This window comes from Drosophila yakuba, chromosome X (genome assembly GCF_016746365.2).
Source record: "Drosophila yakuba strain Tai18E2 chromosome X, Prin_Dyak_Tai18E2_2.1, whole genome shotgun sequence".
NCBI lineage: Eukaryota > Metazoa > Arthropoda > Insecta > Diptera > Drosophilidae > Drosophila > Drosophila yakuba.
In genome coordinates this window covers 5,600,055-5,718,217 of record NC_052526.2, presented here as the reverse complement: position 1 = coordinate 5,718,217, position 118,163 = coordinate 5,600,055, and the positions used below count along the sequence as shown (strand labels likewise).

The following is a 118,163-nucleotide window of genomic DNA, read 5'->3' as shown; positions in this document are numbered from 1 at the left end:
CACTTTTTTCTCACTTGCTCCATTTTTTGGTCTGCACGGCATTAAGCCAATTTATGGGCGTGGCATAGGCCTGGCCTGGCATATCGATTGTATCGCTCATCGGGCTATCTGAAGAATGGGTTTGAGCATTGCCATGGAAACTGCTCTTGGGATAATTTGCGTACACATCCCAACACTGAGCGTTACATTTCGAAAACGTTCTTTCGCATTTCGAAAATGGAAGCATTTTGCTATTTCATGCAAAATTGATTTTATAGAGCTTTTGGTCAAATATTAAATGATATTTGAAATGAAAGTGCAGAGCATTTTGTAATTTATAATTTGCGTTGCACATAAATTCGAATTTGTTTTTGCTCCGGCCAGCCAGCCATTATTTGTTAAATTAATTAAAATTCAATAATAAAAATGTTGAATGCAAACTCTTGGATTAAAGCTGCCGGAGGAGGGGCGGGAAAATGGGGTCGTGGCGGATCGTAGTGCAAATTGCAAAAGTGGAAAATGGAAAATGGAAAATGTTTATTGGCATAAATAAATAATTGCTCACAAATGGTGCGCAATGGCAATTTGTTTACAAATATGATTAATAAACATTTATTAAGCGCTGTCTAAGCGAAGTCAAGCAATAATTGCATTAACATAAATGCGTGTACATTGTACATGTATATGCGCATTTCATATATTTGCACTGCCTCTGACTATTTGCTCATTAACTTTTTGAGCACTTGATTTGTGGCTAATTATCGGTAGTTCGGAAAACATTTTCTCTAATTTTTTTTTTTTAAATTAAAACTTTTTTAAATGGAAAAAGTGCATAGATTAAAAATAAAGTGAACACATTTGCACTTGAAGAACTTAATAAAATGCCACTGAGCGTCCTGAAGTCGAATCTAAAATGTGAGATGTTCAATCAAAAATTGAAATGGCCTACAGATTTGAGCAAATTGTGATTGGAAATTTGTTTGGCCGCCTATTTAGGGCGTGGTCAACTGCTAGTGTGTGCGTGCGAACCTTGTTTTCATTGTTTGTGTGCTTTTGGCAAATAAACTGTAATTGTAAATAAACATAAATTTTAAAATTATTACCAATACGCTTCGCTTTATTTGCAACTTATTTATATGCGTTTTCTTTTTTTTTTGTGTTTTTTTTTTTTTTGGTATTTGGAATGGGAAAGAAAAGCACGGATAGATACAATGCGGCATAATGGATACCGACACGCGATATAAATATTATTCGCTTTCAATATTTTTTATGCACTCTGCAAACAGAATTGGCATATGAGTGTGAACTGAAGTCGGGTATGCACGAATCGATGAGTACTTGGGTTCTCAAGAATGCTAACGTTAGGTTTTTTTAAACAGATTTTGTTAAAGAATATCGAAATTTTATTCCGATTTATTTAAATCTGCATACACTATAATATAATATTTAAATACCTGCTCCGCCTTCTGATTTACGCGCTCTTCAGCGCATTTGTAATTCGCAATTATCTTATGAAATTTGCGCATCTTCAACGCCATGCACTTGTTTTTATTTTTTGCTGTCAACGTTGCCTGTTGCCACGCCCATCGCCCCCTACGGCTGTCTGGTATTCAATACTTTGTTGTTTCTGTTTCTGTTTTTTTTTCGATTTTTATTTATTTACTTTTTTGTGCCTTTGCCACTTTTGCGGATATCATAAATTGGTTCGGCGCGCGACATTTCCCATGTGGAAAATTGAAATGTGTTTTTTCGGAGTTGGCCTAGAAGCCGTGGCCACGCCCACCGGATGGTGTGGGCGTTGGATGACGGACTCAAGATGGCAGCTGCGGGGAAAATGTACGCGAGTCCCAAAAGAGACAACGCTTAAGAACTTGTTGATACTGCAAGTGCTCTTAAATGAGGTTTCTTTAAAGATCAAAACAATAATCCAGAAATAACTGAAAGCAAACGACAATGTGTTAATTTTATAAATTATAAAATTAACATTTTGTTTTATTAAATAATGAGGTTTCTAAAAAGGGATTAAATCAATTATCCCATTTGTCTTTTTCGAGTGTACATATTACTGAACACGACTCAATGAGCCTGCCAAATGATGGGTGGCAATTGGAGGGGCATGAAGGGCCCAGGAAGTGGCACCCCCCAGTGTGCCACGCCCCTTGTCATTTTTGCACCCATGGCCACCCAGCGCTGCCCACGGTTTCCGCGCATTTTCTCACACGCTCTAATTAGTTAAGCGAAGCGTGGGGGCATGGTCATGGACGGCGTGCAGAGGGTGGTGCAAAAGGGGCGCGGTTTCAGCTTACCAGCGGTTGCATCTTTTGTTAGAACGCGAACGCTTTTCTCGTTGCCAAAGCAACAAAAGCCCCAGAGGTGGGCAGATGTTTAACCCCTTGATACCACTTACCTGTGCATTTTCAAACTTTATTTTCAGAAAAAATCTTCAATTTCCCGTACAAAAAGATATTTTTTATAAAAATTTCGAAATTTGTTCAAACATTCCTAGTCTCTCAGAGAATAAGCTCTTACGCAAATTAAAGGGTTAAGCAAAAAAGGGTGCTTGATAACGGGGGATCCCAGCGAAAGGGGGGTGGGGGCGTGGTTCGAGGTGGTAGTAAAATTTTTATTCGTGTTTCTTTTTATTTTCACAATAATCGCAACTGCAACAGCGGCAAGACAGCACTCGATTGCGCCAAAAGCAGCGACAAAGAGGAGGATTAAAACCTGGGCGAGAGATGGCGTATCCGGCAATATGCAACTATATGCCACAAACTATGGCTGCAGAGGCAGCAGGCAGGAGGCAGCAGTCCATCTGGAAAACCTGCAGATCCCACCCCTATTAACCCGCCCCTGGAGCGGTAATTAAATTGCAGATGGCTTTCATTGTTGGGCCTTTTAAGAGTCGAGTGCACAGATGCCCAAAAGCACGTCCTTTCCCTCTGTGCGCTTTCAAATAAAAAATTTTAAACCCAACTAAATCCGCTTTCAGACACCCATAGAAATTGTCGAAAATATTGGCAAGCTTGCTCATTAAATTCGGTCGATAGTTGAAGTAATTCAATTTATTAAATAAATGCAGATAATAGAAAAAAGGCACGTGCTTGCTGAAACGATTAGATCTATGTCTTAAGAGCTTGTCTAGTGCGATCCGTAACACTGGTAGGCACTACTTTATTAGTTATCTCCTCCATATACCGTCGTATTTCAGCCAGCTTGTCAACATTTTAAAGCTCTTGTCGGTGCATTGGGTAGAAGCAATTTGCAGGCGAGAAGGCCGAGTGCATTCAGCATTTCAGATTGCCAAGATGTTTATTTAAGCGAAGCTCGAGTTTCCCAACGTTTACATGGAAATTATTGTCCGTCCATTTGGCCGATTGCGGCAGATTTTCCGGACAGACGTCAGTCAGTCAGTCGGTCGGTGGTTGGTCCATCCGCACTCCTTGAATTAGTTTAGCGCATCAGTCAGCTCGATTGCTTTTGCAAGAAGAAGATGCATCATCAGCACTATAATTATTGGCATTAGTTGACTGAAGAACAGTGTGTCCTTGTGAAACATCCCCTCAGGGCTTAGCACCACCATAGAACACGCAACTGAAATATGGACTCTCATTTGGTATTTCATATTTACTGAACAGTAGTAGTTTGCAGACACCCAGTGTTGCTGTACTGTACAGAGTACAGTGTAAAGTACAAAATCCATGAAGGTGGCGAATGGATGCAACCCACTGTGCAAGTAAGCTGGCAACAATGGGCTCGGCAACAAAAGCGTCTGTCTTGGCCAACATTTGACCAGATTCGGACAATACAACGCTCCAGACCTAAGACACCGGGCAAAGGACTCGAAACTGGGGATTTGCGAGCTCAGAGCTCAAGGAGTTCTCCTACGATCTGGAAAATGCATTCGGAAGGCATTGGGCCCACCGCAGCTGCTTACAATGGCCCCAAGCTGTTCAGCAGGATATTTCTCGTCCTTGCAGATGCAGTTGAAGAAGGAGTTGCAGAAGGAGTTGCAGATGCACATAGAGATACACTTGTATCTGCGGCAGGCAACACAATGGAATACTTGGCCAACCGAGTGAGTTGATCGGGTTGGGTGCCTGAACGAGTGTTAAGCATTTTAATTGCTGGCATTAATTTAGACATGGAGTATTTACTCATCACCCAGTACCAGCCACTCCATACCCACACCCACACACGTAATCAAAAGTGCCCTGGCATAATAAATAAATGCATTCGAATCGCTTGTAGACGTCGTAAAGACGAAATGTGCACACTTACTTGGCTGCCCAGCATATGCCATTTAATTAAAACACTTTGCCATTCATTTTTGTAAGTCTCAAATAATTTGTGGCCATGCTTAGCTGAGCCGAATCGTTAGCCATAATGCATTTGGCCACAGGTCAAAAGATTGTAAGTTCAGATTAAACTACAATTCCCTGCAGGAATTTCCACAATTTTTGATCAACCCACATTAGCGAAAATCCCAATGCATTGCACGTTACCATGCAGCTACGTGCTGGATTGGCTTATTATCACATGCGTCATTATTCCAATGAATTGTCAATTGTTATATTTCCTTTTTCGGTTTTAGAATTGATAACAATGAATTCCCCGGCTTACATTTTAATTATCTTTAGTGGAAAGTGAAAAAAAAGACGTTGACAGCTCAATCCACTGTGCATACCGTTTCCCTGTTTTGCCCTAGATTCATTAATTTGCCTTTGCTGAATTTTGCTGATTTGTTGCTGCCTATTACTGCTGCTGCTGCTGCTGCAGCTACTGCAGTTGCTGTTGCTGATGCTGCGGGCAGTAAAACTGCAGCAGTCATCATATTAAAATGCAATTATACAATTGCTTTTGTATTGCCATATTGCCACCTGCCGCCAAACCCTTGCCAAATCACCCATTTTTGTCGCACTCGTGCATAAATTACACTGATTTATACATATGTGCCCGGTGGGTTTGTGTTTTGGCATTTCGTAAATGGATACCGAGATGCATCGAAATTTAAATTGCCCTCCGACGACAGGGGGAGCTCGAAAGTGTACGCTGCATGATTTTACAGAGCTCCAAATGAAAGGAGCCGCCTTGGTTGCAATCAAATCTAGTCTGCAACCAGAATTGGTTAAATTTGGTCTGTTAAATGCGCCGCCGTCTACAATATTTTGTTGTTCTCTTTAACGAGGCATTACAGTAGAGTCCAAATTTCCCATGGATGCCACAAGATGGCGCCAGACGACCAAAAAACCTCGGCCGAAAACTAGGCAATGGGTTTTGGCCAACGAGCAAAAGAGTTAGAAAAAGGCCAACGAAAAAATGAAGAAAGAAGAGGGGAAAGCGGCGCAACAGACTGCAGTAAAGATGGCAAAATGGGTGGGGAAAAGCAGGGAAAGTGCAGTGAAGTTGTCGGCACAAAGGCGTTGGGTCAAGGGTTTGGGAAGAGGGGGGAACGGTTTTCCCCGGAGTTAGGACCAACTTTGGCACTTGGACCGCCCCTTTATCCTTGGCTTTCTCTGCTTTTTTTGGGCATTTTAAGCGTGCAAATGTTAAGTTGGTATCCCCTTTCCCCCTTTTCCCCCTTCCTTTTACCTTTTTATAGAGAAAAACTTGGAGTTGGCGTCGTCGCCGCCCTTTTGTGCCAACTTGACAAACTAAAAATGAAAAAAGTTTTCCCGAGCGGCGCCTTTTTCAATATCCTTTCCCCACAAGAAGGGGCTGGGTGGAGTGGAACGGTGGGGGTTTGGTTCGGGGTCAAAGGTGAAGTAACATGTAAGTCGGCAGAAGCCATGACGATGACTCGCCGTATTGATTTTGATTTTTACCCGCCACTCGAGCCCGCCTCCTGTTGAAATCCAAAATCCGAAATCCGAGGGCATAGAGATGGGGATGCCCAGAAGAATGGAATTTGCCGCATTAATTGGCAATTAGGTGGGTATTTCCTTACCAACCAATCCAAGAATTCGTACCGTTTCACTTACGTACGTCGGCAATTGGAGGTTTAGTATATGCGCATTAGCAGCTATCACTTTCTCTGCTAAACCCTGAACATATAAACTATTTGTTAATACGTAAATCTACGATTTTGTCGTCAAACATTGGCATCATTGTCCACCGCAGAGAATAGCCATGTTTGAATTCTATCGCATGATTGTTGTATCTTCTACAGCCTTCTTTGACCTCCTTGACCTCACAGCTCTGTAAAATGGTGCTTTCTTTATCTAGATAACGAAATCATTTGCCTTAAATCATTCAGCCGAGCGAAGATCTTGTCTCGCTTTGATAGAGCTGATCTTGTCTGACCTCTAACCCAAGCCAATTAATCGATGGAAACCGGTTAGCATTCCCCACCAATCTCCACGATCTGCAGATAAATTTCACAGAACCTGACAGCGCCAAGAGGTTCGATTCCCCTCAAGACAGCTGCTTGTCTCCTTCTCTTCGCTATTTATGCGTAATTTGCCAATTTGCACAAATTTTGGGTATTGAAAAAATAAGCACAGACGACGGGAGAAAGCGAAGAAATGTACAAGAGTTGCACACTGAAAAATGTTTGTGGCATAATCAGGGCATGCCAGCATAATAAGAAATTCTTCTGGGAAATCATATTTGTGTTGGGTAGCAAAGGTTTCCAAATATTTTCTTGGAAAACTGGTTTTCCAGTAAGGAATGATGTTTTAATGTAAATTATACAATTCATAAGCTAGTACGTTCTTTCTGTGCACGTGTCACAGTCCTTTGAGTCGGTTTTCGGGTCCGGTTCACGGTTTATTTTCTGAATTTTCATGGTTTATGGGCGGGTGAGATATCCTTGAACTTGCCACAGTCGGCGGCAGGATATCAAGTTCCCATATTTCGTCTGGTCCCCGGTGCCCTATTCTTATTTATATAAAATTGTGCGGCAAGTCGTTGACTTGCCCAAATCCAAACCTTTTGCCCTTGCTTATCAATTGTTTGCAAAAAAAAATGGGAAAGGGGGAAAGGATTTTTCAGGTCGCACCATTTTGTTTTACATGCCACGCGAAAAATTTCAGGGTCAAACGTTTATATAAAATACCTGCACAAACGCACGTACATACATACATCCATGGACAAGTGCCTTTTGTTCTTGCCCAATTTGTCGTAAAATATGGCAAAATGAAATTTTAAACCACTTCAAGATATTCCATTATTTGTCAGCACACCTTTGTTCTTTGCTTTTCAAGCGAAGAGTTACGCAAAAATGTCGCTGAAATTTAAATTCAAGGAGTAGGAATGGACGTCATTAAACCAGAAGGTTGAAGAATGTTGTATAAAGTGGCAAATAAATAAACGAAAACTTTAAGTAAATCCTAGTGTATTTATTTTATTTTTGTCAATGTATGCTTCTTGTATAATTTCAATGCTCATTGCTAAATCCGATAGGACTTTAAATGGCTCCCATGTTGTTTTTGCACTTAAAAAAATAGAAAAAAAAATATGTATTGCTACCAATTGCTACTGGGCAAGTTAGTTGGCGATTTGGAAGCGCCGCCAGATGCGCTGCAATCGAGAATCGGAGGGGGACTGACCACCATCTTGGGATTGGCTTCGATCGTTGTGATAGGGTTCGATAAAGTTGACCGCTGGTTCCGCGTTGCGTTGCTGATGATTCGCCGACTGCTTTTTGTTCAGCTTCCTCTTTTGATGTCTCTTCTTTTTCTGCGGATGCTTGTGGACCCGTCGATGGGTCTTCTTCACCAAGTTCTTTTTTCTGTTTAACCGTGCGCTCTTTAGATTGAACTTCTGCGACCATTGCAACGGTTTTTGTGGCTTCTTGTGGGACACCACCTCCTGCGGCTCCTCCTCGGCATCCGGGAGATCCAGACGATCCTCGAGCGCCCTGCCAGTCATTGTGGTCACTAGAGTATCCTGGGCCTCATCCTCATCCTCATCCTCATCCTGCGGCTCCTCGAGATGCATACTCTCCAGCAGGGATCGACCCGTACTGTTGGACGTGGGTGTGGTTGTGGTCGTTGTGTAGGTGGTTGTCGTGGGCGAGCCAGTGGGCGTGGTCGTGGTTGTTGTGCTCGATGGCTGCGTGATAACGATCACATTGTCACTAGGCGGCTGCTGGAAGAGTCCCCGCATCAGCATGAACTTCTTCATCAAATCCCGACCAGATCCCACGTCCTGGGGCGAAGGACTGCCGGAGGCACTTCGTCCCTGGAGTTTTGGCAAGCGATAAGCTGATTTGCAGAAATATGAATAAATCCGTAACTAACATTAACATCATTCGTTAAGCGGCAGCTATCAAATTGGATTCTTACCGCTTCGTCGCGATTCGCAGATGGCCAAAATCGCCAGAAGGACGACGAGAAGTGCGAGTGAGTTCCGGAGGGTCTGCATGGTGACGGGGTTCCTGGAGCAATGCTGGGATTTGGATTGAAGATCTTCGTTCTTATAGCACCTAGCAGTAGGTGCAATTAAAAATTTCACCCTCCTCAGAACGAAGGCAGTGACACATCTTGCGTGATGCCCCGATGACATGCAATTATTGGGCGGTATAGAACGGGAAGTCGATTTCGTTTCTTGATGGGGAAAGTCTTTGAGATACTACTGAATACGCTCAAACAGAACTGAGGTCTCTCCGACCTTACTGGACAGTAAATCAAATCTAATAAACTCGACAGTAAACATGCGTTCGCATAAATCTGCACTGGCCAAAGGGGAAAAACTCGAAGGCAAAGATATTCCAGGCTGTATAAATAAATAAACAAACTCATGTCTGCCCACCACAAAAATACAGATTCGTTCAAAACAACAAGGAAACTCCCGGCAAACCTATGCCAATATGTTTTGCCAATAATTTTGAGAAAAGTGTTTTGGCTTGATGTGTACATTTTCGATGACATATGCTTAGAATATTGTAATGAATGAACTTAATTAGGAATTAGTTGCAAAACATGCTTTATTTAAATTTAATTTATTTCCTATTGAGATTGCTGTGTTCCCTAAACTTTGCTGTAAAATATAAAATTGTGTTGATATGGCTTTGTGGACCACTATTTTTTCGAGCTCGATTGTACAGAATTTATTTGCTTGCACATACATATTTATATTACACGACCAGTATCTGTGGCATAATGTGCCTTTCTCGGAGGATAGTGTCGAGTGCGTGAGCCGCACCAGCAGGCAAATAACTTTGGCATAATTCACTTAAATCTTTTTGTTTTAATCTTGAAAAGTGTTTCCCACAAAACTCTCGCCAGCACGCACGCAGAGCGTTCTGACAGGCGAAAGATACGGAGTACAGAAAGCGAGATACAAAACACAAGATACAATATACAATATACAATCTACAGTATACACTATACCATATAAAAAGATACTTGTCTACGTGAGTCGGTGCTATTTCCTCGGCCCTCAGCTTTAACACCCGTCTGGCGAAATGTTTTTCCGTAATCATCCGGAGTGTTGTGTCAATAGCTCGACGTTCCATCTAACTTTGTATCTACTATTATCGTTATTATTTCTACTGTAACACTTGTGGTCAAGTGGAAGTACAAGTTTAAAATGTATAAAATGTATAAAATGTTTATACAGCTTCAAATACAGGAGGTTCCGAAGCTCATATTCGTTCCAGACATTCTGATTGCACATTTTATTCCTTAAATGTGCGGAAAAAGCCTTGGCAGTCCCTTGCCGTAAAGATATAATTTAAAAGATTCATTTATGTGCACGGAAAAACAGCTTGCAGTAACCATTTATATTGGGAATGTGTAAAATATGTGTCCTGTGGAATAATTGCAGAAGCTATTTTTATACATTATTCGTCAGTGCTGATGGGAAAAATTAAAAATCTACGATTCAATCATAATTTGCAATCCGTTTTCATTTGTTTTTTTCGCCTTCTTTTGGCTTAAATTTAATTTATTTTGCCTGGCCAATCAATAATTTAAATTGGTGCTCGTGTTTTTGAGCGTTTTATATTCTAAGGGAATTCCATCTTTGGTTATTATTTTGCTTGCATTTCTGATTAAATATATATTCAAGGGTCTGAGGCCTGAGGTCTGAGGCCGGCCCTGAAAAGTGGAAGTGGATGCCAGACGATGTTCGGCATAAAATTCAATTATAGAATTTTCTATTAACATGAAAGCTCCTTATATTTATTTAATTTGTTATTGTGTCTCAGTCAGGTTTCAGGCTGTGCGAAATGTGGGAGGGAAGTCTGCATCTATCTGTTGTTATTATTGAGTTTCTTGACAGTTGAGAGCCCAGAATGTTGCCATCAATTAGACACACATACAACATTTTGGATGGGATGGGAGCGGAAAACGTCTACTTTCGTCTATTTGCCATTTTGCCGTTTGGGATTTTGTTCATTTCCTCCGCAAATATTTGTCAGATAATTTGGCATAACCCTCTGTTCGTTCCCATGGTTGCCATAAAGGTCCATATTCCTAACTGATTGAATTGTCTTTGCAGCAAATTAAAATCGATCTATTTCGCGCACCTTTTTCATTGGGTTTTCGCTTTGGCAAAACTTTCTCCTTTCGAGCTCATGTAAAATGCTTATGGGTAATAAGTGAAGCTCTGCCTCTGCTTGAAAATTGAAAAGTTATTCCTCTGGCCAATGGAAAAACTTATCAACTTAATGTTATTGGGCCAACGCGGCGATGGGAGTTTCGCGAAAAGAGGTCTGCATTTTTGCGTTACGTCTTATACACACAGATGGGCTTACATAATGAGTTGTGGCCGAACAAACTATCATAAAATTCTGGATAAAGACAAATTGGTATAAAACTAAACGTTATCGCTTTTAATGTAAAACAAGCAGTTAATATATTCATTATTGACTTATTTTTCAAGTAAGCCTTGCATTTTAAGCCCTGCTGTAATAAAAACAAGATTTACGTTCCCTTACATTTCATTTATTTTCGCTGTTTAAAAAAAAAAATGGTTTATGTCTATTGGTCATTACGGTCATGTTGATCTGGTATCTTTGTGCGGCCATTACTTCCTAAGGTACTGCACCCGGCGAATATTCTGGGCCAGTGTCTGCAGTGGTCGCCTCCTGACCAACGGACGAGGTCTCAACCGCTGTCCAAGGAGTCCAAAGCCCGATGGATCGCCGACCGAGTGACCAGTGACTTGACTTGTGACCTCCGGTCCACCCTCATTGGTGTTGTCGTCCAGTACTTCCAGTTCGGGGCCCAAGGCCAAGGCGGCTATATCGTCGTCCTCCAGCTGATCATCCTGCTCCCTGATGGCCGGCGGTGGAGGGGGAGCAAAGGAAGTGGGACCACCGACAAACTGCCGTAGCATGCGGAGATTCATAGGGACGTACCTCACCTCGTTGCCAACGGTGATTGGCACCAAGGGGACGCCCGGCAGACTATAGCCCCCATTGAGTCCACCCAAACCACTCAAATCTCCGCCGTAGAAGGCCGCCTCGTTCCAGCCGAAGATCTCCGGATAGGACATCGATGCGCCGTCGTTCTGCCGTTTCCGGTAGTATTGCATGGGATATCCGGCCGGGTAAGCAATTGGCGTCCGGATAAACTCCGAGGTTCGAGTGCCCGTTGTGGTTGTGGTGGCAGGAGTGGTCACAATACTGTTGTTGTTAGTGTTGTTGACAGCGCCGGATAAGCCGGAGATCACCACCACGGTGGTGCCGCCGCGCCCAAAGAACCTGCCCTCATTGTTTCGGCCCCGACTACGCTGGGCAATCTGGGCGGGAGTCAGTCCACTGGTCAGCAGCAGAACCTGCTGCAGATCGTCCTCTTCCTCCTCCTCCTGTCGGCCGGCACTCGTATCCTCCAGGTTCACAGAGAGCGCACGCGGCTCGGGAATCTCCTGGGACTTCTCCTGCGACTCTGGGAAATTGAAGGTCCTAATTAGATCGTTCCAGGGCAGCGGAATGACGTAGCTACTAGACGCCTGACGCGGCGCCGACCTGGCCAGGCTAATGCCCGCAAAAAGGACCACCAAGAGAAGCGGCCAGGAATAAGTCTTGGGCGGAGGCTGCATTTTGCTTTGGCTTGCGGTGAAAACTGTGAATGGTGAGCAGCAGTTTTTTGGCTTTTATAGCTCCAGTTCATTGGGCGGTCCTAATGAGAGACCATTTATTCGCGAGCTTATCACTGATTAAATCCATTAATCTCACTTCGTTTCGACTTGTTCTCTTGTTCTCGACTCGCATACCATACCGTATCTTTTCTCGGCCCTCTGGGGTTTTTGTTAGTTTTGGCAAAGAGCTGATGTTAATTACACGTACCCCGGATAAGGCAAATTAATGGGGAACGCGGAGTGTTTCTGTAACGCGCAGATTATTCAATAAGTTTTGGGTAAATGAAATATTTAGTTAGTTGAAAGGCGAATATGCCATACTTAGTTGGGAAAAACTGAATTTGATTTGCTAATAGATTTATTAGAATTTAATTGCTTTGCCTAAGTGAAGAAATAAATAAAATATGAATGCATTTATCTGTCTGTTTGGATATCAATTCAATGGCTGGTGCTTTATTGGATAGGTTTAATAAATGCATTAAATGCTCCTCGTTTTCTCTGCTTTGATGGTTAGCAATATGCATTTTAGAGTACATTTCTACATAGGTTCTTTATGTTCTTTATGTCCACTTTCATTTTGCTTAATGCAACACAAATAAATATTCTGCTGCACTTATTTTCGGGCATTTTCATGCTTGCAGTAACTTGACACCTCGCCCCGTCTCTTTCGCGCAGCAGCTGGCCGTCTCTTTCTTAAAGTTGTTTGTCTGTCTCTGTCCAACAACTGTGTGTTTGTGTTTGGCCCAATGTGTCAAAGTCAACTTGGTAAAAAGTTAGCTTTTTATTATTTTGTTGGCACTTTTTTAACGCCGCTTTTTGGCTGCTTCCTCTTATATTTTTATTTTTCCTTCCTCCTTGTTTTCTGTTCTTGCCTCCTTTAATTCTTCTCCTTTTTGCTCTACGTCCTGGTCAGATGGTCTAGTTATTCTAAGGGCAGAGCGAAATATTATACTCTTGGTGTTACAAAAAATATAAAACAAACGTATATATAGAGTGCACACTTGAAACAGTGAACTATTGGTTATAGAACATTCGTTTCAACGAATCATTCAAAATTTTACCACCTAGTCTGGTGTTCGCTTTGAGAAGAAATCACTGTATATAGCAGGAAATAGGAAATGTGGGTTGGAAAGCTTGGACTTTGGTGGGTTAAAAATGTAAGGCCATAAGGCGATTTTAGCGAATTTACTTTTGCCTGGTGGCTTTTCCGGCAATAAAAATTTAAGTCGATTTTATGTAGCAGGTTTTTGGGGAAGATTTTTAAGCGGGCTTAAGAGGGAAGATTTTTGGCCTAGAAGAACTCTTTGCAAAAGTTGCAGTTGCCCCCTTTCAAATTTTTTATTTGCCAAAATTACACACAAAGTTTCATTTCTCTGGCGATTTTGTTGTGTAAGGTCTGCGAGTCACACGAAAGAGATAGCGAAAGTCAGCTGGAAAGAGACTGCCATAAAAAGGAGCAAAGGAGACGGGGAGATGGGGAGACCAAACTGCTTAGAGTTAATGGCATCGTCAAAAAATTGGAAAGGTTTATTTAAATTTCAACTTGTTTCGAAAACGTTTAAAAAGTTTTGCGCTACTAACTGACTGCAGATAACACAAAAGTCGACCTCCCCCCCTTATTTTTCCCCCTGTTTCCAACCCCATCATCCACTTATTTTCCGACTTCTTCATCGGCAAAGAAAGCTCCACCCCTTTTTTCTGTCCCGAGGCCAAGTTAAAACAACTGACAAAAAGTTGTTGCCTCCGAATGGCAACGAATCAAAGGGGAAATTGGGTAATGGAAAAGCTTGTGAAGGGGGTTGGAGAAAATGAGTGCGGGGAAAACCAAAAGGAAGGCCGTGACAAAATTAGCACAAAATATTTTATTTCTTAGCCAGACAAGTTGGCTCTGTAATGGAAAGATTTCGCCAAGATGGTTAAGAAGACGGGTGAGAGGGGAGGGGGGTTAGTCCAGAGGATTAGGACCACTTTTCGAGTGCTTATATCAAATGTATTGACGTGGCGTTAGTCATTATAAGATTACGCACAGCGTGGTAGTTTCCTAATTAGAATATTTAATATATGAACTTAAAAACTGTACATAAAACTAAATGGGATATTTCGATAGCATCACAGCTCTGCTGGCGGTTTCTCTCTGCCTTTAATTTTCAATCCCGATTTAAGGTTTGCCCTTGGTTTATTCTACTTTTCCGCCCATTGCTTCATTTAATTTTTTTTTTCGGACCCCCAATGAATCTGTCAGTTTTTCTAATACCCCAATGCCATTGTGCAAAGTTTCGAGTGGCAGCCACTAATATTGACAGCGCACAAATGTAGAACAAGGGGGTGGCGCCCCGCTGAGGGGAGGTGCTGCAGATGGGTGGTACGGTGGCACTGGTGGTACTAGGCGGTGGTGATGTGGAAACGTGCCTGAGCACGTCTTCTACTTAACTTTGTTAAACACAAATCCTTTGGGCAAAGAGTTGCTCCGTCCTTCTCTTTTGGGCCACGCACACGCATTAGGGGCCGGTGGCTCGGTGGGCGGTGGTTGGTGCTCACTGGGCGTGGCCGGTGGATAGACCAGCAGACATAATCGCATAAAGATAAAACAGTTTAACGGTTGCATTGTAATGGTTTTTTCGGCCTCGAGAAGATTACAAAGCCATTCAATTGACCTCCTGCTGATTTCCATGGGCGGCAAAGGGGGTTGAGTGGTTGTTACCAAAAAAACTCAGTCTACACAAACAAAGATGGCCAACGGCGCTCGTCGCAGAATAATCTGTCAATTATTTAAATCGCCTGGCGAAAATCTTTGCCAGGTTTTCAGATCAGCAGGGAAAGCCCTCGGGGTGTCACCCGAAATGGATATTTATGCTACTTTGTTCATAATGAAAGGGCACTGCAGGAAACGCTCATGATTGTGGAAATTATTAAATGCAAAATCGCCATGTCACCTCTAAGCTAGCTAAAACATTTTTGGCACGTGTACTTATCGGCAAACGAAACCAAGTACGCACATTTTAGACGTTCCAGAAATATACTGTGTCTGCTGGTAATGAAAATTAAATAAGTACGTTTCATCCAGACTGCGACCTGTTTTCAGGCTTTTTGGTGTATAGAAAACCCTGGTTCAGGGTTGTAGGGCGCTCTGCCAGGGTCAAAGTTCGTCCTAGTGCCGGAATCGTAATCGAAACTCAAAGCGGCGAAACACGAAATGAGAAATGTGAAATGGGCGCAAATTAAAATAATAAATCCACCAAATTAAACACGGAACTCGTTAAGGCCGGTGAGTCCGCGGGATGTCGGGCAGGACCTTTTGTATCCTGCTGATGGCGGCTTCTTTTGACGTCGTCATTAGCAGCATTTACACGTCGCTCAGGGATAATAAGTAACCGGGCCAAGTGCGAAAATAAAGAAAGCGTAAAAGCAGACGCAGAAGCAGACGCAGACGACGGCAAAGACTGACACAAATTAATCTGAAATTAGTTACAACTCACTCCGACGAAGTACTGCGGATGGGGGTCATCAACTCCCTGCGACTCTGGCTGCTCCTTTTGGCTATTGTCGAGCACCGAAAAATAACAACCAATGACTGGGCAAATGAGAAATGTCCGTTGGGGAAGAATTTGCAAAAGGAGTGCAACCAGACGTATTCTATGGGTGGCACAGTTGTCAACGTATTATCACAATAATACAACAAACTGAACTGCAAGATTTGCCATCTTGAATTCTTTCACCAATTAAATTGAATCTCTGCTTTAACATTCTCCCCAAGCACTTGACAACTCCTTGATTGACTCAAAAGGGCGCGCCACATCCGCCTGATCAATGTTAATTGACCGAAAATTGTTTTTGCCGTTGACCGCGACGTTGTGGGGCTTAAATGCCTGCTGCAGTCACCGTTTATGACTTGGCCATTGTCCTCGGTCACCGCAAAAGCCTTCCTTTCCCTCAAATGCAGTCCCGCCCCGCCCCGCGCCGCCCTTCCCATCTTAAAAATGCCGCCTGGCATTCTGCGACGGTTGGTGCTGCTGTTGATTTTGCTGCTGCTACGGCTACTGCTACTGCAGCAGCAGCAGCAGCAGTAACTGCAGTTGCAGCTACAGCTGCGGTTCGCTCGCTCAACTGCCACAGTCAGCGATAAAGCCACAAAACAGCAACAGCCATAAGGACACAGTGGGCGGGACGAGGCTGGGCGTGGCTGGTGGTTGAGGGTGGCGGGGCGGTTTCGGCGAAGACAGGGGCGTGCAAGAACAATGAGGTGATAAACTTGCAGGCTCAACGCATGACAGCGATACCCACCAGCAAAAGCAACAACAACGGCGGCGACAACGTCACATTTTGATGGCTCCTTGGAGAGATGGCAACCCTCTGCTGGAAGGCGGCTGCACTGGGAAAAATTTTGATGAATAGTAGAACGATTGGGAAATATGTTTGTGTATGCCTCATCACGAATCAAAACGCTGATTCTAATGCAGAGCTGAATATGTTACTTAGCAAACAAAGCAATTATGGTTGTCAGCAGCTGTTGTCTCTGAATATTTTTTATAGCATTTAATTTTTGCACAGGCTGCAACGGTTTTTCTCCAAGTGTAAGCGCGCAAGCCGGCAAGTGCAGCCATCCTTTCTCCGCTCGTTGTGTGCATGCAAACAACAAAGGAAAATCAGCAACAGCAGTTGGTTGGGGGCGATGTCATAGTCCGCTCCCTAACCGCCCCATCCCTCCTCCCCCCGGAACCGCCTTTCCCTCTTGCCACCTTAGTCAGTCCTTAAACCTCCACCACTCGCCCCCTCGCATACCATCGTTTTGTGCACTGGATTTTTTCACTGCTGCTCTTTAACGTGTTTCAAAAGAAAGTTGGTTGACTTTTGAATGACTTTCTTGCCGCGCTTGGCTCGCAGCACTCTCGTCCCCCACACCTGCCACGCCCCCTCCTGCACTGGCACGCCCGCTGCCGCCCAAAGCTCTCCGCCCCCTGCCCTCCCCGTGTTGTTGTTTGTTTTATGTGTTAAGTGCGCTGGGCCCAAGCGCGCAAATTTCTTGGTGTAACTGATGCTGACGTTGACATCGCAGCCCCAAGCGACCCCTTCATTTTTACCCTCCGAAAAACCCCAGAATTATATGTATCTATATATATAAATATATATATCTGAATGCAAGGGGGTTGGTGCGCACAGTCGAGTCGAAAATCTAGTTACAATTAAAGTGACAAGCTGGCAACGCCGAAAACAAAGTCGGTCCCCAAAATTCAAACAAATTGCGGTCGCTTTGATCGTGCTCATGCGAGAGTGATTAAAAAAATAAGAAACGGTGGGGGACTTTAGAAGACTTCTAACTTGTGAAATTAACTATTACACGAATGCAATCCCTGATAGAAGGCAGTTTATATTATGGGTTTTTGAACATACATATACCAACTGGCATACTGTTAAACGGAAAATCGGATCGGAACAAATATTTTTGTGTTCTGCTATAAATAAAAAACTATTCACTCACTTCAATGTGCTATTGATATGCCCGAATACATTTTTTGCCTCTTTTCCCATTTTTTATAAGGGGTTATATCTGTATTCTTTGCAAATGGGCGAAATTGAAACTTTTACTGGAAATTGTTGGAAAATTAATGCCACGCCCTCCGCAATTTGACATTCGATATTTGGATAAACAGTTTATACTGATAATTTCTTGGTGAAAGAATATAAGAGTATTTTTTAAGAAAAAGGGAGCTCCAGTTGTTAAAATAATCTTCACTTTATCCCGCACCCGCTTGTCTTGATTCAGATAGAATCATCTGTTTTGATTCCAGTGAATTAAAGTTGTTCTCGGACTAAAGCTGCCCGTCCCTGCCCCTCCCTCCCCCCTCATCACGCTTTCATCGTGAACTGCACTTGTTTTAATTACTGCCCCGTGTTGATTTCCCAGGACCAAAAAGACCAACTCAAAGTGAATTTTCCATTTGGGGCTTTCGCTTGTATGTTGCTTTCGTTTGTTGTTGCTGTTGTTGTTGTTGCTTTATTCGGACAGTTTGTGTTCAGAGGTTGTAGGTCGTAGATTGTGGGTCGTCGTGGGTAGGTTTAACCCATTTCTTAACCCATTCAGTTATCGCCGTCGTGAAGGCGACGATATTTTATTGAAGGCGTTTGATATTTCTGTTAGGACGACGACGGCGTTGCTGTTGTTGCTGCTGACGGCGGTGTTGCTGTTGTCGCTGATTGTTGTTGCCGTTGTTGTTGTTGAGGCGTCGCCTGTTGTTGTTGTTGCCGGGGCGACGACGTCTTTGCTGCTGGCGATTAATGTTGTTGTTGTTGATGCGGTTACGACGACGACGCACGCTGTTGTTGCCGCTGCCGTTGCGGCGACGCTGCTGCAACTTCTGTTGCTGCTGACGTCGACGGCGTTGCTGCTGCAGCCTCTGTTGCTGCTGCTTCTGCTGCTGCGGACGACGGCGACGTCGGCGATTGTTCTGCTGACCCCTGGGATGGTTTGGCTGCACGGACTGGTCCTGCTCCTGCTCCTGATCCTGACTGTCGGTTGCGTCCTGCTGCTGTTGCTCCTGTTGCAACTCCTGCGACTGTTGTTCGCCATCGGCATGGTTTTTCTCGGTGCTGACCTCAATGGGATCCTCCTTCAGGGGCTTGACCTCGCCCACGCGCACATTCTTGACCTGATCACAGGGCACATCGCTGTAGATCACCACGTTGCCATAGTTGCAAACAATCTGCTCCTGATCCGCCTGCCGACCCTCGATGGAGCCAATGGAGCCCCTTTTGTCCTCGATCTCGTAGATGTTGCCAGACTTGGTGATGAAACCGGTGACCTGCAGCGGCTTGCTGGCATTGCTTTTGGGAGCTTCCGGGAGCTGCACTTTCTTTGGCGGAGCATTCACTATCATGGGCTTCGTGGGCTTGACCTCCACTTTGGGTGGAGCACTGGTGGAGCTCTTCAGCGGCGCCACCGTTTGACCTTTGGCATCACGAAAACAAAAAAAAATGGGGAGACACATTCATATACCATCAAGTTACAAGCAAACCAGAGCAAAAAAATTTACCGCTCACCAGCGCGAGGTCGCTGGAAAGGGCCGTGGCCCAAATCAGGACCAGGATCATCCCGAATCCCTTGCCGCACATCATTATCTTAGCTCTTGTTCGCTTCTCGATCGACTGAATCGCTTTCCAAGCTGCGATCCCGGGTTATATTAACTCTCTGGCTAACGGCATTTCGACCAAAATCATATCTCGGCTTCTTTCGCTTGGGATTTTTGCATAATTAAGTCTGCGAGTTCAAAGCGTGTCAGGCGGAGAATGGGTAGGAGCGACCCATTTTGCCAGGGCAAACACTGCCCAAAAAATCACCAAATAATGCACAAATTTTTCAGAAAAGAAAACGAACTCTATTCTATAAATTTTAATGGGGCTACGTTAATCACTGAATTATGCTTGTGCATGTGTCATTAAATATTCATTGGAGCTTTGATTCGCTGACTATGTATTCAGTAAAGACAAAGTTAAGCTATAATACTATAGTTTCTTTCAGTGATCTATTGGTAATTCCTACACTCTCCGACACATTCCCCTTTCCATCGAGCAGAGTTCAATGGCTCAAACTAATTAGCATTCATATTTCTTCTACGATTTTCGCCGCTGTCCAAAAATTCTCGTCTCTTTGCGCTAGGTTTTCTCATATGTTGATTATGCAAATTGCTTTCTTGGTCGGCAGCTCGCATTTTCAAATTGACCTCAAGCCAAAACTGGCCAACAGCAAAAAAGGGTTCAACAATGCAGAAAAGCAAAAAATAAAAACTACTGAAACGTGTTTATTGGAATTTCTATGCTAGTCGAATTGAATATAAACATAATTTGTTTGGATGGAAAGTTGTGTTTTGTGTTTATATGATTTCCTCCGTACGAACTGCCCTTGTAAAAATCGCTGTAAGAGCGTTAGACTTGTGGGTCTCAAAAACGAGTCTGGTTTTATTTTGATACTGCTTGAGTTTGGCGGATGTGTTTTTGAAAAATTACCTAATCTTAATATACTTGTTTGCCAAGGTAAAAAGCTAAGCGTGGGCATAAGAAATAAATTGGCTTTATCAGGAAAACGAATAAGCGTAAAAAGCATAAACATTGATGCTAACGAACATAGACTTTCTCCTTCCGCAAAATATGAATAAAAAACTTTTCCCGTTTTGAACGATTTATTTTGACGTATGCAGTGTTAATTTACAAGCAAATAAAGCTGAAATCGATTACAAATCAAATTTGTTTGTACTTTCTACTATTTCTGCTTGTTTTGGTGCTTTTTTTGCTGCATCGATACGATAAAAAGGGAAAATCTTAACAAATTTGATTAGATTTATTCGATTTTATTTAGAAAGCTGCAGGTTTAACTTGCTCATCCCATGTTCGAAGCCATATTCAAAAATCTACCTCAAAAATAAATACTTAAATATCAGCGCATATTTTTCCATGTTTTATACAACATATGGGTTTATTAGGCTACTACAAAACATAAGATATTGAAACTAGATAATACTTCAGAAGTTTCGGCCAATATCACCTTTGATAACGAAAATTATATTATAGAAGTTTTGATGGTAGACAAGTAAGTAAATACTTGTGCTTATTTTAAAAGATCCATTTTATTGGCATACTTTTTGATAAACACTAAAAACAAAGAAAAAAAATGCTAAAAAAAATATTTACTGGCACCACATTAGTTCTTCTGTTTTTGGTTGTAGTTTTTCAGGGCTTCAGCCAGTTCGGATAACGCCGATTTCTGGGCCTTCTCCTGCTTGCGCTCCTCTTGCTTCTTCAACTGCTTGCACAGCTTCTTTAACTGCTTGCGCTCTTTCTTCGCCGACTTCTTCTCGCCACTGTCGTCCTCTTCGGACGAGGAAGATCCACCTCGCTTCTTCCGGCGGCTCAGCTCGGCACATTGTTCCAGCAGCTTGGCAGCCTCATCATCATCGGGTTTCGGGGTGGTGGTCGTGGTAGTGGTTGTAGTGGTGCTGGGGGTGGTGCTTGGGGTGGTGCTTGGGGTGGTGCTTGGGGTGGTGCTTGAAGTGGTGCTTGGGGTGGTGCTGGGGGTGGTACTTGTGGTGGTAGTACTGGCAGTTGTGGACTCTGATTTTGGCTTTTCCGTTGTCGTTGTCGTTGTCGTGGTCGTCGTAGTCGATGTCGTAGTGGTTGTAGACGACTCCTCCGGCTTCGGAGTCGTGGTGGTGCTGGTTGAGGTGGTGGTGCTCGGAGTAGTGCTCTCCTGTGGCCTGGCCAGAATCGAGGAGCAGCTGGCTACCAGTAGGAGGCCGAAAAACAGTGTGGAAGCGCGCATTCTCGTCAGATTTGGTTTCCCTCGACTAGACAACTAAATGGAGATCATCGCTTGGCGATTGTTTATATACACGGCACTTAGCACCTTAGCGCGTTTCAAACCCAACACTACTGCCCCACCCTCTACCTCGCCCCCTCCCCTTGCATTAGATGGGCGTAGACGATCCGACTGGTTTTTGGGCTAGCCGATTGAAAAACGTCTATAAATTGTCATTATACATTGAAATTTTTTCAAACAGTTCTGTAGTTTTCGGGGGTTTTTTGGTAATACCCAACTGCTATCGGGTCCACAGACATTTTCAAAATTTCTTCAGCGGCTTAAACTCTCAAATTAGTTTTATTATATTTAAATACGGTTCATTTTTAATTAATGTAGTAATATATATTTAGTTGTATAATACTATATAATTGTTTTAATATTTTATCTAGTTCGTTTATCGTTTCGTGAGCATTGGGTTCGACATAACCAATTTTATAAAGAGTATACAACTAATATATCTATGCATATGTTTATGTACCGAGAAACTGTCCAAAAGTAAAGTCGATATATCAAACTTTTTCGTGTAGTTTGTGTTCGTCATTAGCGCTTTCTGAGAATTGGCTGGTTTTATAAACAAATTATTCCCGCCTTATCAAGCTTTTATTATACATTTGTACCAAATGGGCTTCACATACTTTCTACAACAACGCAATACCCTTACTCACGCTTATCGTAATAATGCTTTGGATATTTTGACTTTGGTTATTAAACAGGTTTTGGTGTGGCCTAGGGCGTTTAATATTATTTCATGGTATTGATAACTTGGGTAGAAATGTGTATAGATTAATGATTTTTTGGTAGATGATTATTTTAAAATTTTTTTTTAGAGTACACTTCGATGCGATCTTGTTTTCTTGGGTTAAGCATCGAGTTTCCTTTGTTTATACGTTTGCACATGTGAGTATACCATTTTCCCCAATGCGGCTGTGGCTCATAATGCCGCTAATTGTTTATCAATTATACTTGTTAATTGTTTAATGCGACTGAAAAGTGACGCCCGGAGTTGCGGCATGAAGGGGGGAGGTGAGTGGAGTGTAGACGGGTCAGAGGTCGGGGGGCTATCATACAAATTGCAACATTTATCCGCGCACCTGATGCCCCAACGTAGCCGATTACTTGCTCATTTTTTGCTCGCCATTTTATTTTTGTCTGTTTGCAATTTGTACAAGTAATTGAATAAAAAACGCACTGCGAAAAACAAGTAATTAATAAAGCAACCGGCAAAGGAGCGAAAGAAGGCGTTGATGGGTGGTGGTGGAGGGTATTGGTTTGGACCTAAGTGGCCTTGGGCGGCCTTCGATGGGTGGGGTCAGCAACCACAGCATAATCAGTGCTGCCAGCTTTTCTCAAGGGGCGCGGGGTGCGCGCTTGTAAAATAGCGAAAAAAGCCAAGTTTTTCGCACTTTGAATTCAAAAATGAGCAGGAACATGACGGGAAAAGCGCTGAATTGACAGCAGTGCGCGTAATCCATATGCAGCAATTTAAATGCAACAGAGAGAATATGTTAATTGCGTGTGAAACCGATGCGCGGAGTCTCGTCGCCACCTGCTATACATTCCTTTATTTATTACTTATTATAATTATAATTTATTTTACGCTCCTTGTCTTTTTTTGTGATTTTTGATCGACTCCATTATCTTATTCGGCTGTTTGTTTTTCATTAGCTGAATTGATATTTATTCGGCTTGCTTAACAAACAAACTACTGCAAATATAATTGAGGCCTTTTGTTAAAGTGCTACGCCTGATATATGCTTATTTAAATTTAAAAAGAGGTTTTAACAGCAGGCTCAATGCACATTGATCCCCCACTGGGATTTAAGCCTATAATTTTCCCTGCTGCTGCCCCTTATTAGGGAACTTGATAGTTTGGATATTTGATCCTCTCGGATAGAAATTCCAGAAACTCGAAAGTTCCATAACCATTCAAGCACTAGACAATAACCCAGCTTAACTTAGGCTGAAGAGTCAGTCATTCCGGAAACTTGGAGTAGCTGCCATCATCAACTTGTTGAGGCAGCCATTCCTGATTCCTCAGCCCCGTGTCTCAGAAACCGTGTCTTACCGCTGGCTGCCTTACTGCCTGGCTGCCTGGGCGAACTATTTGCCGATGGACACCCCCTTTGCTGGCCAGAAATTATCATCATAAGCGCCTACGTAATGAGGAAGTTGACCCAAACGAAGCCAAGTTGGCAAAGTCTCCAAGTCAAGTGCATTTGCAACTCAAAGGTGCAACCTTCGACTCGATCCTACCTACCTTTTGGCTCTATGCTAATTTCAGCCTTTTCTCTCGTCTTTTTCTCCTGTGGCCACATAATAGTGCAGGCAGCCAAATATCACGCATACGCACATTGCGCATACGCCCTGTGCAACTGCTCCTGTGCGCTGCAAATCGCTGAATGCGACGAGTCCCAAAAAACCGAGACCCAGTTGGTGGGTCATGTCCCAAAATGGGTTCTAAATATATTTAGCACACCTCGACGAAGGGAAAACCGAGTGAAAAATCCGAACGAACGCAGGACAAGCGCAGGCGCTGGCAGAGGCAGCGACGTCGGCAGAGTAGGACTTAACAGCAGAGTTTACAGAGTGGGAACAGTTTTTGCCACGCGGTCCGCAAAGAAAATTAAGGGGGTGGTGGTGCATCCTTGTGTTTATTTTTATTTCGCCAATGCGTGTGGCATGTTCAACGGCCCTTGGCGTTGCCACAAAAAACGAGAATTATTCTGGAAAATAGGGAAGCACTGCAAGGTGCAAGTTTTTTTTTTATTTCAACATACAAGTACCCCCCGCAAAATGCCAAATGCATTTCAATTGCTTGCAGTTCTCGTTGCACTTCATTAAACTCACTGTCGAAATTCGACAGGCAACGAAAGGGTGGTGGTGGTGGTTTTCTTTGGGTGGATATTACCGGGTGTGCAGTGCGACCACGTGACCTTCACACAACTTCATGAACGCAGGGATTTGGGTTAGAGTCATCACGTAGTTTCAACTAAGCCCCACATAAAGTACCAGAAATTCACTTCACATACCTCAAATTTTTTCGGATTTCAGTGAAATAATTTCCATTATATGGAAATTCTATGAATACGCACAACAATAAAGATTTTTTTTTCGTCAATTTTCGCATTTTTGCATGAGGCAACATCATCAAAATTTTGAAAATGTTTAGGATTTCAAACTGTGAACGCCAATCGATTGCGAATTAAAATACGAGCCTATGGGGAGGTATTATTTTTGACGAAAAATCTGAAAAATGGCTTTTGTCAAAAATTCGATAATAAGCAAGGGTTCTTTTGTCAAACCTTAACTAAAAGAGGTCACAAATCAAAAAGAATAACCGTTTTGTAAAGCTTTTTATCAATACTAACCAAATCACTTTTTGGCCGACTTTGCATAGTTTTTGGCCAAATTTTCGCATATTTTGTAAGTAACATCATCAAAAATTGAAAAAAATGTGAAAAAAAAAATTATTTTTTGAAAACACAGTTTGATAGGAAATTTTATTACGAATTCAACGAGGTATAACATTCCATATTTGGACAATTAATTCGAATGCTGTGATCAAAATACTGATAATAATTTACGCAAAAAAACAGAAAATCTATTTTCGCCAAACTTTCAATATTTGCGATTGGTATTTGCTATATAACTTGGCTAAAAATGGTCAGAAAGTTATAAGAAATACATTTTTGTATTCCTAATTACCAATACTAACCAACCAAATCACTTTTTGACCGACTCTGTTAAAATAATTTTTAGCCAAATTTTCCAATTTTTTTAAAGGGTAACATCATCAAAAATTGCAAAAAATGTGAGAAAAATATAATTTTTTTTGAAAACACAGTTTTGTAGGAAATTTTATTACAAATTCAACGAGGTATGACATTCCATATTAGGACCACTATTTCGAATGCTGTGATCAAAATACTGATAATTATTTACGCAAAAAAACAGAAAAACGGTTTTCGGCAAAATTTCATTATTTACGATTGGTATTTTCTGTACTACTTGGCTAAAAATGGTCAGAAAGCTAAAAGAATTACAGTTCTTTACTCCTAATTACCAATACTAACCAGCCAAATCAGTTTTTAACCGACTCTGTTAAAATAATTTTTAGCCAAATTTTCGCATTTTTTCATCAAAAATTGCAAAAAATGTGAGAAAAATATAATTTTTTTTGAAAACACAGTTTTGTAGGAAATTTTATTACAAATTCAACGAGGTATGACATTCCATATTAGGACCACTATTTCGAATGCTGTGATCAAAATACTGATAATTATTTTCGTCAAAAATTTCAGTATTTACGATTGGTATTTTCTGGTCAAAATGGTCAAAAAGTTAAAAGAATTAGTTTTTTGTACTCCTAATTACCAATACTAACCAAGAAAATCACTATATGACCGACTCTGTTAAAATAATTTTTTTCCAAATTTTCGTATTTTTTGTAATCATTATTAAAACTTACAAAAAATGGCCAAAAATAATTTTTTGATCACCAATGGATTTGTCATTCAATTGCGAGCTTAAAGAGGTATAACATTCCCTATTTGGACCAATATTAAGGAAGATATGGTACAAATTCTGAAATAATACCTTATTTTTTGAGCATTCCCAACCCAAATCAGATAACCAGATAAGGTTATATAATATACCAAAGTTCTTCCCCCAATTTCTACCATCAACGGTAAATGACAGGAGGAAAATACGGCTCACGTGTTCGGGGCCAGAAGAATTTTCGAAGCCAAAAACGCCGACTGCATTTTCCGCCCTTTTCCCCTTTCATTTTGGTGCATACTTTGAGGCATTTGACAAAAACTCCGATGAGCTGGGACGACCAGTTCCATGGATGCCGTTGCCTTCTTGATGAGCCGCAATCCGGGCCACTTAAGTGGCATGGAAAAAGCGATGGAAAGGCGGAGAGAGTGAAAGGTTCAGAATTGGAAAACCGGAGCAAGGTAGGCTTAGTTTGAAAAGTAATCGAATGCTATAATTTCCATTAAACTGATTTCCCACGAGCAGCTGCAAGTCAAGCCAGCAAATGTTGCAATGTTGATGACCGCCTTTGGTTTTTCCGGGAAAGGGTGGCAGTGGGGGAATGTGGGGGCTTGGAGCCGACCATTAATGGCCACATGCATAAAAACCTGCAGCCAACGAAAACCCAAAGAGGACACAGCTCAAAGGGAAAACCGGAGAGGTGGCTCCGGTGGCTTGGTAAATTCATGAAAATCGAACAGGACGGAAAATCCATCCACTGCTTCTCTCCCAGGACCTTTGGCCAAAAGTCATGAGTCTCAAGCTCCGAAATGCAAAGTAAATTAAATTTAACTACCAAACAATACCAATTCTATGCTGCTGGCAAATTTCAAGTAGTGAAAACCAGTCGGCATAAATAATAAAAAAATAACTTATTTAGACAACAATAATACCGACATTTAATTGAATCCGCTAGCAAAATAAGTTTGTATTTTCTGATTTAGACATGCCTCTACTAAGTAGAATGTTAGCACCGTTATCTTAAAAATCTACGTTCTGCATCGACTTTGTGACTTTGTTGTTAAACACACAATTTATTGCTGTTCGTTTCAAAGAGCTGCTGAAAATAAAAGCCCCATAAATAAAATACCGAAATTGCTTGTCAAATGGCCTAAAAAATACCCGACATAAAACATGCATTCAATCAATCATCAAGATGGCAAATGGTTAAAATCCGCTTAGGTTCTCAGTTTTTTTGTCGCCACCGCCGGCGATCGCCACGCCCCTCCGCCCACCGCTCCCCCATTCGAGACATAAACAAAATAACCCAAAACTGCCCCACTCAAGTGTCTTGTGTTTATAACCGGCGGACAAAGGGGCCAGGTCTGAGGAGAGAGTCGGAATCTGCTCGGCCAGTCTTATCACCGCTGGTCAGTCGTCGCCCGTGGTGGACTCCAAAGGGACTCTAACAAGTCCAAGGACTCTTCATCCGGGCTCCGAGCTCTCCTCTCTCTTCTGATCCCGATTCGGTTGCTGGTCCTGTTCCCGCCGCTCACCTAAGCCGCTTTGTGCATGCATGGTAAGAGGCAAATCGGGCTAAGCCACAGCTGCTGCTTTAAATTCTTTGGCCGTCTGGCTGGCACACTGAGAGAAAGTCCCACCCGCAAACCGCACCTTATGGTAAAATGCATTCAGATAAATGGGAATGCTCGTTTAGAAATTTAGAAATCTTGAAAACGATCTCTCAGTGTGTGACTTGCACTGGGGGAACGAAATGGAAAGGGGAAAAACGAAACCATGGCTGGGAAAATACAACGACGACTGTCACCTGCGACTTATGCAAATCACCAAACGACCAACGACCAAACAGCTGAAAATAATTTTCCACATTTCCGTTACAAATAAAAACCAATTCACTTTGCTAATATGGCCACACAGGCAAAGACTCATCCGGAATAGAAATGCCGCTCGCTTTTCCGAGCGTGGAAAAGCGGTGGGCAAAACTAACTGCGTTCCGCATACGCAGGCCATGCAAAAGTTTATGCACGCAACGTAATAATTTTGTTGCACAGTGTATGCCCTTTAATGAGTTGGGTTGCTTGCCTTTGTATTTAAACTAAAAAAGTATTCATCAAGTACTTATTTTGTCGAAATAAATGCAACAATTTGCATTATTATTTTGATGTTGATCTGCATGGCAATAAAAACACATGAAGTAGATAACGTAATTGAAGTTCAGTGAATAAACAAACAAACGAAATGGTCCACCATGCTGGCACTCATGGAACTCATATTAACACTAGCGAAGTATAAATCAGATATTATTATATATCATATAGTTATTTGGAAAGAGTATTTCTCCAAACGAGTTAGGCCCCACGGTCTTGGGATATTTCCATAAGCTGCCGCTTACCAACCCGCTAGATGTTTCTTTTTCGCATTTGTTGGATGTCAGTTAGTCAGTTTGTCAGTCAGTCGAGTAGTCAAGTGGCAGGAGCAGGAGCAGGAGTGGGAGCAGTGCCATTTGCAAGTCCTTAAATGCCTTTGCAGCTCGTCATTGTCGTTGGCATTGTGGCTGCACTTGCTGCCCCCTCCCCCCTTCGGGTTCGCCTTTGCCACCGCCTGTGCCGCCGGCCTTAAGCCAACCCCCTTTGGCCATGTTCCGTGTCGCTGGCATTGTCAATGCTTTCGACTTCCTTCCGCTGTGGCCAACAAATTCGAGCCGCGCATGCAGGCCGCGCAAACATAATCATCATTATTGCTGCAATCAGCATATTTGGCAGGCTTAAAGGCAGCCGCTGTCCTGCGGGAAAAACACGGAAGCATTGTGCATTTTCCCCGCACATACGAACACATATATATTGTGGCCCCGGTTTCCCGCAGTGTACCCCCTTTTGCTCTGCGTTTAGTTGTGTGGTTATGCTTAATATGCGTCATTAAAATGGTTGTTGTTTTTAGCGCACCACAGTGGGTAAACTGCCACAAAAATATGGTAACAAAAAAGAGCTATTTGTATGCTCTGAGGGTTCTTGCGGGTTCTGAGGTATTAAGATATTCCTGCAGTTCAGCCTCCTCTATAATGTAGCATCCCAACGTTAGTTGGCCACGCGAATATAGATTTTTTTTCATGTGACACGTCTACCGAAAATTGTTTTCAGTGTAACTGCCTGGGGCGAATGCAAGTGCGTGGGCTGGCCTTAGGCCCATCACCTGAACTCACCTAAAAAACTCAGCCAGCCAACACAGGTGCAATATGCAAATAACGAATATATTGCCCAGTGCATGCGATAAGAATCCATTGCGCAAAAATTAATTAGTCAATTTGCATGAAATTTATGTACAAAGCGCGAACAAACGAAACCAAAACGAGCCAACAGGCGGCTTTTCAAGGAGTTTGGGTGTGGATTTGGGGCTAAACATATATCTGACTCGAATCGGTTGAAGCCTTGAAAAGGCCACACAGTGCAACCACAATTTGTGAAGAGTTTCTTCAATTTAAGACCACGTGCGAAAAAGTAGCTTTTCCAATATTGTTATGTTAATCGTAATCGTAATCGAAAGTATTTTTTTAATCACATCACAGTCACCTGTGTATGAATAGTTTTTAAAGTGTTCTTTTTCACTTTTCACATAAAGTAGCTTTTCCCAAATTCAACTTGCTAGTCTCGGCTCATGTTTTTCTTAAAAAACCAACTCTGATTAAACAGAAATTGTATTTGAGGGTATTTTTTTTTTGGTCATATCACAGTCGCCTATGTCTGAATAGTTTTTGAAGTGCTCTATTTCTGTTTTTAACCTAAAGCAGTCTCGGTCTCGTCTCATGTCTATCGTCATCGTAAGTAATCGAAAGAAATTTGCTTAGTCACATCACAGTCGCCAGTGCCGGAATAATTCTCTTACTTTTCACATAACTTTCTACAATGAGACTATACCGAGCATTTGATTCCGTAAGTGAATGGATGTGTGTGAGTGTTATACATGAATTAATTGCATTTCGGCAGGATTTCCCAGCGAGGGCCCTTGGCCGCCAGGACGTGCACATGTCGGGTCACTGGGACGTGCACTGCGACGGATGCGGCAACAGCAGACTGGTCCACTATCGCTACAAGTGCCTGCGCTGTCTGGACTACGACCTCTGCTCCACCTGCAAGGAGAATGGGGTCTCCAACGGGCAGCACGATCGCGCCCATCCACTGCAGTGCCTAATGGATCGTGCCGCCCTTGAGCTGCACTTCGCCGGGGAGGCCATTCCGACCATGTGCGCCGACAGCTTCACGTGCCCCGTGTGCGGCAAAATGGGGCTGTCCCTCGAGGACCTGAAGGAGCACTGCAAGGCAAAACATCGCCTGACGCGCACAGTCGTTATTTGCCCGGTTTGCGCGGCGGTGCCATCGTCGAATCCGATTCGCATCGCTCACATTGCCAGTCACTTGATCTTCATGCATTCGTCCAGCGCTCAGCGGGATCCGGAGCCCGCTTCCAGCTCAGTAGCGCAGGCTGGGGGCTTCCGTTGGCCCCAGGACTCTGCCGTGGGCTCGGGCACTGGAGATGGCACTGGCATTGGCACAGTGACCCAACAGACTTTTCCCACCTCGCAAACTCCGCAGGTGCGCTTCCTGCTGCCCAGAAACACGGCCCCCTTGGCCGATTCCGAGGATCTCAGCGATAATGAGAGCTTGGAGCTATGAGTCCTTCGAATCAGAACCACAAAGGAGCACTCCACTACAAAATGTTTACAAAAGACTAAACAACAACAAGGCAAACGAAAACAAGCATTTGCATCGTTACGAAATTCGCATACGAAATTATAGAGTTCGTTTTTTCATTTTCATAATGAATGACGAATATTGAGAATAACTACACATTCCGTTTACACACACACACACACAATCATGTATTGTCGTGCTTCTGCTTAAATATATTACTTCGTTCGATTCAAGATTCAATTCCTAGTAGCTGCCTAGTTGCAGCCCCCAATTAATTAGGAAGGCTCTCTGAGACTCGAATAGCCCCCATTTCCCTCCCAGACGCCAATGGTGAGGTATTACTCCTTGGGCTCCTCGGGTCGGGAGCTCAAAGTGCTTTTGTTGCTTTTGCTTTGGCTGTTGCTGTAATCCGCTTAGAGGTGGAAACCTTTTGTCATTATAAAAGGATTTCAGGCCTGACAGAATTTCCATTTGTTGCGATTCGCCGCCGTACAGCCTGCAAGCTCAGTTAACTTTTGCCTTCCCTCACAGAAATTAAGATTCAAAAACCGATATTTTGCCTCTCCAATTATAAAGGTAAGCACAGACAAAGCGTTTCCAGATAAATTGCCAATCGAACTAGATAAAATGAGCCAAGTGTAAATAGTGGAAAGGCGCAGATAGGCCACGTCTCCAGGTCCCATCTGCACTGTGACAAATTTCCGTCTGCATGTTGATTCTGCATATAAAATGAAAAGCACATCTTTGCTTTTGTCGAATGACGTTTTCTCAGTGTACTGTGGAGTGCACGGCAGCGTCCAGCCGAAAACAAAACAGAGTAACCAGAACACCAGCTTTTGGCTCCTTCCTCCTTTGATCCTGGCGTCCTGCGCTGCATGCGTGGCTGATGGTTGACAATAGATAGACATGGACATCGACACAGCCGGCATGCCGTGCGTCCTGCGTCCGACGTCCTGTCTCCTGTATCCCAGCCATTTCCCCCGGATATTCCACACCCCCTGCGGAGTGGTCGTTATGGCTAATGAGTATTTTGAGGCAGAATCGAGGGAATCGTGTTCACTGCAAGCTATCGGCCGGTGGGAAAGGGTTAAGGCCCCCAGTCGTAAGTGGAAACGGAACTCTCAAGCGACCCGCCGCGTGCGTGAATCACGAGTGGGGGGCTAGAAGTTAGTTAAGCACTGGTTAACCGGAGCTTATCAATTGTATTATCACATGCTATTACTACATATCACATCCATCACTACCTGATACTAATTAAGATCCCTTCACAGAAGTATGTATTTTTATGGTTCTATTAGCGTGTTTTTAGCTGCTCTTTGGCTGTGCTCTCAGGGCTTTCGCCTATGGCTTGCCTCACGCTGCCATCTCAAGTGGCAGGCTTAGCGCGCCTAAACCCCTTTAAAGCTAGCCGTACCTCCTTTGTGGGGCAATTCGGGCGACGCCACTGCTGCCTTTCCACACAGCACGCATACAAATGACAATAAAAGCGAACGACTTTGGTTTTTGGATTTTGCGACTTGCCTGAGCCTCTCTCACTGCGTTTTTCTGTGTGTGCTGGGCAGGGGCTTTGGGGCCTCCTAATCAACCCCTTCCACAGCAATCCCCTATCGACTCTGCCCCTTGAAGAGCTGCCACAGTTTTGCGACTGAAAGTTGAACCGCAATCGACATCGCTGGCCGCCACACGCTTGCACAATTTTTAATCATTGCTTCGGCATTCAGAGCTGGTCCTTCAAGCCCTCTTTCCTCCCTTCCCCCCTTTTTTGTCCCGTCCATGGCTAACCCCTTTATCGCCGCCTCTCTACGATCCAGAGGCATTGTTGTGAGAAGGACGAGAGCACATAAACATGTATGGCAGCAGGCGGAGAACATGCACTGAACAAAACTTCTAACTGGCTGTCTTGAAAGCTGCAAGTATATATACAAAACTTACTTCATAAATCCCTATTTAAAATCAATTTCGAAACCATTGCGACAAACAGCATATACATAGTAAGGCTTTATCTTTTAAGTTATAGTTAAATTGGTTTCGGTGTAACAAGGAGCAGGAACAGGGTTTGGGCCCTGGATCCTGAAACGTGGGTTCCCAAGGAACGGGAATGGGCACTGCGACCCCGGATAGCCCAGATACTGGGCTTATTGTCCGGGCCTAGGCTTTGGGTCCTTTATCTTGTTTCTAACTCATTGGATCGCAAAAACGGTCTCGTGTTCACCTTAATTGGGGTAAACATAAGTTCTGATTGCCCCGGCAGGGTTGCAGCACCAACACAAAAAAAAGGAGTTACCAGCGACATTTTTCTTTCTCTTCCACCATTCTTGGGCTATCCTCGAAAGGAATTTGCCCGTTGTCTGGCCAGGAAAGTCGAGTCAAGTCAAAAGCCAAAGTCAAAGACGAACGTCGAACATATCCAATTAGAAGGCCGCAAAGGGCGGTCGGGCAATAGAGAGAGGGTGGCAACCCTACCGTCCATTGTTGAAAGCAGATCACAGCGCCCAGATAGAAATTGTTGAACGTGTAATTTTTATTTATTGCATACAATTCTGTTAAAACAAATGATAACAATATTGGGACGGGTGTTTTCACATGGAGCGTACACTCGAGCTCACAATAATAGGAAATGTTTATGTTTTTCCAGAATGAATTTTAACGTTTATGTATTCTATTAAATGTCATTATCAATATATATTTATTTAATACAATTGCAATTTAATTGTGAGCAAATGAAGCAATCAAAGCCTTAAATGATATTTTTTTTAGCAAATTATATAAGTAAATATATCGAATAAGGTTTTTAGAGCGGTTAATCCGTTTATTATTATACAGCCGTTCCTACTATAAACCGACTTTTTGTTTGCCTATTGAAACGCAAGCAATAAATGCTATTGTTTTGCACACAGCTGTGAGTATTTAAAATAAATGTTCAACTTTGGCCGCACACAAAAAGGTTGCCGCCATGCAAAAAATGTTGGGCAACTTTTGAATTGAAAAAGCGTTTAGACATTGTTCGCCTTTCTGTGTGTGGGCAACTAAATGATGGGGAAACTATAAAAATTTCCATAACAATAATAAAAGCAACGAAAAAGGCTCCGCGGCGTTTCAGGACCCGAAAAGACATTTATTCATTTCAGTTTTGAAAATTAGCATAAAAGTAAAGGCTCACATAAGGGATGATGTCTGTGTTCGGGATGAAGTTGGGTGCGAAAGCGTTCTAAACTTTTGGCTTCTCCGCTGGGTGGCATCCTTCTGCGAGGGGGATGCAGGGTACAGGATACAGGATACAGGGTACAGGATACAGAATACGGGAGAGCGATGAGCTACAATCACGGCATGCGAGCGTTTGATAAGCATGAAAAACGTGATAATTTTAATAAAACCAAATGAGCCGCAAAATCATACAACCAAATATAAAAATGAACAGGCAAGAACAACAATAAAGAGCCGGGAAAATCGGGCTCAACATCGCAGATTTTGGCAAGGTGGGTAATGAAGCGCCCAAATGTATGTCACAGTTTCTGTTTGCTAATGCGGAAACTTTGTCATTGCGAACAATCTGCTTGGAAAGAAGTTCGTTGCAGGCGGGGAGATTGTATGATGTAATTTTTATTGCAGAACTAAGATACAAAAAAAATAGAAGATGGCTTTAAAATATAAAATACCAAGGAGACAAATCCTGCTTTCAATTAAATTAGTTTTAAAAAAAAGTTGGAATAGATTCTCAAAGCCAGAAAATACAAAATAAGTTTGTCTCGACTGGTTTGTAATTCAATGATGAAAAATTTGGAGCAGCAACGAGTTGGATAAATTATAAATTGTACCTCTTTGATGGCCACTTCAAACGGATTTAATCCTACTATTGCTAATCTTGTTAGCCAACCAAATTGACCCGAAAGTATGCCATGAAATCTGTTATTTGCCAAATGAGGGAATTTGAGTCCTAAACTATTGCTTACAAACAAACATGCCATGCTTGCCCGCAAAAAGCGGACCAAAAGGCCCAAGCTAAAAACCCCTTGTGTATCTGTCATACCTTTGAGAAATGTTGCTTTTTTGGCAGCTTGAGGGCTTAGAAGCAATAACTAAACAAAGGCGAAATGACCAACACATTTTGCGCCCCAATAAAACTGTCAACATTATAAAGCGCCACTTAAGAAATGAACAAAAGACGGGCCCAAAAGGTGGGCGCGTCAGTGGGGAAAAAACAATAATCATAAAATTAAAGCCAAGCCAAAAAGGCAGGCGAAAATTAAATAAATAACAAACAAAAAAAAATGGTAAAGCCAAAGCAGAAATAAAAACAGAAAAGCTACAAAAAGTTATCAGCTGAAGGGGTTGGCTTACATGTTTAGCATGAGGCACACACACGCCAGCACACTGGAAAAAAAAAACGCACCGACCAACAAACAGAAGCGTTGACATCGTTGCTGAAAACTGCCACTAAATGACAGCAAATGAGGGTCAGCACACACATGCGCCACACCTCCGAGCCAACTAAATATTGTAATAAAACGCAGAAAAAACACAGACAGGATGGTGCATTGAATACCAAGTGATGGAGGTTAGGGATTCCCTGTACTTCGTTGATTTCATTTCGATTTATTTACCAAAAATTACTTTAAATACTAACAAAAGAGGGTTCCATTCTATTAGAATGGTTACAAATGATTAAATATTTCGTGTGCTAAATCGTCCTTTCTTTATTTTGAATACCCTGTATTCATAGCGTCTATAATGAGGAGAGAAAACACACAAAAAGTGAAAAAACTTGTTTCACCCCATTCACTTCCATTGTTTTTTGCTATATTTTCTTTTTTAATGAATTGACCGTAAAATGAACTTGTTGATGAGCCTTATGAGCTGACCAAAGTGCCGCGCCCCCTTCCACGACGCCTTCTTGGCGTGGTCATTTGCAATAAAAAAGGATTATGAGCTGAAGGACAGTCCCGAAAAACAAACAAACACACACGCTAGTACCCATAACAGCGTGTAGGAGAAATACAAGCACGGAGCATATAAATATTTATAAGTGTGTGCGTTGTGGGGGGGGGGGGGTCAAGTGTCAGTGCCATTTAGCAACTCGGCACACACACTCGCTGTGGACAAAAAAAAAGGTGCGTCGCTCCCATTAGCCTCGTCCTTTGGCCTTGAACCCAAAAGAACAGAACCCGAAGACCGAAAACCCTGAGAGGCGGCAGTCACACAGAGACATAAATATGGCCAACAAATCAACGAACAACAAGGACGAAATACCAAACGGTAATCGAATGTAAATATATTGTAAAGGTCTTTTGTTATTCAAATTATACATATGTGGGGAGTATATTTGATCACTTATGTATGAATGATATATAAACATAACTAAGTATTTTTTAAATCTATCGCCTTGGGATCTTTAAAAGTTTCCTTTCGATTGAGCAACGCAAAGCAACTCAACAAAAACTTTGATTGTAAAGAATACAGTTTATTAAGGGCATTTGGCCCCGGAAAAAGTGCCCCTTTCGCCAAGTTTTGGCAATTTAAGCAATTCAAGCAATTCAAGCCCCTGACTAACTGACTGTGCGTGCTTAAACATTTTGCGGGGCCTTTTGTCGAACTTACCGACTGCAATCCCGACTCGTACATTACCGCAACGTTGTAAACTGCTGTTGAGTATTTTTCTATTATTGAGGAACGCGGCTCGCTTGATCAGCAGGATTTTGTGTTTAATTTCATGAAAGTGCCTGCCAACGTCAGCGCCATTTTCCTCGTTTTTCCTGCCGGATGTTTAGTGCAAACTTTAGTTTTTCCACACTTTCCACTCCCTTTCCACCTGCCCCCATAGACCTTTGTCGTTCGGGCTTCAACTTCAACTTTTTGCCGGCTTCTGTCGTGTTTCCTTCTGTTTTCCCCTTATATTTTCCTTTTGCCTGCGCCTGTGAAAATTTGTTACGCCTAATGGCCAGACAAAGGGTATGGGTGCCACTATTTAAATACAATGAGCTGTATGCTTTTTCACCAATTTTCGTTGGCTGCCAAACTTGAGTAAGAGTGGCTCAAAAATGCAAATCAATTTAAAATTAAGTGAATGGCTGCAGATTATGGTAAAAGAATTGCTCATTTATATTTAAAATACTGATTCAAGCTAAAAAATGACGCCAGTGCTTTAATGTTACTAATTTCAGTTTAGGCATTTGGGAGAAGCCTAAAAACCTGAAAAGGGCATCACACTTTTAATTGGAGTCTATAAAGGCATTCCACATTCCTGCGTTTCCCCCGACTCGATGTTCAATCTAGCCAAGTAGTGTTTTGCCCCCCATTTTCCATTCCACAAAATTTTCACTTTACTGGATTTCGCTTTTCCTTCTTCGTCTTTTATGCCCATATCCCCTGGCTCCTATCGTTTTTCGGGGCAAGAGATTCGTTTCGTGAGTCACGCAAAGGGGGGCCAAAAAATTCAAAAATGAGTGGCAAAAATGCATACAGTGCCTGTCATTATTTTTGTGCAGTTTGCAATTGCAAGGGAGTTTGCAAGCTACGTAAAAGGTTAAAGGGCGTGATTGAAATTTCCGTTTGCTTAGCCGGGTGAATGGGGCGTATGAGTACTGTTACTCTTCGCATTTCAACAGGGTCGCAGTGTATAAATACAGGGAATCCAGAAAGGAAATGGAACGGGAATGCTTACCAAATCTTTAATGTCATCAACTTCTTGGCGAATCAAAGTTTTTGGCTTTTGGGGTTTTGTAATTATAAACACGAAGCTGTCACCATCAATGTCCAGCATTCATTTGTTTGCCATTGGCTAGCTGATGACACCCAGCTGTCTCAGCACCCTCCCCTGATCCCCTGCTCACGACCCTCCTCGCGACCCCTGACCCTTCGGGTTGATTAATGAATGTGGCGACAGTCAGCGATGACATCGATTCCTGACACTCTTCGCCGAATTCACCAGCGCTTTTTACGTAATGCGAGGGTAGCCGGAAGCGGAAAAGCGAGACCAGACGGCATTAAAAGTCGGCAAACACAATGACATCTGCCGCAACGCCTTTGGCTGCACTGTAAAAAATGGCCACCTAATTGGAAATTAATGAGCACTTGGATAAAATAATCCAAATGTACTTAATTCATTTTTCAAATGATTACCTGTTTGCAAAATGTGCAAGAAGCGCAGCAGTTCGTATAAGAACATTCAAGAAAAGGTTGCAATTTCGGCCAGTGTGGACATGCTCTTGTGCAACTTAATGCCCGGCCACTTGACTCCGCTCCTGCACCTCTTGGGCCCAGGCCGCCTCTGTCTGGACGTGGACATTCATTTCGTCTGGCAATTATTTGCAACACTTGCAGCAAAACAAAGACCAGGACGGAATAGGATGGAGTGCAGCAAGTGGATGCGGATGTGGAAGTGGATGTGGGAAGTGGAAAGTGGAGTGGGAGTGCACTGGATCCGAGTGGAGCAGCGACCACATTGCGCAACAAATCTTTTTGTGGCCGGGCACGTGACGAGGGCCGGATCACGTGGCGTATGCGTAATGCTATTTTGGGCCAAGGGAGCACGAAGATACGAAGATACTGGCTCCCAAAAACCGATCTGAATGATAAATTGTTTCAAGTTTGCACCCCTGATTGCCATTCAATTTCAAATTTTTAGTTTTCTTTTTTCTTTCTCTTGATTTTTTTTTTTAAACGAAAATTTGCGACACATTTTCGGTGGACCACAAACTTTGGCCAACTTCGTTGTGGTCCACAAACGAGAGAAATGCCCCGAGCCAAAGAAAATTAATTTCGGGTTAAATCATTAGAAAGAAGTTTTGCTTTTTGGCCGGCAGGCATCAGAAAATTAGTGCTTTTGCTTTGGCTTTAGACACGTACACGATATCTGTAAACTATGGAACTTGGCAGTCATTTTCATTACTTGCATAATTTGCTTATGACAACAATAATTAGTTTGGGTCTGTTTTTTAAGATGCGCACAAAGCTGTTGCTAAAAAAATGTATTATAACCTGTGTGTTTCAAACATTTTCAACCGATTTTGTATATATGTACATGAAACCCATTTAATTCACAACAATTTCATTTGTATAATTTTCCTCATTCGCTGTCTTCACAGATCGCTCTCAGATTTCATTCGTTTACTTGCTAAGGAGTTTCATTAAATTCCCGCTTGACTTTTATCTCATGGCTAATTATTCTTCTTGTTCGTACTCTTGCGCTGCAAATGAACTTCGCCTAGAAAGAGAGTGGTAGAGGGGGCTAAATGAGTAGAAAGAGAAGAGCCGGAGAAATACGGCGAGTCTTGGCATCTCCTCTCATCTCATCCTCTCTCGTCTCCTCTCATCTGTCTCATTTCGCTTTGTTTTAAGTCTATTTTGTTTGGTTCCCTCATAAAACTCAACTTGAAGAATCCTGACAAGATGGGGGCCTCTGAAGAGGGGTGTGAGCAAAAGGTGGAGGGGGGGGGGGGGGGGGGGGGGGTTTCAGGACCACCAAAACACGGTGGGTGAGCGTTGTTCTTTGAGTGTCTACTTCGATATTTACGACATGACTGAGATTTTAACTTGCGGAAAAGTTCGCCTCAAAAACTTCGTTGCCTTCAATTGTATTTGCTAGTGGTTGTTGTTGCTGGTGTATTCTTGTTGTAGTTCTTCTTAAAGCTATTGTTGTAACTGTTGTTGCGGCTCGCTGCTGCATTTGTTGCTGTTGAAAGTTGTTGTTGAAAGTGTTGGTGTATCTGTTAGTGTTCTTCCTCTTTTTGGTTTTGTTTTGCCACAAGGATTTTGTTGCTGCTATGGGCTATGGTGATATAGTTGTTGTTGTTGTTGTTGTGACTAGCAAGTAAATGATAGCTCCTGCTGCAATGAAGCTGCCAAGCCGCAACTTGTCGCTTGTTTTCTCCCTTAGCCGTCGGTTTTAATTGTCACATATGCTTAGTGCTTACGCACATTCATATGTCTACATATATGCATACATAAGGCGTTTATATGTGTATGTGTGTATATAAAGCATGTGCCAACGCATATATCATTCCCTGGCCACGCCTACACACATGTAATGCTACCCGCCCACTTGTTTACCGCTCGCTGGCATTTCGTTCGCCCACCAGTTTTCCCTCTCACCGCCTGATTTTCATCCAGAAATAAGCAGTGGGCGTGGCGTGCGCCCTGCATGCCCCCACCAAGAATCTCAGTGTCTCAGCATGTGTATTTGCACTTGGCAACTTAACGCTGAGGTTTCGTTTTAATAAGTTTAACAAGTTTCTTGGCATAATTTGCGGTGCGTCCCCCGCGACCCACCTCCTGCACTTTGCCCGGCCAGCGCTCTTGCCTCGTTGCCTCCTTGCCACCTCCTACTCCATCCATCCACATCTATTTGCCACCCTGAACTGCATTTTCCTGGCCCGCTAGCCGCGGGCTGCGAACTGTCGGAGGATTCTGCAACAGGTCCCAGCTCGAAAACCCAGTCTCGAGTTTCGCACGTAGCCAAACACGCCTGAAATGCAACGCCAGACTGGCAAGAAAAAAAAACAACAAGAACAAGAAAAACAAAAATGAGAAAAAGGGCGATATCACTGTGGGTCGAAATTAATGCTGCAAGGTCTCAATAATAATGAGCTTTGTGACTATATAATCACGAAATCTTTGCTTTTAGCGAGAAACTGAAAATGGTTAATGGGCGATGGGCAATGGCAGAAAAGTGATATGACCAGAAATGTTGCACGGTTGCACGATTTCATCAAGGGCTAAAGTATCCCCCCAGGAACTTGGCTTTAAACTCGCCTCTGGCCACACTGTGTCGGTGTTTTATAATTTGAAAGACGCAACCACCACCACCCACCCACCCCATCGTTTGCTGCTTTCCCCGTGTCCTGCTCGTTGCTCCTCGTATCCCCGTCTAACGAAGGGAAATTCCATGCGGCGAGCATACTTTTGTTCTTATCAGACTGTCGGGGCTGCTTTGAAGTCGCCTCCGCCGCCATAATTCAATTAAAATGGCAGTCGAGGTCCAAGGCAGCCACATCCTGTTTCAAACGACTCCTGCCCCACTCCTAATGTCCCTACCACCTACTCGCTTCAGCTCGCTTCTGGCGAGGACATTGTTGTCGGCGATTGGCTTTAAGTCTTTAAAGGAATTGCAGACTGTTGTGGGTGGGGTGGGGTGTGGGTGTTTGGTGTTTTTGGGGGAAAAGTCCAGGCGCACATAGGCTGCGGCTGCTCGGCATTTGCATGCAAACAATGACATGCATAAACAAGTAGCAGAAACAAGGACCAACGATGATGGGACGCCGACATCCTCATAACGGAGGAGCCACGCTCGGACACGCCGAACGGTACATGGAATATGGGAAATGGGAAAAAGAGGGCCACTGTGATAGGCAAGAAGAAAGCCGGTCGGAAAATGGGGGAAAAGCGTCTGCATCGCATTTTGTCCATTGTCCTTGACCAGACGGCCGGTGTGGGGATGTGTCCAATTGCTGGCATCGCGCCTAACGCAATTTCTCAGGGCTGACTCACTGAAAATCACAGTGACTAGCAAGGATAATAAACATGTTTAATAATAATGCACTCGAAATAAAACCCTTTTTTTTTGGGGGGCTTATATACAGAATCACACGCATGTATATCATTCCCAGAATAGAATCCTTTTGTATATTGTGCCCGGCACAGTTTCCATCAGTGGGCATCACTGTTGGGCATATCAGAGTTATAGAATCGCAACGGGCCTATCGGATTCCACCCATCTCCTTTCCTTTCAAAGTCCTGGCTGCGAGATTAGATGAATGATGGTATCGCAGAAGGACACCTTTGATTCCGGTGATTGGGGGATAATGATAATGACGGCGTGACATGGATGGAATTTGATTTCCAATTTTGTGCTGCTCTTGATTTCAGCCGGCAAAATATCAGCTCCAGCGAATATATTACAACGTTGCCAACGGGGCCGATGGGAAAACCAACTCTATTATTTTACACAATTAGGTAAAACCGCGTATCACATTCTCGTAAATCTACCTCGCCGTTACCCAGTCATCATTACATCTGACATCAACGTTTCGCAATTCCAGTCATTGCACTTGGGCTAAAACCCTAAACTTTCAATTCCCGCGCGAAACTTGAAGAACTTCAATATAAAATCCCTGGACTTCCATGAAATTCAATCAGCACGTCGGGCGGATGGTTCAATGAGTTCCTTCTGCCTCCCCAAAAATTTCTGAGCCAAGCGCAACGCGCCAAAGTCGAGAGCTTAGCGAGAATTTAAATATGCGAGCTGCATACTTTTAGGGGCAGGCAAACAGTGCGTGCGAAAAAGCACCGGCCATGGACGACGGGGGCGTTGGGGTTGGGGTTGGGGTTGGGGGCGTGCCAGGTGGGGAGCATTCAGCAGGCATTCAGCGCAATGTATTAGAAGGCCACGTGGCCGCTGTGATTGTTGTTGCTGCGATTTCCAAATCAATTGGCAAACAGAACAACAAAAGCGCAAACACAAACAGGGAATTTAGTGTGTGCTTGTGTGAGTGTGTCTGGCTGAGTGAATACGGTGTGTTTGTGTGCGTAGGCACTGCGAAAAACTATACAAATTATAAAATATATTTGCGAATTGGGAAAATTACGAACGAATAATAAAGAAATTTACCAAGATTATGTACATTTAGCTGGGAGAACTTTGAAGTATTTCCGGACTTCAAATACAAGGCCTGAGAAAACGATTTTCGGAAAAAAATGCAATATTTACGATTGGTATTTTCTGCATAACTTCTCTAAAAATGGTCAGAAAGTTAAAACAATTACGGTTCTTTACTCTTAATTACCAATAATAACCTTTTCAACAACTGTGCCAAATTTTCGCATTTTTTGTAAGGGGTAACATGATCAAAAATTGCAAAAAATGTGAAAAAATTACAATTTTTTTTGAAAACACAGTTTGATATGAAATTTTATTACGAATTCAACGAGGTATAGCATTCCATATTTGGACCACTTATTCGAATGCTGTGATCAAAATACTGATAATTATTTACGCAAAAAAACAGAAAATCAATTTTTGCCAAAATTTCAATATTTACGATTGGTATTTTCGGTATAGCTTGGCTAAAAATGGTCAGAAAGTTATAAGAAATACATTTTTGTATTCCTAATTACCAATACTAACCAACCAAATCACTTTTTGACCGACTCTGTTCAAATAATTATTGGTCCAATTTTCGCATTATTTGTAAGGGGTAACATCATTAAAAATTGCAAAAAATGTGAAAAAAAATTAATTTTTTTTTGAAAACACAATTTGATTGGAAATTTAATTAACTCAACGAGGTATGACATTCCATATTCGGACCAATATTTAAAATTTTCTGATAAAAATACTGATATTTATAGTTGCAAAAAACACAGAAAACAAATTTTTCACGACTTTTCAATGAAATTCTTTATTTTCTAAGGTTTTTTATTTATAACTTTAGTTAGAAAAGTTACATAACTAAAAGAATGGCCGCTTTGTGAAGCGAATTACCAATGATAACGATCGTTATTACTTTGCTGCCTCAGAGAAATTAATGTTGCTGCAATCCAAGCCCTTTTTTTTCTCAGTGCCGCGTGAGTTGTGCTTTGGCGGCATTTACTCGGTGCAGTAACATAAATTACCACAGACGGCGACCGCAGTGGATTCCCCTCCGCTGACCCATACGACATAATAAACGGGACAGGTCGCGACCGCTGAAGAGGGCGTCCGTGGGCGGCTGTGAGCAGGGGCGTGGCTTGTGGTGAGGAAGGGAAAGGGGGGCTGGACGGTGGCGGTGGGAAGGGAGGACCGCAGACGAGCCACTGCAACGTTTTGCGGCTTGCAAATTATTTACTTAATTGCCAACGAAATGTGTCTAATGAGCCAAATGGCGAAATGCAATGAATGCCAATGCGAGGTCCTGGAAATGGCACAAAGGATTACCGATGCGAATGAACATGGCCATAAAAGTCGGCGGAGAGTTGCATTAAAATCGCGATTCGATGGAGGAAAAGTGGACCTGGATTTTAAGAATTTGCAATGCGATGCTGCGTTATTCATTATATTCGATATGAGACCCCAAACATATTGGCATCTAGGCAATTAAGTGAATCATTTCACGTTTATTTTTAATAAAAGGGCATTTAACGTTCGTTACTCGGCTCAGCTCCGGTTTTATTCTTTGCTTAGCTGCAAAATAATTTCCGGTAGACAATGAACAATCGAGAATCGAATTTTTGGGAACGTCACCGTCCAAGGACGAAATAAAGGAGGGACCTAGGGGGGCAGGGGCATCGGAGCAGGACGACGTTCGAAATGGTCATGTTTGCATATGTCGCTATGTCGCTTGTGTTCCGTTCCTGCCGCCCGGGGTTCGGAAAAAACAGGAGGTTATCGACGGGGGGAGGCGGCATGCCGAGGGCGTGGCCATATCGAACATTAGCTAAAACTCAAGTGAGCCGCAACGAATTGAAACGAATCGAAATTCTGGCCGGGAACGATGCAAGGAATGTGGGGCACACCAAAAGAAGCCCCCTTCTCGCCCTCCCCCTTGAAAGCCCATCGTGTGCGCTTGTACACTGAAAAAATGCCGTGTCTATGTTTTCAGATTCTACATGCAATACTTATGCCAATATTAAATTACGTATACTTTTTGTTGTAGCCTTCAGGGTTAAAAAAGAATATTGCGCAAACGACAAAAGTCGAATTCTGATTTTCTGATGCAAACGCAATATTTCTCGCAGTGGATTGGTGGGGCGCAGCATTTTGCGGCGTGTTTGTGCAGTGACAGCAACAGCGACAAAGTTGATTTATCAGTTTGCTGGCCATTAATCATCGCAGCGACAAGTTGGACAGCCAGCGGACCAGCTGGGGTCAAAGGCGCCCCTGCACCCCCTGGACCCCTTCGACCCCTGGAACCCCCACCCATGACGGTGCTCGGGTCTGACGGTCAACAATGTCGCTAACGCTTCAGCGCTTTGCCATTTTCTCACTCACTCGTCTTGTTTTCTTTTTGTTTTCCCAATTTTTATCTCTTTTTTGTTTTAGGAGATAATAAAACAAGCGCTGGGAGATAGATCGATTGGGGGATTTTCGGACGTGGTGGGGGCACTTCCTAATAACCCAGGAGAACACTGGCTTAGCAGGTGACACACCAGCGGTGCCGCCCCCTTTGCCACCTTACCACTTTGCCACTTCCGCCTCTCCGCCCTTTGGTTGGGCTTTTGCATTAGAGCATTTTCTTGGCTGCATTTCAATTCACAGCACATAAATCGACAAATCGCCGCTGGCTGCGAAACTTTGCGGCAGCCATGGGGGCCTCCTTCGCCCCGTAAAATATTCTAGCCCCTCTCATTCCAAAAAAAATCTATTAACCCACTGAGAGTCTGGAGGTCGAATATCTCTACATAACGTAGAATATACTTTTAACTCTGCCAGCAGTAAAAGTAATCATAAATAATTTGTATTGATTTACATTTAATTAATGCCAATTCATAATTTTTCGACTCAGTTAGCGTATGATAAAATTTGATACTTTTCCATCTATTTGCCCAATTATAAAATAAGCGTGTATTACTCGGGCGGGTTAAGAATGCTCAATGTCGTTTCCTAGTTCTTGGCCATTTATCTGGGCTGCACAGGTGACACGCAGTGGAAAATGTGCAAAATTGCTGGACATATATATTGATCTGCTACTGCTGCTGCTGCTGCTGCCCCTTCCCCCTTCTGCCCCTTCACCCCGTTAACCCCTGTCGCCCCAACCCGAGGCGATAGATGTTAAACGGCCAAATTCATGGCAACACATGCGAGCCAAAGGCAAAAGAGAATTCGCTGCCATGGGAGTCAGTCGATTCCTTGGCATGGCTTTCGCCGGTATCCTGCTGCTTTCGACCCCTCTCGTCTCATCTCCATCTCCGTCTCCGTCTCCATGTCCATATCCATTTCCGTCCTCCCCATCCGCCGCCTCCCCTGGCAGTCATGCCCATCCCAAGCCATTTCTCCCCGCCGGCAGCAATTAAAGCGCCGCCAGTTAAAGCCGACAAAGCGAATGCAAACAAGGAAATCAGCCAACGATCTTGGCTAAAACGGATTCGGGATGCTCTATTATTAACGTCGCAACACAGTTAGCAAACAATATAGGAGTTGGAATGATCGTCAGATCTAATTAGCATGAAAAGTTCTTGTTCATGCGTAGATATACAATTCGTTTACCCTTATATGCATATAGTACTCGTATGTAGAATATTTTAACTATTTCCCATTGTGTTTTATACCATTTATACCTTCAACAAATTAAGTTGTTAATTTTGATTCATGTAAGGTAAGGTAAGCACAATAGAAAACCGAAGCCAGTTTAAGGTTAGTGACCACTACTTCTAGGGAAGGCCCTCTCTATAGAACATATGCTAAACCAGCTCATAAACCATTTGTTATTCGCTGCCTGAAAAAATGTGGACTCCGAGTAAGTTATTTGCCGCCCAGCGAGGGTCTCTGGTTTTAGTCTGTTAGTCTGGTGTTTGTGCTGTGTGCCAGGCATAAATAGCACATGGCTATATAGCTATAGCCATGGCCATATATGTTAGAGTGGAGAGTGCAGAGTGGAGTGCCATGGCTATCCCACATGGCTATCTCCCCGCTCGCTGTGTGGATATTGCGTATGTTTACACAGGGCCGCAACCACCGAAAAGGCAGGGCGAGTGGTGCAAATGCGAGTGGTGCGATTGGCAGTGGGTTAGTGGAGTCACTGTCACAGTTACACAGTCACACAGTCACAGCCATGACTGCAGTCACAGTCACAGCCAAAACTAACACCACCATACATGGACACCAGCCGCGTGGAGATGTATCGTTTGTGTGCTTAGTGTAATTTTAACTAATTGCTTAATCAATAAATACATAGTTCAATTACTTTTATGACAGTCCACAAAGAGGATGAGTACATCCATCCTGGGGATTCACCAACTGGATTCACCCGGTATGACTTATATTTCAAACTGTTTATGTTGCACGAAATGCATTTTTTGGAGTATTAGAGATTTTTCCGCTTCTGCTCAGCGAATTTGGTACCAGTTTCGGTTGAAAAGCTTTATATTTATATTACGGGGAAAATATAAACATTTTCGCGAACACTGACTTTAATGAACAGTTCACAAAACTGTCAAAATTTTAAGCTGAGCCTGCCTAATTTTCGCCCCAAGCGTGTTGCCTTTAATTTGGTCATCGTTTCTAGTTTTTTTCTCTTTTCGCGAGGGGTGAACAAGGGGTATGGACCGTGTTTTTTGGGGTGTGAGGAAGTTTTGGTCAAGCTAAGCGGCTTAAAATTTCGAGCACACCAGTTGGCGACGTCAAATGGCTGCCATCAACGGGGATTTTCGGGCCCGCGGACTTACCAATTCAATGAACCCCCTTCTGACACGGGCTCGCGACGAACCTGAATTTCCCGACCCTCGGAAAATTCCCTAACGCCCGTAACACAAGCCTTAGCCAAATGCGATCACACAAAAACCCAATTAAAAAGTTTGCATTTTTATGCCTTAGCCCTGCGGAAAAAAAGAGCGAAGATGTTGCCCCAAAAGGGAAAAGCGAGGAAAATGTTGGGAAAGCGTCGAGGAAAACGCGTGCGGAAAACTGTTTGTCAAATAATTTTTCACAGGCCAATCGAGAGCTTACGCTGGGGATGTGGTATGCTGATAAGGCGGTACAATGATAGAGAGGCAGGAAAAGTGCCGTAAAAGCGGAAAATGGGCCGCCCATTCGGTGGATGGGGCGGGACGGTGCGGCCAGTCGAAGAAAATATAAATACGAAAAATAAATGGAATTGTGACATTTACGCGTTTTGCGAGCTTAGAGTGAGTTAATACTTTGGCACGTAGCGTGGAAAGGCGCGAAAACTGTGGGGAAAATGGTCGGTTGATGGAGAGGGGAAGAGGGGTGGTGTGGTGTGGGAAAGCATCTGTCACCAATACAGCCGGAAAAGCGGGAAACATCTCCAACTTACTTTTCCCAATTTTAATTATTTTTATTCTCATTTTTCTTTCCTTTTTTTTGCTTATTTTATTTCGTATCTTGTTGTATTTTCATTATTTTCTTGCAGTGTTGTTTTTGCCTCGCGCTGCTTGTGTATTTTATTTTTACATTTTTAATTAAAACGCAATTTGCACTTACTTAGAAAATCATTTCGGCTTTTTTGTGTCTGTCTTTCATTGTTTATTTATCTTAACTTGGCTCACTTTGTCGCCGATAGCTTTCGTTTCCTTATTCATTATTTCGCTACGGACTACATTTCTCCTCCCCATTTCACTGAAAGTATCAGAAATCCCCTCGAAGCACAAAAAAAATGTGGGAAAATACGAAATAAATAAATAAAAATAAAGATAAGTTTGTTTAATTATACATAACACCAACGACAACATTGCCACTAGGAAAATTGTTATACGTCCTTAGATGGCTTTTCCATTCTATTCCATTTGGTCATTATTTCCTTGCACTTTCGCACTGGTGGGCGTGGTTTAAAGTTAAAAAAAACTGGCAAATGCAATCGATTGTAGTGGGAGCTGTTTATTACACTGCCGTGGCCATCAAATAATCACAAAAGCCAACAAATTTAATAGCACAGCTCTCCAGTGCCGAAAATGTTGGCCTTTTGATTGTTCGTTTGCCAAAAGTGGCAAAATGTTTGCATAGTGCGAATTCGGCACTGAATGCCAGTGCATAATTAATATCGAGAGTTCGCGCTGTAATCGGGAATGGCGGGCGAAAATACGGAGCTGCGGACGGACCTATCATAATTCTAATATTTGGTTTTTGGTCGGGTCGGTTGGTCCATTGCAATTGGTGGCGCCCCTTTGTTTTGCTGTGTACATAATAAAATATGGTTTATCTCATTGATCTTAGCATGCCCACACGCGGAAAAAATACTTCTAGTTTTAAAATAGGCGTTATAAAATGGTGTTCATTTTGTGAAATTACTTGAATTGGAATTATGTAGTTTATCATTTCTAAGTATGCAAATTATATCAACAAATTTGAAGATCATATCAATAGTTCTATGGTGTACTCACTCTGAAAGTTCGAGAATTCTCTTGACGTGTACTTTTAAACAATGGAAAGTACCAGAGGTAGAGTCCGAGGGAAAGGGTGCCGCTCTTGCTGTTGAAAATGCCCAGGATATCTGGAAAATAGGAAAGGGAGAGGGCTAAGTACGGAAAGCATGATAACAATGGCGCGCACTGTACATAAGAGCACAATAGCTGGATAAACAGGCAGTGGCAAAGCAGAGGGAAATGCAGATCAAAACGCAGAGCATAATTTCAAATGTAAGTCAAAAATGTAAGTTACTGAAGTTAGGAGGAACATTTGAATGCGGTGGTTCCGAAAAATCCAAAAATATTGAATTTTCACATCTATCTATGTCATGCCCTAAAAGCCATTTACTTTGTGTCTATTAAATGCAATTTTCTTTAAAATAATCAGGTGATGTTGCGCCTAAGTCATCACTTCCAACTTAATTTATATCTGTTCTGTGCTCAACTTGCCACCCTCGTAGGGTCGCTTAATCTACTATAACTTATTTTTATCAGCGCCCTGCTTACGGCCGCATTCAAAAATAAATCCCTCTCATAAAGTGCTGATGATTTTCGGGAGGGGAGAGGGAATCATTCGCGAGGCGTTCAAGTCGGCACACAATTTAATTAAAATATGTCAGTGAGTTCCAGCCGCACCCACCACCCCCAAAAACAAGACAAGGCAAGACAAAACAACAATTGTCGCTGGGATAAAATGGCAAATTGAAACATTTTGCAGCCGTGACAGAAACGGGTGACAATTTTGCGACTGGACAGGACGAAGGCCTCCTTTTGGTGTTGCCATAAAACTTTGCAGCCACTTGCTCCACATTTCTCAGGACGCGCCCCTCACCCTTTACCACTCCTGCACCCCTCACCTGCACAAGAGGAACCCCCTTTGTTTTTGCGTTTTTAATTTTGCTTTGTGACAATCTCTCTGTTACTTCTCAGGATCCTGCTCCTCATCCTGCCCCACATCCTGCCATCCTCCCATCCTGCTGCTCATCCATGCTACTTCTTTATTTTTTCGCAATTGTCAACTGCCTGTCAGAAACGCCCCCGTCATCCCCGCCCCATCTGGACTACACCCTTGTGTTGTCTTCATTTGTGCAATTCTTTCTTTTTACTTCGCGTCGCCATTTGATAAGTTTGACAGCGGCTACTTCTCAGCCTCCCCTCGCTGCCGATGTAGATGCAGTGCCACAAAAATCTGAGCTAAAGCTTGTTATTTTGTTATACCTAAATAGAACCGATCCATGCATTACCTAAATAGACAAAATAACAGTCTGAAGCAGTTGAGTTGAAATTTCCAGGTACATTTACAGCGCTGCTTAAAACAATTTTTTCCAGTGCACTCTTCACTTTGTACCCCCCTCTTCGGCACTCTTTCTACTGTGTATTGTTGTGCAAATAAGCAGCGCTCAGGCGTCAAACTGAAAATAAATGAGCCAAAAGTGGTGAGCGGCTAAGGGCCAAAGAAAGTGACAGAGAAAGGGGCCAAAAGGGTGGTGAAAGCGGGGTGAAAGTGTGGTGAAGGAGGGGTAAGAGGGGCCGGGCAGCCAGGGGATTGTGGATGATATTCTTGTTGCTGAAGTGAAAACAAATTAACTATCTCACGCTGGGTTTTTGTTACCAGCCGGAGAATAAGAGCGCTGGCGAGGGAAACAGGGAGTGGGGGAAAGAACTTGCCAGGATGCGGAGACAAAGACGCAATCGCTAGGCGCAGGCAAACACTCGCCGAAATGGCTCCAAGGATTGTCCAAGCTGACAGCTCTGTTTATTCAGCATTACGCTCGAAAAAAATATTCTTGGGGGCAGAGCTACAGTACACGGCACTATTAAAATATGTGGATTCTATTTGCGGGACATAAGGATGCCTGTCAATGTCTCACAGGATAACTGCAGGCACTTTAGGTAATCCACATAGTGTTTACTTGTCCGGTTTGATCTCTTCTGTTAAAGACCGATAAAAGTCCAAAATTAAACTATATAATAAAGCTAATTAATGCATTTTAGCTAAATAGTTTCTTTCTTCATAACTACAGACTTTGCCCTGTAAACTTTATTACGCAAAAGATGTGCATTCCTAAAAAGCTCAGTGTATACTTAGCATCCTGGACACGGCGTTCTTTGCTCGCTCTATCACTTCCATTTCGTTTGTCTTTGCCACTTTGCCTCATTGCTTTGAGCTGTCCGATACTCTATCACCTCAGGAGTCGCTCAGAAACTAAGCATCAAATGTGACACACCAAAGTCGTTAGCTGGTTTTTTGTTTAATTCAATTTACATATTCCTCTAAACGGGTTTTTAGTTGAAGCCAACTAGACAGACATCAATTAGAATGTCACCAGTATCCTCAATGTTTTCATTTATTTTCGTTTGAAGAGCATTTGCCATGTCCATTACGACTTTCTGTTCTCCATTGCTCTCCTTTTGTTGTTTGCTGTCCAATTTCGCTGTTCGCGATTTGGTTTCATTTTGTGCTTTTTTTGGACTGCACCTGTTGATGAGCTGCAAATGAGATTTGGCAAACACTGAGGATGATGAAGCAAGTCCCAAGAACAAGATGATGAGCAAGTCACCAGCTGAAGTGGCGTTTTATGTGCACAATTTTATGCTAATGCCTTGGCATGGAATTAGCAAACAAATCCACGCACAACTTTAAGCCAGTTGACATACACACACAGACACACTCGTTTGGTGGTGGAAAGGGGGGGATGTAGAGTTTTCCAGGAGACACAAAATGGAAAATATGAATGGTGCACTGAGGAAAATTGGACAACAGTGAATAATATGATTGCATACTAGCAGGCAATTTGTGATCTATACTTAATGGATGAAATCAAATCCATTAAAGGCATCTGAGTGAAAGCTTTAAAGTCAGCACGTAACTCTGGTTTAACTAAAGCGGCTATTCAGAAACATTCCCAACTAATTTCTCACCATGTACTACACACACTTTCAACAGAGGAGTACCGACTATGCAAAGGGGATTCTGGGCACGAGGATTCCGACGTGAAGGGGGCTGCAAACTGGGTGGTGGTTAGTAGTAGATGGGAGATGGTGTCACCCATCCAAAAGACGAAGTCGAGTCGCTAAGCCAGTTGGCACCAGTAACAATAACTTAACAGCCAGCAAACAGGGAAAATCTGCTGACGAGCCACTCCCACAGCAGCCCCCCTGATCCCCCTGATCCCCCTTGAGCCCCGCTGACCCCCTTTGACCGCCCACGAATGTAACATTTCAATTGAAAGGATTTACATTCTGTTGTTATGCTTTTCAACATTTTTGTTTTACAGCTAAGGTCGGCCAAAGACAAGTCATAATTGTGTGGTCTGCAGTTTCTGTTTCTGGATTTGAGATCGGGATCGGGATTTAGGGGGATGTCGTTGGCCACCAAGACAACCCCTAAGTGGAGGGTTTGTCATCGAGTTGTCTTCGGCTTCGCTGTGTGGCTGCGGATATTTAAAAGTAATTGGGCAGTTGAGTGATGTCTTAAGGGCGAACAAGTTGAAGCATCTGGAAATGTGAGCAGCGCTGAAACTTAATAGAATGAATAGAGGACTGAGCATGATGTTTCTTTTGTTTTCTGTTTTTCGGAATTTCATAAATAAAACAGACTGCAAGTGCAACTTGCAACAGTCCGACGCCAATCGCACTTAATTTGCGAGTGATTCCGCGATGATTTAGGGGGATCGCTTTCCGACAGCTTCCACGCTCCGTTGGCCATTAATTTGGATGAGCTCGGGTTCAGTTCAGTATGCCCGGGCCCGGATCCGGAATCATCGGAAGTCGACTCGAAAATTTAGCCCCGGGTCGGTCGCTCGACTGATTCACTCATTTATGCAGTTGCTTGTCTAATGGCATTTTAATTGTCTCATGCGAGTTTGCCCGTTTGCCAGTGCCATCATTGGCGTGCGCCACCTAGCGGTGGTGGCAGCCCGCTCCAGTGCCCGCAAAAGTTCCGCCCACAAGTTCGCAACCAGAAGTTTTTATTTCGAAAATAAACTCATTTTAAATACTTTTGCCAACAATTTGCCATAATTTGGCTCATTTCCTACAACACACGACGCTGCCAGCTTTGTCACCAGTGGTGGGGCTTCAGTGGGTTAAAGCGGGGGTTGAAAATGTTTGTGTGGGGAGGGGAGGGGAATGGTTTGGGGGCCAAAGCGGTGACTACTGCAAACTTTTGCGTGTGCTGTGCCAGGGGCGTGGCAGCACCTCCCCCGCCTCCTTTTATTGCTTGCACATTTTGGCATTGTGTGTTAAGTTCTTAAGCGCTCCCAAAAACTTGAGCCCGTGCAGGCAACCCTAAGGCGGCAACCCCACAAGTGCCACGCCCCCCGACTCCCACCCTCCGTCGTATAGAAAATAGTTGAAATGCGACAGTTGCACGTGGCACCGAATCGACTCTGAAGAGACCCTTTGGAACTGCAAAAGATTGTTAGCTACTCCACAAATATTAACATTTGAAGATATCAGCTTGGAGACCATCAAAGAAGCTAATGCTGATTTTAAAACCTTGAATATTATATCTAATTTGTATATTAGTATCTGGAGTCTACAAGATGGCTTTCAAAATGGTTTGACTTCGGCACTGGCACCGTTTTTTTTTTTGAGGTACATTTTCCAGGTGAACTTGCGCCAGCATATGTACGTAAACTTGTTGCGGCGTATTCCAGGGTATCGGGCACAAAAAGTGCCGCCTATGCAGTTATAACAAGTTGGGTGGTGGGTGGTGGTTGGTTTTCGGGTGCAGTTGGCTGCTACTTTATTACAGGGCAAAAACCGAGTCCGGCGGAAGGAGATGGAAGAGACATCTCATTCTTGTCTAAGGCTCCGTCCTTTTTTGGCCTGTTTGCATAATTTCCAAAGAGAAGCAACAATTGGGGGTGTAGGGGGTTAAACAGGAGCAGGAGCTGGTTAAGCACTGAGAAAAATTTGGCATAACTAAGTCAGAATTGCGTGACTTATTGCCCAGCCGGGACCTTGTAGCTTAGCATAACCACAATTCTTTCGAATAAATATTCCTATAAAAATAAAAGTGCTTGCCCGCTAAAACTAAACGTGAAAATATTGTTTTCACTGCAGTTGACTGTGTGGCTTATATATATGTATTGAACCATCTATCCGGCAGACACAAGGGTTCACTTCGGAAGAAGTTGGGAGCACAAGTTGAAAGGAAAAGGGGACAAAAAGGAGCAAGAAACAAAACGCAGGAAAAAGGGAAGGAGTGCCACACAATGGACTCCCTTATGTCTTCAAAAATTACATTTTAAGTTCTGAAATTACAATACAAAATTGAAATATCTTATTTCAGCGCTGCAGTTGGAGGCAATTTTTCATGCGTATTAAGGGGGAAGGGCCAGGACGAAGACCAAGACCAAGACCAAGTATGAAGGACGCAGGACGCAGGACGGAAAGCTAACGAGCCGCATGGCAGACAAAACTTTGCTGAATTTATCAACGAGTGTGTGTTTCTGTATCTTTTGCATTTATGAAAATGTAATAATAACAAAAGACGCAATGCAGACGCGGCAGAAGAAAACTGGAAGCAAACACAGGACGTTCAGGACGAAAACGAAGGGCGGCGGCAACCAGGATGTGCGGCATATGTGTGCGTGGCAACTCTAGACAAACATATGGCTCTCCGAATGCACAATGTATCTGCATCCGCAAGTGCTACTGTATCTCTGTCTGCGTCTGCATCTCGCAAACTTCTGCTAACGAAATTTGCAACTTAAAAAATTTGTCAAAACAAATTATCATAAAATGCTCATCAGTTAACGGAAAGAAGAAAGTATCGTGTGAAAAGAACACAAAAAAGAGCAATGCATTGTGTACTTAAGATAAAAACTTCCTTTAAAAAAATATTAATTACTTGATTTATTCAAGTCAAATATGGGCCTACCGAAGTAAACTATACAGGGGAGTTCGTCCTGCAATTTAACAAAGTTCATTTCATCTGAGCATTAAATTGTTTTTAAATCCACATTTGCTTACTTCCTTTCATCCAGTCTTGTGAATGCTGTCAAGTTCAGCTTTGCTTAGAAATTCTATTTAGGGCATTAGCTGGGAATGTTATTAAATCGAACTTGCCCCGAAAGCGAAAGCACTTACACGCAGCACATAAGTGAATTCAAATAAGAACGCCGTGTGTGGCGTTCCGTTCGCCCCTGATCGCTGCCCCTTTCGTTTTGCCCCACATGAGTGTGTGTTCCCACTTGAAAGCAAATAAAACTCCAATTAGCAGCACAAATCAGAGTCAGACAGTTTCGTTCGAAGGACAAGTGGCATCAAGAACGAGCATCGGGAGGAAATGGAAGCCGTAACCAGAAACCAGAGACCAAACCGAACCAAGCCAAGCCAAACCAAAAATAAAATATAAAAAAAGTTACAAAAAGTTAAAGCCGCGTGTCCAGAAAAGTTGTGGGCATTAAATTGATAGAAAACGAGGGGTAAACAACAAACGAGGGGGGAGCAAAAACAAAATAATTGGAACGGGTACTTTCGGGGGGCTTGAGAGTTTGCTGCGATATTTTGCCTTTGATAGAAAAACAATTTTTCTACTCCATTTCACGCGTTCAAGGCAGAACCATAAAAGCTGGCCAGAAAGAGAGAGAGGGGCACTCAGTCAGAAAGAGAGGGGGCTAGATGTGGGAATCGTCAGCGTAAAGATGCCGCCAGACCGATAAACGCTAGAAATGAAATAACAATAAAAACCAATTTTTATATCGAACACCGAACTAAAGTTTAGTCCTCTCTCTCTCTCTTGCTATCGCTCACCCCCACTCACATACTCGCCTCTTCTCTTTCTCTCAGGGGAAAGTTGTGCGTGTGTGTGTGTGTGAGTGCTGACCCAATTTACTATGACCTCGTTCTTGCTACCGTTCGCTGGTTTCTTGCAGTGTAATTTTCGATTTGCAAACATATCAGACAGACAATAGACGGCACGCATATTTAGCAATCTATACTTAATATATTTTAGTTTCAGATTCAAATATATGAAAAAACGTCCAACTATGTGTTGAATGAAGTGTTTCGAAAATAATGATTATTTCATATTTTAAAAACTATACCCACCCATGTACAAAATGTAAATCCCATCGACTTGCGTGTCATTAGCAACTCAATTATTCATAAAGGGAAGAGGAACGCCCGAAACACATATAAGTATCTATAAGTTCATTAGTAGGAACCTGCTGGCTCAAATTTATTCCACACACTCGCACACGTTGTTCTTAGGACGGGTTTTTTTTTAGCCCCTTCTACCCGAAAACTCGCTAAAAACTTTTGTCAATAAAAGAAATCATCAACAAAACTAAAAAAAAGAGTTACGAGTTAAGACGGGTTTTTGTCGATGCCTCCATTTGTTTGCCTGTTTGCTGACCACATGAAGAGGCTGCTGTTTTTTTTTTGTTGTCTTTTCGGGAGGGGGCTTAAGCACAAGTGCCCGAAAAGAGGGTGGCAGATGTCTAAAAAAAGGGGTAAGAGCGGGAAACGTGGCGCCTGAGTCCAATTGACCTACAGCGCGTTCATTTGAAGTTTAAAAACTGACCATGAAGTCGCAGATGCTTAGCGGAAACCAAAACCGAAACTATGCGCATTCATATGAATCCCCAGACTTGTGCTGAGGTCGTTGATGGGATTTACCCAGAAAAATAAAGAGTCATTCAGAATATTTAATAAGTCGTCTGCAATAAAGTTTTAATTGTTGAATGTTTGAGTAGGATTTCTTCAAACGCGACATTAGCAATTTGTTTACATATATTCTAAATAAGACACAAATTTGATTCGAAATCAAAATATTTAACTATAATGTAAAACACTATATAGTTTATAATATAAGTATATCAATAAATCCATGTCTTTTGGGATTATTAAAAACACGTTCTAGCATTTGTTTATAAAAATATTTGTAACTCTATATGCCAGTTCAAGAGATGGTCTTGCTTAAAGTATCTGTTATCTATTATCTAGACGAAATTTTACCGCTTTGCTTTCTCTGTTCGGTTGCAGAGCCTTAAGGTATTCAAATATATGCCTGGATAATCAGTAAGCCTTTCTCCGCGTGCCAAAAATCCCCCGCGAAAGAGAAAACCTCTAATGATGCGGGAACCCTTTTCAAAATTATAGCCCATTTGAACTTGTGATCGAAATAGGAAAAAACCGACATCGAGAGATGATCAGTGTTTGTTTATTGTTCCCCCTCAAAAACGAGTTAAACGTGAATTTTGTTTTTTTTTTTTCGGGGGTTTGTCGCATCGAACAATAGGCAATATAGACGGTTTGGGTATCAAGGCGGGCGTTAATTATTGATTAGTTTAAAGCCCGATTAACAAACCGGCAACGGGCTTAGAACGAAACGAAACGTCCGACGTCCAACAACTTCCAACGCGCTCTCCCAAACGCGTATAAAAACAAGAAAAAATCTTAAAGGTACACGGAAAAAAAGTTGTTAATTCTTGCTTGTTTGTTAAGACCGTTATAGAAGTGAAGAGTGTGAAAAATATACATACATTGTTTTGAAGTTAATATTAAATGTTTAAATGAACGGCTGTCAAGTATAGCATGGATGAGGCAGTACTTTTTACCGAATAAGGTATCTATTTTTTTCCAGTGCATTAAGAGAAGAGCTACGGACAAGAACTAGTGGAACAGCAAACTGAACAACGACACCGCAAAAAACACGGCGGAGAGACAATAAAAGTCGCCCAGCTGCCAAAAAGGCGCTCATTGCGTGCGGTGTTTTCGCAACGGCAACGGAAAATTAGCCACCCGGTTGCGGTGCGAGCGAGACAGCGAGTGTACGGTAACGGAATACGGATTTTCAGAGTGCGGGAAAGTACGAAAAATACGGGAAAACACCAGGACCGGAGAACCGGAGGCAGGAGCACAAAGAACGCAGAACGGAGAACGAAGTAGGGATACGGAGCCAGGATGCGACACGCATTTGTTGGATTAATTGTGTGCTGGCTGGCAGTTTGTCAACCGCAAGGTAAATATTTTTGGAATACGCCATGGCGGCGGGAATCGGGCATACACAGGATAATGACAGGATATATACCCCACGCACACACGGATACAAGCACACATACTCGGTGCCTTTGTTATTACAGCAATAATTGCAAAATTATCGCTGGATTTTGCGCCTACGTGCGTTGCATTGTCAACAGAAACAGAAAAACAGAGCAATGTGTGTTCGTTCAATGTGTTGTTCAAAAGCAGAAAGGGATAGTAATATGAGGGACAAAAGAGATGGATGTATGAAGTAGAAGGGTGGAGGGGGACTAAAGGCTTATTCATGTTATAACTGCCTTTTAAGTCGTATTATTGGGAATCAGCGGATTGCACACACTACATATCCACATCAGCGCATGATAGTAGATTTTCGCGACTTAAATCCTTAAGGTTGCATATAAATCGATATTCTAAATGGGAAGCAATGACTAGCTTGATAAGTATTTCAAAATGTACCATTCACTATTTAAAACATTTGGCGAAAGAGCCAGAGAAGCCAGAAGAGTTCCCCACTTGTTTCTGCCAATGCCTGTTGCTGGATACTTTTGACATAAACAATATCGTTGAGATAAACACTGAAAACCAGTTAGAGATCATCCCCACTTTCATCTCTTTTTGGCAACTAGCCATCTCATTCGTTTCTGTGCAATCTAACAAATATAAAAGCGAACAATACTCGAAAAGTGGAATAAAATAAAATGTGTGGAACAAGTTTTGCGAGAAGATTATAAATGCATGGCATTCGGGGACTGGTGTTTACTTTTGACTGCTGTCAGGGCAACTTGTGTAACTTTCTACTGATGTTTGTTACCACTTTTTTACGTTCGCTTTAGTTGCAAGCTATTTTCGCCCTTCTGAAATGTCAGACAATCGCATGATACCCAAAACCGATTACCATCTGGGGGGACAACACCGCGTATGAACAACAATTATTACTTTTACGCACTGGTATACAAAGAAATTCTATTGGGCAAGCCTGAGTCATTATCCTACGTCTCCATCCATTATTAAGGAAAATTAGTTTCTCTTTAAACAAATATCTTTAAACTCTACTCACTAACTTGCTTTTAGCTGAGGCGCAGTTCGGCGGCTTTGGATTCCAGCCACAGTTCGCCTACCAGCAGCCGCAGTTCCAACAGGTATACCGCCAACCGCAGTTCCAACCGCAGGCTTATCGCCAACCACAGGCTTACCAACAACAACCTCTGGTTTATTACCAACAGCCCCAGCAGCCACAACAGCTCCGCCAGCGGCAGGGATCCGTTTCCAAGGCGAACACGAATGCCTACGAGCGTCAGGTAGACTTTGGCAACAATCTTGAGTACACCCAGGGTCTGTCCAATTCCCGGGCGGTTACCAAGCAGAATGGCCAGCGGGTGGTGACCAACAGCCAGGCCCAGACGAGGGATGTCGACCTGGGCGGTCTGCAGCTGGGCAACACCCTGACCAGGACCAGGACGAACGCCAATGGCCAGGTGTCGCAGGGCGTTGCCGATCAGTTGCGTATCGGAAACGTGGGACTCGGAGCCTCGCTGTCGCCTCAGAATCTGCAGAATGGTTTCGGACTGCAGCGCGGTGCCGATGGAGACCTTCGCCTGGGCTTGGGTTTCCTCAACCTGGACCTGGACCGCAACGTGGCCAACTCGAACACCCTAGCGGAGGCACAAGTTAATGCCAAGGGCAAGGGGGCCAGGGCTGGATCGAACAGCAACTCCCAGTCAAACACCCAGCACTTCGGCGGCGTCACCGTCACCGACACGCGCGCCAACTCGAATGCTTTCGGTAAGACGCGTAGAGGACAGACCTCGGCCACCACTGGCGGCTTCGGCGGCAATGCGGCCACCAATGGCCAGAGTTTCGGTGGTCCCTTCCAGCGGGTGGTGCGCCAGAACAGGCGGCCCAAGCGGAAGGCCCAGTTCGTGCCCTTCGGGTATCCTGGAGGTGGTTTCGGCCCTGGTCCCATTGGCTTCGGTCTCTTGGAAAGGCCGAGGAGGCAGTTTGGCAGGCCGGGCTTCGGTGGTCCAGGATTTGGAGGAGGTAAGTTTCCTAATCCGATCATACTAAAACTGTGTTATTAAAAACCTACATATTCCCAGAATACGGGGGCGGACCTGAGTTTGGAGGACCTGGTTTCGGAGGACCTGAATTTGGAGGACCCGGAGGACCTGGAGGACCCGGAGGATTCGAGCAGGAGTTCTACGAGCCCGAACGGCAGCACCACAAAAACAAGGGCAACAAGAACCAGGCGCATGGCAATGCGAATGCCCATGGTGGACCCGGATTCAACCAGCAGGCCTCGACCAATAACCACGCCAGCAACGGAAACACGGGAAGCAGTTCCATCAGCTCCAATTTGGCCCAGGACGGCAGCAGTGGCCAGGTGAGCTCGGCCAACACAAACACCCATCAGGGCCAAACGGCGAACGGTGGCTACCAGAGTGACCAGAACTCGCAAAGCCAGGCGCTCAACTTCCGGCCGGGTCAGCAGCAGGCCTCCAGTGCGAATGCGAACACCCAGCACACCCAGCAGGGCAACCGCGACACCTATTCCTCAAACAGTGGATCTACCTCCACGAACAACAACAAGTTTGGTTCCGAGACGAACACGGCCAACACGAACTCGCAGGTGGTCAAGGATGGCAATAGCCAGGATGCAACCAGCGATTCGAACAGCCAGAGCATCTTCCAAGGCAACAATGGCCAGGGAGACGCCTCCGCCCAGACGAATGCGCAGACGAGCAGCCAGCAGGGTCCCGGAGGATATATCAGCAACTCGGCCTCCAGCAGCGCCACTGCCACCGCCCAGAATGGACAATCGGCCAATGCGAATGCGAACGCGAATGCGGGCGGAGGACCAGGTGGTGCGGGAGCAGGAGCCAATGCTGGCGGATTTGGAGGTGGTGCTGGCGCCAATTCCGGTGCCAATAGCGGTGGCGGCGGTGCTGGAGCGAATGCTGGTGCCAATGGTGGTTTCGGAGGCTTCGGCGGCGGCGGTGCCAATGCGAACAGCAATGCCTTCGGTGGCTTCGGAGGATTCGGATTCTACGGACGTTAGTTTTAGACATTATTTCTCTAAAGATTCACCCAACTTTTTTTTGTCACCCCACGAAAAGCACACAAATAAATATGCATTTCGTTAATTTAAACTCCACAAGTACGCACTGTATATCAGGGAACGACTATCTAATCTAGCACGTGCACTTTCACGTTTTATATGTCTACTTCTTTTATCTGCGTTTAGCACATTGATGTAGAAGGTATAAGGTCTGGCACATATCGGTTGTCCAACTGACGAACACCTCTTATATTTGCCCATGTCTATTCAAATCTCCAGTTCGCCAACGTGCCCAGCAAAAGATTCGCTTGCAGCGCTGGCAGCCACGCCCCTCGAACGGAACTTCCTCCAGGAGCACCTCGACCAACGAAAACTTTGAGTATGTGTACTTCAATCGCTCGTCGTCGCGCCTCGAAGATCTGCAGCCTGAAAATGCCGATGGCTCTGGCCGGGATTTAGAAGTGGCTAGGACACCGTTGAATACTTCGGTTGATGAGTTCGGACCGTACGATAGTAGCCAGCGTCAGGGACGCACCTTCAGCGTGATCTACGACTGGATCAGCGGACTGTTCAACTCTTGCGTGTCACCCTGCACCTTGGAGGCTTTCCAAAAGCAGACTTGCTGCGAAACATACGTGGTGGACCCCTCGTATCCACCACCCCCACCTCCTCCTCCCCCACCACCACCTCCACAGACATGCTGTGGTCCGGTGAGACCACCCTACCCCCCGCCAGGCCGACCCCTTCCCGCACCACCACCGCCGCCACCCGTGCCCTACCCCTACCCACCGATCTATCCCAACAAGAAGACGCCCGTGGTGGTGGTGGCCACGCCAATCAATTGCTGTACAGTGTGCACCTATACGTACTACGGACCTCCGCCCTGTGGGCGGTTTTACAACAACAACACCAGCAGCAGCAGCGACGGCAAGAAGGTCACCATCTACGTGCCACCACCCTACTATGGTCGCTAAAACAAGCAGACCAAACCATAGTTCATAGTTCGCTCATTGCACGAAACTTTTATTTTTAAGCATTTTTTTCGACAATAAAACATGTTTTCTATCCTAATATACAATTCGTGATCATTTAACTGTAATATTGAAATGAATTTCCGCTAAACGGACAAATTTTAAAAGCCCCAAAAGTATGCTCGAGTAATCAAAAGAACATATTCCGTTTTGTACTTTTGTGAAGATTTCAAGGAATGAGATTAATTGCATATACAGCAGTGGAAAATTCTGCGAAATTGCCATTTTAAATATCGAAGAAATCAAGATTTCACGTTAAACTTCTTTAAGTGAAAGCAGAGAAGGGCCTAACCAAAGTTTAAAGCGGAAGGCCTTTGAATGTGGCAATATTTTTACCGTATGTCTGGCCCATAGGGTCCTTTGTTTTGTTTGCTTTTCGCCTGGCTAATTCGGAAAGCGCTTGCATAATCTCCGTGGGATGGGGCTTTGTTGCTTGGGGGAATCCTGTCAAAAATGCGGCAAATAAGACACACAAGGGCAAACGGGGGCGGAGTGTGGCGGAGTGTGTACATAGGTAAATGCACTACCAAAGAAATAAAGTTTTGATACCCTGCTACAACTAAAAAGTTCTAAATTCCCAGCAGTTGTTTCCTATGAAACTGAACTGTGCATTGACTATGGTTCTTATTACCATTCACATTTTGGGAGCCAAACATTATTTATTTAAAAGACAATTTGCTTCTAGGCATATTTTCTATTTTCCTATTCCGGGCAGGTTTATTTTTGAGCATCTGTGATTCACTTTTTTGGCATATGTTTAAGGACATCCTCTATTCGTGGTTCCACATTAGAATGGCAGGTTAACGTGCCCCATCTTTGTGGCGCTTTTGTTGTGCGGCTGCCTTTCTTCAGGCCTCTTGTGCCGTTGACTTTTGCGCCTAAGCAAAATTTGTGCCATGTGTTTTGTGGCTGCTTTGTTTGTTGGCTCAAAATTGCTGGCAGGCTGCCACACGAGGACTCTTTGGGACTGCGATTTGGAATGGGATCGGGACACCGAAACTGAAACTAAGACTGAATCCGAGGACGAGGACGGCGACGAGGCCGAGAACGAGAACGAAACGAGACACAGACAGGACTTGTCACGTCAGCGGCACAAAGCCCGAGCACAAAGGCCTGATAACTGCAGTCGCCTGATAAGCAGCGCCCCAAACAAGGACCTGCCAGCCACTTGGCGACACTCGAAAAAGGAATAATTAAATGATTATAAAGCCACTGCTAAAACTTTGATTGATTGGCCCCTTTAGTGATTGTGTTTTGTCGAAATAAATGTTCATTTACAATCAAGTGAGATTTCCTTTTCATGGTTTTTTTTGCCAAGGCAGCACAGCGAACTAACTCGTTATTTTGCTATTTTGGCACCCAGCTTTTCCCAGTGTGTCCCTTTGTGCCTAAGGCCCACTGGAGACCCTTCAGCACCCGGAAGCACAAGTCGCTCCTTTTGTCATTTCGCTCATAACGTTAATTTATATTCAGTTCAGTCTAAAAAAAAAAGTAGAATAGCCAGTGGTGGTGTTAGTACACCTAGTACAGTGAAGCCCGTGTGACAGCCATCGAGAGTAGGAATGCGGAAGTTGAATAGGTTGCGGGTTTAAATTAAAAGATCCTAGTTGTAGAAATGCTGGCGACGGCGCACAGCGGGAGCGGCGGCCACAAAGCGGCGGCCCGAGTTTCCGGCGGAGTGGCCAGCGGAGGCAGCGCCCTCGTTGGCGGAGTACAGAAGCAGGGGGATCTCCTCCACGCTGGTCTGCTGCTGCTGGGCAGAGTTGCGCACGCCGGAGCGGAGCAGCTCGTCGGCGGAGAGGCGGCGCAGGGCAGCTGGAGCGGAAGCGGGAGCGGCGACTGGTTCGGCTCCATCTAACAGCTGATCCTCATCGTTCTCTGGCTGCTCCAGCACCACATCCTCGGGCTGGGCTACGGCAATGCTGTTGCCCACGGGGGCCTCGCCCTCATTGTCGGCAGACGAAATGGAGCTGCTCTGGAGCAGAGCCTCGATGTTCTCCAGGTTGGAGAGACCGTTGATCTGCAGCTGGTCGTGCAGCTCGGCGGGAATGGCGATGGCCTGGACATCCTTGTGACCGGAGATTCCGTTGGGAGTGGGAATGAACTGGACGTTCTCGGGAATCTGATCGGTGGGGTAGACGGGCACCAGCTCGGCCTCGTTCTCGTTGCTTGACTTCAGCAGGATCAGGGAGATGGGCACGATCTTCTTGAACTTCAGCAGGACCAGCTTCTTGATGGCCACGGCTCCCGGGAAGACGCGTCCCTGGGGACCACTGTGGGGCTTCGCAATGAGGGCCCGCTGCTCAAAATGCTGCCTGCGATGATGTCCACTCACATGGCGGGCTAAGGGGATACAAAGACAGGGGGTTAGGAAACAGGTTAAGCACACATGGTTGGCCTTCACACGGACGACTGGGATTGCACGCTCTAGTTCAATTTCAGAGTTTAGCCTTAAATCATATTAAAGATCAAAGAAACTCAAAAAAAAAAAAGACAATGTAAAGCAACACGAGTATGTTATTATTAAACAAAGAACTATAAAAAATTTGTTGTTCCCAAAAAACGATGAAAGCTATTTATCAATTCATAATCAACACTTAATAATGATTCCAAAGAGAATGTACGACAATGATGAGTTTCGGAAAAGCGAACATCGTTCATCAAAGATTCTTTTTTGTCTCCTAAATCACCAACTCACCTTCGCACGCGGCAAAGATTGCCAGGCCGATGGCCAAAAGGGCTACCAACTTAATTGCCATAATGATGGGATATGGGATATTCTTGTGGACTGGGAATGGATGTGGACTTGGACTTGGGCTTCGACTTGTGTCTGTCGCTGGACGAGGGCCTCTATTAAATGGTCCATCAAGTGCCTGGCAAAGACATTTTATACGGGGAAGGAACGTTCACCTGGCCGACGAAAAGCAGGCAAAACAGCGGAGACACATAAAAATCACACGAAAAACAAAAGAAATTAGGTGGCCAGGCAGCAGAACAAAGTAAAAAGTAGCGAAATTGGAGAGGATTTGGACGATTGGCAAATTATTAAACTATGCAAATGTCCGTCTACTGATTTATGCACAAAAACCAGAAACAGAAAACCGAAAAGCACGAAACACAGAACGCAGAAGCGAAAACCCTAGCATCCCAGAGATGGTAGAACGTTGACTTTTGAGTGGCTACATTTCCATTTCCAGTTGCAGTTGACTCTTACCGAAATCGAGAAATTTGCATTTTGGGTCGCCTCGAGAAATACGGAAAAATACAAAACCGTCTGGCGAATTCTTGAGCCAATTTTGGGGTCAAAAGTGAGATTTTCAATAAGTCAAACCGCTTCCATTTGTCACTGTCCGAAGTAGGCGAGGTCTCACTGTTCTTCCCCGCAGATGTCAGAGTTCGAGGCTTATTTGGGCCACATTCATTTCATTTGTAGCACATACAAAGCTAGTTTTCTGGCCAGCATGTGTTCTCCATTCGGATCGAACAACGGCATTTAAATCAATCAAGTGGATCGAGACCATAGTGCGAAATTTATTCTTTTCTCCGCCATTCTTCACATTAAAAGATGGCTCAACGTAGTGTCAGAGATCAAGCGGCTACTCTATCGAACTATAGGCGGTAAGCTGGGCGAAATAATGGCAAGACGGATTAAGATTTTATGCGATTTATGGGTGTCTGCTCTCTATTTTCCGTAATTCTATTGTTGGCTAATTTAAATCAATAATCTTCCTTTTGTTTAGCGCCAATGCAAATCAAAGCCTTAAAATAGCTTTTAAAGTGCGCCTAAAAATTGGCTTTAAAATTGTTTACGTAAATGGACTGTACTGAAAAAACGATTTTCGTCAAAAATTTCAATATTTACGATTGGTATTTTCTGTACTACTTGGCGAAAAATGGTCAGAAAGCTAAAAGAATTACAGTTCTTTACTCCTAATTACCAATACTAACCAGCCAAATCAGTTTTTAACCGACTCTGTTAAAATAATTTTTAGCCAAATTTTCGCATTTTTTGTAAGGGGTAACATCATCAAAAATTGCAAAAAATGTGAAAAAAATATAATTTTTATTTGAAAACACAGTTTTGTAGGAAATTTTATTACGAATTCAACGAGGTATGACATTCCATATTTGGACCACTATTTCAAATGCTGTGATCAAAATACTGATAATTATTTACGCAAAAAAACCGAAAAACGGTTTTCGGCAATATTTCAATATTTACGATTGGTATTTTCTGTATAACTTGGCTAAAAACGGTCAGAAAGCTAAAAGAATTACAGTTCTTTACTCCTAATTTCCAATACTAACCAGCCAAATAATTTTTTGTAAGGGGTAAGGTAACATCAAATTGCAAAAATTGTAAAAAATTAAATTTTTTTTTAAAAACACAGTTCGATTGGAAATTACGAACTCAACGAGGTATGACATTCCATATTTGGACCATTATTTCGAATGCTGTGATGAAAATAATGATATTTATAGTCGCAAAAAACAGGAAAACGATTTTCGGCCAATATTCAAATATCATCATCAAAAACTACAAAAAATTTATCTGCAAATGTTACCCACACTTACATCATGTTTTTGAAGAACAAGAATTTCAAAAGAGCGGGTATATCGAGTTATTCCCGATACTAAATATTAATTGAATGCCCCCAACAACAGCTGGAATCGGAGACCAATCGATTTCCTCAGCCCTACCTTCATTCCGAATTCGGGCCAACTGACCACGGGTGGTATGATTAATTTATGTGCTGTTTTTTTTCGAGCTCCATGTTTTTTGCCAGCCTCTCCGATGGTTTATCTAATTTATGTTATTGCCGCGGCAATTATTTAAATTTTCCACAGCTACCGTTGGCAGTTCTTTCTAATGACGAGGGCGGCCTGTGGAAAAGGAAAACATATTTGCCGCCCATTATGGGCGACATAAACAAATGTTTTAATAACCAAATTATGCGAAATGGAACGCAATGTATTCATAAGCTTGAAGGGCTGGGCGAGCAAAAGAGATCCCAGCCAGGTTATTTGATGCTAATGGAAATGCATAAAAAGATCGTAAATACTCATTAGCAAAGTGTGGTTTCTAGGTGTATGGCGAAGAAAGTTACCCCCACGGTGGCGAGGTCAAATCATCTCACCCAATCATTTGCGGGGTCAACAAATTTGGAAAGTTACTATGGTTAGGGAAAGTTCTATTTTTGGACTGAGGCTAAGAAAGACTCCCAAAATTAGCACACTGATCCACATTCGGTGAAAAGAAATCGCTGAGCGGAAATTACTAGTGAATTCTGGGAATTTATTTGAATGCGATCAATTAATATCTTCCAATAATCATTACTAATCTATACACATGAACAAAATGGAAGCATACAGGAAATCCGATTTATCAATTAAGCTAATCAAGCTTCTGCACAAGGAAATGTTTTTATGTATTCTAATTAATATGGAGAAATCCTACCTTTCCTGCGTAAGCAATTATTAACTTATTATTAAGCTATGCAGGTCTGAAAAAATATAACTATATTTTCTTTTAAAACAGTTTTTTAAAATTGCTGATAACCTTTTCGTTCGTCATATTTTGAAGAGTGTGTTATTTATTAACAAGTAAGTCAAACCAAGCTTCATCTAGGCGCGGTCGTTTAAACCATAATAGTTTTGGCCCTAGACTCGAATAAGTTTTCAGAAAATATTTCGAACCGTTTCGCATCGCAACCTGCGACCCGCGACCCGATCTCTTTTGGCCAACGGTCAACAAACCGCAAACTGATTTACAGCCGCCAGTGGCGATGCCAAAAAAAGAGAGAGAGCTTTGCCATTCCGAATGGCTCCCTCGCTCTCTCTCTCTCTCCGGATCGGTTGCTCTTTTTGGCAGAACATGGGCTTTTGGCCAAAATCGTTTGTAGACGGCACATAAAAAGCTCGGGTCGCGTTGCTCCCCCAACAGTTCGGAAAACGAAACCTCTGTCTGTGGACCCCCAGAAATCGGGAGCTTGATTTAAGAACCAGAGCGATACAAGTCAAGAATCCCAGTGCGTGCGTGAAAGTAGAAACCCGAAGAAAATCACCAAAAAAAAAACCATGACCAAGTTCGTGGTGGTGGGCATGTGCCTGCTGATGGCCTTTGGCCAGATGGCTTCCGTTTCCGCCGTGACCGAGGCTCCGGAGGTGGAGCAGTCAACGGAGTCGCCCATCGCCGACATGGCGCTGATTGGTAGGACCACGGATCCAAAGTCTCCCCCTAACCCCTAGAATTTCCATTAATCTCTGCCTGTGTTTCTCTTCTTTTTTTTTCATGTGCCGTGTGTTTTGTTTTTATATGTGCATTTTTTGTTTCTGTGATTTGTGTGCGGGTGACGCAGCTGATGCGCCAATGGCTCCCAAAACGCCCACGGAGAAGCCGCCCGTTGTCCAGGTAGCCCCAATGGTGGTGGAGGCTCAGGAGAAGTCCGCTCCGGTGGCCCCACAACCCCACACGGTGGCCGACTTTATCATCCACCCGCTGATCGCCTTCAAGCCACGCCAGGCCTCCCTAGAGGAAATTCAGGGCAAACAGGCACCAGCCACACCCGGCTCCAGTGCCCCGGCGTCCCCGGGAACCTGGCTATTCGGCATGAATCCCGCTCAGCAGCTTGGCTCCTCCTTCTCGACACTGGCTGGTTCTGTTTCCGGTTGGTTCAACGATCGCCTGGCGGCTGCCGGACAGCAGCTGCCCGGTTTGGTGGAAACCCCGGTGAGGGAGTCCACCACGAGCACTAGCACAACGACCTCCACGACCACCCAGCGGCCAGACATCGTGGTGCGAGTGCAGCAGCGTCCCCAGAGGAATGGCAACCGCAATGGAAACCGAAATGGCAATGGAAACCTTAACGGCAATGGCAATGGAAACCTCAACGGCGGAAACTTGAACAACAACAGGCGTCGCCAGCGTCCTAACCGCTTCAACAACCGACTGGACTCCTTCGAGGATGACTATTATGAGGACGATTACTTCCAGGGCAACCGATTCGATGAGGAGTTCGACGACGATGAGGACGAGCAAAGCCTGGAGCAATTTGAGGATGACGACTCCTTGGAGCTGCGTCCTCAGCAGAAGCCCAAGCGCAAACAGACCCAGGTGCAGGCCCAAAATCAGCGCAGGAAGTTCCAGCAGGAAGAGCAGGTGGTCAGCCAGAAGCGCCGCCAATCGGTGACCCAAAACAAGAAGCCCAAGGTGCAGAAGAAGCCAGTTCAGCCGGTGGTTGAGGAGTCGCAGGATGAGGAGGAGTTGGAGGATGACGAGAACGATGATGAGGAGGATGAAGAGCAGGTGCAGGAGGACGACAGCCAGGAGCAGGACTTCCAGCCCGAGCCGATCTTCGGTTCCAGCTCCTCGTCGACTAGGCGCAGCCAGAACCAGCCCAACTTCATCCAGCGCGGTCAGCAGAGCATCATCAGTCAGATTAGGCAGTTCACCCGGGGTCAAACGCCCGGAGAACTGGCCAACACCTTGCGCAGAGGTCCATCCACATCATCCTCGGGCTCCTCGAAGACCCGTCGGCCCCAGCAGACGACGCTACTGGTAAACCGCAATGGCCAGACCGTTTACGTGGCCCCCGAGCTGCTGGGACTAAACTCTCCCTATCCCTACGCCTATGTCCAGGGTCAGACGAAGAAACAGAGGGTTCCCGTCAACGGTGCATTCCCACAGCCGCCACTAACGGTGCCGGTGAGGCGTCAAGGTCGTCCCACCCAGTACATCACGATTCCCTGGAGCCAGCTGGGCCTCTCACCGCCCGACCAGCAATCGATCGTCTCCCTGGCCGAGGGCATCCAAGCGCAGCCCCTCATTCTGAATATTCCGCAGAGCGCCATTAGCCCGGTGAGGGGTGGTGCCAGCTCGAGCGGCCAGAAGAAGAAGCGTCCCCAGCTGACCGCATCGGCGGTTCCCCTCTTGGCCGACGCCTCCCTTATGGACATCTTCCAGCCTCCCCAGATCCCGCCCTCCAGAAACGGATCACCCTCTTCCGGATCCTCCATTAAGCCCATCTCCGCCCAGCCCGTCCTTATTGCCGCTAAGCCCGTAAAGGCGGGTGCAGTGGGAACCACCGGACTGCTGCCCACTCGCATTCGTCCAGGAACGATTGTGGAGAAGGCACCGGCTGTGGAGGCGTTGGAGAAGCCCATGGAGGTAACCGAAATCCAGCAGGAACAGGAGATGATGGCCACGGAGCCAGCTGCTGCTACCCCGCAAATGGCAGCCAGCGGATCCGAGCAGCAGGAGTTCATCTTGGTTGGCGATGATGATGAGCCGGGCGTCTCCCGACATGTCCAGCCAGCTTTCGGTGATGCCCGCTATGTGTCCTACGGCGATTTTCATCCTTACCTCGATCTGCTAACCCAAAATAGGCGATTCGCGCTTAGGAAGAGCGGCAGGGCTTTAGAGATACTCGAACAGCCGGTGGCCCCCAAAGGAGAATCGCAGAAGGAGGAGCTCCCCAAGGAGAAGGAGCAGAAGGAGGAGCTTCCCAAGAAAGAAGTCCAGGTAGAGGAGATTAAGACGGAGGAGCCCCAGAAGGAGGAAAACAACAAGCAGAAGCCCCAGAATGAGGAGAACAACAAGGAGAAGCCCCAAACAGAGGAGCCCCAGAAGGAGGAGCCCCAAAAAGAAGAACCACAGAAGATGGAACCCCTGAAGGAGGAGCCCCAGAAGGAAGAGACCCAGAAGAAGGAGATCCAGAAGGAGGAACCCAAAGTGGAAAATCCACAGCTGGCAGCATAATTTTGTAAACGAACAAACCTCCAAAAATCGAACCCAAACGAGCTCGAATTGAAATAATGAAGATAACAAAAAAAATATGACAAACAAAACCAAAACCAAACGATTTTCAATCCCCGTGAAAACCACAAAGAAATAAATTTTTTTTTACATTTTTTTTGCGTGTGTTAATGCCTGACCAAAAAGTTAAAGTTTCGCCGGCTCAAAAGAGAGAAAACTATTAGCAAACCTAAACATACTTTTTTATCGTTTCGGCCAGTTGAAAGTTCAAATCTGTAAGAGCATTGACCTTCGAAAGACCAGAAACCTGATCTAGAGCCCCGAAAGCGATGGCTTCTTATTGAGACCCGTGCGGTTGACCGATTTAAATATGTATCTAACATTTTTGAACGCCTCTTTTTTGCCTTACCTTAATTAATATTCCCGCAGCGATAAAAGAAATTCGTTGCTGGGCTCAAGCATAAATCACTGACAGATTAATTCCTAAAATGCAAATTAGTCGGCCGATTAACGGTATTTGGCGTAGATACAGTTGCCTGAACGTAATAATCAATCGAAAACAACACTGCGTATGGTTTTTATAGCAATCAGCTTTTCAAAGTATTTAAGGAAGTCTTGGAAGTTCACTTAGGAATATATATTTTAAAGAATATCTAAAGCTTTAAGCTTAATGCTAGGATGCAAGTAAAAATTGTACATATCAGTCAAAACTGAAAAGATTGTCATCGTGAAGCTCAAGTAGGGATACTGATAAGCTTGAGAAGGCTTAGACGCAACTAGAGGTTTTTTAGGAGCTTTAAGCCCGATATCACCATGCAAAAAAGAAGGAAAAAGAATTAATGGCATAACAAACGATAGAGCTTGGTGATAATTGAAAAGTTTAATCAGACACTAGACAGGTTGAAAACGTAATTTGTTGTGAACTAATTAATAGTTTGCACAACAGTAAAACCGGCCTAGTTAAAACTTTATAATCGGGTTTCTAATTGAATGTTTAATTTAAAACGTATGGTCGAAGAAATGATGTGAGCATATATAAGCATAAAATAATGACATTTATAAACATGAGTCTCTCGCCAGCACACTCGACTTTTGGTTAAGGTAAACAAAATATACACGCAAATTATTTTCCAGCTTGAAGACCCCGGGCAACGTTTAGCGAGTCAAGCGAAGCTGAAGCCAACGATCCATCCCAGGTAGATGAGATGAGAAGCTGCCAACACTTTTGGCTGGATCTTGGGACCCTTAGCCATAGGGCGGAAATTTGCATAATCATCCCGAGAAAAGAGCGGACACTATTAGGCCAACATGCGAGCACTTCAGCTGGCCAGTTGACAACATTATTCCAGTATTTCCAGCATTATTCAGGCGATCGTTAATTGTTTCCAGCGACAATAGGCCGGGGTTAACGCTCAGGCAAGTGGCCGAGAAGCTGGCTAAAGAAACTGGACGCCAAGCTGAAAAGACCGAAGAAAGAGTTTGGAATTTGTATATTCTTCCATTCAGACTTGTGTGTGCATATATATGGTCATAAATTCCCCCAGGCAAAGGTCAGCACCTGCCGAATCGTATTTTGGCCATATAATTAAAGCCTGAGAAGAACCAAAGAACGGGCATTGAACTTTCAACTCGATTGGGCCCAGCCCATAATTCGGGCTTAGGCCAATTTATTAGCCAGCTGCTGGAGTTAGCCAAAAACTGAAAACTAAAACTGGACAGCAGCTTTCTTTGTGCCGTTGTCTTCTTTGAATATGAATTTTTGAGGCCTGACCCCGTTGAACTTCTCCTGCGGCACATTCTTATGGAAATGAAGTTCGCGTTTCTTTTATTTTTGAAATTTTTCGCAGTTTCCGCCGCCTGTTGCCAAGCGGATTTCACTGTGACTTCTTGAATGTCTTGAATAAAATAAGCTTGAATTTAAAATGACCCAAGTGCTTGTGGATTTCTTTTTTGGGGGGAAAATCGATTTTAAATTAGCGTATTTTTGAAATGTATTTTGACCGTTTAGGAAATTTCTTAAAAACATACATGCTAATTTTTTGATGACCCAATTTCGCCTAACAGTTCATCAGAGTTAAAAGAACAAAATTAAACTATACGTTCCCACAAATATAGAAAACAAGTTCCAGATCAAGATTAAAAAACAGGTATTTAAACTTTGTACTTTTAAAACTTTCAAAAGTTGAAAGTCTTTACTTAATAACTTTGCAAGCATTACAAAATACGCTGAAATTTGGTAATTCTTTTGCACCATTCTTTTGCACCATGTATATTTATGGAATTAGATAATATAGGAATATATTAAAGGCACCTAAATTGATGGAGTGAATTGACTATTTTATTTGCTCAAAAATATTATTGGATCTTTTTACATTTTTGCTGATGAATTTAAGCTGGATAAAAGATAGCAAGAAATGAAATGAATAGAAATTAATGAATAACAATTGGGAAAATATATTCCAGTTTTATCCCAGCTATTAAAAATAAAAAAGGCTAAAACAGGTATTGCATTTTAACACATATTTTTTCCAAGCATAGAATTATTTGATTAAATTAGTCAGTATTGCCATGACTGCAATATCACTTTCATAACTGAAATCTGAAAACTCTATTCTAAAAATGAGTCAAGGAGAGAACGCAACCACGGAAAAATTGGTGTTCTATGAGTTCGCCTGGCCACTTTTGGTCGCCGTTTTCGAGGAGAACCTGTACAGGATAGTCCTGGAGCTCTTGGCCCACATCCTGCTGATTGTGATAGCCGTGGTGGTTGTCACAAAGACCTCGGGAATGGATGACAACCGCAGCGGCCAACACGCTCTGTACGCCGTTTTGGGACTGTTTCTGTGCGTGGGTGAATCTCTGCTGGTGTGCCACTCCTGGTGGTTGGGAGACGTCCTCTCCGTGAAGCGGCTCAGCCTGCTACACATGGTGCTGGGAATGGTGGGACTTTGGCTGGGATCGGTGGGGATTTTCTTGAAGAGCATCCTCAAGAGCAAGACACACGAGCCGCACTTTAATTCCAAACATGGATTGTGTGGCCTTTTGGGCCTTCTCCTTATCGGTGGCACCCTGGCCAGTGGGTTCGTCCTGGTGTGCTTCACTCACCTTGCTCTGCACGTCCCCCACCGACTGATGGGCCTGTGTGGTTTCGTGCTCCTCTCGTGCAGCCAGTGGTTCTCCCTCAATTTGGGATTCGCCCGCCGGGAGTGGAGTAGCCGAAATATTATGTGGCTCAAGATCGGAACCCTGGGTGCCACCATTTCAGTAGTTGGCTACGAGTTCGTCTGCCTCTGTCGGGACATTGTCCATTTGCTGCCCAAAAACTGGTTCAAAGCAATTGCACTGAAGTGATCAGCCTGATAATTATATTATATCGTAATTTAACCAGAGTTATATAACCAACACTTGAATTGTAGAAGCTAATTGCGAAATGGCCGTATCTTGATGTAAATGAAATGTTTATGTTGGAATAAATGTGTATGCCTTGATATGAAATGTTAATTAGCATAAGAATGAATCAGCTGATCGCGGATAATGTAATGAAATGTAATGTAATGTTAAATAACATAATTATGTCACTTGCTCAAAGAATGTAAAACTGAATGGAAGTGCACGAAGCACAAAACAAAAGTATTAATAAATATATTCTAACTGAAATAAAGCAATCCACTTTATTATCAACATGGTAGCAGAGCAAGGTTAGAAAAAAAAAAAAAAATTAATCCAAGGTTAGAAAAAATTAATCCAAGGTTAGAAAAAATTAATCCAAGGTTAGAAAAAATTAATCCAAGGTTCGAGAAAAGAAAATAATCCAAAGTGTATAACTAAATCCAAGTTATAAAAATAAATGCTGTTCGAGTGAAGCGACAAAAAAAAAAAAAAGAAAAAAAAAGAAAAACGTGTATAAGAAATAAAAAGAGAAAAACAATATTAAAAGTGCGAAATATTAAAAAATACGAATACGTAAACAAGACTATTGACTAATGCTGAACAATTAAACGGAAAAAGATTGAAAACATAAACTAAAAGGATTGATGGAAGCAGATTAAAAATTTAAAAGTTCACGTGCAAGCCTTTTTATTACATGGAAGTAGAAAAGTGTGACCCTATATGAAAATGTGCATGAAATGAATGACATAGAAAGAGACATAAAAGAAGTGTGCAAACAGATTAAAAGTGAAACGGAAAAAATGAGTGCTAACGCAAAAATCGAAGACATTGTTATGCCCATATTCGATGGAGCTAATTTTGGAAGCTGGAAATTCAGATTAATGACAATATTGGAATACAAAGAGTGCAAAGAACCAGCAGTGCGAACAAGAACAACGGAAGATAATGAAACAACATGGATGAAAACAGAATTAAAAGCGAAAACAATTTTAATCAGTACAATATCAGACAAACAGTTAGAATATATTAGTGAGTGCCAAACGACATTAGAAATTATGAACAAGTTAAATGAAATGTATTCGACAAAATCAACAGCCCTGCAAATACTGTGCAGAGGAAAAATCGACGAAATTAAACTAAAAGACTATGAAACAGTGGAAGAATTTTTTATAGAATTCGAGAAAGCAGTAAATAAATTAAAAAACGCTGGAGGCACCATAGACGAAAACGAAAAAATGAGGTATCTTTTAAAAGCACTACCAACAAGCTACAGTTATATTGGAGACTTCTTAGATGTAATTCCGGAAGCACAACGAACGGTAGAGTACGTAAAATCAAAAATAAAAGAAAAAAGTTTAAACAGAGGTCCAGTGGACAAACAAAATAACGTAAGCACATTTAACACCAAAACTAAAAAAGAATGCTATGTGTGTGGCAAAACAGGTCATATTCAGAGGGACTGCTGGCATGCTGAGCAAAATGCGAGAGGCGAAAATAAACAACAACAACAATTCAACAGGCGATATCAGAATACGAATCAAAGAGGCGGCCGAGGCAGAGGTCAACATCATGGAAATGGTCGAGGACGTGGAAATTACTCAGGAGACAGGAATCAAGGAAGACAACAAGAAAACAGCGACAGCGTACAGTCATGGACAACAAGAATGATAAGAAACGAAAAATTAATAAATTGTAATAACAGCGAAAGTAACAACGAAACTACAGTAAATTGGTTATTAGATAGTGGATGCACTGATCACATTATAAACGATTGTAAACTTTTTAAGAACTGTATTAATTTGAAAAATCCTATTAATGTTAAAGTAGCCGATGGCAAACAATTGCAAGCGACCAAGATTGGAAATGTAGAAACATATTTTAGAACATACAACAATGAAAATTTGATCGATATTAAAAATGTATACTTTGTAAAAGGCATAAAACAAAATTTGCTAAGCATATCAAAGATAACTGAAAATAAATGTACAGTCGTAGCCAGAAATAATGATACAAAAATCTATAACGAAAAGAGAGAATTGCTGACAGTTGCGAGTAAAATTGATAGTTTATATAATGTAAAAAGCTTCATGCCAAAAACTAAAAGAAATGAAATATATACAAATGTAACTAAATTAACTGAAAAAGAAAAATGGCACAGGGCATTAGGCCACGTAAATTTTCAATATTTGAATAGAATTATTAAGAATAAAATGTTAGATGGTCTGCCAGATAAAATCGAGAATACCGAAATGAAATGTGCGAATTGTATACAAAGTAAAATGTCAAACGAACCATTCGAGAACAATAGAAAGAAAACTAAAGAGACATTAGAGTTAATACATACAGACTTAAACGGACCACACAGCACAACAGGTTATTGTGGGGAAAAATATTTTTTGACATTCGTTGACGATTTTAGTAAATGCGCGAGAATATATTGTATTAAAAATAAATCCGAAACTGCGAGCTGCTTAAAAGAATATGTTAATTATGTTGAAAATCAGTTCAGTAAAAAAGTAAAACAAATCCAATGCGATAACGGTAAAGAATATTTGAATAGAGAAATATTAAACTTTGTAAAGTATAAGGGAATTCAGTTAACTACATGTCCACCGTATGTACACGAATTAAACGGCGTAGCAGAAAGATATAACAGATCGGCAATGGATATTGGAAGGTGCTTAATGAGAGAAGCAAACATACATAGGCGATATTGGCCAGAAGTGATGAACACAGTAGCTTATTTAAAAAATCGAACAATCGCAAATACAGCAGTAAATAAAAGCCCATATGAAATATTTTTTGGTATAAAACCAAATGTAGAAAATTTAAAAATATACGGAAGTAGAGTTTTTGTTAGAGTTCCAGAAGTACGCAGAAAGAGTAAATGGGATAACAAATCAGAATTAGGAGTATTAGTTGGTTATAATACAAACGGATATAGAGTTTTACTAAACAATAGAGTAATAAACGCAAGACATGTTCAAGTTGTGGAAGAGAAAACAAAATTAATTTGCCTAGAGAAAAACAAGCAGAATGATAATGAAAGTGAAATAGATGAAAATGAAGAAGATGATGAAGATAACGCTAAGACAGACGAACTAAATGACACGGAAGAAGTTAATTCAAAAACTAGCGATGAAAGCGAGGGTGAGGAAAACAAAGAACATTTAACAGTGCAGAGAACATCAAATAGAAATAAAAGACCAGTAAATCTATACGGTAACCCAGTAACACATTTTATTTATATCAATTATGTAAATGCCATTGTACCAAACACGTACGAAGAGGCGATGAATAGTAATGAAAAGAAAGAATGGCTCAAAGCAATGAATACAGAAATGCAATGCTTAAATAAAAATAATACATGGCAAATTGTAGAAAAACCGATAAACAAAAAGATTATAGATGTAAAATGGGTGTACAAAAAGAAAAGTGATGGGACATACAAAGCTAGACTAGTAGTAAGAGGTTTCCAACAAAGAGAACGACTAGAAAATGTATATTCACCAGTAGGAAAAATGCAAACATTAAAAATATTACTATCATATTGTTGTAAAAATGGTCTGTTTGTAAATCAGATGGATGTCGAAACAGCCTTTTTGAATGGCTATGTAAAATCAGAAGTTTATGTAAATGAACCAAAAGGTTACGAAACAGGAGAAAACAAAGTTTATAAATTAATAAAGGCATTATATGGATTAAGAGAAAGCCCAAGAGCATGGTACGAATGTTTGCATAAATATCTCGACAAATTAAATTTTATAAGAAGCAATTACGATTATTGTTTATATGTAAAAAGAAAGGATAAAGATGAAATATATATTTTAGTATTTGTAGACGACATATTGATATGCAGTAAGAACAAAACGAAAATAACTGAAATTAAAGACTGTTTAATGAACAAATTTACAATGAAAGATTTAGGAAAAATCGGAAGTTATATTGGAATAGAAATTAATTATAGTACTGAAAGTAAGAAAATGACGTTAAATCAAAAACGATATATTGAATCACTGGCAATTAAGTATAATCTGGAAAATGCTAAGCTATACGAAACTCCAATGGAAACAAACTTAAAATTAGATCAAGCAACTGAATGTGATGAGAAAATTAAATACAGAAATTTGATAGGTGAATTATTATATATAAGCGCAGGTACAAGACCAGATATATCATATTCCGTAAATTACTTAAGCAGATATCAAAGTTGTTACAATTCAACACACTATAAATACGCGCTAAGAGTATTAAAATATTTATATAAGACAAGAGATCTGAATTTAACTTTTGAAGAGAATAAGAATAATGAATTATTAGATTGTATGGTAGACTCCGATTATGCAGGAGATAATGTTGATAGAAAATCCACGACGGGATTTATAATTAGAATGTATGGAAATATAGTATATTGGAAAACACACAAACAACACGCAGTAACAAAATGTTCAACGTTTGCAGAGTACATTGCCATGTCAGAAGCAGTCACAGAAATATTATTTGTCAAAAACATGTTATGTGAAATATTTAATATTGATAACGAAAAAGCGATAAAGATTTACGAAGATAATTCAGGCGCAGTAGCCATTGCTAAATTTGGTAACTTTACAAAAAATTCGAAGCACATTGAAGTGCAGTATCATTATGTTAACGAAAATTATGAAAAAGGTATTATAGACATTGTGAAGATAGAATCAAGACTTAATATAGCAGACATGTTAACCAAAGCGTTAGACAAACAGAAATTTATACGAAATAGAGATGCTGTAAAGTTAAAGTAATGAAAGAAAATCAAGACAACAAATTTAAGAGGCGTGTTGGAATAAATGTGTATGCCTTGATATGAAATGTTAATTAGCATAAGAATGAATCAGCTGATCGCGGATAATGTAATGAAATGTAATGTAATGTTAAATAACATAATTATGTCACTTGCTCAAAGAATGTAAAACTGAATGGAAGTGCACGAAGCACAAAACAAAAGTATTAATAAATATATTCTAACTGAAATAAAGCAATCCACTTTATTATCAACAGTTTATTAATAAGTTTTTCACATATATAAACCCTATTTGGCAGAACCAATAACATTTTAAAAGGCCAGGCAGAATATTGTGTTTCCGTAAGAAACATTAGCATACTTTCCGACTTTCAACCTTGCGTTAAAAAGCACCTTGTAAAATGGTTATATTGCAATGTGTCTAAAAGTTTGAACGTTCTTTAATTACGAAATCAAAAATTCCGTGTCCATATTAAAAGATTCATTGTAAGACCAAAGAAAACATTAAAATTACAGAGGGCTCGCATGTGAAATATTGGCCAACCTTCAGTCTTTCACCTGCAGAATTGGCCACTTTCCCGCACAAGAAGCCTCTTATGGCTGGCATATTAATCACGGGACAAAGCCATAATTCTATCCAAACGAGGCTCTATCAATCAGCCCTGCTGCTATACACATATACACACACACCCCCCTATACCAACATACAGTCCCCCTCCCATCGAGATCCATATTGTACATTGGGTATATGACCGGTGGCCGGGGATGGGATACGACCACTTCGCATGCGTCGCTGACTCCGAGAGCAGGTCCATCATGAGTTCGGATCGGCCCTTGACTTCTCGGGTTTCGTGGTCTTGGTTTCTTGGGCTGGCGATCATGGGATTGTGCGTGTCTCTGATTGTTTTGTCATTAGCATGACCGGCGCGCTTTTTTGGGCCTTTGGTGATCTTCGACTTTTTGATTCGGCGGCGGCTGCTGATTTATTCAGCGCTCTTTCTTTTGTCCCACCGGCGGGTCACTGACTTTCGTTTCTAATTCTATTTTTCACCATTTTCTACATTTCTTCCACAAATTTCGCCACTTGAAATTATGCCGACATCGACCGCAATTATGCCCAATATTCTTCTGGCCTGAGTGGGCTCTCTCTTCTCGGTTTCTGTGGGTTCTAGATTATGGATTCTGGATTTTTCGCCAGAACTTTTTCGCATAAAAACCTAATGCCGCCGCCGCAGATCGTACAGTTCTGTTTGGGTCTTGCTTACAATTAGGATCCGGTCGGCAGTAAATCTCTAATTTCTGTGCACTTTACGTCGAGAAATCTCTAAAACAAGATGTCCAAGCTGGGAGCTATCTTGGTGGTGGGCTTGTGCCTGTTTGTGGCCGTGGCCTTGGCCGAGCCACGCCTTCAGCAAGTTCATGGGCGGAATCAGGTGCAGGGTCAAAAGGCTCAGCAGCACCCCTACCTTTTCCTGTCCATTCCCAAGGGTCGCGCCAATGCCGGCGCCGTCGTCCAGGGCTTCGAAATTGTCGAGGAGGAGGAGGACGATCTGCAGGATGACGACCAGCACGATGACGAGTTGGAGGATGACGACGAGCTTGAGCATCAGCTGGGCCTGAAGTTTGCCCGCAGCGGTCTGGCATTTAGGCAGAGCCACGATGACGATGAACAGGACGATGATCAGGATCAGGAGCAGGATCAGGTCCACGATGAGCTGCCCAAGAAGCAGATGTTGGTTAACCGCGACCAGGCTGGCGCCATTATGGTGCCCGATGGCATTATCGAGATCGAGGGTCAGAGTGTCCTGGACGAGAAGACCGGCAAGGCGGCTCTCCTGGTGCCCCGTGCCGCCCTAGACGCCATTCCCGATGGCGCGGTGGTGGCTCTAATGGAGCGATCCGCCTCCTCCTCCGATGAAATCGAGGAAGAGCGCGCCAACCGCGTGGTGGTACGACGCCGCAAGAACAACGGACGCAGGAACATCCGCCGCCGTGGCATCAGCAACAACAATGTCCGACGCCGCCGCCGCCCCGCCCAAAGGCGTCGCCGTGCGGGCGGCAATCGCAGGCGCAACGTGCGCGTCATCCGCCCCCAGGGCGGCAACCGGAGGCGTGGCAACCAGAGGCGCCGCGGCCAGGTCGTCCTCCAGGGTTAAGACACGAAACAGCGGTCGTCCTAACCCCGTTTCTATATAGTATTATAGTTAAGATCCACTACCGATCAGGACAAGAATTTTGAAACACTTGATAACGATGCGACAAATAAAATGTGATATGAAAATTATAAACATTTTTTTGGTTTTTTTATGGGTGGTGCACGATGTGAAATAAACCTATATGGAAAGATTATTTTTTTGCATCTTTAAGTTGCTAAATATTTGAAAGTTTTGCCGTATACTATGATTTGATTTTTAATCCCTATGCAAAAGGTAAATATTCACTATATTATTAATTTATCATATATTGTTGCTATTCCCTAGCGATATACGATTAAGATTGGTTTGTTCCAAAATGAAATGAATATTCATTCTTGCCGCCCAATTGGTAGAAAAAGTGGTATTTATCATTGGGTTTATTCGTACGAGCTAATTCTTTAACTATAAGTTACTTAATGCCAATGCGATAGTATAATTTGATGTTGATATGATTAGAATATGATATTACACTGGTAGGCACAATTATTTTGACAAAACGTTCTTTCGTGTTCCTCAGTACTCTTTTATCAGCAGCGTTCAAAGAGTGCGCAAAAGTTCATAAATAGCATATTAATAATAGCATATAAAAAAGTAGCAAGAATTTTAGTTCAAGCTCAAGATCAAAGAGTACTGAGAAACACGAAAGAACATTTTGTCAAAATAATTGTGCCTACCAGTGTATAATTAGGATTATTGAAATAAAAATTAATATTATGAACTACTTATTGGTTTTAAAATATAAATAAAAAAGGAGGACCCACAGGTCTTTGCACAGTTATTTAGCATTATTAGTTATAAACAATTTTAGCATTCGTTCGACCAACAAAATAGGTACTTTCCCAAAGAAACCATTCGGAAATTAAAAGTGAAGATATAATTGAATTATTTGTCGTATACTGGATCCTTTTAGTCAATAGAGTCTAGTCCAAATATATATAAAAATCAAATGAAAGTTTTAGGAAATAAATACACAATTAGATTTATATAAATACTGGTTACATATATGGAAGAAATTTTATATCGCATTTTTGTATTGTCTTTGGAATGCAAACATACACAAAATAGATAAGCAGATATTTATTTCGAATTGTGAAGCAACGATTTTGTAACGGAACTAACCAACAAATCGCAAATCCCATATAAATGAATAATTCCGAGTTTAAATAAAATTGCGATTTTTTCGAAACAAATTTTGAGACTTTAGTTAAGTACTCTATTCCCTAGTGTGAAAATGCCGAGCACCGACTGAGCTGAAACACACCAAGAACTGACATCACAGAACATCTGTGTAAGCCAGATTCCAGGGGTCAATCTCGACTTGACGTCAATCAATCATCGGCTGCTCGGCGATGTATAGAAGAATGGTTTTGGCGAAAGAGATGGGAAATTAGCATAAAATTCGTACGCCTCTGACCCGCGACCCGGTTCACTTTGACCCCGGGCGAACTTTTGCTAATAGAGCTGGCCAAGAAGTGGGCACTGGAAGGAAATGGGGATGCGGGGCGGATGGCAGCAATCGATCAGCTGTATGGGCTCCAAGTGGGTATAAAATCCCGGGTCGGTCCATCAGTTGTCAGTCAGTTGTGAGTGAAAACTCAAAGACAACAAGTGAGTTAGGAACCCTCGATCCCCAGTCAAGGAAACCCTAATCCGTAACCCGTAATCCCGATAAGGAGAAACCCATCTGCAGAATGCATTGCATGCTTCAACTGAGTCTGGCTGTGGCCCTTTGCGCCCTCTTAGCCCCATCCGCCACCTTGGGTGAGTCCTCAAAAATCTCGTTATTCATTGGTCACAAAACAAGCTGTCAGCACATACAGTTGACCATTATAACTGTTTCATCACCATTATATATAAAACAAGTTTAATACCATTTTCAAATATTTCATCTCAGCCGAACGCCGCAATGTGTACCGCCTGGGTGGACGCTCCTCGGACGCTCAGGGGGAGGCCCGTTTCACCTCGTCGATTGCCAACAAGCTGACCTCGCTAAAAGGCACCACCACGACGACCACGGCCGCCCCCACTACCACCACCGTGCCCACCACCATTACGGAGACGACCTCGCCGACCGCACCAACAACAACCACTGGCACCTCGACGAGCACTAGCACGCCCACTTCCGCCTCCACCTCCTCCAGCCGTGCCTTCCCCGTCATTCAAGAAGATGTTGACGAGGATGAGGAGATGCCCAGGGCCTACGAAGATGAAGAGGACGACGCTGACGACAGCGTAGAGGACGAGGACGAAGGCGATGATGACGATGAGGAGAACTACTATGTGGCCGCACCGTCCACCGCAGGCAACAGCAATGCCGTGCAACAGTCCTCAGAGTCCAGTTCGTTGGTCCGCCCCTCGGAGCTACAGTGGCGTCAGTTCCAGCAGGAACAGCGCAACCGTCGCCGCATCCAGCGCCTCCAGCGGGAGCACAACCAGCGGATCAGGGCCCTCCTTCGCCGCCAGAGAGCCGCCGAGAAGAGAAGCCAGCAGCGATTGCGCCGCCAGCGCCAACAGAGCCGTAGGCGCGTCTCCCAGCGCCAGCGCCGCAACAAGAACCGCTCCAAGGCCCAGCGCCAGCGTCAAAGGAAGAACAACATGAACCGTCGCCGCCGCCAGCAGCAGCAGCGCCAGCGCAGACATCGCCAGCAGCAGCGCCGCCGGCTCATCCGCCTCCTGAACCGTCGTCGTCGTGGCGGTCGTCGCAACTAAGGAGTTGATCCCGATCCCGATCCTTGCACGGATCAGATCAGATCCCCAAACGATCCCAGAACCCCCGAAATAAAACGAACTTGTATGCAACAAAATCCATTTTTTTTTTCATTATTACGAACAAATATGGCAAAAGGGTCGTTAGATTACCGTGGTCAATCGTTGCAGCATTGAGATATCCAGCAGTAAGAACAGTAACTGAAGCGAACTGTTGATCTGAGCAACTATACCTATAAAACTGTCTTGATACTTGGAAAGACTTTATGAAAACCTTGGATCACCACTCTTCAAAGAATGTCGAAATGGTTCTGATCAAATGAGATAACTAAAATTATAAGTATTTAAGGAAAGTACATGACATTTGTATAGGGCCAGGTCCTTAATCTAAATGGATACATTTCCGTTTATGATACCAAAGATGTTACATTGAAGTACCATTTATATAAGAACTAAGCTTAGCCTTGTAATATCCGCGACTCTTTTGTTGCGAAACGTGCGAATGTCTTTCTTCGCGGAATTCTCGGGGGGTCACTGCCTATGCGGTTCATTGACACCTCACCTCCACTTTCGCCCTTTGGTGGAAGAGCCGCAGTCTAAAGACTGAGTATCTAAAATCAGAACCGAATATGAATATGCAAATGGTGTCGATTCGCGAGCTATATGCAAATGATTAGCGGCGATCGATCGAATGGCTGAGGTTACGGGTCAGATCGCGATTATTTATGGCATTATGCAAAACGTTTACAACGCCAATAGGCTGGCTTTTTCTTGGCCCTTTCTTCGTAGGCCTGAAAACAAACTAGCGCTGTCTCCTTTGCTCGGCCAACACATCTCTTTTTTGGAGTTTTGCATACGTTCCTCTCTTTAGCAGGTCCATTTGTTGTAACCTCTAGGAAACCAGGGCTATCTAGGGGCCATGGTTACATATAAATATGCCGGGGCTCGACCCAAGAAGTCAGTCAGCAACAGCTCAACCATCCAAGAGATACTCTTGTATTTCCAGCCAAGCTAAAGGATAAATAACTCGAGATGCATTTGATGAAGGGATTTTTACTCGTGGTGTGCCTGGTTGCCTTTGCCAGCGGTGGGTGAACTTACAAATATAGGGGACTTTCAAAACTGATCAACAATGTACAAAATTACCCTCTAACCCACAGCCAAGCCCCAAAACTTCCAGATCTTCGGTCGCCAGCGAGATGAGCCCGCTGCCCAAGGACGCCTGAGCACCTCTCAGCTGACCAGTCTGCTGAACAGCCTTAAGGGCACCAGCTCCTCTACTACAGCAGCTCCCACTACCACCACGCTGCCATCCACCTCCACGATTACGACCTCGCCAACTGGACCCACCACCTCGACCGGCACCTCGACTTCTACCACCACCCCCACCACCAGCTCGCCCTCCTCCACCGCTCGCCAGTTGGAGCCGCTCGATGATCAGGAGGACGACGAGGAGGAGCAGCAATTGGGCAACCAGCAGCACTTCCAGCTGGAGGATCAGTACGACGACGAGGAGGAGCACAACCAGGTGGCCCGCTCGCAGGCCAACCGCCGTCGCCAGGTGAACGCCCGCCGTCAGCGCCAGCGTCTTCAGCAGAAGTACCGCCGCCGCCAGCAGCAGCAGCGCCGCCGTCGCCAGCAGCAACAGCAGAAGCGCCGCCAGCAGCAGAAGCGTCGCCAGCAGCAGCGCCGCAGGAGGCAGCAGAACCAGAAGCGCCGCCAGCGCCGCAACCGCCGCACCAACATGCGTCTGGCCAGCCGTTTCCGCCAGAGCACCCCCAACCGGAACCGCGTCATCCGCATCGGCGCCTAAGGCAGGGATTGCCCGGAAATCGATTTCAAACGACACTAAATAAATTGCAATGATATAATACATTTTTTTTGCCTTCTTTGGGAAACGGCGGGGGTCGAGTGAGACAAGTCATTCGTCATTTATGCATACTACTAAACTATACTAAACATCGATCCTGAAATGCATCTGGTATATAGAAAGTATAACTAATATTCTCAAAATAGCAACATATGAAATCGATCATCAACTCCTTTTTATATTCTGGATGCGTAGCTCTAATCTCTTTCACCAAATCATAAAATCCACAATGAACTCGAATAAAATGAATGGATACAATACGATTATCGACATTTAAATGATATGGACAGCGGGTCATCAATCTAAGCACACACCTTGAATGAAGATTTTGTTTGAGAATTTATAAGGATAATATGAGGTCACCACTCCGAACAAGCACCTTAAAAGTGATGATAATATTTATTTTTAATATTATAGTATCATAGCTTTCAATACCTTATTCAATGTGCTATCTTATTAGACATTTGTCAAAGTCATTGTGTGATAATTCAAAAATCTGAGACGGCCCCAAAAATTAGTATATGAACAAGCTACATGGGTTCATCGGCGCAAAAATAATGATACACTTTAAGACTTACATTACTGTGAGCATTGCACCAAACATTCAAATACATAATTAATATACAACTTTATTGTTCCTTAGTTACAAAAACCCTTAAATAAATATTCCATAGATAGTTACACAAATATACCTTCTCGGAAAGACACGTCTTATGGATCTTCAGCTCGAAAAGTCGAGTAGTGGGGAAGCCTTCTAAAACAAAAATTCGGTGGCCTATAAACTTTTGTATTATGCATTAATAGAACGTCATTGGTTTGTTAAGCAAAATAATTAACTTATTGCAGAAATTTTGAAATCTGTGTTTATCAATCAGATTTCAAGTGAAATACTATAGCGAACTTTGGCTAATATATGTCGCATGGGTCAAACTAGTTCAACGATCGGCAAGCGGTCACCAAAATTTATGCAAAAACTTTGGCGAGTGTGCAAATTTGCGAAAAAAGAAATGATAATGAGAATTATGGTTGCCGATTCTGGGTTGGATTGTTGTTGTTAGATCCGCAACTGGAGCGTGGGGTATATAACCCCGGCTGGCCGCTGGCAATATCACAGTCCATCGACGACCTTCCCCCAGGCACAGGCACAGTCCCATTCAATCCAGTCCTCAGGCCTAGATCAGTTCCACAGGAAATCCCAAGGAAATCCCCAAGATGAAGTTCTTCTACGGAGCTCTGCTGGTGCTGGGCACAGCAATTATTGCCCAGGCGGCTGGTGAGTTTAGTTTTCAGTCTATTTTTCGGAAAATGTCTACTTCAAGCGTACTACGGATGACATGAGTGACCAATAACCTACATAAGCTACAATAATGATTTCACCAATTCACCAGTTGCCCGTTCCAACGATGAGTCCGCCCAGGAAACCGACCAGCAGTCCAAGTACCGCCTGTTCAAGCAGCCAGTGCAGGTCGAGGCACGCAACTTGCAGCAGCTGTTGGCCCTGAAGCAGCCATCCTGCCCACCGCCGGCACCTGCCACCACCACTACCATTACACCCACCACCTCCACGATCACGACTTCTCCCACTGGACCCACATCCACCACCGGAACCTCCACATCAACCACCACACCCACTACTGCTTCGTCTGATACTTCATCTAGCTCCCGTCGTTCATTCAACAATCTGGGGGGTGAGAACGAGGACGACGACGACGAGTTCGAGCAGGAGGAGGAGGAGGGAAAGTACCTGAATGACCAGGACGACGAGCAGGAGGATGACGATAACGAAGAGGATGGCTTCCAGCTTGTGGCTCCCAAAGTCTCGGCTTCCTCATCCTCTGCCATGCGCCGTCGCGCCAGCAACTCCAACGGATCCTCCGGCAACAAGAACCAACTGTCCAACAGCGAGCTGATCCGCGAAATCGAACTGCGCCGCCAGAAGGACCTCAACGACCAGCTGCGCAAGCAGCTGTCCAACGCCCGCCGCCGTTCCAACCAGAACCGTCGTCGTGCCATTAACAACCGCCGTCGTAGCCGTCGCCGCCAGCAGCAGAAGCGTCGCAACCAGTCCCGCCGCAGCCAGCAGAAGCGTCGCTCCCAGAACCGCCGCCACCGCAACGCCCGCCGCCGTCAGCGCCGCAACAACCGCCTAAGCCGCCTGCGCCAGCGCCGTCGCGCCAACCGCCGCCGCAACTGAGCGATCCACCGGTTAGCCCTTAGCTATGACCTCTGAACCACGCCATCTACGATTTCAATAAAGCGAATATATATACAAAAGAAATTCCAATGTCTAATCACTATTCTTGGATTGTGCTAGAAATTTGCCAAGCAACATCCCATAAGCTTCCTTAAATCAATCAATTGCAACTTACATAAAGATTCCATGGGATTTCTCCAAAACGTTATACGATAGCAACATAATAATCCAAGGAATCATTGGATAGTAACAGTACAAGAATGTAATATCAATGTTATTTACTTTAAATGTAGCTATTTATACTCAATATATTATAATCATCGAAGACATTTATTCAAGACACCTGAAAAACGAAAATAACGTGAATTGAATGATTCGTTTTTGTTTGAACTTTACGAATGGAATATTAAAGATCGTTAGGCACACGTTTATGGGACTTTGTGGCTCACTTTCGCAGGCTTTGGGCCACCTTCGACCCAGCGGCTTCAATTAGAAATGGATTTCAATAGATTTTCACTTTTTTTCAGCCCACTCTAGCAAAAGCCCAAGGCGCTGCAGAAACCTGAAGACCAAAACCCCAATTCCAATACCAATTCGAAAAACCAAAAACCGAAAACCCAAAGGCGTTTCGCTTGGCCGAAAACCCATGGGATGACCGGCAGAATGATGACGACGGAGAATTTGGAGAATATACATTTAGCTGGCAGCGATTTGACGATTTGAGCCACCACCACGGATCAATTGAATTTCAATTGTGTACACAGATTTACCGTTCGGCACTTACGATTTGCGATTTGCATTCCACAGCGTATTTTGCGGGACTATAAAAAGCCTCATTGCTGGACGATATAGTATCAAAGCCTGATTGTCCAGCCATCGGCAAGCAACAGAAATCGCAGCGATTTTGGTCTACCCGAAAAGTTCTCTCCTTAACCAGAGTAGTTTCCCGAAGACGCAAAAAAGTTTATACATTATACATTAAACCGAAATGAAGTTGTACGCCATCGTGATCCTTTTCGCCTGCTGTCTTTTGGCGGCACAGGCGGCACCCGAGAAGAAGATGGCCCAGAAGTCGCGTCAAGCGGACCAGGACGTCAAGGTGGGCCAGGCCGCTTCTAGCGCTGGTGGATCGACCACTGCCAAGGATCCCTCCAGCGGCAGGCTGTTCCTCAAAAAGTTCCTGACCTTCAAGAACCTGTTCAGCAGCAACAACCAGCCGGTGATACCGATCATTATCACAGGTGCCGGAACCGGGACGTCCACTGGCACAAGCTCACCCACATCGCCCACGGTGACGGTGACCTCAACGGGCACGATTCCCTCGGCCACTGGCACCATCACCACATCGCCCACGACACCCACATCGCCCACAACAACCGCCGCACGGCGAACGGTTATCAAGGGTGCCCGCTATGGCAGCAACGATGACGAACAGGAGATGAATAACGAGCAGGATCAGGACCAGGATCAGGATCAGGAACCAGAACAGGACCAGGAGCTGGCCCAGCCCGCCCAGGCCTACCCCGCCGAATTGATGGACGAGCAGGCTCTGCAGGCCGCCCTGGCCGCTGGCGCCCAAGAATACGAGGTGGTTACTACCGGCCACGAGGTGCAGGGAACTGGAGGAGCTACCGGCGAAGGCGGCAAGGCCACCCAAAGCAATAACCACATCAGCCTGCGACGCAAGGGCGCCCGCCGCGGCCAGGTAATCAGCGTTCGCATTCCACCCCGGTATCGTCGCTATTTCAAGAACGGCCAGAAGGTGATGCTCAACACCGGTAGTCGTCCCGCCTCCAAGCGCCGCGTGGTCCGCAAGCGAGTGCCTGCCAAGAAGATCAACAAGAACAACAACCGGAGGCGCAAGGGCAACAAGAAGAACCGTCGCAATCGCAACAAGAACCGCCGCAATCGCATCACCGCCGTCTAAGGATCATTCAAGTTCAGGGGATCCTGCGATCCGACCACTTCCAGCAAAATAATTTTTTTTTTCTAATTTATTGTAGCCTAACTTGCTACTGCCGCACTTCCTGCGACAGGATAAACCATAAATAAAGCCATTCAAGAGTACTTCAACTGCTACTTATTTTATTTTTGTGTGGCTGATTAAAAACTATGCAAAGGCATACTCTTTAAGTTAATCAACAAAATTATAGAAAAAAATAAAAATAGTTTAACTTTTAAAAATTGGAAAACTCTGAGCATTAAATTTCTATTGGAAAAGAAAGAAAACTTGTGAAAAAGTTAGTAAAGTGGGTAACAAACTGAGTTCATATGAATTATAAAAAATAAGAACTTTAGCATCACATTAGGCCTATTCAAATCATATTAATATTTGTCTAAATTAAACATTCAAGTACGTGAATGTTCCATACCATTTTCAAAAAAAAACATCCCTTTAAAGATCTGAAGTCCCAACGATCAAGTTCCAAAGATCAATGATCGTAGATCTCCAGAAGCAAATAAATACAAAAACAGTGGTTGGTACAATCTCCTTTATGGGCATAGAATCAGAAAAAAATCTCTGTGAAAAGTACGCACTTGACCCACATTTTTGGGCCGAGATCAGCAAAGAGATCAGATCGTGACGAATGATGGGGCAATTTTCGGGTATTTAAGCGGCTGGGTAGCCCGGGGCTGAGTACAAACATGGCTGGACAGCGATTTCTGATCGTACTGATCGTTGTCTCGATCTTGTTACCATCGATTCCGGTGATTTCTGCCAAAACCTGTGGATCGAGACTCCAGTTGCGGGCCCAAAATGATCCCGTAGATCTCAGTCGGCTGAGCGAGAAGCAGCTAAAGCAGCTCGTTGAGCAGTTGGCGAAATTGCAATCACAGAAGGGCCAGGGTAGTGAAGATCTGGTGGATGAAGAGGAGGAAGAAGAGGACCCGAATCAAGATCAGGAGCTGGAGGAGCCCGAAGATGATCACCGCGGCAGTAGCCGCCCATGGAACAGAGTGCAGCGGATAATCCGGCGACAGCTGGTGAAAATACCCAAGCGATATCTAAAGAAGCTCCTCAGGCAGTTTGGATTGGCCCGGAGTGCTGGACATGGCGGGGTCCGGAGTGCAGACTTGGGTCCCCAGCTGGAGGAGTACTACCTAATACCACTGGAGTGAAATGATTTGAGGGAAAATACACACACATTTCGGAAATACAACACTTTTTCTTGCACTCTTTTGGGCGCTGGGATAAAAAACAATTGCTGAGTTCTGGTCGCGGAATTTGCATATATGAAATACTGTTGGCCATCAAAAAACCTTACTTACAATAAAAGTGAAACAAAAATATTAATTGAAAATTGTTTGTTTTGCACTACTTTTAGCAATTGGTGTCATAATACCAATGAATCCCATTTCGTTCCCATCATTAAGTAGGCGTAATTTTCAAGCGAGCCCATAAATTTGGTTCCACAAACCATATAGATTTTTAGGCGCTTTTATGATCTTTGGACTTCTCAATTTTTTTTTCTTCGAATCTACCTATGGTTCCACCGAAAAGCTCTCTGAAATCGATCGTGTGATGAAGCTTTCAACCGCTTATGTTTCATTTGCTCAAAGCTAATCAGCTTTGGAACAGCTGTTGGCCGGCGATAACTTTTAGTGATTATATATATAGTTGTCGCACGACGTTTGAGGGCAAACAAGTGAAAACTGCTGTTTACTAAGTCATTTTCGGAGCCATGTCAGTGGGAGTTCTAGCTGGAAAAGTGGCCCTGGTAACAGGTGTGTATTCCTATTTTCCCTTGATCTATAGACTTTATATGCGATTGTGATCTCCGTTTTTAGGAGCCGGTTCGGGTATTGGTCGTGCCACCTGCCGCCTTTTGGCCAGAGATGGTGCCAAAGTGATCGTTGCCGACCGCAATCTGAAGGCAGCCCAGGAAACCGTTCAGGAATTGGGCTCTGAGCGATCTGCCGCCCTGGAGGTGGACGTTTCCTCTGCCCAGAGTGTCCAATCCTCGGTGGCCGAGGCTCTAAAGAAGTTCCAGCAGGCACCCACCATTGTTGTCAATTCTGCTGGAATAACCCGAGATGGTTATCTGCTCAAGATGCCCGAACGGGACTACGATGACGTGTACGGGGTAAACCTAAAGGGCACCTTCCTGGTCACCCAGGCCTATGCCAAGGCCATGATCGAACAGAAGCTGGAGAACGGCAGCATTGTGAACCTCTCAAGCATCGTGGCCAAGATGAACAACGTGGGCCAGGCCAACTATGCAGCCACCAAGGCGGGAGTGATCTCCTTCACGGAGGTGGCCTCCAAGGAGTTCGGCAAGTTTGGCATTCGGGTCAACTGCATCCTGCCGGGCTACATAGACACGCCCATGGTGGCGGTGGTGCCCGATTCCGTGAAGCAGCAGGTGGTGCAGCGCTGCCCCTTGGGCCGATTGGGTCAGCCGGAGGAGATCGCCGAGGTGATTGCCTTCTTGGCCTCACCGCAGTCGTCCTACGTCAATGGAGCCGCCATCGAGGTCACCGGGGGCCTCAAATAATCGGGGAATATGTGCAATCCAATGAAAGATGGATTCTATTCATATATCTATTGCAAGAGTGGGACCAGATTATTGCATTTACATGTCCAGTCATTCGTTAAAGTTTTTTTTTTCTAAATATATAAATCAACTTAAACATATGTTCGCTTACACCTGTATTATATATAGAAAGGACAGAAGACTATCACATATTATTACAATCCTACAAAACGTATGCCTTTAAATTCATAAACATTTTCTTCAATCAGAACTTTGACCTCACAGCTGTTGCTGTTGTCTTATATTTCAAACTACGCCATCTATGGGTGATCTTTATATCGCACAGCTCTTCAGTTTATCGATACTATCGTTTGAAAATGTATCTTGGCTATAAAGTCTGTGGCATACCTTTGGGAGAATAATAGTTGCACCTTTTCATATTCGATAAGAATGCCTAGTAAGTTTTGCAGTCGTACGCCTTCGATCAGTTGTTTTGATCAAAAATCTATGCTCTGATAAGTGAAACCATCGCAACGTCTCCATACCATTGCGATTGACCACAAAAGGACCGTCGAAGTGGGAAATGGAATGTGCGACAGGCCTTGTTGTGGTTTGTTGGCAGGGCTGTGGGTGGCTATTCGTTATTTGGACCCACCGAAATGTACAATATTAATATATTTCACAATTCCCCAGCTGCTAATTAACTCAGTCGCTTACACACACAGTCGCACTGGGAGATATATGCACGTCAGGCGACTCACACATATGTTTGAGTGGTGGTTGGGTTGTTTGGGGTCCCGGGTTTCCCGCCTCTGTGGTCGTGCGTGCAATTTAAATAATGAAGACATTTTATTAATTCAAGAAATTCAACTCTCCCCCACTGGCCACGCACACAGGGACACAAAAACATTCACCCACTCACACACACACGCACACACATTCACACACACAAGGAAAACACACATAGAACAGCAATTACAGTGGCCACCCAACATTAAGCAACCTCCCACCAACGACAGCACCGCATAAAGGCTCACACAAAACTTGCCAGACATTTTGGGGTTAGGGCTGACGCGCGGGAAACCGTCCAAAATGCTGCCCACCAACCACTCACCACCCACCATCCACAAAACCACCAGCTGGTAGCTGGTGCGTTTCCCATTTCCTTTGGTTTTTAGTGCATAGTGAAAAACAAAACATTTGCTAATCATATGAAGCGACCCTGAGCTGCCGCTCTCTTTGCTTCTCGTGCACTGTCACAAATAAAGGAATCATTTTCACAACCAAGCTAACTTATCTTCATCCAACAGACAAAATAAACATTGTAGTTCAAGAAAAATCTCTCATTTCCAGCAATGGTAGCAACCCTTTCAAAGCACATTCAAGAAAACACAAGCTGTTTGAACTGCAAAATTATTTATTTGCGGGATGCCATTTGATTGAAAGTAGGTCAATGATTTTTCCGAGTGCTTTCCAGCCACCTGTCTTTGTCGCTCCTTCGACCACTCTCTTTGTAGCAATTAACAACGCAGTGCGACACAAGCGGCGACGACAAGCCAACACTTGAGCCATAAACCAGCCCAACACGACCCCCGTAACGACCCCGAACAACCGAACCGCAAACCCCCGAACCCCTGAGCCCAAAAAAACCCACGGCTTCGGAGCGACCAGCGCTTTGGCACTTGCCATATCTCATGTTAATGAAATCGTAACTCTTCGGGCGCCTCGTGTCCGTTTTTTGTGCCATCTCCAGTCCCGTCCGCCGTACCCCTTGAAAAACGGAATCCAAAAAGGAGCCGAGGGAACCTGAAACCCGAAAGGATGTTGGATTGCAGAGTGATTAACGCGCCGAAAAAACTCCGCACGACTTTACGGACGATGCGAGTTGCAGTTTCTGAAGCAACTTTGCCGATTGTCAACGAGTTGGGTTTTTTTGGGAAACGGAAAGGAATTTTTCCAAATAAATTAAAATTCTGTAAGCATACATATGTGGGAAAAAAGCATATTGAATATTTGTATAACCAGGCTTCTATTGTGAATATTTGAAAATTCCTTTAGCAGAGTAGGATTCGAATAAAATGAACATTAAATTTGAAAAAAGAAACTGCAAGAGCGCTGGTGCATTTCCAGAAAGGGTTCTGAATAGGATTCCAACTAATGTCAGTTTCTGTGGCTTTACTTTTACCAGTCTCTTGACATTTGCCAACTCACGTTAGTTTCAGTTTTCGAGAGTTTCCCCTTCGCTTTTCCAATGAAAAAAAAGAAAACGCTAATTAACACAGCCAACCGCAATTGCAACTTCCTTCTGGCTAAGTGCACGTATGTTCGAGCCACCCACCACCCTCTACCCATCACCAAACCCACCGCCCCAAAACACCCACACCCAACGCCCCCAGCGAGCCACGTGTGACAGCGAGGGTCGTTCGGTGACAAAGGGCAACTAATTTAGTTTAATGGGCGTCGTGCGCGACTTTGTTGCCCATAGCCGCAGAATTTCTTGCGGCCAACACTTGCCTCAAGGGGCGGCGAAAAAGGGTCCTGCAAATAGCGGCCAGAAGGGAAGGGCGGGGGACGGAGGAGGTGGGGCTTAGAGGAAGGGGTCAGAAGCCAGTAGCGGGTGGACTGGTGGGGGTGGGAGTGGTTCACCGGTTGGGCCACCCTTACGCACTCTCATTAAGCATTTTTAGTCGAGCTTAGCGAGCCGTTTGTTTGCATTGTCAACTTCACAACTCCGGTCAGTCACACTGAGCGAAAATACTGTGGCCACAGGACGCAAACGAAATGATGCATAAGAAAGCGTTTGTTTGCTACTTACTCAGATTCGTTTTCAGTTAAATTATTTTGCCTGAAATTTAGAAAGTAAAATGATATCAATAACATAAAAATTTAATAATTTAACATGAAATTTAGAGAGTAAAAGAAATCAATAAAATAAAAACAGAATGATTACATAAAGTTTATTAAATAGATATTTTTGTTTTCCAAAGTTGAGTAAAAGACGTTTACTTTTATGTAAAAGTTTTTATTTTCACCACTTGCTTATTCTCGAAAGACAAACCATTCTTAAATGCGAAAATATACCCACCATTTTCTGCAGTGCAGAAACTCCGAGAACGGCGAGGCGACTTGCCATAAATTAACACACATGACTGGCAGTGGTGGTGCAAGTGGTGCCAGCGGTGCCAGTGGTGGAACATTTTCATTTCACTTTTGTTTGTTTGATTTTTGGCTTTTTGCAGCTAGCTGACAGTTGGTCCTTCCGACCTGGGCAAATTAAAAATGTTTTTTGCCCCCCTCCCCCAACCGTATATTTGTCTTTCGTCTTTGATGTCCAACTCTCAATTCGCTTTCCTCGGCTTTCTTTTTATCAATACATTTTTATTCAGTTTTTTTGTTTTGCTTTCGTGTTTAACTTTGTGTGTGTGTGTTTCATGCTGCTTATTTGCTTTTATCATATGCATTTTGTATGTAAACAAAAAACATTTGTTCGTTTCGCGTTTAATTGGCGACACTAATAAAATACCCACAGCTAATAAATATAGCAAAAAGAAATAGTAATGTTTACTTTTCCGTGGATCCTTAGACGAAATACGCTGGCTTATCAAAATATAATGCTTAGGCCTATGAAAAAAAATGCATGGATGTATATCTAGGGCTAGGTCTATACTCGTACTTTAAATATGCGTGTCTATCATTAGTTAGGCTACAACTAGGATAATTAGACCGTTATACACTTAGAAGTACACTTAGCACAATTGAACTGACGAATTGAATACGTTTACGCTCTCATTTTGTTTTGTTTCCTACATTTGCATGGGCATGGGCGATTTGAGATGTATGGGCGTGTCATAAGTTAAGGCGACTGTCAAGATCTAGCTTCTATATTTATTTAACCGTAAAACGCACTATTGAATTCCAAGTCATAGCTTAGAGTTCCGGCGCGAAAAGATAATGCTACATAATTCAGAAGAAGTTGATGGGGGCGGCACCGATCCAAAGGCCGATCCACCCCCTACTTAAATACTATCAGGTACTTTGGCATTTCGTTTCTTACTCGCTATCCATTCAACTGAATGTCTTCATGCTTGTATATATTTCATTAACATTTAGCATATACTATATCTGTATCTGTGTATACATAAAATTGAATTCTTTCGTTTACTTTTCTATATTTTTTTGCGGATTATATAGGGGCAGCTGTTTCTGACGAAGGAATATTCTTGGGATTTGAAAATCTTAGGTGGAGGTGCGCGGTAAAATATAGTTCTGAAATTTGTTGTTCAAATATTTTAAAAATAAAAGTAAATAATGTTTTGAGTATAAGAGACACATAAAAAAGTACAATGGGTTAAGGGAAATAATATTTAAATGGAAAATAATATTTGCAACAGTGCTTGAAATCTGAGAACATGTTCAAAACCGCTCTCGCATATTTCCGCCTCCAAGAAAACCATTTTTTTTTTTTAACTGGAGGCTAAATTCCCCATCAGTTAACTATTTCATTAAGGCGTTTTCTCAACAAGCAGTAAAACTTTCTAATCTTCCTAAGATTTGTTTTTTCTTTTCGTTTTGTAAATGCTTAACACTCATTCTTTGAAGCTTAGTCTCTCTCTAGTTCAAACTGTGGATTAGCCTACTGTAAGATCCTTAAGCTAAGAACACAAAAACGACAAAAAAAACATAAAGTACCCTAGACCTAAGGACTATAGAAATGAAAAATCAGCTTACGATTTTGTCTATATAATCGGATGTATGTGAGCTAAGTGTCTAAACCTAAGCAATTCGAATTTTTGGTAGCTGAAAAAACGCACCACCAACAGTGATGGCCCCCTAAAGCAGCCGCCGGGGCCTCGGTTCCTTGTGAGATCAGTCTTAGCGTGGCTCAGTGGGTCATCGATATTGTTGGCAGTGGTGGTGGTGGTGGTGGACAGTGCTGGTCCACCCTAAACGGCAGTGGGTGGCGGCAGCAGCGATGAGTTCGAGGACCTGAGATAGGGATTGCCGTAGATGGCGCTGTAACGGGGATCTACGCTCAGGGCCATCGAACTGGGCACCACCACGTGGGTGGTGGCGGTGGTGGCTGCGGTGGTGCTCTGGTTGCTGCAGCTGCCATTTGGCGATGAGCTAACCACCGAGGCGGTGGTCGACTGCAGACTGGGCAGCCCGTTGTCTTGGCGGATTTCACGGGATCCAATAATACTGCCGGTCAAGCTGCCGCCGCTGCTGTTGGTCAGGAAGGTCATTGGCAGGGTGGTGGTCTGTGGGTGATGCTGGTGGTGGCTCTGTTGCTGCTGCTGCTGCAGTTGCAATTGATTCTGGTGGTTGTTCTGCAGAATGGTCGAGCTGCCATTGGACTTCGTCGAACAGGTGGTCAGGTATTGCGGGGGCGGACTGTAGTGCGTGCTGTAGTCGCCGTAGGGCACATAGCCGCCCGAAATGTCCACCTTCAGATCGCTGTAGTTAGAGGTGCGGTCGCCTGGCTCCAGTTTGCAGCTAACGCCGCCGTTCTTTGTGATCTGGTGCTCGCTTATCACGTCCGCTGGCGGCAGCTTGGTGCGCTTCTTGCACTTGATGTAGACCACCACCAGAATGGTCAGCACCAGCAAGAAGGCCACCACCGAAATGCCGCCCACGATTGTCATCAGCAGGGAAACGCTCTCTGCGAAAAACATAAGAAAAGTGCGGAAAATTTGCTTTGAGTATGACGGAATAAGAGTGTTTTACATTACTATGATCATTTTGTTAGTAATTTTTAAAAATCAGAAAACTTTTATAACGTATACAACTTAAGTTAGAGATACTCACTCTTGGCTTGCAGCTGAATCTCGGCCACGTCGTTGCCGTAATCGTTTACCACCGTGCAGTTGTACTTTCCGTAGTGATAGGCCTGGCTGTCCCTAATGATAAGAGTGCTCTTTACGCCCCCCGGCACGGCATCCACCAGGATCGAATAGTCGTGTCCCGATTCCGAGCTGATCTCCTGGCCGTTGAATGTCCACGAGACGTGACGGGCACGAGGAACACTGCTGGCGAAGCACTCGATCCGGGCCGTATCCCCCACCAGACCGTACTGTGTCCTCTGGGATCCGATCGCCGGCGAGCCCTTCAAATAGACATAGGCATCTGCCGAAATCTCGGCGTATCCGGGTACATTGGCCTTGCAGTAATACCTTCCAGCCGTCTCATTGCTGACACTGAACGTGAGATTCGTGCTGGTGCCCACCACCCGGTCGCTGGGATGCTGGATCCAGACGATCTCCGGCTGGGGATTGCTGTCCACCTCGCAAGTTAGGGACACCACGCTGCCCACGTCCGCCTCCATCGACTGTGGTCGCTGCCGGAAACTGGGAGCATCTGCAATTAAAATGATTGAATAATATATTAAAATTGGCTGGGTCAAATGCATACATGCATATATCTTCAATATTTATTATATATGTTTGGAGTTTTGCAAGAAAAACGATTAAATGGTCATTTTCAATTGATTTTGCATTTTGCCAAGAGTGTGATGCCCAAAGCTATACTGTTGACTTATGGAAATTCACAAATGTCAACAATTTACGTTGGCTGTATAAATATACGTTGTGTTTTACTTTTAATTTTCGGATATTAATAACGATTTAACAGAAAAATGCCAGTCGCATTCATTTGTATACTACAGATTGCATTTTAAAAAGTTAATGATTTTACACTCCTTATATAGATGTTTTGATATTAAATAAATATATAAATAAAACTTCAAATAACTTCAACAACTTACAGCTTATGTCGAGGGTTTCGCTGTCCTCACTCTTGCCCACGGAATTCTGTACTTCGCACTTGACAATTGCATCGTGGAACTTGCGAGTCACATTGCGTATCACCTGAAACGACGGGAAAACGGGGAGAGAGAGAGGGTCGATCCATGAGTTCCAGTTGCGATTAATTGTGGGAACGTTAGGCCTTTCCGGTGGCGATCTAACTGGTTTCAATAATTGCCAACATTATACAACAGCAGGGGCAGCATTTTAATCGCAATAGTTGCTCTAATTATGCGCTAGCCTGCCAAATGGAATGTGGACCTGTTTTCCCCAGTAAAAATCTCGGGGGAACAACTCAACAAAGGAGAGGCGCTGGAAAAGCGCAGAGGAGGAGAAAATGAGGAGGAGGAGCGCCACTTACCATCTCTGTCTTCTGGCCGCCGATGATCGGTTCGTCGTTGATGAACCAGCGGTAACGGACATCGCTGGGATTCGCATCTGCCCGGCACTCCAGACGAACCTGCGAGTGCTCCACAATCCGGGAACCGGTGCCCATATGGACACTGCCTGCTGCACCACCAACCGAACCCCCTGCACCGGCGGGAAGCGAGCCCATCACATAAACCTTCACCTTGGGAGCATATTTCACCTGGAAATGGGAAAAGAAAAGTATTAAGATTCCTTCTTACAACAAATATTAAATAGATTGTGAACTCCTCAAATCGTAATATATATATTTTATTGGTAAAACTACTCTCCATTCAATAGCCCTCTTGTACTACCAATTTATGTGCAATGTCCTTGGCGACCAAGGAATTACCATGCGTGCGCTTCAAGCTGGCCCTCAATCAGCCCAATCAGCTGGGCATCCCTGCACTCCTTGGCCAGACATCTTGGTCAGGGATTTGTCAGTGCGCCATGGACATGTGACTCCCTCGATTTCACCCCACCTTGCCGAAAACCAGGCCATTGACAAGTGGGCTGAGGTCAGGTCTTTGTTGGCTCCTCACTTTCATACCCCCCGCTCCAACGGAATGGGGGGTTCGAGCGTGGGAAAGCCATGATGGGCGCCTTTATGTCCGGGCATGAATTAGCCCGTCAGTGTCGAGCCATGTCCGGCACAAAAGCCCATTCAAAAAATACTATCCCCCGGCTTGCAGCTGTCCTCGGGAAAGAAGGGGACTTCCGCAGCGCATCGCATCACGTAAAATAGATAGCAGGCTCTTTCCCTTCTGCCCCGTCCATAGTCCATACTATAGATAAGGTAACCTCAGTCTGCGTCAGCAGGATGCACTAGAAAAAATATGTTTGCAGCTTAGCGACGATCAATATAAGAGGTATCAATCTATTCACTGTTCCTGTTAGAAAGAAAACGGCCCTTTTCATTTCTCTACGTAATCTATGGATTCCAAATCGAATCAAATCCCCCCGAGCAGCATCATAAAGAAAGTCCCATTTCTAATAGCTTGTAAACTTCCATTTTAGCCCAACGTTTGTTCCAGTGTAAGTGCTCATGCAAAACCTGCAGTGACCTGTCAACAGAATGACCATCGGGGGTCAGCTCCTGGTTTTTTGGCCAGGGGACTACTCACCTCGACACGTATTTTCGCCGAGCGATAGGTGCGGTCCGCCGTGTTCTGCGCCTGGCAGCTGAAGTTCGTGTTGTGGTGCTCCTTTTTGGGGGTCAGTCGCAGGACGGACTTGGCCGTAAAGCGTCGCTGATCAGGCAGCGGTATCACCGTGTACTCAATGTTATCCGTAAGGACATTTCCCAGGCCATCAATCCAGGTAATCTGCGGGGAATAAGAAAAGAGGGGAGGGGGGACACGGATTGTCGTACATTGTCATTTTCTCACAGGAGTTGTCATATATGCGGTCCAAAAATAATAGCAGCATAGGGCCATCTAATCAAAGGCATCAGTTTAACTTTTTCCACTGCATATTTTTAGGCACCGCCATTGGCAAAAATGGGGGGAAAAAAAACTAAAGACACTTACCTCAGCAGCCGGCTTTCCGCCAACTGAAACGCATTCGATTTCCACCTTGCGATCCTCGGTGGCATACATGACGTCGCCCTGGGTGATTTTGGGCGCCTCGGGCGGGACGAGCACCGTCAATCCGGCGAATGTGGACCTAATGGCTGGCTGGCCCTCGGGGCCGGGACTCACTTGGCACTGGTAGCGAGCATCGTCGTCCAGCATCACTGGGTAAATGTCCAGGGAGTAGTCGCCCTCCTCGTCACTGCCCACCATCGCGTACCGCTCGAAACCACTCAGATCCCGGGACGTGCCCAGTCCAAAGTCGTCCTTGGTCCACTGGAGTGTGCCCTGTTTGTTGATCACCCGGCAGGGCAGCGTGACCCTGGCCCCAACCACAGCCGTCTGATCCTGCGGCTCCATGGCGAACCGCTGGTTCTGGTAGCTCGTGTACGGCGAGCTCCTGACCATGCTCACAATGGTGGCCAGCAGGAGCAGCTGCATCGTGTGCAACATGGTGCTGAAAGATGTCAAAAAAGCACCACTTGAATCATTATAACGGGTTGCTGAATTGGAACCATTTCTATCGGCCTTTAATTGTTAATTTGGCTGCACACTGCACACATCATCGATGTTTTCTTTCGGCGCCAGTCCTCTTTAATCCATACACATGGAGAGATAACATACTTCCTACAACGCTTGGCAACACGGAACACCTCCAATGACAAAAGTCCTTCAATTAGCTGCGATTTTTGTGCAACAATGGCCGGGGGAAACCGGATTGGATTTTGGTGGAAGCCTTGAGCAGGCGCCAATATAAATATAATGGAGCGCCGAACAAAATTGTCTTTCTTCTTGTTCACACATGTATCTATTTGTTTATTTGCTGTGCTTTTTATGCGCTTTGTTTTGCTTTGTTGCGTTTTTTGGTTTGTTTTTTATCGCGTTTCGCGTTTTGTTGAACAAATTTTCGAGGGGGAGGGGGCCACAATTGCCTCAGGGTCTTATTACTTATTATTGTTCGTTTATTGTTCGCTGTTGGCGCGCGTGTTTTTTTTTGTGATTTTTTATTTGGGTTTTTTTTATTCATGTACCCGTAGTACCCATATTTATATTCATTCGCATTTTATTCGGTTTTATTCATGTTTTCCAAGTGCAGACAGCCGTACGTGAGCCCCAAAAACGAATTACATTCAAATTAGTCAACGCAGGAGGTGGGTGGTGCAGGGTGGTGCAGGGTAGCGCACGGTCGACCATCACAGAAAAGGCTTAAGCCGCGGGGCAATACCACAGTTTACGACAAAGGGCCACATAAACGAGGCAAATGTGCAAAAATCTTGCAAAAATATATACCGCAAAGTACCGGGCAAATAAGTCGAGCACAAGAATTAAAATAAATGCGAACAATAAAATTGGAGCCACACAATCACATAAATAGGTAAGTAAACTTCGTTGAGCTGTGTTTATTAGTTGCACGATTACACAGAAAAAAGGTTTCTATAAACCTTCATAATAGGAATCTTATTTTCCCTGGGAATTTAAATTTGAAATGGCAATTGATTTTATTCTTTATTCTTCGACTTGTAGAAATCAGTTAGGCCAAATTCCTGCTGCTAGCCACTTAATTCCAGTAAACAAGTTTCAATCTCCACTTTCAGCTCGAGTTGCGTTTAAGGAGATATGCCTAATAAATTGCAGCTACAATATATGAAGCACAGTCTCTCACTTTAAGTACTTAACTCTCCCTTTCCGCTTTTCCACCTCCGTTTCCCACTTTTCCAGCTCGACGTACAGGTGCCGGCTACGGCTACCTTGGCATTTTCTCACGCATTTTTCCCAGTTGTTGGACAACTATTTTACTATTTTACTATTTCTGTATATTGTCTCGGTGCTTGGGGTCTGAAACTTCTGGGTCTTCCACTCTTTTGGACTGCTTCCGTCTGTCTAATTTCGTTTTCTTGTAGTTCGTCGCTATTATTTGTTTTCATTGCATTTATACGGAAATTGGAGCCTCGAATTAAACGAAATTATAACAGAAAATGAAATAATAGAAGAGGAGAAATCCATATAAAATAACCCAAAAAAGATGCAAACGGACGCAAAAGATTAGCGGGCTTCCGTTGGAAAAATAACAAAAAAAAAAAAAGGGAGACAAAACGGAAGGGTTAGAAATCCGAAAGGCGGGGCCTAAAAATAACTCAAAATTAGAGTTGTATCCGAAAAGCAAAAACCAGAAATCCAAAATCCACTGAACGCTGTGGGAGAAACTCCATTTGATGGAAATCTCCAGATCATCACCAACTTCCAGCTGAAGATGATAATATACTGCGTTTGCCAAGCCAATTAAAACCGATTTTAGACACGCTCACGGGAAGTTTTATTTTCTGTTGGGCTCTGTGCCTTTTATGGGCGATAAAGATTCGGTTTCATCTGCTTTCAGATTTCGTCTGTTATTTTTGGGAAAGTGTTGATGGTCTGCATATTGAACCGAAGAAATTGGTTTTTATTGCCTAGGAGGAATTTACGGCAAATCCTGATCTCAGTCCAGAATTCGATGCAGGATTGCAACTTGACTTTGATGATAATAATTATATGAATATTTTAGCATATTCTTAATTGTTAAACTTTGCTCCGGATCTGGTTTCTTGTTAAGACATTAAATCTAACTGGTTTAGATCATTACATTACATTTTACCATTTTTAAGCCAATTCAAAGTTTCCTGACCTTTTGGGGGCCACCACAGATTTTCCTTTAAAGCTCTTTCGCTATTTGGCTTTTTTAATTTGCTTTCTTCATGTTGCTGTCACTGTCACAATATCCAGGGCATGTCATACAAGAAAACTGCCCCCAATCTCGACCCGCAAACGTGTGGGTGGTGCAGGGGATGGGTGATGCAGTAGGTAGTGGTTGGCCAACAATACAAATCACTCCACTCATTGGCCAAGTCCGAGACTTAACAGTAGCAGCTGCCACCTGGTTGGAAAGTGCTTGGGCATCGGACATCGGACATCGGGCATCTCTCTTTCGCCACGGAACTAAAGCTCAAGTGGAGAGCCCTGGTGTCCCCCTTCCTGGTTTTGTACACCCCCTTTCGCCACCCACCTGCCGAAAAACATTCGCAAGAGGAAGAAGCAAGGCGAGTGTTCAATATACATTTTTTAAAGTTATTTGTACCAGGTGGGCCTTTCGTTATTGATTTATGAGAGCCACTTCGACGTGCTTAGAAGGAGCAGGGGTATAGAAAAATGGGTGGGGTGGGGGCAGGTATCGCAAAGGGGGATAGATAAACCGTAAATGACAAAAGTCTCGAAGGAAGCCGCACATCCGCTGCAGCTTGCATCTAATAACCGAAGCGAACTGGCGATAATAATGCGATCGTTAAAACGGGTTTACGTTTTCTAAACTGGCTAAGAGGGGCGAACAAAAATAATAATTAGCGCCGCCAGGAATGTGGAAGTGGTTCACGGAAAATGTGTAAAATATAGGGTTTTTTAATTAAAATTTTATTTCTTTTTTTTTGTATTAAAACACAGGCAACATTGGGACAGTGTGTTATTACCTGTGCCACAACATACCAAAATCCCGTATTAAATATATTCATAATTTATTAATACTTTGGCTTGGCGTCAGACTTATTACATTACAGTATGCTTTCGCTTATTGATATATATAACTCTTTATTTTGCCCAACCAGTAACCCTCTTTTTCTCGCTCTGGGCTGACAACTCGATCTCGGGCGTCGTCTTAGCACCTGTTCCCCCGATTCCAGTTGCAACTTGCAACTATAAATATCACAACAGATGCTTGGGCTGTGCCATTAAAGGATGCTGTTGGATGTTGGATAAGTGCAGCTGCATCTTGTGGTCAGCAGAGGCCAGGGGCGTATGAAAAAGGGGAGAAAGGGGGACTGGAAAGGGGGCCGGAGACCGGGGACCCGAAAGGCAGCTGCAGAAAGGAAGCCCGATGGCCGGGGAAGTTGCTGCCAACTGGCAAAACTGGCAACTTCCAACATCCAACGACCAACTGCCGACTGACTGACAAAACAGGCAACCATCTACCCATATAGTCGGCAGTATCGGTATCGATTGGATTGTATTGGATTGGATTGGTTCAGATCGGAGGGTCGGGGAGTCGAGATTTATGTGTGATAAGCGTCGCCTGAAAATAATTACTGTATATCTGCGTTGCCGGAGCTGCGAAAATTGAAAACTGGAGCGGAAAGCGTTCGCAGCGGAAATGTTTTTCTTGCTATCGGAGTTTTCTGTTTGCCAGTGGTTGGCAGCTTGGGGTTAAGAGCGAAAGACACCGTTTGAGTGAGGGCTAGAAGAGGGTTAAGTCCACCCTTTTTTTTTTACTTACCGACCGACCGAATAAGACGATTTCGATACCCATAGTAAAATTAAACATTACAAATATTTTTTAGAATAATAATATATATGGAATTTACACGAAAACCCCAACAAACCAGGCTTACATTTTTTAAAAGAAAGCCAAAGAAAGCTGCCTAAAATGCAACGTAATGCGTTGCAAAGTAAGTGAATCTGTGGCACACATCCTTTGGTTTTCTGTTGGCCTGAGTAAGCCGTCCCAGCTGCCTCGAAGTTTCCCAAAACAAACCGAAAACTCAACTTTAACTGTCAGTTAAAGTGTCGACTGTACTTGAGGATGCCTCCATCTGTCTCTGTCGCACCTACAATGTCCTTCTCTATCGCACACACATGCCAGTGCCCTTAGGGACCGGTTAACCCCTCACCAAAAAAAAAAAAATGAAAGGGAAAAGGAAAATGAAGAAAAAAAGCTCGGCCAAAAGGAAGGCTACTTAAAGGACTTTTGCTGACAAAATGGAAAAGGCAACAAGCGGAAGGGTAAACGGGACAGGAATCGGGGTATCGGGGAATCGGGGAATCGAGGATAACCGGAAAAGGCATAGAGGATATTGGTCGAGGTCCAGGGTTCGGCAGAGATTAGGACAATTAAAAAAGGGAATGCTTAACAATTAAAATCAATTTGTGCGTATGTCTGTGCGGGCCTCCGCCTCCTTTCACTCCCGCCCCCTTCTGTTGACAATTTGTTTGCTCGAACAAATCAACTAAAAGGCAACTGCTAAGTGGCAAACGGAGAAAGCCAGGGAGAAGTCAAAGTCAAAAGATGATGACTGCTCCGGATTCCGAGTATCCTCTCTTGCTTTCCTGCTGCCATCTCTGATTACTGGACAAATGTGTGTCCTGGGGCCAAACGGGGCCATCCGAATCTGGGAGTTGTGGGCCCATTCCAGTTCCAATAAAAAGGCAACTGGCAGAAAAATAAACTTAAATCGCCTATTAATGGGCCACACACCAGAAGTTTTTGGCCCAAGTCAGCACAACTTAACGGAACAGTAAAGGCAAACTGAAAAGGTCATCGTTCATCCTTAAAAAAGTGATAATTATCTAAAGAGAAAATGAAACGTTGGGACAAAGTTTAAAGTCTTTAAAGCCAATGATAATCAGGGCCGTTCACAGATGGTTTAGGTATGTGTTAAGCACTTTAAGATACATTTTCAGCACTGCATTAGTAAAATAATAAACTAGTAAAAGACATATCGGGGTCGAAATTTGTTAAATCATTCTTACAGCGGATAAAGTAGCTACATATGTTAAATCTATGATCAAAGTGGCTTGCCTAAACAATGCCTTGAGCATTAAACTCCCTTAGATCAATGAGCCCGAAGCGAAACCTAAAGCCATCTCAGATTTCATAACACTAATCGAATCAAGCCGAGACTCCGTCTTGCCTTAATATAATAACCAACTGCAGCTCACCCAGAAGAACGAGTTAAGTTATTCATCAATTCTTCAGGCTCCGCGGGGTTAAGACCTGGCAAAGGGGGTGAAAAACTTGTTAGCCGTGTATAATTAAAGCATCTCGGCTCGATCGGACTCTCATTAGCATAATTCTAACATATTTCCTGACATGGCCAGGCATCAAATTATGAATCGAACTAGCAGCAGCCGAAACTCCAAATAAAATCATAAGATAGAGATGTATGTGTATGCTATGGTACTAGTATATATGTACATGTAGGTATATAAAGGAGATGGGCTTGGGGAATGGAGCAGAGCGAATGAAAGTTGCTTGGCCACATCGAAGCAGAATTTCAATCAGTAAATTGAACACCTGAACTTAACTGATTTCGTGGTTGTTGTTTTTTATGCTCTTTTGTGTGTGCGGTTGGTTATATTATTTCGATTTTTTCTTTTTCGGCTGACTGAAAAGGGGAGAAGCTGCGAAGAAGCAAAACAAGTTGAAGTCGAGCAGCAGGAAATTAAGCCAGGCCAAGAAAAGACACTGCAACAATGACAAGCCAGCTGCTTCGACTTGGGTTTAGTCGGGGTTTTGGTTTTGGTTTGGGCTTGGAGTTTTTGGTTGGGGTTTAGGTTTTGGTTTGGTTTTTGTTTGGTTTTGGTTTTGGGTTCCCCAGCGGACCGCAGCCGCTTCTCCACTTTACGTTTAGCATTTTTTTCAAATTCAGTTTATGGTTTTGTATTACAAGCGATCGACGCTGCCAGCTCAGCCAGCCAGCCAGCTCAGCCAGCCAGTCAGTAGAAATTTGTATAACTTTAAGCCTTATTAACATATTTTATGCTCCATTCGAGTTCCATTCCAGGTCCAAGTTCGCCCACACACCGATATTTTTTTATTTCATTTCCATCCATTTCGTTTTATTTCTACCCGTTTTCGTGTGGGCCGACACTTTGACATAGATCGATCCAATCCGAACCCCAAATAAAAAATAAAATAAACGAAAATCCACCAGAGAGTGAAAAACGATTTCGAAAGCTGCACTTGACCAGACAGTATTTGAATAGGCGTCAGATTGTAAGCATTTATGTGTTCACTGGTAGATTCTTCAGCAACTATTGGCTAACTGTTGGTTTTTGATAAAGCCAAATGATGCTAACATTTCTGTTCACCATCTATAGATTCACTCTAGTAAGTGTCCTTTAAGGTTTTAAATGTAATTATATATTGTATACCAACCTCGAGTTACTAGAGGCTACTTTCCAGTCCCAAGTGACAATTGCAACTAGCGTCACGCACTTGCAAGTGCAACATCTAACTAAACACCATGGCACGTTTCTTTGAACCAATTCCACAGCACGCCCAGTTCCCATAGGCAATGTTTTCGTTTCAAATTATCATCCTCAACGACAATTGCCTGACCAAGAAAGTACGAAACAAAATCGTAAAACCCTCACCTGACAGCTGTCACTGTTTCGGGTACGGGTACCTGTCTCCCAAAAAACCTAACCAAACCCGAACAGAGCCCGAAAAATAAACAATCTTCTTCGCTGGCTACCTCATCTCGGGCTTATTCTTTTGTGCGGCCGTCACTATCCCCCATTTCCTTCTCCCCATGCAGCTAATTGAGTTATATCCCCACCACATGACACTGCAGTCGCTGTTGCGCGTTGCAGGCCCCGAAAGAATATACAAAAAAAACCCATTTTAAATCGTCCCAAAAAAGCGAACACAGAGACTCCACACAAATTCGAATCAATTCAATAAACAAGAGCGGGACCTTTCCCATACAGGTTTTTTTATCCCCTCGACCCCCACTGAAAACGCAAACGTGTTAGAAAAGAGCAGTAATAATGAACACGAACGGAAAGCAAAGGTGCAGAGATACAGACATATACAGATATAGATGCAGGTACGATCCGGAGATACTGGGACGTTTGCAGATACGAGTATATATTGCGCCGATTCGACGACCCACTCGTCGCTGTCAGTTTTTCTTTCGCTGGCTTTTCCATTTGATTGCCTTGTGGTCGACCGTTACACGAGTGGGTGTGTGGGCGGTATATCTATATATCTAACTCTATATATAAAATCACATATACTATTTCAGTTAAGAAGTACAAGTGGTGGTGCAACAACAACTACAACAACAGTTACAACGATAACAACGAAAACTTCAACTGGCGACACCTTCGGTCGCTTGCGTCTAACTAAATCCGATTATAACTAATTATTATGGACCCCGAACCCGAACCCAAACTCAAACTCAACCTCAAACCCAAACCCAAACCCAAGCCCGAAATGAAGGGGGTACATGTGTGTGTGCAGATAACAGGGGAGGTTACAACGGGCCAGGGTTGCCACACTACCTAATTTGCGGGCTTGGCGTGGGCCATTCTTTTTGTATCTGTATCTCTGCTCATTGTATTTCTTGGCTTTATTTTATTATTCTCCTCTTTTGAGGTTGCGACTTGAGTTCGGTTTTGTTATGGCCATTGTGTAATGTCAGTCATGTGTCCATATCAAAGTTGTTTAAACGTGTATATATGGGTCTATAAAAAGGGACTCGTCACAGTTCCAATAGGATGATGGATAAATAGTTGTTGGCCACGATTTATGTTTCATCATTTTTCTATCTTATATTTCAATGTTTAATACATCAACAGTGATGTAGTTGGTTAATTGATAATAATAATAATTGACTAATTTCAATCACTTTGGCATTTACAAATGTAATATGTTTTTTTTATACGCTTATATTCCCTTACTTTTCCGACTTACCTTCAACACCTTTTTAACGGGAGAACTGAAGTCTTGAGTGTCACTTTCCCACTTTTCTTGTTTTCCTCCTTTCTATTCCTTGCCTTTGGGCCTTGAGATCTGCAAAAAACAGGAGAAAAAAAAAGGGGGAAACATAAATAAGATTATTAATTCAATTCTTGTTTTTGTTTCTGTTTCTGTGCGGCTTCATTTGTTTGCCTCTGTACGTATTAATTGTTGCGGCTAATGTTTCTGTTGGCCCTAATGTTGTTCGTCTTCATCTTGGCCATAAACACGCACAGGCCGTGTTTGGCTGCGACGTTCTTCCGCATTCATAGCCCTTTTATAGGACACAAAATGTTTATTAGACATTATGTACCCGTAGTCCCCTTCACTGCGTACTGACTACTTTCATTCTGGCCGAAAACTTGCAGGGAATCACGCATATTTCGCATAAAAAGTCAACAATCGACATTTTGATGCTATGTTGTGTGTGCTTCTTTTTTGTGTTTTTTATACCCGTTACTCGTAGAGTAAAAGGGTATACTAGATTCGTTGAAAAGTATGTAACAGGCAGAAGGAAGCGTTTCCGACCATATAAAGTATATATATTCTTGATCAGGATCAATAGCGGAGTCGATTTAACCATGTCCGTCTGTCCGTCCGTCTGTCCGTCTGTCCGTCTGTCCGTCTGTCCGTCCGTCCGTCTGTCCGTCTGTCCGTCTGTCTGTCCGTATGAACGCCGAGATCTCAGTAACTACAAAAGCTAGAAAGTTGAGATTAGGCATACAGACTCCAGGGACATAGACGCAGCGCAAGTTTGTCGATTCATGTTGCCACGCCCACTCTAACGCCCACAAACCGCCCAAAACTGCCACGCCCACACTTTTGAAAAAGGTTTTGAAATTTTTTCATTTTTGTATTAGTCTTGTAATTTTCTATCGATTTACCAAAAAACTTTTTGCCACGCCCCCTCTAACGCCATCAAACCGCCCAAAGCTGATACGCCCACACTTTTGAAAAATGTTTTGATATTTTTTCATTTTTATATTGGTCTTGTAAATTTCTATCGATATGCCAAAAAACTTTTTGCCACGCCCACTCTAACGCCTACAAACCGCCAAAAACTGTCCTTCGCACTTACACTAGCTGAGTAACGGGTATCAGATAGTCGGTGAACTCGACTATAGCGTTCTCTCTTGTTTTTTTTTTGTTTTTCGTCTTTGGGTCTGAATTTTTCCCCATAGGCGACAGTACTTTTCTACTTAATTTTCTATTATGATCTTTGGTAATTGCTGCAATGAAAATATATTGCTGGAATGATGGAATAGTGGCAGAAGGCCGCTGCCCGTAGCTCTATATATTAATGAATTTTGTAACGAAACACTGAAGAACTTAAATGTAAACAGTATTAAATCAATAATCGAATAAGCCATTTTATTTGATAATTTAGTTACATATTATGTTGCTTATGACTCTAAATTCCAAGAATGCAACCACATTAAATCGACGATGTTATTCCCAATATTTTCTAGTGGCATGCAAAGACTCGAAACAAATTGAAAAATTGATGCCTGCATTAGGGGGTTCTTGCAACCCTTTCTTTCCTACATTGTATATGCCACAGCCCCGTAAATATAACCACAGATAACGGGGTACTGCCTACCCTAGAAGCCCCCTTCTTGTTGCCCCTTCCATGCTCTTTTTACCCCCTTTTTAGTTTGATAAAGCGACTGGGACATGATTCATGGAGGGTTCCGTTGGCTATGCTCTCGATTATATCCTTGCATGCCTCAGGTTTTCGGGGGGGTGTTGTGTGTGGGGGGTAGATACCCCCTTTTCAGGGGAGGAGGTACACAAACACAGACGGAACATGCAATACAATACAAATAAATACACAGAAATGAAAAAGTACAAAACGTGTGTGGCACGAAAGCCGAATCAGGCGATTGTCTCTGTGTTTTTATATTTTTTGTATTTTTTGGCAGGGGGAGAAGGGGGCTTTGTGGGGTGATATCCTGGCTTTGAACGCACTTCGGGACTCAGGACTTTCAGACAGGACAGCTGGAACGGAGCTGAATGTGGCAACAAGCGTTAAGTGGTTGCCTGTTTGTCGCTCGTGTACTTGGAAATGCTTTACAAATTCAGCAGCGCGGATAAAAAATGGAAATAAATAAAGGGAATATCGAGAAATCCAGCCGGTAGGGGGTTTTGTGGAGGGGTGTGGCAGGAAAAATAAAAGCACCCCGTCAGCTGTTCGCCGTAGACCAAAGTCAGCTGCTAATCCTCGGCGGGGGTGTTCTCTTGTGTCCTGCCAGATGACGATGACTCATAGTGCGGCGGGGTGACTGCGATTCCTTATTTTCGGTGGTTGTCCAAAAAAAAATAAGTAAAATCGAAACTTTAACTAGAGCAACCGAGGGGGTGGTTGCATAATGACTCATAGTCCTGAACCGTATGAATTATTTATTGGACGCCCGGGTATAGTATCCGTTTTCCCCTTCCTATTTATATTGGCAGTAGATTTAAAATTGAAATACAGTTTCGGTATATAAAACTAAGCCAGCTAATTCTTAATTTGTGAGGCAAAGTTCCGTCAGCTCTTTTCCACGGACACTATTAAAACTTTTTCAAAGTCTTTCCCATGTTCTGAGCAACTTTTTTGCTTTCCTCCTGCATTAAATAGTTAATTTCAACCACTCTTTTCCTCTGCCTATTTTAATTGTAATTTGAAGCGACTTGGCATATTCCTGATGGGATTTTCCCAAGATCTTTGCAAAAGTCCGCTGCCATTCCTTGACCATCATCCCGCTATCATCGCTCCGGAATTTTAATCTTGTAGACCGCAAGTATTTCACATGTAGAAGCAGTAGAAGTAGAGCCCCCACCTTTGAGCCTTGTCCAAAGTTTTCGGGCTTATCTAAATGCCATTTTATTCCGGCTGCTTCTTGCCCTGTTCTTGTTTATCTTGCAGATACATCTGAGAATCAGCGAGGACGGGAACATTCTGCGGTCAGAAGTTGTCAGTTGATAAAAATGCCCGAACAGAGCCAACGATAGCCCGAAATCCACTTGGCTAAATGTAAATATTAAATTTGCGCATAAAAATAATACGGCAGAAAGGAAAGCAGATAGAGATAGCCCGGGCAGCAAACTAAAGTGAATTCACAAAGGAAAAAGGAGAGCCATAAAAAAGCTGACTGCGGCAGGACTATGAAGTGCCAGTGGATGCTAAGGTCCTAGACTCGAATTCTCAATTGACGCGCCACGTCCTCGAAGGCAAAAAGATACATACATACATATACACGTATATATCTATATATATATTCTGATAGATATACGGATTGAAGAAGGGGAGTAGAGCAAACGGGAAGACCGTGCAGGAGACTCCATAATAATTTTATGCGCTTCCAAAAAACTTCCGTTCAGTCATTGCGTTGTGTTTCCGCCCAAAAGCCGGAGACGAAGACATCGCACATGGTTACTTCTTTCCCGTTCGAGATGACAGCGTGAATGGAGCTAGAAATTATGAAAACTGGTATATCACTTAACGGATGTTTATACACATTTTAAAATTAGTTAGCAAAACTTTATACAAAAACTTTTTATAGATTTCCCTAACGTATTCGATGCTTCGACAAGTTACGAAAGTTTAAGCAATGGTGTTTCTTCGATAAATGATTTTAATGAATAACCTATCATATTACAAATTAATCGTATATGAACAAAAGATGCTTAAGAACTTGCGATTATAGCAATTCATTTCAACAAACTCATCACTAGCATCTCTAAATATTTTTCACGTTGCTGCCCAAATTGCCATAGAAATTTCGTAGGTTCTTGTATTTTTTTTTGCTACTGCCTTGCTCTTTCTTTATGGTTCCCGGTAGCCGGGTGCCTTGCTTGATTTTTCCCCTTCCGCGGGTTGACTTTTGGGTGGTTTTTGGGTGGATTTTTAGCTGAGTGCGGGCTGAATGAATGAGCCGGCGAGCGAATGAATGAATGAATGAATGTTCAACTGTCACTTCCGTCAGTCGGGCCAAGCGGAGTCAGGCCAAGAAAAGGAAACCAGCACCACCCACCCACATGTCGCTAGAGTGAGATGGTGGTGTGGTGGGCCAATGGGTGGGTAAGTGGGTGAATGGAGACGACAACGCGTCAACATTGTTGGGGAAATGCGGGGGCCAAACGAGTAATGACATATTCAAACGCAGCGCGAACTTGACGACGCCCCAAAGGAGTGAAGATGTTCTACCCAGAGAAGGCGCTTAGCGGAGAAAATCTGAGGGAAAAGCGGTGGGAAATTCGGGGTGGAAAACGGGGAGGAAATGTGCACAAGTAGCGTTGCCAGACATTCTGACAAAGCTGGCGACAAGGACGTACACTTGTAATAACACGAAAAGGATATTGTAAAACATTTTCATAAGTTCTCTCAATTTCTGAGCGCTTTTTTCTTCCAGCTCGCGTCGCATTCAATTGCTGATGAAAATGGTCCTTAGAGGAAGGTGTCAACCTGGGAATTTCACGAGGACTCAGAAGAACTACGGATTAGGTCAATTAGTGTGAAGTATCATTGTAAATACGCAATTTAAGAGTTTTCAATAAATGTCTTTTGATATTAAAGAAAATAACAACAAGCTTAACATTACACATGTTTAGTTATCAGATTGAATATATTGTATTTTTAACATATGTACAAATTTAATAATGAAATCCACTATCCCAAGGTAAAAATGTGCCTTTTATATTATGTTCAATATTAATGTGCCAACACTTATCCCAAAGAAAACATAATTAGGCTTGATATAAATTGGAACTTCCCATCTGAGACATATTTATTCATCAAACTACCGACAGCTTCCGACTTACCTTCACCCTTCAATATTCCTATTTTCCAATTCTCCTCTCGTTTTTGAGCCATATGGCCATACACTTTCGGACTTCGTTTTCTTATTCCGACTGTTGTCCGACAATAAGGAAATTTTATGCCCATTTGAGTTCAGTCTTTGGAAGTTTCCCCCTCCTGTAAATCACCCTCTTTCATTTTTAGACTAATTTGATGTTTGTCCCCATTTGAGATACGAATTTCTTGGGTCTTTTCGCTTCTTTTTCCTTTTGGGCCGCTTGCCAACACACATGGCGGCCCGTTTTCCATTTTAACACCGACTCGAGGGGGAGATTTTTCCTGCAATTCTTCCCATCCCCTTTTAGCCTTTTCAAGGCGATGGCACACTTCAGTTTCCCTGCCTTTCCATTCCGGGTCCAACTTTTCCCATCAATGACTATTAATTGGCATTCTCGATGGGCGCAGAGTGGTGGGGTGAGCGGGGTGTGTCCCCACACCCACCCCCTACACGCTTCACTTGCATTAAGGCGGCGCCATTAAAGCTCATCAAAAATGCAGGCCAAAGTGGCGCACTTTAAAAATGCCGCCTCTCATAGATTTTCATTTTCCATTTCCATTTTGCCCCCCTCCCCGGAAAGTGGAGTGCCATGTTTTGAGGTCAGAACCCCCCTGTAGCCCCCTCCTAATGATGATGGCTTGACAAATATTTATTGCTTAAGCATTTGAGTGCAAATATTTTAATTAGTCTGGCGACAAGACAACAGATCTGGAGATGGAAAGTATAGATGGAACTGGATCTGGGATTCTGAGTTTGGGATTCTGGGCCCCATTTCTCAACGCTGATGAGGCTTAATGAACTGCAAAGCGTCCCTCAATTGTCTTCAATTAACCAAATTAACCAAGGGATAAATTGCTTGCCTTTCGAATGCCCTCGTCTGCATTTCTTCTTAGAGATGTGATGAGAAATTAGCTGGCAGATGCAAATACCAGGCAATAAGTATTTTCTTATTGTGCCCAAATGATAATGATATAAAATACCAATTATTTCTTAAACGGAGCACTGTCTTGAAAGAGAAAAAAAGGGCACAATGGATAAGCGCAGCAGTCAAATCGGTGGAACCGATACGGCAGAAACTGTCAAAAAGCCTGACAGCACCGCTCTCAAGGTAATCCAGAGGTGGGGCAAAAGGGGGTGACGAACATAATTTGTGGCATGCAAAGAACTAACAAAGCGACAGGCAGGCGAAAAAAAAATGCAAAATCGCAGGGCGAAATTGAAAAGGAAAAATAAGTTTCGACATGCTGACGAGGACGCGTCAAAACGATCCAACAAATGCGGCCTCGCCAATCGATAACACAGCAACAAAAAAGTGCAGGAGAAATACAGGCAACAACAACTTGCGACATGAGCATGTTGCACTTCCTGCCACGCCTCCTGAACGACTCTTTTGCCATCCTTGTCCCACACTCCCCATTTTCCTCCTGTCGATTGTTTCAGACGTTTTTAGCAATTTGCAATGCCAGCAAATTGGGCCAAATTATAAAATCCAAAAGCTGCACACACGTTCTTAAATACACTTTTAAAACATTATTTTGTTTTCAAAGAAAAAACTTTATAACATCATTAAAAATGTCGAAATGTGAAAATAAGTCATTGAATATCTAAAAAATAAAATTTTCTGGTAAATTGTTTATACTTTCTAAGATTAGTTTTCCTAATCGAGTTTAAGCAAATCTCCCAGCCAATCAATATTTTCCTGTGCTTATCATGCGACATATATGAGAGCAGCAGCAGCAGAGTAAGTAAAAGGTTAGCTTGCCAAAGATGATTGAAACTTTGGTTGCTTTTTTAATGACAAGGGACAGGTGCGTGAGTCTGAAGATACGCTTCTGTATGTATTTGCAGATGTGTAAGTATCTGTGTGCGCTGTATCGACGTATTGGTAAAGCTTCTGGGCCTTCAGCTTCTTTAACTCGCATTTGTGTCTATAACACCAAAGCCGCTAGCAACATTTTCTTCGTTTACAGCTGGAGGGAGATACACAGAAAAAAACGTATAAAAAAATAATAAATCCCGATCGGATTTACTAATTGATTTAGGATTTTTGAGTGTGCAAATAAGGCAGCCGAATTACTGGCTTTTAATTTAATTAATGAAAAAATGTATTAGATGTATTTGCGAATTTATCTACTTAAATCCAAATGTATTAATCCTTAAATAAATAAATATGCCCATTTAAGAATTACAGTAGAGCGCACATTTAATATAAATTGGCTTTTATGTAGATTAAAACTTGAAGTTGAATGTTATATTCAATTTAGTTTATCGTATGCCGTAAATTGTTCAAAATAATTTTAGCATTGTTTAGCATAATCAAGAACATTTTTTTGTTTGTGTACAAACTTATATACGAAAAAAAAAGTATTCTATAGATTTTATATTCATTTTTCAACTTAAGTGCTTACGAAAGGCCTAATCGTTGACTTGCTTTTTACATTTTGTTTTTCAAAGTTATTGTTTGATATCATAAATCATGCAAAACCAAAGAAAGAAAAGATCGAATCAGTTAAGCAGGGCACTTTTTTCTACAGATGCTTAGGGATGGAATGGTCAGAAGAAGCTAATTAGGTGTCCAAGGTCTGGAGCTGAAGATCTATTACTGAAGAGGGGAAAGTAAATATCCAATTGGAAAAGTCTTTGCATCTTTGCATAACTATTTTTCAAAATATGTTATATTGATAAACCATTAACATGTAAACTTGATTATGTATGCATACTAACATATTGTTTTTTTTAATAACTCTAAGAACTAAATCAATTAACTGAGATAAGGTTTTTCATGATAATCATCATTTTTAGATTCGTATGATTTATCCTTACTCGAAAGATGGTATTTTATTTAGTAAATAGACACATATTTTTATTGTGAGCAACTAGTTCTTGCCATTGGGCGATTCATCAAGCAGAAAGGAAAGAATAAATATTTTTCAACGAAGTGTCTTTACAATCAAAAATCTTGCCTTAATTTTCAATTGAAAACCCTATTTTGTCAGAAAAAACTAAACACTCAAGCAAACTCGAAATCAAAATGGCAAAGTGGCCAATAGCGATACTTTTAGGGGGCCAAGAGAGGCGGGGACTTGGCTAACAGTATATTATAAACACATACAAACGAAAAGGTCAAAGGTAGGGAGCAGCTGTCGCAGTTGGCGCATGAAAAAAGCCAAAACACAGGAGTTTTCTTTAGATTTTACTGTTGAACTTTTTTACTCACACTGTTTGTCTCCTTAGTCCTATTATATGCTTATGTTTTTAACTGACTCTGCCACTGGCACTAATCCATAATCGTTAGGTGATAATATTCAGCTTGTTTGGTTTTTTAGGGCTTTGTTTTTTTTTATGATAGCCTTGTTTATTCCATTTTAAGCACACACTTTTCCACTGGTAATCCACACCAAAATGAAATTTTTTGGCTTACGTTTTGCACCAAAAAAAAATATGTTTAATTATTATTCGGTTTAATAAGCATTTATTGAGAGTTTTCTCGGGCGAATATGCGAGTTCTCGTCTTCGGGGTCTCGAGACGTATCTTTGAGATACCAGCTTTCGAAAGTACGGAGTTTCCGCCGCTGCGAAGCGAACGGTACGAGCGAACGGAACGAAGTGCGAACTCGATCCAGAAATCCGACTTCTTCGGCCGGCGCGGCCTGTCCTCAAACAAAACAAAGCGACGCAACATGTTCGACTAGGTTGCATGTGGTGTTTCACCCTCTAACAGCATGCAACAGGGCTAACAGCGCGGCTCGATGCAACCTCTGTTTAACTTGATTATTCATTTTGATTAATTTTGGAGTGTCCATGGTTTTTTTTAAATTCCTAGAAATTTGTATTTCATTTTATAATATATTTCTATACAATAAGTTTTTTCCACCAACTTATGCAATGTATAAACTATATTATAAATATTAGTAATAATTTATTCGAATCAATCTTGTCTTCGCTGTACATTTTTTTCCGTGCAAGCC

At 43.3% G+C, this 118,163-nt stretch overlaps 18 protein-coding genes across 23 annotated transcripts; 12 read left to right on the top strand and 6 right to left on the bottom strand.

Moving 5' to 3' along the window:
- Window positions 1-6,326: 6,326 nt before the first annotated feature.
- LOC6524354 (activating signal cointegrator 1 complex subunit 2 homolog) lies at window positions 6,327-9,843 on the bottom strand. Its single transcript, XM_002100176.3, has 2 exons — window positions 8,265-9,843; window positions 6,327-8,183 (listed from the first exon to the last, which is right to left on the bottom strand). Exons 1-2 carry the CDS (start codon window positions 8,482-8,484, stop codon window positions 7,465-7,467), a joined length of 939 nt encoding a protein of 312 aa, XP_002100212.2. The 5' UTR covers window positions 8,485-9,843; the 3' UTR covers window positions 6,327-7,464.
- A 715-nt stretch (window positions 9,844-10,558) lies between these two features.
- Window positions 10,559-12,298, bottom strand: LOC6524353. The gene has a single exon (XM_002100175.4). It carries the CDS (start codon window positions 11,965-11,967, stop codon window positions 10,951-10,953), a length of 1,017 nt encoding a protein of 338 aa, XP_002100211.1. The 5' UTR covers window positions 11,968-12,298; the 3' UTR covers window positions 10,559-10,950.
- Window positions 12,299-17,971: 5,673 nt separating this feature from the next.
- LOC6524352 (probable basic-leucine zipper transcription factor N) lies at window positions 17,972-19,141 on the bottom strand. The gene is made up of 2 exons (XM_002100174.3): window positions 19,035-19,141; window positions 17,972-18,949 (listed from the first exon to the last, which is right to left on the bottom strand). The coding sequence occupies exons 1-2, from the start codon at window positions 19,114-19,116 to the stop codon at window positions 18,114-18,116; spliced, it is 918 nt and encodes a 305-aa protein (XP_002100210.1). The 5' UTR covers window positions 19,117-19,141; the 3' UTR covers window positions 17,972-18,113.
- A 1,298-nt stretch (window positions 19,142-20,439) lies between these two features.
- Window positions 20,440-21,360, bottom strand: LOC6524351 (cell wall protein DAN4). The gene has a single exon (XM_002100173.4). It carries the CDS (start codon window positions 21,311-21,313, stop codon window positions 20,696-20,698), a length of 618 nt encoding a protein of 205 aa, XP_002100209.1. The 5' UTR covers window positions 21,314-21,360; the 3' UTR covers window positions 20,440-20,695.
- A 4,556-nt stretch (window positions 21,361-25,916) lies between these two features.
- LOC120322385 lies at window positions 25,917-26,778 on the top strand. The gene is made up of 2 exons (XM_039377567.2): window positions 25,917-26,310; window positions 26,375-26,778. The coding sequence occupies exons 1-2, from the start codon at window positions 26,044-26,046 to the stop codon at window positions 26,576-26,578; spliced, it is 471 nt and encodes a 156-aa protein (XP_039233501.1). The 5' UTR covers window positions 25,917-26,043; the 3' UTR covers window positions 26,579-26,778.
- Window positions 26,779-29,448: 2,670 nt separating this feature from the next.
- LOC6524349 (E3 ubiquitin-protein ligase KCMF1) lies at window positions 29,449-30,774 on the top strand. 4 transcript variants are annotated; one of them, XM_039377565.2, is made up of 3 exons: window positions 29,451-29,663; window positions 29,754-29,775; window positions 29,830-30,774. In XM_039377565.2, exon 3 carries the CDS (start codon window positions 29,869-29,871, stop codon window positions 30,514-30,516), a length of 648 nt encoding a protein of 215 aa, XP_039233499.1. In that variant the 5' UTR covers window positions 29,451-29,663; window positions 29,754-29,775; window positions 29,830-29,868; the 3' UTR covers window positions 30,517-30,774. The 4 variants fall into 4 exon arrangements, with proteins under 4 accessions (XP_039233498.1, XP_015045631.1, XP_039233499.1 ...); XM_039377564.2 differs by lacking the exon at window positions 29,754-29,775 and having other exon boundaries at window positions 29,449-29,663; XM_015190145.3 differs by lacking the exon at window positions 29,754-29,775 and having other exon boundaries at window positions 29,450-29,663; window positions 29,840-30,774.
- A 26,148-nt stretch (window positions 30,775-56,922) lies between these two features.
- On the top strand, window positions 56,923-60,728 carry LOC6524348 (glycine-rich cell wall structural protein 1.8). Of its 3 annotated transcripts, XM_039377559.2 has the most exons (5): window positions 56,924-57,000; window positions 57,182-57,559; window positions 58,654-58,721; window positions 58,806-59,619; window positions 59,679-60,728. In XM_039377559.2, the coding sequence occupies exons 2-5, from the start codon at window positions 57,502-57,504 to the stop codon at window positions 60,635-60,637; spliced, it is 1,899 nt and encodes a 632-aa protein (XP_039233493.1). In that variant the 5' UTR covers window positions 56,924-57,000; window positions 57,182-57,501; the 3' UTR covers window positions 60,638-60,728. The 3 variants fall into 3 exon arrangements, with proteins under 3 accessions (XP_015045628.1, XP_039233493.1, XP_039233492.1); XM_015190142.3 differs by having other exon boundaries at window positions 56,923-57,000; window positions 58,654-59,619; XM_039377558.2 differs by lacking the exon at window positions 56,924-57,000 and having other exon boundaries at window positions 57,173-57,559; window positions 58,654-59,619.
- A 2,381-nt stretch (window positions 60,729-63,109) lies between these two features.
- Window positions 63,110-64,476, bottom strand: LOC6524347. Its single transcript, XM_002100169.4, has 2 exons — window positions 64,367-64,476; window positions 63,110-64,011 (listed from the first exon to the last, which is right to left on the bottom strand). The coding sequence occupies exons 1-2, from the start codon at window positions 64,425-64,427 to the stop codon at window positions 63,272-63,274; spliced, it is 801 nt and encodes a 266-aa protein (XP_002100205.1). The 5' UTR covers window positions 64,428-64,476; the 3' UTR covers window positions 63,110-63,271.
- A 3,120-nt stretch (window positions 64,477-67,596) lies between these two features.
- Window positions 67,597-70,521, top strand: LOC6524346 (neurofilament heavy polypeptide). Its single transcript, XM_002100168.4, has 2 exons — window positions 67,597-67,879; window positions 68,028-70,521. Exons 1-2 carry the CDS (start codon window positions 67,747-67,749, stop codon window positions 70,424-70,426), a joined length of 2,532 nt encoding a protein of 843 aa, XP_002100204.1. The 5' UTR covers window positions 67,597-67,746; the 3' UTR covers window positions 70,427-70,521.
- A 2,392-nt stretch (window positions 70,522-72,913) lies between these two features.
- LOC6524345 lies at window positions 72,914-74,106 on the top strand. The gene has a single exon (XM_002100167.4). The coding sequence runs from the start codon at window positions 73,043-73,045 to the stop codon at window positions 73,772-73,774; it is 732 nt and encodes a 243-aa protein (XP_002100203.1). The 5' UTR covers window positions 72,914-73,042; the 3' UTR covers window positions 73,775-74,106.
- Window positions 74,107-79,698: 5,592 nt separating this feature from the next.
- On the top strand, window positions 79,699-80,881 carry LOC120322383 (histone-lysine N-methyltransferase SETD1B). Its single transcript, XM_039377563.2, has one exon. It carries the CDS (start codon window positions 79,928-79,930, stop codon window positions 80,747-80,749), a length of 822 nt encoding a protein of 273 aa, XP_039233497.1. The 5' UTR covers window positions 79,699-79,927; the 3' UTR covers window positions 80,750-80,881.
- A 1,338-nt stretch (window positions 80,882-82,219) lies between these two features.
- LOC120322382 (vicilin-like seed storage protein At2g18540) lies at window positions 82,220-83,592 on the top strand. Its single transcript, XM_039377562.2, has 2 exons — window positions 82,220-82,549; window positions 82,683-83,592. The coding sequence occupies exons 1-2, from the start codon at window positions 82,480-82,482 to the stop codon at window positions 83,495-83,497; spliced, it is 885 nt and encodes a 294-aa protein (XP_039233496.1). The 5' UTR covers window positions 82,220-82,479; the 3' UTR covers window positions 83,498-83,592.
- Window positions 83,593-84,470: 878 nt separating this feature from the next.
- On the top strand, window positions 84,471-85,367 carry LOC120322384 (uncharacterized protein DDB_G0290301). The gene is made up of 2 exons (XM_039377566.2): window positions 84,471-84,581; window positions 84,655-85,367. The coding sequence occupies exons 1-2, from the start codon at window positions 84,527-84,529 to the stop codon at window positions 85,305-85,307; spliced, it is 708 nt and encodes a 235-aa protein (XP_039233500.1). The 5' UTR covers window positions 84,471-84,526; the 3' UTR covers window positions 85,308-85,367.
- Window positions 85,368-86,281: 914 nt separating this feature from the next.
- LOC6524344 (protein suppressor of white apricot) lies at window positions 86,282-87,636 on the top strand. The gene is made up of 2 exons (XM_002100166.2): window positions 86,282-86,637; window positions 86,753-87,636. The coding sequence occupies exons 1-2, from the start codon at window positions 86,577-86,579 to the stop codon at window positions 87,556-87,558; spliced, it is 867 nt and encodes a 288-aa protein (XP_002100202.1). The 5' UTR covers window positions 86,282-86,576; the 3' UTR covers window positions 87,559-87,636.
- A 768-nt stretch (window positions 87,637-88,404) lies between these two features.
- LOC6524343 (ras guanine nucleotide exchange factor B) lies at window positions 88,405-89,625 on the top strand. Its single transcript, XM_002100165.4, has one exon. The coding sequence runs from the start codon at window positions 88,547-88,549 to the stop codon at window positions 89,483-89,485; it is 939 nt and encodes a 312-aa protein (XP_002100201.1). The 5' UTR covers window positions 88,405-88,546; the 3' UTR covers window positions 89,486-89,625.
- Window positions 89,626-89,927: 302 nt separating this feature from the next.
- LOC6524342 (putative uncharacterized protein DDB_G0287113) lies at window positions 89,928-90,789 on the top strand. The gene has a single exon (XM_002100164.2). The coding sequence runs from the start codon at window positions 90,205-90,207 to the stop codon at window positions 90,676-90,678; it is 474 nt and encodes a 157-aa protein (XP_002100200.1). The 5' UTR covers window positions 89,928-90,204; the 3' UTR covers window positions 90,679-90,789.
- Window positions 90,790-91,128: 339 nt separating this feature from the next.
- Window positions 91,129-92,264, top strand: LOC6524341 (estradiol 17-beta-dehydrogenase 8). The gene is made up of 2 exons (XM_002100163.4): window positions 91,129-91,284; window positions 91,348-92,264. The coding sequence occupies exons 1-2, from the start codon at window positions 91,242-91,244 to the stop codon at window positions 92,052-92,054; spliced, it is 750 nt and encodes a 249-aa protein (XP_002100199.1). The 5' UTR covers window positions 91,129-91,241; the 3' UTR covers window positions 92,055-92,264.
- Window positions 92,265-95,039: 2,775 nt separating this feature from the next.
- On the bottom strand, window positions 95,040-117,799 carry LOC6524340 (irregular chiasm C-roughest protein). The gene is made up of 8 exons (XM_039377557.1): window positions 117,415-117,799; window positions 109,313-109,411; window positions 100,771-101,269; window positions 100,366-100,566; window positions 99,195-99,422; window positions 98,794-98,896; window positions 97,839-98,387; window positions 95,040-97,692 (listed from the first exon to the last, which is right to left on the bottom strand). The coding sequence occupies exons 3-8, from the start codon at window positions 101,263-101,265 to the stop codon at window positions 96,977-96,979; spliced, it is 2,292 nt and encodes a 763-aa protein (XP_039233491.1). The 5' UTR covers window positions 101,266-101,269; window positions 109,313-109,411; window positions 117,415-117,799; the 3' UTR covers window positions 95,040-96,976.
- Window positions 117,800-118,163: the final 364 nt, after the last annotated feature.

Excerpts from the sequence above, each read along its gene's own strand:
- LOC6524354 (XM_002100176.3), bottom strand. The coding sequence starts at position 8,484 with ATGTCATCGGGGCATCACGCAAGATGTGTCACTGCCTTCGTTCTGAGG. Across the intron at positions 8,184-8,264 it reads CTGCGAATCGCGACGAAGCG|CTTATCGCTTGCCAAAACTC; the intron begins GTAAGAATCCAA and ends TCTGCAAATCAG.
- LOC6524353 (XM_002100175.4), bottom strand. The coding sequence starts at position 11,967 with ATGCAGCCTCCGCCCAAGACTTATTCCTGGCCGCTTCTCTTGGTGGTC.
- LOC6524352 (XM_002100174.3), bottom strand. The coding sequence starts at position 19,116 with ATGATGTGCGGCAAGGGATTCGGGATGATCCTGGTCCTGATTTGGGCC. Across the intron at positions 18,950-19,034 it reads CGACCTCGCGCTGGTGAGCG|GTCAAACGGTGGCGCCGCTG; the intron begins GTAAATTTTTTT and ends GTGATGCCAAAG.
- LOC6524351 (XM_002100173.4), bottom strand. The coding sequence starts at position 21,313 with ATGCGCGCTTCCACACTGTTTTTCGGCCTCCTACTGGTAGCCAGCTGC.
- LOC120322385 (XM_039377567.2), top strand. The coding sequence starts at position 26,044 with ATGACAGGAGGAAAATACGGCTCACGTGTTCGGGGCCAGAAGAATTTT. Across the intron at positions 26,311-26,374 it reads AATTGGAAAACCGGAGCAAG|CTGCAAGTCAAGCCAGCAAA; the intron begins GTAGGCTTAGTT and ends TCCCACGAGCAG.
- LOC6524349 (XM_002100171.3), top strand. The coding sequence starts at position 29,749 with ATGAGACTATACCGAGCATTTGATTCC. Across the intron at positions 29,776-29,829 it reads TATACCGAGCATTTGATTCC|GATTTCCCAGCGAGGGCCCT; the intron begins GTAAGTGAATGG and ends GCATTTCGGCAG.
- LOC6524348 (XM_015190142.3), top strand. The coding sequence starts at position 57,502 with ATGCGACACGCATTTGTTGGATTAATTGTGTGCTGGCTGGCAGTTTGT. Across the intron at positions 57,560-58,653 it reads GGCAGTTTGTCAACCGCAAG|CTGAGGCGCAGTTCGGCGGC; the intron begins GTAAATATTTTT and ends ACTTGCTTTTAG. Across the intron at positions 59,620-59,678 it reads TGGTCCAGGATTTGGAGGAG|AATACGGGGGCGGACCTGAG; the intron begins GTAAGTTTCCTA and ends ACATATTCCCAG.
- LOC6524347 (XM_002100169.4), bottom strand. The coding sequence starts at position 64,427 with ATGGCAATTAAGTTGGTAGCCCTTTTGGCCATCGGCCTGGCAATCTTT. Across the intron at positions 64,012-64,366 it reads AATCTTTGCCGCGTGCGAAG|CCCGCCATGTGAGTGGACAT; the intron begins GTGAGTTGGTGA and ends GTATCCCCTTAG.
- LOC6524346 (XM_002100168.4), top strand. The coding sequence starts at position 67,747 with ATGACCAAGTTCGTGGTGGTGGGCATGTGCCTGCTGATGGCCTTTGGC. Across the intron at positions 67,880-68,027 it reads CGCCGACATGGCGCTGATTG|CTGATGCGCCAATGGCTCCC; the intron begins GTAGGACCACGG and ends CGGGTGACGCAG.
- LOC6524345 (XM_002100167.4), top strand. The coding sequence starts at position 73,043 with ATGAGTCAAGGAGAGAACGCAACCACGGAAAAATTGGTGTTCTATGAG.
- LOC120322383 (XM_039377563.2), top strand. The coding sequence starts at position 79,928 with ATGTCCAAGCTGGGAGCTATCTTGGTGGTGGGCTTGTGCCTGTTTGTG.
- LOC120322382 (XM_039377562.2), top strand. The coding sequence starts at position 82,480 with ATGCATTGCATGCTTCAACTGAGTCTGGCTGTGGCCCTTTGCGCCCTC. Across the intron at positions 82,550-82,682 it reads AGCCCCATCCGCCACCTTGG|CCGAACGCCGCAATGTGTAC; the intron begins GTGAGTCCTCAA and ends ATTTCATCTCAG.
- LOC120322384 (XM_039377566.2), top strand. The coding sequence starts at position 84,527 with ATGCATTTGATGAAGGGATTTTTACTCGTGGTGTGCCTGGTTGCCTTT. Across the intron at positions 84,582-84,654 it reads CCTGGTTGCCTTTGCCAGCG|CCAAGCCCCAAAACTTCCAG; the intron begins GTGGGTGAACTT and ends TCTAACCCACAG.
- LOC6524344 (XM_002100166.2), top strand. The coding sequence starts at position 86,577 with ATGAAGTTCTTCTACGGAGCTCTGCTGGTGCTGGGCACAGCAATTATT. Across the intron at positions 86,638-86,752 it reads AATTATTGCCCAGGCGGCTG|TTGCCCGTTCCAACGATGAG; the intron begins GTGAGTTTAGTT and ends CCAATTCACCAG.
- LOC6524343 (XM_002100165.4), top strand. The coding sequence starts at position 88,547 with ATGAAGTTGTACGCCATCGTGATCCTTTTCGCCTGCTGTCTTTTGGCG.
- LOC6524342 (XM_002100164.2), top strand. The coding sequence starts at position 90,205 with ATGGCTGGACAGCGATTTCTGATCGTACTGATCGTTGTCTCGATCTTG.
- LOC6524341 (XM_002100163.4), top strand. The coding sequence starts at position 91,242 with ATGTCAGTGGGAGTTCTAGCTGGAAAAGTGGCCCTGGTAACAG. Across the intron at positions 91,285-91,347 it reads AAAAGTGGCCCTGGTAACAG|GAGCCGGTTCGGGTATTGGT; the intron begins GTGTGTATTCCT and ends CTCCGTTTTTAG.
- LOC6524340 (XM_039377557.1), bottom strand. The coding sequence starts at position 101,265 with ATGTTGCACACGATGCAGCTGCTCCTGCTGGCCACCATTGTGAGCATG. Across the intron at positions 99,423-100,365 it reads CGGCGAAAATACGTGTCGAG|GTGAAATATGCTCCCAAGGT; the intron begins GTGAGTAGTCCC and ends TCCCATTTCCAG. Across the intron at positions 98,897-99,194 it reads GCGGCCAGAAGACAGAGATG|GTGATACGCAATGTGACTCG; the intron begins GTAAGTGGCGCT and ends CCGTCGTTTCAG.